Source organism: Citrus sinensis, chromosome 5 (genome assembly GCF_022201045.2).
Source record: "Citrus sinensis cultivar Valencia sweet orange chromosome 5, DVS_A1.0, whole genome shotgun sequence".
Taxonomy (NCBI): Eukaryota; Viridiplantae; Streptophyta; class Magnoliopsida; order Sapindales; family Rutaceae; genus Citrus; species Citrus sinensis.
In genome coordinates, this window is record NC_068560.1 from 33153360 (window position 1) to 33264748 (window position 111389).

General features: G+C 34.5%; 14 protein-coding genes across 18 annotated transcripts; 6 read left to right on the top strand and 8 right to left on the bottom strand.

The window, feature by feature from the left end:
• Positions 1-1276: 1276 nt before the first annotated feature.
• LOC102610972 (aspartic proteinase Asp1-like) lies at positions 1277-3806 on the top strand. Its single transcript, XM_006472740.4, has 8 exons — positions 1277-1588; positions 1953-2070; positions 2165-2391; positions 2477-2713; positions 2800-2938; positions 3037-3228; positions 3313-3385; positions 3508-3806. Exons 1-8 carry the CDS (start codon positions 1392-1394, stop codon positions 3612-3614), a joined length of 1290 nt encoding a protein of 429 aa, XP_006472803.2. The 5' UTR covers positions 1277-1391; the 3' UTR covers positions 3615-3806.
• A 450-nt stretch (positions 3807-4256) lies between these two features.
• On the top strand, positions 4257-7983 carry LOC102612252 (aspartic proteinase Asp1-like). Of its 2 annotated transcripts, XM_006472744.4 has the most exons (9): positions 4257-4659; positions 5391-5508; positions 5598-5821; positions 6075-6305; positions 6421-6559; positions 6664-6858; positions 6962-7034; positions 7121-7208; positions 7313-7983. In XM_006472744.4, the coding sequence occupies exons 1-9, from the start codon at positions 4478-4480 to the stop codon at positions 7440-7442; spliced, it is 1380 nt and encodes a 459-aa protein (XP_006472807.2). In that variant the 5' UTR covers positions 4257-4477; the 3' UTR covers positions 7443-7983. The 2 variants fall into 2 exon arrangements, with proteins under 2 accessions (XP_006472807.2, XP_006472808.2); XM_006472745.4 differs by having other exon boundaries at positions 7121-7983.
• LOC102611753 (kinesin-like protein KIN-7C, mitochondrial) lies at positions 7847-21102 on the bottom strand. Of its 3 annotated transcripts, none has more exons than XM_006472743.4 (27): positions 20580-21102; positions 20389-20486; positions 19699-19788; positions 19484-19536; positions 19332-19397; positions 19176-19229; positions 18049-18108; positions 17159-17237; positions 16799-16866; positions 15924-15986; positions 15662-15766; positions 15276-15380; positions 14672-14779; positions 14427-14573; positions 13993-14175; positions 13640-13810; positions 12914-13150; positions 12516-12656; positions 12295-12420; positions 11640-11690; positions 11496-11543; positions 11133-11417; positions 10295-11029; positions 9542-9631; positions 9097-9176; positions 8253-8421; positions 7847-8140 (listed from the first exon to the last, which is right to left on the bottom strand). In XM_006472743.4, the coding sequence occupies exons 1-25, from the start codon at positions 20846-20848 to the stop codon at positions 9156-9158; spliced, it is 3453 nt and encodes a 1150-aa protein (XP_006472806.2). In that variant the 5' UTR covers positions 20849-21102; the 3' UTR covers positions 7847-8140; positions 8253-8421; positions 9097-9155. The 3 variants fall into 3 exon arrangements, with proteins under 3 accessions (XP_006472806.2, XP_015384189.2, XP_006472805.2); XM_015528703.3 differs by having other exon boundaries at positions 8253-8452; XM_006472742.4 differs by lacking the exon at positions 8253-8421 and having other exon boundaries at positions 20580-21101.
• Positions 21103-25006: 3904 nt separating this feature from the next.
• LOC102612743 (replication factor C subunit 3) lies at positions 25007-34062 on the top strand. The gene is made up of 9 exons (XM_006472746.4): positions 25007-25360; positions 25609-25825; positions 26402-26481; positions 26573-26732; positions 32400-32481; positions 32992-33121; positions 33219-33282; positions 33368-33436; positions 33718-34062. The coding sequence occupies exons 1-9, from the start codon at positions 25168-25170 to the stop codon at positions 33815-33817; spliced, it is 1095 nt and encodes a 364-aa protein (XP_006472809.2). The 5' UTR covers positions 25007-25167; the 3' UTR covers positions 33818-34062.
• Positions 34063-34326: 264 nt separating this feature from the next.
• Positions 34327-44797, bottom strand: LOC102613053 (protein CELLULOSE SYNTHASE INTERACTIVE 3). 2 transcript variants are annotated; one of them, XM_006472748.4, is made up of 9 exons: positions 44639-44792; positions 44464-44556; positions 44097-44362; positions 43590-43689; positions 40152-43221; positions 36500-39044; positions 35552-36006; positions 35232-35348; positions 34327-34951 (listed from the first exon to the last, which is right to left on the bottom strand). In XM_006472748.4, exons 4-9 carry the CDS (start codon positions 43655-43657, stop codon positions 34790-34792), a joined length of 6417 nt encoding a protein of 2138 aa, XP_006472811.2. In that variant the 5' UTR covers positions 43658-43689; positions 44097-44362; positions 44464-44556; positions 44639-44792; the 3' UTR covers positions 34327-34789. The 2 variants fall into 2 exon arrangements, with proteins under 2 accessions (XP_006472811.2, XP_006472810.2); XM_006472747.4 differs by lacking the exon at positions 44464-44556 and having other exon boundaries at positions 44639-44797.
• A 13353-nt stretch (positions 44798-58150) lies between these two features.
• On the bottom strand, positions 58151-60520 carry LOC102613538 (NAC domain-containing protein 2). Its single transcript, XM_006472749.4, has 3 exons — positions 60246-60520; positions 59845-60119; positions 58151-59172 (listed from the first exon to the last, which is right to left on the bottom strand). Exons 1-3 carry the CDS (start codon positions 60403-60405, stop codon positions 58699-58701), a joined length of 909 nt encoding a protein of 302 aa, XP_006472812.2. The 5' UTR covers positions 60406-60520; the 3' UTR covers positions 58151-58698.
• An 8339-nt stretch (positions 60521-68859) lies between these two features.
• On the bottom strand, positions 68860-69763 carry LOC102613833 (E3 ubiquitin ligase BIG BROTHER-related-like). The gene has a single exon (XM_006472750.4). The coding sequence runs from the start codon at positions 69635-69637 to the stop codon at positions 68972-68974; it is 666 nt and encodes a 221-aa protein (XP_006472813.2). The 5' UTR covers positions 69638-69763; the 3' UTR covers positions 68860-68971.
• Positions 69764-70063: 300 nt separating this feature from the next.
• On the bottom strand, positions 70064-71739 carry LOC112497743 (uncharacterized). The gene is made up of 2 exons (XM_052440736.1): positions 71153-71739; positions 70064-71041 (listed from the first exon to the last, which is right to left on the bottom strand). The coding sequence occupies exons 1-2, from the start codon at positions 71248-71250 to the stop codon at positions 70927-70929; spliced, it is 213 nt and encodes a 70-aa protein (XP_052296696.1). The 5' UTR covers positions 71251-71739; the 3' UTR covers positions 70064-70926.
• Positions 71740-72195: 456 nt separating this feature from the next.
• LOC102614137 (proteasome subunit beta type-3-A) lies at positions 72196-75750 on the bottom strand. Its single transcript, XM_006472751.4, has 7 exons — positions 75583-75750; positions 75286-75467; positions 75094-75201; positions 74384-74473; positions 73153-73237; positions 72907-73001; positions 72196-72487 (listed from the first exon to the last, which is right to left on the bottom strand). The coding sequence occupies exons 1-7, from the start codon at positions 75586-75588 to the stop codon at positions 72439-72441; spliced, it is 615 nt and encodes a 204-aa protein (XP_006472814.1). The 5' UTR covers positions 75589-75750; the 3' UTR covers positions 72196-72438.
• Positions 75751-80281: 4531 nt separating this feature from the next.
• On the top strand, positions 80282-85709 carry LOC102625048 (beta-galactosidase 16). The gene is made up of 19 exons (XM_006472962.3): positions 80282-80856; positions 81375-81470; positions 81567-81679; positions 81832-81898; positions 81998-82090; positions 82193-82336; positions 82435-82529; positions 82602-82710; positions 82787-82871; positions 82963-83081; positions 83168-83329; positions 83400-83581; positions 83656-83747; positions 83814-83923; positions 84049-84153; positions 84382-84489; positions 84593-84738; positions 84851-85205; positions 85417-85709. Exons 1-19 carry the CDS (start codon positions 80683-80685, stop codon positions 85525-85527), a joined length of 2466 nt encoding a protein of 821 aa, XP_006473025.2. The 5' UTR covers positions 80282-80682; the 3' UTR covers positions 85528-85709.
• Positions 85710-87659: 1950 nt separating this feature from the next.
• Positions 87660-93889, top strand: LOC102614419 (beta-galactosidase 16-like). Its single transcript, XM_052440504.1, is given in 19 exon segments — positions 87660-87914; positions 88597-88692; positions 88783-88895; positions 89160-89232; positions 89234-89341; positions 89448-89591; positions 89758-89852; positions 89968-90073; positions 90168-90252; positions 90347-90465; positions 90558-90722; positions 90858-91027; positions 91154-91245; positions 91426-91535; positions 91634-91726; positions 91965-92069; positions 92202-92347; positions 92745-93096; positions 93425-93889. Coding segments are annotated over 19 exon segments (2481 nt in total). The 5' UTR covers positions 87660-87716; the 3' UTR covers positions 93536-93889.
• A 265-nt stretch (positions 93890-94154) lies between these two features.
• On the bottom strand, positions 94155-96199 carry LOC102614909 (N-glycosylase/DNA lyase OGG1). Its single transcript, XM_006472754.3, has 3 exons — positions 95425-96199; positions 94924-95134; positions 94155-94729 (listed from the first exon to the last, which is right to left on the bottom strand). Exons 1-3 carry the CDS (start codon positions 96057-96059, stop codon positions 94511-94513), a joined length of 1065 nt encoding a protein of 354 aa, XP_006472817.2. The 5' UTR covers positions 96060-96199; the 3' UTR covers positions 94155-94510.
• Positions 96200-97361: 1162 nt separating this feature from the next.
• Positions 97362-103582, top strand: LOC102615206 (SWI/SNF complex subunit SWI3C). Its single transcript, XM_006472755.4, has 9 exons — positions 97362-97586; positions 97705-98238; positions 98916-99448; positions 99882-100245; positions 100338-100411; positions 100920-101026; positions 101402-101433; positions 101541-101725; positions 102865-103582. The coding sequence occupies exons 1-9, from the start codon at positions 97559-97561 to the stop codon at positions 103327-103329; spliced, it is 2322 nt and encodes a 773-aa protein (XP_006472818.2). The 5' UTR covers positions 97362-97558; the 3' UTR covers positions 103330-103582.
• A 2850-nt stretch (positions 103583-106432) lies between these two features.
• Positions 106433-111065, bottom strand: LOC102625328 (metal transporter Nramp5-like). The gene is made up of 13 exons (XM_006472963.3): positions 110770-111065; positions 110582-110660; positions 110452-110492; positions 110243-110321; positions 110040-110144; positions 109830-109939; positions 108333-108514; positions 108169-108238; positions 107870-108043; positions 107681-107785; positions 107422-107553; positions 107224-107319; positions 106433-106975 (listed from the first exon to the last, which is right to left on the bottom strand). The coding sequence occupies exons 1-13, from the start codon at positions 110938-110940 to the stop codon at positions 106640-106642; spliced, it is 1680 nt and encodes a 559-aa protein (XP_006473026.2). The 5' UTR covers positions 110941-111065; the 3' UTR covers positions 106433-106639.
• Positions 111066-111389: the final 324 nt, after the last annotated feature.

A 111389-nucleotide genomic window follows, 5' to 3' on the forward strand; every position in this document is an offset into this window, starting at 1 on the left:
AGTTGCATTAATTAAGCAATTAATAGGGAAAAAAAAAACACTCGCTTAGTTTTTTTTTTCTTTTTATTTAGTGTAATGCTACAATTCTTTTTCACCCATGTGACTGGGATATTCAATAAAGTTCCCATGACGATAAAATCTTCTTGGCCTCTTAGTTAAAACAACACTAAAACTCTAACCAAATAATTATTTCTAACAAATAAATTCCTTGACTTAGGATTCGCACGGTGCAGCTGCTCCACCCCTTTATTTTATGAGAATTCTCTTAAAATAAAAAAAAGGATAGAGCAATTGCATGTTGCCCCAAACGATCCCTTGATTATTGGGCTCCTCGTTACCTTGTCCGTCAGTTGGATGCTTCCAGTCTCTCCGGCGTTGTGAGAGTACATTAGAAAAAATAACCTGCGTCCACTTCCAAAAGTCATCAACAGCAGTAAGAGTTGATGGGTTGCAGCCGCCCCCGAGCCGCGAAATTTCCTAACAAATTCTCTAATTTTGTTTTTGCGCGTTTAATTATCCATGTCTCTATCATAGTAGAAATTCAAGCACACTCAAATTTGTAAAAAATTATTTAATGGAAGTCATAACACATGAGTCATTAAATATTTACATTGCCAAGAACAAGAATAGTTTATTCATTTATATCAAATGGGTCCTAACTATAGACTACTGGATTACAAGTACGCAACGACTATTAGATTATTAATTTGGCTAAAACGACACGAAGAATACTAGATCGGCATGCACGGTCCCAAATGGGGCTGAAGCTAGGCTTAATTTTTAGACACAAAAGCATAATTTAAAAAAAAAATCAATAATACAATTAATGATAGTTATATTTCCATTAAATTAAGATATGTTGTTTAGTAAATATTTTTAAAATATCAGAAAAAAGATTATTCAAAGCAAGTACATCATGAAATGAATAATAACAGATCAATCATCATGTTATATTAATTTTAATTAACATTAACATAAACATGCGATGATTGTAAAATTGCATTAGACTGGCCTAATTTACATTTCTACTAACTTCTGCAATGATTGAAAATTTCTCTAGTATTACGAAATACTCTTATAAACACTGTTAATAAACTATAAGGGAGAAAATATAACTCAATCTTTAGAATAAAGTCTTATTCATTACGTTCAAGGACCTATTTAATACAAATGAGAAACTATGCCTTTAGTTGTAAATATCAAAAGTAGTCGTGCCGTAGTCAATACGATAATGGATAATATATGGTAATCTTTATTTAAGACAGCATGCTATGAACTCAATCCAGTCAACTCCAGTCGTCGTTGTCCAAGTTCTTAATCCCATATAGGTTCTGATCTTAAAATTAATCGACTTTGATAGAATTAACCGAAAAGTAAAAAGGATCAAACTGATGAACGTTGAAATGAAGATAACATCATCAACAACGATGGTGTTTCTCTTTCTTGTCATGTCTGCAAATTTTCCAGGCACTTTCTCTTATACCAAACAAATCCCAGCAAAGTTAAACTCATTCCAACTACCACAGCCCAAAAGTGGTGCTGCCTCCTCTGTTTTCCTCCGTGCATTGGGAAGTATTTATCCTCTTGGGTATACTAAAACAAAACGTCTTGTTCTTGAATCTTTAATATGCAACTTTTTTTTTTAATTTTTGTAATTTCTTTTCTATGTGCGGTTATTCATCTACATTTTTTCAATTAAATTCTTGTTTTTCTTTCTACTTTATGTTTTCCTGATTTAATTTGTTCATTGGATGCTACATATTCTTGGCACTGTAAAATTCTATATGCGGTCATATATAATTACTTCTTTGAAAAGTTACAGAAACTAGATGTTGTTTTCCAAAGATCATTTCTTCCTTTTATTCTTGAATCGATGAATGAATTATTTGCTAGCCATTAACCAAAATCATGTACGTTTCTTGGATTGAATTTTTTTTTTTTTCCAATTTCAGTTATTTTGCTGTGAACCTTACCGTAGGGAAGCCACCAAAGCTTTTTGACTTCGACTTTGACACGGGCAGCGATCTCACTTGGGTTCAATGCGATGCTCCTTGTACTGGTTGCACCAAGGTAACATTTTCCCATTACAGAGCGAAATATTTTCTCTCTTTTAATGAACAAATGGCGGCATGCTAAAGCTTGTTCATTAATTTTGAGTTGGCAGCCTCCCGAGAAGCAATACAAGCCCCACAAGAACATTGTGCCTTGTTCTAACCCTCGATGCGCCGCCCTTCACTGGCCGAATCCCCCCCGTTGCAAACACCCAAATGATCAGTGTGACTATGAAATCGAGTATGGCGATGGTGGATCATCTATTGGTGCGCTGGTGACTGATTTGTTTCCCTTGCGGTTCAGCAATGGCTCTGTTTTTAATGTCCCATTGACTTTTGGGTATTACAGACTGAAATGACTTGTGCTTGAAGCAAAACTCATGAACTGTTGCATTTTCCTTTTTGCTGATGCTTTCGTTTTGCAGTTGTGGATATAATCAGCACAATCCCGGGCCACTTTCTCCTCCGGACACAGCTGGAGTTCTGGGGCTTGGCAGAGGCAGAATAAGCATAGTGTCACAGCTGCGAGAATACGGGCTAATAAGAAATGTGATAGGCCACTGCATAGGCCAAAACGGACGCGGGGTTTTGTTCCTGGGAGATGGTAAAGTCCCTTCTTCAGGGGTTGCCTGGACACCGATGCTGCAAAATTCCGCGGATCTGTAAGCATTTTGAAGATCTCTTCCTCCTTTCACGGCTTGATTTTTTTACAGAATATGATTAATGGTGTTGAAATGAATTGTTTCAGTAAACACTACATACTGGGACCAGCTGAGCTTTTATATTCTGGCAAGTCTTGTGGTCTAAAAGACCTTACACTCATTTTCGACAGCGGTGCCTCCTATGCTTATTTCACAAGCAGAGTTTACCAAGAAATAGTTTCTCTGGTAAGGGCAGCATTCGTTAACGGATATTATACAGCGTTTTCCTTTTAAGGGGAATCCTATTGCTGTTGATGTGAACTAATCAGCTGTTCGTGTTTCAGATAATGAGAGATTTAATCGGGACACCGCTGAAACTTGCACCAGATGATAAAACACTTCCAATTTGCTGGAGAGGCCCTTTCAAAGCCCTTGGTCAAGTCACAGAATACTTCAAACCCTTGGCGCTGAGCTTTACCAATCGAAGGAATAGTGTTCGGCTGGTTGTACCGCCTGAGGCTTATCTTGTTATTAGCGTGAGTACCTCTATTATTATCATTGCTTATCTAACAGGCAAAAGCACTTGAAAAGAGCTTATCTGAGAAGCACTTGGCTTTCAGGGTCGTAAAAACGTGTGCTTGGGGATTTTGAATGGCTCTGAAGCAGAAGTTGGAGAAAACAACATAATTGGAGGTAATTTAAGTAATTTACACAAACACAACTTAAGTTTGATCAACGGAGTAGCAATTTAATCTTTTTCCTCTTTGACAATATAATTATGGCCTTTTTTTTTTTTTGTTTTCTTGGTGCTATAGAAATTTTTATGCAAGACAAAATGGTGATTTATGATAATGAGAAGCAGCGGATTGGCTGGAAACCTGAAGATTGCAATACGCTTTTGTCCCTGAATCATTTTATTTGAGCCAAACAAAAGCATAAAGTTAAGGCAAAAATGGCTTCAGCAATTAAATTACAGCTGATGCATTATTTTTGCTTAGCCGAAGATACACAGCGAGTTCATTTTTCTGTTTTTTAGCTAAAAGGCAGAAAATGTGTAATGGGCATATAGTAATTATGAATAAAGATTATATACATGTTTATTTTCCCGTAATAATTTTCGTAACCAAAAGGTACCTCGAGGTATATTGTTATTATATTGAATTTAAACTTAAAATTTGCCTTAAATGTGAATTTTTGGGACCGTACTCCACTTTCCAAGCCCATGCAATGCCAACATTTTTTTTTTTTTTTAATCTATTATTGAATAATTTGACCAAGAAAGGCTCAAGCTCGAAAGCAACATTTAACAAAAACATAGTATTGAAGTTGCCAGTTCGATGACACCAAAACTGACAACAAAAATAATCATATTTCTAAGTGGACTCTCATTGTTGTTTTTTAATATTTGTCTATTTGTAATTTTCATCCCTTCCATTCTCTCATAATTTCAAGACTCGCATAATTTCTTTTTAGCTATTTACATTTTTCACGCCACATCGTGTAACAATTCCTTCCCAAATAAATAAATAAATAAATGAAACAAAATATGCGGCTCTACTTGCACGCTCCGGCGGTGACACAGAGATCAAAAAAGCTCATAACGACCAAAGCACACTTTGAGACTTCAGCTCCGTTCTCAAGATTCAAGGATTTGCCTTTTTCTTTGATTAAAAAAACCCACAAATAAAATTAATTGGAAAAAAAAACCTTCAACCCCTTTTAGTTCTTTGAACTGAAAAGCGAAACCAAAAAGATTGATTGATTGATTCGGAAAAAGCGAAAAAGATGGAGGAAAAAGGAAAAAGAGTGATGGGCTTGTTGGTTCTGTTGATGTTTGCGACTTTTCAAGGCTGCTTCTCAGAAGCAAGTCAACCTACGTCCAAGAAAAAGTCAACCCAATCAACGGCTGCTCATCGTTTTGGCTCCACTGCTGTTTTTCCTATCACTGGGAATGTCTATCCCCTTGGGTATGTGTATTTTCATTGCAATTGCAGCTTTAGATTGATTTCGTATTGCTTGTTTTTGCTATCTTTGTATAATCTTTGATTGTTTCTTTTATTTGAGCTTGCTTGTGGCCAACATATTGCATGTGTGTAATTTGGTCGCACTAATATATTTTCCTTGATGTTTTTTGAAAATTTTTTATGCTGTGAATTCTGGGATTAAAGCATCTTTCGAGTAAGCCTATTTGTTAATTGATTTGGCTTCTTGACTGTACTGGAGTACTTAAAAATAAAGTTTTGACGAAGCTTTGGAACCTTTTTGGACCCATTTTCCAAAGCTCTCTTGTTTGTAGTTCCTTAGTAGAAGGTCAGAGTGGAACTCTTAAGTTGTGCATTTTTCTCATTAAAGCTTGAATCTTTGCATTAGGTAATTACCCATTTGCATTTCATCGTGTGGGTGATAAGTTTCCCTTAGGTTGGTCCCACTTTTGCACCTTTTTTGGTCTCTCGGGTTTGATGGGTTTCATACACATCAATCCAAAATCAGTTTCTTCATCAAATAATAGTGCTGGTTGTCAAACTCAAACACTAGGGAGTCTTGGTAGACTAATTTTGGGGATAACGTAATGTAGCAGCTTCCTTTGTTTAATTATATGTTCGCTAATTTATTTTTTCTACATACTTTATTTTGACGTTACTTTTTGCTCGTTCACAATATTTCCTTTTTTGTAAAAACATGTTATTTCAATCTGCAGATACTACTCTGTCACCCTTAAAATAGGTAATCCACCCAAGCTTTATGAACTTGATATTGACACTGGCAGTGACCTCACTTGGGTTCAATGTAATGCACCTTGTACGGGCTGCACCTTGGTAAATTTCTCAACAGCTAAAGAGTGGTAACTGTTGTGGATGCTATCATTTTCCTCATTTGTGTAATGTTTTTGTTGATGCTTATGCAGCCTCCTGAGTCTCTATATCATCCCAAGAACAATGTTGTGGCATGCAATGATCCCTTTTGCAGTGCTTTTCACTTGCCAGAAAACATCCGATGTGAGGCAAATGACCAATGTGACTATGAGGTGCTATATGCTGATCATGGTTCATCGCTTGGTGTGCTGGTTACTGACCACTTTCCCCTGAGACTCACAAATGGGTCTCTCCTTGGTCCTCGTTTAATCTTTGGGTGGGTAATTTTGTTTAACTTCCTATTTATAAACATTCCTTCTAGGACATGATATGCTACTTATTGGTTTGTATTATTCGTTGTAAAATTTTCATTATTTGTTGATAACCTCGTGCTGAATTGCGGATTACATTTAGTTATGAAGCCAAAGCTTGAGATATGAAGTACTTAAAGTTTTTCATGTTGATTTGCGCTATGTGCATTCAAAATAAGTAGTGTTTCTTCCCCTTTGATTCTCTTTTATTGTATGCAGGTGTGGATACAACCAAAGAAATCCTGGTCCAAAGCCTCCTCCCACAGCCGGAGTCTTGGGCCTTGGCCTTGGTAAAGCAAGCATCTTGTCGCAGCTGCAAAGCCTGGGTCTAACACGGAACGTGTTAGGACATTGTTTAAGTGTGAGAGGAGGAGGCTATTTATTCCTGGGACATGATCTTGTCCCATCTTCAGGAATTGCTTGGACACCAATGTCACGGGACTTGTTGGAGTACGTGCTTCCAAACTTCCCATGTTCCTAGTTTTAGCCTTTTTTCTTACATGAGTGGACTGCCCAACCACCAGTAATTCTAATGTGCATTCCATTGTTTCTGGTGCTATTTCAGGAAACACTACTCCTCAGGACCGGCGGAACTTTTATTTGGTGGAAAGTCTACTGGCATAAAGGGCCTTCAAATAATTTTTGACAGTGGCAGCTCATACACCTACTTCAATTCACAAGCCTACAAAACCACCCTTGATCTGGTGAGAAGGAAGCTATCGGCAACAATTCTCTGTATTTGTAAGCTGGGAATGGGTACGTTTAACAAAATTTTAGTTACAATACTGATCGATTATCCATGTCTCAGATGAGAAAAGATTTGAAGGGAAAGCCGCTTGAAGATACAGCGGAGGAAAAGGCCTTGCCAGTCTGCTGGAAAGGCACGAAACCTTTCAAAAGCATTCAAGATGTCAAGGATTACTTCAAACCTTTGCTATTGAGCTTTACTAAAACCAAAAATGTCCATCTGCATATACCACCTGAAGCATATCTCATTATCACTGTGAGCACATCTAGAAACTCTGGTTTTATTATGAACATGGCTTATAAGTAAGAAAAAACAAAAGCACTTAAAACGGATTAGCTAAAACCCTTCTCTGTTTCAGGAACATGGAAATGTTTGCTTGGGAATTTTGAATGGCACTGAAGTTGGACTGGAAAATTTCAATCTAGTTGGGGGTAAGGGAGTCTCAACAATATCATGAAAATTGCTTCCTTTTTCCTTCTCAACAATCTAATATTCTCTATTTTTCATTGCTGTTCAGACATCTCTTTGCAAGATAAACTAGTGATATATGACAATGAGAAGCAGCAGATAGGATGGGTTTCTTCAAACTGCAACAGGCTTCCCAAGTCCTGAGCTATTCCCTGTTACTCTATTCATTTAATGTATAGGCAGTCAGGAGTTTCTCACCTGCATTTTTCTTTTTTCCTTTTTTCCTACTCTTTATTAACAGAGTGGATCGTGATTATAACGAAGATTTTTGGCAGCCCTATGCAGCTGACTTCAGCGTCCTAGAAGAGAATTATCCAGCAACTGCTCAGAATATCATTAGGCTCGTTCATGAAAGGAACTTTAATGTGTAAAGAGTAAAAGCCATTAATAGTTTACCGTATAATACATAGCGGGCACACATATTCCCTAGTTCAGAGTTTATAGAAGAATATCTTCTTTGATCTGTTTTAGAAGAGAATTATCCAGCAACTGCTGAGAATATCATTAGGCTGGTTCATGAAAGGAACTCTGAGCTCTGATGCATAGAGTAAAAGCCATTAATAGTTTATGATATAATACATAGCAGGCACACATTCCCTAGTTCATAGTTTATAGAAGAGGAATTCTTATCTTACATGCATGCACGATACATACCCCTTATATAAACAGTGCTACACATATGCACTGTTTATGTAATGGGAATGTATCTTACATGCATATAAGATAGAGGATTCTTATAGAAGAATATCCTTTTTTTATCTGTTTTGTAACCTACTAGGTATAAATGTCAACATATTTTTATTGTTTGGGAGGAATTACGTCTTGCTTTTTGGTACAATATCCCAATTGTAAACAAGCTGATAAAAAAGTTATGGTACAGAAGAAATTCTTGTATATAAATATCCTTCATTACATTTGCATGTTTTCTCCTGCAAGTTATAGTTAGTGTTCAATCATATTGAAGTACATCTTCAAAATCATTGCTTTATACCAAGTAGCGAAGGGAAGGCTGTCTTGAGACATGAATTGATTTGGTTAATATCTCCACGGCTGTACAATAACATTAAGCCTGCAAAACCATAGGAAGATGAGAAAATACAGTCAGGAGATGCGCCGTTGAGGATCCCAAAGCAAGTAATATCAAGGAAGCATATAGCAATCTGAAGAAAACCAGTATTTACTTGTGTTAAAAGAGTTCTCATAAGCTTTTCCGCGTCTTTCTGAGGTACTTTTGATCTTATTTTAGCTTTATACACCACATTGGCATATTTAATGCTGAATCTATGGGTATGATTCTGGCCATAGAGCACATTAGTCTCCGTTATGAATTGGGTATGATTCCTAGTCCGTCTGTCATTGCAAGTTCGGGTACTTATTCTTTCTGGTAATAAGCAAGTAAATATAGCAACTGACATGAATAGTATATTACAGCAACCGTACCTAGTAAGACTACAATGATAACTTTTTTTTTTTTTTTTTATAAGACAATGATAACAACTTAAAATCATTGGTTAAAGAGAATGCTCAAGACGAGGTACAGAGATCTTCAGAATACAATCCCTGACTATATGTTTCTCAACCATGCATGGCATGCAAGCACACCCATAACAATATTCTTCAAATATTACCGTTCATAATGATAATAAGATTTAATAATATCATACTTAAGTCGTATTTGTAATTGAGGTTGGACAATTCTAGTTTAAAAGATATCACATTAAAATGTTTATTAAACACTAACTACAGTAACTTGAAAACTGAATTAATTTTATTTTACACTTGTATGATGAAAAAAACTATTACATCTTCACTAATTTTATCAAAATTATTATTTAAAAATTATACTTACTATATATTGTTAAATTTTATTTTATAATTACAGCTTTTTTTCTACAGCAGCTGTAACTTTTAAGCTACCTTAAAACCAAACAGCGCCTTAATCCCCATTTGCTTTCCCTACTACTTTCAGGAAAAGTTTACAATAATATATAACACACAAATGGAAAACTGAGAATTGAAACTAACCTTGATGGTCAGAAACTCCATTAGTGGAATTATGTGTACTGCGAGTTAAACTTAGCATCCTATAAGACATGACTAGCACACTGCATATGTAAAACCACCGATATGTTAGCCAAAGAAAATTCAGCACCATGATGTTTGAAAAATTATGCAAATGATAGCAAAATTAGATTGCAAAATTACTACTGTATTCTCAATCAATTTCATATAACTCCATATAACCCTAAACAACCAAAATATAAAGTTATGCTTCAATTTTCTAATATGTTTAAGCAAATTTAAAAGCTCCAACCAAGTTATGCTTCAATTTTCTAATATGTTTGAGCAAATTTAAAAGCTCCAACCAAGTTATTCACTAAAAGAAGATGGGCCGTTAAAAAATTATGGCATTGCTAGCATCATCATTGGACAGCAGCTCAGAAAACAAAGCAAAATTGAGGAATGTAACCTTTGCATGGCAAATTTTTGTTATAGCCTCAACATGAAAATTCTGCAGTTCTTCTAGGGCTGCAACATCCAGACCACTGATATCTTCCCCCTGAAATGATAATTAGATCAAATAATGTCTGTAATATTATCCAATAACTGACAAATTGTTGAACCTACTTTTTACATTACTAAATTCCTAACCTACAAACTATGAGTAAATGCACCAGGTAGTGCTTCACAGAATGGACTGTGATGTATGTAGGTGCCGCTACACTTTGTTGAAAACACTATAATAAGATGCACTCTGATGTATGTAGATGCTGCTACTGTTCGTCAAAAACACTGAAATTAAAAAAAAAAAAAAAGCATGTTTTTGCCACTAAATTTACCATCATTTGCCTCTTAATCATCTTCACATCAATTATCGCAAACAATAGTTCTTTTTAAAAAAATCACCAATGAGCTCCACAATCAGACAAACATCAAAGCTCAAAAAGATAAATAAAAAGCACCATCTTCCAAAGCTGGTCGTCCCTAAATTCAACCATATGAAACGGTTGACCTGGAAACTGTTCTAAACTTCTTTTACCATTACTAAATCTTTTAAATCCAGAGTCCAGAATTCTTTCTGAATCAAAAGGTGATTCTAGAATGGCTAAGTTGATTAAAACAGATTCCTCACAGCACCAAATTCCACCATAAATAAAACTAGCCGTTGCATCTGCATATACAAATCTCGGTGCAAGAAAATTTTGCTGAAGGAAATGCATACCTTCAGTCTGGAAATAAGGCTTTCCAGTTCTTTGCATTTTCTTCTCTCAGTCTGATGGCTAGCACTCAACTCTTCAAATGAGCTTACACCATCCACATTTTCACAGACATCATCCTCTTCAGATAGTTTAAGCGAACGCGGATTAGATGGCATAAATCCATTTTTAATCCCTGTTCGTGGAATTTTTAATGCATGGACCCCTCTAGAAGACATGTCCTCACCATTAATGCCAGAGTTTCTCATCTTTGCAATCAGCACCCACATATTTGCAAGCTCATTTTCCAAATCTTCTTCATGCCGTTTTGCTTCATCAATTCTTTTTCTTAGCTCACCTTCTACTTGTTCTCTCTCAGATAATGCAGCTTCCAGATCAGCTTCCCTCTGATATCTAGCACTAAGTTCTTTTTGCAACTCCTCGACCAGAAGTCCATCCTCTGTTTTCCATCGAACACCATTGGAGTTACTTTGCTTGAATTCATAAGGGGCAGACATCTGACAGAAGTTAGATCTGGAAAGGGCTTCTTTTGCAGCAGCAAGCTCACTATTCAGTTTTGCATTTTCATAAGAAAGTCTGGTTACTTCTTCAGCCAAGTTTCGGAGCTCAACCGCTGCAGATGAAGCCAACTCTTTTGCATAAGAAGCTTCCTCTGCCAGTTTTTGACTGTGAATTTCAAGACCATCCCTTTCTTCAACCAGCTTCACTCTCTCTTGTTTCAGATTCTCTATTTCAGCAGCCTATGAAGAAATATGCAGATTGCATCGATAGAATCATATATCCTAAATTTTTGAAGTTAGCATATTGAGTACCTATAGCAGAAGATGTGCGAGTAAAATTAACCTGCATAAGAACTTGGGAATTCAAGTTAGACTCCTCGTGGGAAAATATTCTATTTAAGCTCATGACACTGGTTGGTGTATGTTCATCAACAAAAGTCTCTTCACATGACCCAAGACCATTCCTCCATGCATTCTTTTGTTGTGATATCTCTTCAGAACAAGGTTTGAGTGGAATGCCGTCATTCTCTGCCATTTGTTCTGGACTACCAGACATTTTATTGGATAATGAATCAATCTGTTGCCTTAACAGAAGAATAGTTTCTTGCATTTCTGTATTCTCTGATATCTATCACAGTGAGAAAATATTATAAAAAATCTTAGAACTGTAACCATGGAAAAGAGACCACAGCACTTTAGAACTTACCTTCATCTGTAGTTGTTCCTGAAGTATCCTATTATCGGCTGACTTAATCTTGAATATGCATCAATACAAAAAAATCAACTCAATAAGATGTTCTTGACATTTGAGAATGAACAATCAATAAACTCAGGATATAGGATAACAAACCTCCAGTTCGAAGGTTTTTTCATTAAGCTGAGTAGTAAGCTTGGACAAAGCCTACAAGAGAGAAACAGACAAATTAGAATGTGAATTTTCATCACCAAGGATGAGCAATAGGGGAATACCACCCTCCAAGCAAATTAAAAGAGTAAGTTTAACAGGATTTCTGTGCATCCCATTTTATTGTTCGTCATCAAAAGTCAAAGCAGACAATTAGTTACTTTTCCACTTAAGAGCCCTTAATATGATGAGTGGTTGCTGATGAAAACTGCATTCACTTATGTTCATGTTTGACAAAAAACAATAGGAACAATTTTGAGGTGGAAAAGACTCCAGACACAGACACACAGTGAGGTGCCAATAGTTGTTGAAGTTCCCTAGAGAGAGATCGAAACAGGAAAAAAAATCACCTATTCAAAAACCTGATAGGGAATTCTTTGTTTTTCCACTAGTAGCCATGAAATAGGCCCATTCAATTTGAAAACTCAGAGTGGAAGCATGCCTATATGTACTTTTGAATTAGATAATGGAATTGGAATTTATGAATGCAACTATCTATGTCAGGCTGAAACTACTATTTTGTAATTCCTATTTAAATTTTCTTTGGTGCAAGTTTCTCCATTCTCGTTTAGGCATCTGTCACTTGACATATGATAATTACCTGCGACATCTCAGTAGTACTCAATGTATGTGGAGTCCTCTCGACTGATCCAATCATTCGTTGCTCCAGGACACGTATCTGAAGCTTCTTTTCACTGATTTCATCCTTCAACTTCTGCATGTGCTCCTAAATCAACCATTATAACCATTAAATTTTCACCCATTAACATCAACAAATTTATTCAATGACTTTTGAGTGAAGAAGTGGACAAAGCAGCGCACCCTAAGGTGTGAATCTTCAGAGTTACTAGCTGCTTGTTCTGACAGTCTTTTCAGCGAGCTTGTGCACAATGCCACTTCCCCAGCTAACATTTTCATCTGCTCATGAAGAAGATCCATTTGATCTGTGATAGTAGTACCACTCTTGTCAAAAAAAAAAAAAAAGTAAGCTCCAAGTTAATAAAAATTCTAAGCATGCTTTTGCAAATCTATTGTAGTGTTAATACGATCTTTTTTTTTTTTTAACTGACACATCAACAGTAAGGAAGAAGAGATAAGCTTTTGCAAATTAACATTTGAAAGAAAAAAATTGAGTAGCATGGAAGTAAACGCTGGCTTTCTTTTGCATATCTATTAATATGGGAAAGCACAATTGCAGGTGTGGTTAGAATTTCTCTCACTGGAGGTAAACGGCGACCCGCAACAGTTGCACTAAATAAATCACCCGCTTTGGTTCTTTCTGGAAATGAATCACCAGCAGAATCATCTCCCCTTTTACTGATTGATTTTCTCCGTCCATCCTTTATATCATTGAACGTGACTCTATGATGTAATGACTTTGATGAAGATGCAGGTGACACACTGGAGGAACTTCCACTGTCAGCACTTGGTGAGAATCCAACCAGATTCTCAGGCTTCTGCAAAGGAAGATTCAATATTTGAGTCCAGTTAAACAAATAGGAACTGCAAATGAATTACTGCTGCCAGAGAAATAAAATTTTTAGTTATGCTCTTGCAAAAACAGAAAGTAAGAGTAGTCTGACAATGAATGTCTGAATCTCTTTTAGCTCAGAGATTTAAGCCGATTACAGCAAGTAAGATAGAGGCAACATCAGCAGTTTGAGTTATTTGATTGCCGGAATATCTGGTAATTTTTCCCCTCAGCAAAGTAGCATAACTAATCAAATTATGCTATTGCAAAAACTCAGGAAACTCAGGTCATTAGAATACTGGAAAAGTCAGGTGGTTCTATTGTGAAAATCTACTTGAAAAAAATATTATAAAGAATAGTGATCAGTGGGCGCAACTCTCATCAAATAAAATACAAGGTCCCTTCTTTTTGACAGCCCCCACAAAAAAATTAAACCCATTTTCAAATCAACAGGACAATCAGTATAAGATCTTACTCTCATTTTAAACCATCCAAGCATTCCACGCCTCCTACTCTTTTTGTAATCTTTAACCAATTCATCTAGATTAGTGATGTCATCCCTTGCTTCTGCTGAAAGCTCTGACACATAGCTTCCAGCATCATCATCGATGATGTACTCCCGTTTTCTATCGGGCAAATATGCAAGCTGCACTATCAACGGAATCAGGTATCAGTTCAGGAAATATATAGCCACAAACTAACTTTCACAGATGATTAGGAAACTCATGTCAGATAGAAGTTTCTACAAATTCGAAATTCTTAAGGAACGCAAACCATCATGAAACTGCTTTTCATGCAAACTGAGCTTTAAAATAACAAAGTTCCGACCTCATCTTCCCCGAAAGAATGCCTCCTTCTATGGCCAGGCCTTTCAGGAATGCTTGATGGCATGGAATTTTTAGTCGAAACCAATATTAATTTGGTCAATCGCTGAATCCTCCCCAGTAGAGCTGCCTTCTCCTGCTCCTCTTCCTCTAATCTTGACTGCAATTTAACCTGACCCGCCTCCAGCTTTGACCACACAAAGTAAAACAAATTAGAAAGGAAGTGATTGAATATACAATGACAAAATCCAAAATGAAATAGCTGTTTTATGGTTCAGAGCTTGGGATGGTCTGTTTGCTTAATGGGGACAAAAACAAACATAGACATAGACAACAGGAGAAACAGTAACACATGAGCATTGTATACTAAGGTTCCGATATTAAGTATTTCCAACTTATTACGAGAAGTGTCATATGTCCTCAAATCAAAACACAAACCTGAAGCTTCAAATTAACCAGATCATCTTGGGATGATGCAGCCATATGAGGATTGTCCATCATTCCACGCTTCAATTGTTGCAGTTCTTGCTTTAAAAAGGTAATTTCTTTTTGGTACTTTTTTATGAGAGACTTCTCGTCCATAATCTAATTGAGGAAAAATTATACAAATATGAAGATTTGATGAAGCGGCAACTAAAAGAGCAAAATCAGATAATAAAATTTGAAAATGACAGTGAATTAACCTTATTCTGAGAAGCCTTAATTTCCACATGCTTGCTCCGATGGGCAAACTTTAATGTGTTGTGTGTCTCTTCACTATTACTAGAGGCCGGTGTAACAGTGCAAATAAGCTACAATAAAGTTCAGAGAGAAGAAGAAACAAATATATGGTTCGGTATGAGATCCTGCCACGCTTAAAAAATATATAATTCATCGTTTTCAAATTAAAAAATAAAAAAGTAAATACACCAAAAACCAAATCTCTGTGCTTTTTTTTTCCTAATAAGAAACAAAAAAGGACTCATATCAACAAAAATGAAAAAACTACTCAGCAAGCTGTCCTCAAAACATTAAGGACATCCAGAAGAAGCAAAAGATGTGATCGTTAGATTTTGTATTCTGATTTCTGAACAATTATCAAAATCTAGAAATACAAAATCAGCATGTAGATAACCATAAAGCATTTCCAGATGAATTAAATAGTAACTACTGCACATAATAGTGAATTCAAGTAGCTATAAACAAGTATATAAGTATTTCGCACAACAATGAAATGATGAATTATATAGTAACAATAATTGCTATCATACGAATACAAAATAATCTTATTCATTGAATAGAGCTCACAGAAATTCGTCCATGGCCACTAAGGGATGACTGCAACAGACGAGTGAGTTTTGAATCTCGATAGGGGATATGAGTTGCTTTTTCATCTGTTAGTTTAGAAATCACCTGCAACAGGCACAAGTTAATATGTTAAGCCTCTGGATTATGCAGATAAAAAATGGCAATTATAATTAATAAAAGCTCAATAAACAATCTTTGGCACAAAATATAATCCACTGCTGAGCATTTTACTATCTTCAAGCATGCCATGATAAAATTTTAGAAGCTTGTTGTCAAGATCAATTTTATTTACTCACATATGACTGTTTAGATCATAAAGCAACAGGTGTGTTTTAATGGTCCATTTAATAAGAGAAGACAAGGCAGAAAAAAGGTTAATATCTTACAGTGCCAAGAGTAAGTAAGCTTTTATTTATGTATGAACCCTCTTTTCTCCGCAACCCAGTTGTTTCAGTTTTAGAACTTTCAGATCCAGCAAGATCAATTAAATTCTGCACCAAAAGAAGTTGAATTGTTTTACTCTAAACATCATGTGCCTTGCCAACAAGAAAAGTGCATCATCACCCTGTTGGCTGGTCAGATCCACAAGAACCACATAAGACAACGAGAACTTGAATAAAATAGGTTAGTCTATGGGTAGCGTATTACCAATTGGGACAAAGTCACATCTTCTTCCCCTTGATTTTCTCCAGTGGGACTGCTCTCAATAGTCTGATAGATAACAATATAATTAGTATAACAAAACAGAAGTTATGAAAGAAACAAAGCCTCCCAATTGAAGACATAGCCATCATAACACAGAAGCAAACCGTAACCAACGAAAACACTTTTATGATGAGAAAAGTAAAATTTTTACGGCTATGAAAAGAAACTATATAATAGAAAGATGAAGCAGTGGTCTCCCTCAGAATTTGTCACTCCTGAAAAATCCAAAGCATTTACAACTAGCCTGATAAGCTTGAATAAAATACAGTTAGGAAGAATGGTAAGTTCACCAATGCAATCAACCTAAGTACTAATACACGATAATTACATATTAATAGTTAAAGATATTATGAGATTATTGACCACCAAACCTAAGAGAGTTCACCACAAAAAAGGAATGGAAATGAAAAGGCAGCTCCATCCAAATGGATTCAGCCCAAAACTATGATATCTGTTGCAGGAGATCTTGTACTTACCAACGAACCCTATCAATTTGATTAGTATCACAGAAATGAAATCAACTATAGACATTTATACCATCGGATCTACCCTTTTCCAACAAATTTAAATTGTGATTGCATGTAAACTAGTTTTGAATCATATAATCCATTTCTATCTGCTAGAAAACGCTATTGCATCAGATGTACTTCGAAGTAATTGCTACGAACTATAAGAAACTTTTTCCTTTCCAAAAAGGAGCAGGTAGCTGAATTGGTTTGATTGTTTACCATCAGGGATATTATCATGGTTTGAGCTTGCTTGAACCATAGTCCAAAAAAGTGAGAGAAGTATAACATTCAAATGGAAAATCTAAGTACCAGGGTGAATATAGTGTGGCTTCGACTGCTAAGGAGATTGAAATTATTAGAACCCACATGCCTATGCTCTGCAACAAAATCAGACATGATTTGTTAAGAATTCTTAAACTGCACGAGCAAAAAACATCCGATGAATATATCGAGGTGCAAACACAAGCACCAGAAATATATATAGAGAGAAAGAGATAAATTAATATCTGAACTTTAAGAGGTAAAAGACAAATTTCTACATAGAATATGGGAGCAAAAACAAAAAAAAATGTGAAGGATTACACTCAAGGCAAAAAATGCCAAAGGAAGCATACAAATGAAAACTGCAAATTATCAATACCCACCAATTTATGAAAGACCAATACATACCTTCTCCAGTTGCTATGAGGGATAGAGCATGAGCAGGAGACAAGACAACCTCCTCTTTAATTCCCTCAACATAAGTTCCCTGTCAATAAAAGATACTACACACTGAAATAATGGTGTTTCTAAATTCTCGGCCGGTTAAGACTACTTTGTCAAACATGAAATGACTGGAGGTATGGTCTTTAATAGCTGTAGTGTTAGTGTTTCTATGGAAAAGTCAAACATGGTGTCGAAGTCTATGCTAAATATTTTCAGGACAGGACACTACAGCTAAGCAAGTCATAAAAAGCAATTACAGTGCATTAAGATATGGGCAGTATTAATTCCAATCTCAGAACAAGGTAAAACTATCCAACTCTAGAATACTAATTTCATTAAAAGTTCAAGTAACTGTCACCTAGTATCCCATTGAACTCCCCCATTGAACCAAGCCCACCAAAGAAAATGACCCATGGCTTTCTCTTTCCCCTCAATCACAGAAAAAAAAAAATACACACTACTCCAAAATCCATGTCCTAACCTATATCTAGAGTAAGTAGTCCTCCGGGAAGCCAAAGACCTTCCTCAAGACAACCTGTTACACATCAACTAACGACTTTGTACTATAGTTTTAAATCCTCCGGCCGACTGTCAAATGTCATTGGCACAAAGGGTAACCGATTCTTACATCCAAAACTAGAATGTATTGGTAAGATTCAATCATTTTACATGTCTCTTTAGAGAAAGAAAACTGTGGATGAAACAATCACATGTATTCAATCTTCTTACCAGTTCCATCGGTTCTCTCACTTATCTTATACTATAATAGAATAGAAGGCTAAACTGCGACGCCATGGAAGCAATGGAAAAGTAGAGAGGTAGGAAGAGAAAATCTGACTGTATAACTTTATTACCTGAGCATCCTCTCGTATTCTAAGGTTCTGGCCCGTTGGATCAAGCAAGTCATTGATGACCTGAAAGAAAGATAATAGTAATACTTTTCGATCAGTATATTGTTCATTAAAGACACGATGACATTTGCTTCGCTTATCTAGAGTAATCAGAAAGTTATTTACGTGAGAACTCTGCAGTCTGTAGAATTTGATTCAATCATTCACATGGTAAAACAGTGGCACCAAAAACATATGATTTGGATACTGTGCTGATCTCAACTTGACTCAGCCTTTCAAGATCCAATGACATGTGTCTGTTATGGATGATGTATGGTGAAGAACTATTTCCATTCCAATTCCTCAATAATTAATACCCAGAAGTCTATTGCAGGCCCAGGTAAGCTCATTTAAGCAGAGGAACTTGGCCCCATAAACACCGGAGAAATCAGTCAATGATATTTACTTAATGATCAAAGAATTTAATACCAAATTATTTTCCTTCAATCAATAATGACAAACAATTGTAATAATCAGTGAAAGAACATGCAATATACAGAAACAAAACAACTCCGTGCACCAAGGGCCCTAAATGCGTATTCAGAAGTACTCTTAGGTGTATTTTGCACGGCCATAGTTGCTAACAGAAGAACTTCTAACTAAACATGACTTGCCAAGAAAGCTAAAAGGTAGATGTTTGGTGAACCATATTAAATAAAACTGTAAACTCAGGAAGCAATATGTGCTTCAAGTTTGTTTATGAGATTTATAATTAATTTCTGGTTAAATTCAAGGAAGCCACTACCAAAGCAAAGCAAAATGATAAAACGATGCTAAATTGTTCCAAAGATGTAAATGCAAACATTCTCAAGGGCTTCATTGCAGCAGAGTTTCCTAAACAGCATCAAGCTTCCAAAATACTCAGCCACCTTTACACTGAAAGCCTAGGGAGACAGAAGAAATCCAGCAACACAAATCAAAGAGAACTTTTGCCTTATAATTGTTTGTTTCTTCTTCAGCCTTCAGAAAACTCATAATGTGAAGGAACTTTTTGCTATCAAAACTCCCCTTGAAAGCAAAACGTTTTTAACTAAAGGTACACCAAGGTTAAAAAATAATAATTAGCCAAAAAAAAGTACGATGGGACAGACCTCATTGTAAATTTCCAAGTATGAAACACGAAGAAGGAACTCCCGCCCAGGTGTCTGAAATATTGCAAACCAGATAAACACAAAATGAGGAGGGGGAAAAAAGAAAAAACCGCAATCGATCCGATCCAAGTGTTAACTGGAAAAAAAATCCACTACCTCTTGAATAATTCCAAAAACATCCTTCACTGCTAATGGAATAATTCCAGGTGACTTTTGCTCCCCCTAAAACGTGAAAAAGGAATTGATATATCAAGAATGGGCCAAACAAGGTGCAGATTGTTAAAGGATCCTTCCATTCAGTAACTCACATGCATTGTATGAGTCTTCCCACTGCTAGTAACACCATACGCAAACACTGTGCCTGCACAAATATAGGCCAATTATTAATTGAGTTCACAAATAATTTAAAATGAAAAAAAATAATTACTTGATGGCATTCAAAGAAAATGACCGCCATTGTTGTATGCCAATAGCAATATTTATTCCCTAGCAAAAGCAGCATATTTCCAGACTTGTTGTTTACCATTTATCCCTTGCATGGCTCCATTTACAACATGCTGAGCAGCAACATCATACACATGGCGTGTTGTTGTTGCCGGACCAAACACCTTATCTGCACCACATACACAAAGAACAACCAAAAAGTAGGGGAAAAAAGAAATTTCTATGAGCACCATGAGATACAGTAAACATAAGATCTTTCAAGAAACGAAAGAAGTAAAAGGTAATTCATTTACTAAATTTTGCAAAGCTTATTTTCCAAGATTTATCATATCTTCCAACACATCAAATGGTCAAAAAGACTTGTGTATCCAAAAACCAGCCTATGCTTATATAGTACCGGAACTACTTCAGAATTCAAATGCCACATGAATGCTTCACAACTAAACAAGCCAGTACTCAAAGATTATATTCAATAAAACTTCAAGACCAAGAATCAGAAAATTTCACAAAAAGAAAAGCAGTTGGCTCACGGCCTCACACTAACATTTTCTAATATTATAACTAATAATAATAATAAAATACATTAACTATAATATTCCATTTCCATTACACAAAACTCAGTCATATAATTAAAACTGATTAGGTACATTACATTTATTTTTTTATGAAACTAAAAGGTGACACATAATCATTTGCTGTAGTCACCAACAAAAAATAATTAAACTAGGTACAATTAATGATTAATTAAAAAGTAACTGACAATACTAACCAAAACCATAAGCAATAGAAGGATTGTACTCGTTCCTCACAGTGTAATCACCATCTGCATACCACGCTATCTCGTCTCCTTTATTTACCTCCCGTGGACTGCAACATTTTTTAAATTCTTTAAGTTTTGTTCCCTCTACCAAAAAAAAAAAAAAGTCAAACACAAGTCTACACGACGACGTTTAAAGCTACCTGAGGGGGCGGAACCTGACGGTGACCATCACATTTTCTTTGGACTTGCTGGTTTCTGGCCGGTCAAGAGGCAGAGTGGTCGGGCTGGGGCTGTGGCTCACTGACGCTGCTGGAGAAGCAGACAGCCTCGAGGGCGGCCGAGACGACGTCGTTGAAGACGGAGTCGCGGGCCTACCGGTCGGCTTTGCTGGAGGCGGCGGTTGGGCAGGTGACTTGCGCGAACGGAAGGGGGAAATGGAGGACCTGCGGGGCCCGCTTGAGGCGGACATTTTGGAGGACGGCGAAAGGAAAGGAAGTGAATTTTTTTCTTTTTTGGTTTTTAGAGAGAGAATGAGGGAGGGAAGGGATTTGTTTTAGAGAGAGAAAAGAGTGGGTGTCAGGTGGGAGTCACGTGCCGGCAAGGGGCTGGGGCTGAGGCTGTCCCTGCCGCCTTTTGGACTTTCGTATGTATAAGCTTCGCTCCCTCCAAAACGAGGCTTTAATTTTTTATTTCCTAATTGGCGCTTTGAATTGGTCTGTCCGTGAGTCTGTGACAGTGACTGTAATGTGCGCTCCGTCTGTCTGTTTTATTTCATTCGAGTGTAATGTCAAATTGGACCTTGGTGTTTCCGTTGAATTTCAAAATGGATCAATAACATTTGTCTCCCTACACTTTAGTAGAATAACAAATAAGACTTATAGTTTGTATTTTCTTTTATCCGGATCCGTTCCAGAATTCCAGGGTGCCGGTGCCATCGAATTTCACAAAAAAAGACCACTGATGAAATCAACTATTAGAATTTACAAGTATAACTGTCAATTTATGTTAACTTTATCAATAGATATTTTTGGTGAAATTTGATGCTCGAACTTGGCAAGAATTATTTTAAACTTATCTTTTTTTTGTGATTTTGCTATGTTCTTACCTCAATTTCGAATTTTGATGGCATGATGAGCACACTTCACTAGAATATAATTTAAACCCCGACACAAGAATATAATTGGTACCAAAAGTTTGGTAGGATTTGATGCCAAGCGATAAGATTAATAAGATGAAGTGGCGGCTTTTGAAATCAAACCAGGTTTTTATATTATTTTACAAATATTTTAAAATTTATCAATTTGGTGGGAAAATATTAATTCATAGGTTTCGTAAAGGAAACATGCACTCTAAGATATGCATTACCGATAAGAACTTTATAACCCAAAAAAAAAGTATCAAACTAGCTGGCAGAATAATATTGATTCAACATTTTAAAGGTTTCAATTTTATTTTTATGTAATTTTTATTTGTTGTATTAGATAAATTGATGCCAAGATATGCCTTTTTTTATGTTTTTTCCGAAATCACGCCTGGTTATTGATATAATCAATAACGAGGCTTGACCGGATTTTTACCATAAGTACCACATACAAGGTAAAATTGATGCCAATCAATATGGGGAAGTCTCTTAAAATGATATTATATTTGAATTGTCAGTAGCACAATAGTAGCAATGGGCCATCTGGCCATGGCTATACAATTCGCAAGCTCCCCTTTGCTTTTATGAATAATGATATCACACAGGGTGACGCTTTCGATTTGATAATTTGAATTTGAATAAGTCATTTACTCATTCGTACGAAAGGTCGTAGGTGTCACGCATCGAGACATTGCAATAGCATGTTGCATTGATTACATATTTGCATGTCTTTTAAATATTCTTGCTAATTTATGCTAAACATGGTAACGACAATTGGGCAAAAGTACCGAGCTATATAGTATATATATTTACATATTAGGAAGAGACTATGCAAATGTCTCAGGACAGGCATGAAATTTCTTACATTTTACAAAATATCAATGAACTACCAGTTTTTGTATTTTATTACAAAATTGCCTGCAAAAATATTATTAAAAATATAAAAATAAAACCATTTTCCTTGATGTATTTCAAATACCATCTCTTCTCCGCTTGATCTTACTCAAAAATTCTTTTCCCATTTGAAGTCCAATGACGGCAACCACTTGAGCTCGATCTCTTTCCTTATAGGTCTAATTACTGAAAATTTAAAGTTCTACGAAGAATTTTTGTTCATAACAAAACACAGTGACGTCTATTAATGAAAAAGTCCCAATAGGTCAATAGCGTACTCTTGTCAACATCCTTGGGTGGGAAATTAATGTAACTTAGAATGATGTTGTTGGGCTAGAGGTATAAACTTGGGCTGTAGAGGCATCCGAGCAATGGTGGTCTGGGTGTCAACTAGAACGTTTGGACATAAAATTTATATCTCAAATAATATATTGTTACTAATTAAAGACTACCACATGTTAAATAATAGTTGATTTTTTTTTTGTATCACTAACAATGTGATCATTAAATAATAATGGAGTTTTAATAAAATACCCTTCAACAGTTTATAAATTATTTAAATACGCCTCCATTTATTGTTTTACATGGATAGCTAAAATATCCTTAGTAAGGATATCAAATGAACTACTCTTTCATTATTTTCTTACACTGAAATCATCCTTCAAAACCTCTCAACTAAATACAAATTACTTATTCACATATTCAACATTCATACTTTTTTAATTGAAAGATGGTACATTACTCGTTAAATAACCCAAGAAGATATATTAATATTGTTGGGTCTTTAAATTTTACTTTTTTCTTATAAAAAGTGAGTATATAGATATTTTTCTCCCTTTTATAATGTTCTATTCTTTTCACTATTTTCCCTACATGTTGTCAAAATATATACAATCTATGTTGTTTAATTACATTTTTTTAGGAAGATGTACATACTAAATATACATTAAGGTGAAAATGTTACGAATTACACGTAATACTGTATATTGATTTCGAAGTCGTATAATACATGGAATGTGGTGGCGTGACTTACACGAGTAGTAGTGTAGGTTGTGTAAATCATGTAGGTCATGAAATTAATATGGTCTTGTACGTCATGTAGGTCATATAATTATTTATATATTAAATTTGAATATTTGATGTTATTGTTTGACATATTTGACATATATTCAATGGACAATGAATTGAACAAAATGACGAGTATGAGTTCAAATGTTTTAAAGCTAGAAGAATAATAGTATCACAATCAACAACATATTCAAAATTGGTGGACAAGGTATCTCGAGTCATTGACGTTGACTTTTTCAAAATGTAAAATCACAATGAAATTTAAGTTTAAGATGTTTGATCAAATGCCACTTGTTGCAATTAAAAGCAATGACGATATAGAGTTAAAAAACTTTGTTTTTCATTTTGAAGTCATGTATTACACAACTAAATGTCCTATATTACATGATCAAGTGATAATTACATAAATAATCAACTCAGTAAATTTCACTCCCCAAAAAAAGGAAAGAAAGAAAAAACATAATTAAATACTTTGTTATTCATAATGTTATGAGTCACGAGAGACCCAAAGCAAAATAAGTGATCTTAGTCATATCTAAAACAAAATAAGTCGTGTTACAATAATCATGTAATACATGTCTATTTTGAGTTAAGGATATTTTGGTAAATTCATGTTTATTTTTAGAGTATCCATGAAAATGTCCTAAAATTATGTTTTTCGTGTATTTAAATAATCTTGAAAGTTTTATAGGGCATGTGAAGCAATTATCTCTCACATACTATCAATAGATGATTGACATATCAAATGGCAATAAATTTCATATCTAGACATTTGAAGTTAAGCATTAATCATTTTTTTTTTCAAATGGAAATCAAACACACGTTCAAGTCAAGTTTAGGTGTAGATTATCTACCACTATGTATTCTAATTTTTTTTCAATTACACAAGTTTTGAAATACAAGATATAGATTTCGTTATTTAGAATAAAATATATAAATACGGAATTTTGACCATATGAAAAAAAAAATAACACGACACTTTTCAAATCGCAATATTTGTAATGTCAAGTGAAGCAATCTTCATCTATTAGAACAAAGAATTTGACATATTAAAAAGTTGATTATTATTTTTATATAATAATATATTACAATCAGATCTCTACTGATATTTTACAATCAGACATTAATTGGGACTCTGTTTTATAATTTTTTTTTTATAATTTTAATATGGCACTACTTGAACAATAACCCTCACTTTAACATGGGAGGGAAATCTATTATACTCATAAAGTTGAGAGTCAAATAAATCCCTATTAAAGGAAAGTCGAGTCTGAAACTCATGCTCCCAAAATTATTCGACGCATGAGTTATAAATGGGCTACAAACTCATTGTAAACATTTGATTATTTGATAGATTAATAAACCTCAATAGTTATTAATGAGTGAATTATTCAAGTATCAAAATCATTGAAAAAGAGAAAAAAAATTAAAAACAAGGGCAATTTTCAAGCTCTTTAATCCGGCCCGGTTTTGGAAACCCGAAAATTGCCGCCCGATCCGCCCGTAGAACCTGATTGGGCATTGGCGCCGTCACACAACCCAAAAAAAAAAACACGGCCCAAGCTTCCACACTCCCTGCAGTGGCAGTGAGCGTACCCTCAACTGTGAATCGAGCAGCGAAAGGCGGGTGTGAGAGTGAGAGAGACAGAGAGAGAGAGCAAGAGAGAGCGAGGCCAGCAAACAAAATGGCGGAAGCGGAAACGGTGTCGCTTATGGACTTCGACGAAGACGAGAACCAGAACTTGAAACCAAAAGACAACGGGAAAAACGTCATCGTTTCAGGCACGCCACCCGACATTAAAGCCTCTCCTTGGGTCGAAAAGTACCGACCTCAGTCCCTCGCTGACGTGGCCGCTCATCGCGACATTGTTGATACCAGTAATTTTTTTTTAAACTCTATTATCTATTTTCTAGGGTTTACATTCCCTGACTGTTTCTTCTAATTTCCTGTTTGTTTCTGGAGATATTGCAAGAAAATAAAATCCAGATACGGAAAATATTGCACGGTTTGAGTTTTAACACATTGTTGGATGCAATGGTTTTCGTATCCAATGGCTGGTAGCAATCGAATGAAGAATCACATTTTTCTGATACACTTTTTGTTTGTTTTTAATGCGGTTAAATAGTTGATAGGTTGACTAGCGAGAACAGACTGCCCCATCTTCTGCTGTATGGTCCTCCCGGCACAGGCAAAACATCTACCATTCTTGCTGTTGCACGGAAGCTTTATGGAGCACAATATCACAATATGATTCTGGAGCTGAATGCGTCTGATGATAGAGGAATTGACGTTGTGCGGCAACAGATCCAAGATTTTGCTAGCACTCAAAGCTTCTCATTTGGGTAAACTAATTGCTATCCGCACGTGATTTGCGGCATTTGTATTATTATGATATGTGTGTGTGTGTGATTCTAGTTGTTGAAATACATCGTTATACAATTGGTGAGAATAGTCAATTTTCTGATGCATGTCTTGAATTTAGAATATACCAATTTTCTATAACAGCTAACTTAGGCAGAATGGGCATTACAATTTCCACTATGTGGGACAAGTTTTGTGAGATTTTCTCCTTAGTAACTAAACTGGGAAACTTTGAATGGTTCCTAAACATTCTATGACTTTGGTTGAGGATTCATTGGTTCTAATCAACTATCCCGAATTGGGTTACTCACTACTACAATTTATTTTACTATTTTACTCCTTATCAACATCTTGACTTTTCAACACTGCCAAAGATGAGAATAGATTGTTATTTCCTTTCTATAAATGCCTTGGATATGGGGATAGCTTATTGATGCTAAACATGCATTTTTGTCACTCAATGAATATGTCTCTGCTCACATAATATCTCTCAAAGTGATACCCTGATCTTGGCTTTACAGCAATTGCTGATTACTAAAAGAGTTTTGTCTTTACAGTGTAAAGGCATCAGTCAAGCTGGTCTTGCTTGATGAGGCTGATGCCATGACAAAGGATGCTCAGTTTGCCTTGCGTAGAGGTAAGAACTCCTTCTCGTCCACTATATTACGTTTTCTGTCTCCTAGTTAAGTTTCTGACATCCTGCTTTCTGGTGTGTGTGTTCTGTATAGTGATTGAGAAATACACGAAGAACACTAGGTTTGCGCTTATCTGTAATCAGGTCAACAAGATTATTCCAGCACTGCAGTCTAGATGTACCAGATTCCGATTTGCTCCTCTTGAACCTGTTCATGTGACTGAGCGTCTCAAACATGTAATAGAGGCTGAAGGGTAAGTATTTCTTCTCTCTCTATTTTTCCATTTGATTTAGGTATCTTTTCATTTATTTTTCCCATTTGATTTATGTATCGTTTCATTTTGTTGTTATTTATTAGAAAACTGGATAGTGTGGATTATCTGTTACATTATTCTTGATTCTGCATGAATTCATCCAGAGTTCATTGTTCTTTAAAGTTTGAATTGTAATTTTCTGACCATTCTTAAGTCTCTTTTGTACAAATACTTTTGTAAATCATATTGTTGCATATTGTATATTCGTCATCGAGGCAGTGTGACAATAATTAGATAACAAAAGTGTACTTCTTTTTCCAAATTATTTCCCTTAGAGCATATAAGGTAAGTATTACTATTGCTTTGATTGTACATATTAATTATGGGTTTGTAAAATGCTTGAAGGTTTGTTTTCTTTTAACACTTGACCTTCCCTATCTAGTTCACGAATTCAAAGAATTACTGATGGAGTGGTGGACCGAGGATTTTTAGGACTCACTTATCTAGCATTCTTGTATGTGTTTATAATACTATTGAAGTGAAAGGATATTGTGGAAAAGTCACATGTTTTCTATCCTATTTTTAAGGAAAAAAGATAGGGATAGAAAAGAAAAAAGATAGGGATAGAATTTCAGTTTTTTGATAGAGTTTGTTTCCTACTTTCTTGGTCTGCAGTTAGTTGTTTACTTTCCTACTCTTGCACGTTATGTAGTTTAGAATCTATATATGTATTATGTAATCCTATTGTAAAAAATAAGAAAATGAGATACATATTTCTTCAATAATTTTCTCATGGTATCAGAGCCGCTCTTTGATTCTTGGGTTTAGTTTTCAATTCTATTTGAATACCAATGTCAAAGAATAGCGAGCAAGAAACTTCTGAGTTATCTTCAGAGCAGTTGCAACGGCATCTACAACCATCAAGTTATGTTTCTAATGATAGTCCATCACTTCAGATCACAACCCATAAATTGAATGGTCAAAATTTTCTTCAGTGGTCCCAATCTGTGAAGATGTTTATCAGAGGTAAAGGGAAGATTGGTTACCTTACTGGTTCAATTAAAGAACCAGCTGAAGACGACCCAAAGTTTCAAACTTGGGATGCTGACAACTCAATGATCATGTCATGGTTAGTGAATTCAATGGAACAAGAAATAGGTCAAACTTACTTGTTTCTGCCAACAGCAAAAGATTTGTGGGATGCTGTCACTGAGACCTATTCTGATTTGGGAAATTCTGCCCAGATTTATGATCTAAAAACCAGAATTCGAGAAACCAAACAAGGTAGTCAAGGAGTGACTAAATACTACAATATTTTGAAGGGCTTATGGCAAGAGTTAGATCAGTACTATGATGGCGAGTGGGAATGTGCTGTTGATAGTGCTAAATACAAGAAGATGTTAGAAAAAGAGCGTGTATTTGAATTCTTAGCAGGTTTGAGTTCAGACCTTGATGAAGTCCGTGGGCGAGTACTTGGCAAGGAACCTCTTCCTTCTACCAGGGAAGTGTTTTCTTATGTAAGAAGAGAGGAAAGTAGAAAGAATGTGATGATGGGAGGTTCTTCAGCAGAGAACTCAGCCTTGATCTCTGTTACACCAGAAGCTCCACTGGTTGGTGGAACCAAAAACCTGAAGAAGAGTGATGAGAAGGATAGAGTTTGGTGTGATTATTGCCATAAGCCAAGACATACCAGAGATGCATGTTGGAAGCTTCATGGAAAACCTCCAAATCTGAAAAACAATAAATTCTCTGGTAAACATAGTCGTGGTTTCCAAGTTGTTGGGGAGAATCAGCCGACAACCAATACTGGAGAAACCGAATCTCAACTCTTCACTAAAGAGCAGTTAGAGCAACTGTACAGGTTTCTAAATCAGTCACAATCTCTCCCAAATCCTTCATCCTTTAGTTCTTTAGCCCAAAAAGGTAATAATTTCACTGCTCTAGGAGTTGTTTATGAGAAACAAGATCCATGGATCATCGATTCAGGAGCAACCGATCATATGACCAGCCATTCTAAATTATTTTCTTCATATATTTCATGTTCTGGTAGTCAAAAAATTAAAATTGCTGATGGTTCACTATCTTCCGTAGCAGGAAAAGGATCTATTCCTATCTCCACAAATTTGGTGTTAACATCTGTTCTTCATGTTCCTAATTTGTCTTGTAATCTTTTATCTGTTAGCAAAATTACCAAGGATCTTCATTGCATTGCTAAATTCTCTCCTTCCTATTGTGAATTTCAGGACCTGTGTTCGGGGAAGAAGATTGGCAGTGCTAGAGAGGTAGATGGTTTGTACTACTTCGAGGAGGATGTTAGTTTGTGTGGAGAAGCTCAGGCAGCAAATAATGAAGTAACTTTCTCTATTGAAGATGAAATAATGTTGTGGCATCTCCGATTAGGTCATCCTAGTTTTTCTTATTTACAACATTTGTTTCCTTTACTGTTCAAGAATAAAAATCCTTCTTTGTTTCAGTGTGAAATTTGTGTATTGTCCAAACATCATCGTGCATCTTTTCCTTCACAGCCGTATAAAAAATCTGCACCTTTTTCTCTTATACACAGTGATATTTGGGGACCCTCACGTGTTACAAACATTTCGGGGGCTAAATGGTTCATAACTTTTATTGATGACCACACTCGTGTTTGTTGGGTGTACTTGCTTAAAGAAAAATCAGAAACTGCAACAGTTTTTAAAACCTTTCATACCATGATTCAAACACAATTTCAAGCAAAAATCCAAGTCTTTAGAACTGATAATGGGAGAGAATATTTTGCTACTGCCCTTGGTCATTATTTCATGGAAAATGGCATTGTGCACCAATCCTCTTGTGTAGATACTCCTCAGCAAAATGGTGTTGCTGAACGGAAAAATCGACACCTATTAGAAGTTGCACGCTCTCTTATGTTCACAAATAGAGTGCCAAAACAGTTTTGGGGTGAAGCCATTCTCACAGCATCATACTTGATAAATCGTATGCCTACCCGAATCTTTAATTTTCAGTCTCCATTAAATGTTTTCACAAAAGTCTATCCCTATGCTAAGGTTTTCACATCTTTACCACCAAAGATTTTTGGGTGCATTGCTTTTGTTCACGTTCATAAACAGAACAGGAGCAAACTTGATCCTAGGGCTTTAAAATGTGTATTTCTTGGCTATTCTCCTACTCAAAAAGGCTACAAATGTTATGATCCATTGTCTAACAAATTCTTCGTCACAATGGATGTTACATTTTTTGAAAATAGGTCTTTCTTTCCCAAAACTTCTCTTCAGGGGGAAGATCATACTCAGGAAGATCATTTTTGGGAATTATCTCTTCCAATGCCTATTATGTCTTGTGTACCTCCTGTTCCTTCTACAATGCCATCAATTGTGAATAATGAAAAATCATTAGAGAGAGTTCCAGAACCAGAGCTTCAAGTCTACACACGACGGAATTCGAAAAGGTCAAATCATCATTCCTCTCCTCACTGCCAAGACTCGGATCCAAACACAGGCAACTTGGAACTTGCAGGTAACGTTCATTCTAATCCTATTTCAGAATCTGTTTTAGAAACTACAAATGATCTAGATGTTCCAATTGCACAACGGAAAGGAACTAGGTCTTGTACTCTTCATCCAATTTCTAAGTATGTGTCATATCATAGATTATCTCCATTTTTTAGAGCTTTTACAGCTAACCTGTCTGTTATAGCAATTCCAAAATCTGTACAAGATGCTCTTTCTATTCCAGAATGGAGAGATGCTGTGTATGCAGAGATGAGAGCTCTAGAAAAAAACAAAACTTGGGAACTAGTTAAGTTACCAGAAGAAAAAAAACCAGTGGGTTGCAAGTGGATTTTTACAGTTAAATACAGAGCAGATGGGTCACTTGAGCGGTACAAAGCTAGGCTCGTCGCGAAAGGTTTTACACAAACATACGGCATTGACTACCAAGAAACATTTGCTCCCGTGGCAAAGATGAATTCCATTCGGGTTTTGTTGTCTCTTGCAGCAAGCTTAGGATGGCAACTACAACAGTTAGATGTTAAGAATGCGTTCCTTAATGGAGAGCTTGAAGAGGAGGTATATATGGATCTACCACCAGGTTTTGAGAATGAATATGGTATTGAAAAAGTGTGCAAGTTGAAGAGATCACTTTACGGCTTAAAACAATCTCCTCGAGCTTGGTTTGACAGATTTACGAAATCTGTTCGTAGCTTTGGATATTTACAGAGTCAAGCAGATCATACAATGTTTTTTAAACACTTCACTGATGGTAGTGTTGTGATCGTCATTGTATATGTAGACGATATCATCTTGACTGGAAGCAATGTAATAGAAATGGAAAATCTCAAGAAGGTTCTTGCTAGAGAATTTGAGATGAAGGATCTTGGACCCTTAAGATACTTTTTGGGCATGGAAATTGCAAGATCCAGTAAAGGCATTTTTGTTTCTCAAAGGAAATATACTTTAGACTTGCTCAAGGAAACTGGCATGTTGGGATGCAAACCTGGAGACACTCCTATTGATCCTTATCACAAATTGGGATATGCAATTGAAGGAAAATCAGTGGATAGAGAAAGTTACCAAAGGTTGGTTGGTAAGTTGATATACTTGTCTCATACTAGGCCAGACATAGCCTTTGCAGTAAGTGTTATTAGTCAATTTATGCACTCTCCATGTAAAGAGCACTTGGAAGCTGTTTACAAGGTTCTCAAGTACCTGAAAAAAACTCCAGGAAAAGGTCTGCTATTCAAGAAAAATAACAATCTGCAAGTTGAAGTATATACTGATGCAGATTGGGCTGGATCTGTTATTGATAGAAGGTCAACTTCAGGGTATTGCACATTTGTGGGAGGAAACTTGGTAACTTGGAGGAGTAAGAAGCAATCAGTGGTTGCAAGAAGCAGTGCTGAAGCTGAATTTAGAGCAGTAGCACATGGTATTTGTGAACTTTTGTGGTTAAAGAAGCTACTTGAAGAATTGAAGATTATTATTGATGTTCCTATGAAGTTGTATTGTGACAACAAGGCAGCAATAAACATTGCTCATAACCCTGTTCATCATGACAGAACTAAACATGTTGAAGTGGATCGTCATTTTATCAAGGAGAAAATAGAAAGTGGTTTGATATGCATGACCTTTGTTCCAACAACAAAGCAGCTAGCCGATATTCTTACTAAAGGACTTCATAAATCAAGCTTTGAGTCACTAACTAGCAAGCTGGGAATGATTGATATCTTCGAACCAGCTTGAGGGGGAGTGTGGAAAAGTCACATGTTTTCTATCCTATTTTTAAGGAAAAAAGATAGGGATAGAAAAGAAAAAAGATAGGGATAGAATTTCAGTTTTTTGATAGAGTTTGTTTCCTACTTTCTTGGTCTGCAGTTAGTTGTTTACTTTCCTACTCTTGCACGTTATGTAGTTTAGAATCTATATATGTATTATGTAATCCTATTGTAAAAAATAAGAAAATGAGATACATATTTCTTCAATAATTTTCTCAGATATTAATTCTTTTTTTTTAAAAAAATTAAATATTCGGTTTCTCTGCAATACTATGATGGTATAAAGAAGTTATATGCTTCAGTAAGTGTCCGTATGGTTGCAGGTTTTTTTGATTGGACAATGTAACATAAACTTGTGCTATGATTTGATCTAATGAAATTTTTTTTTTTTTGACCAGCCTTGATGTAACCGAGGGTGGCTTGGCAGCGCTTGTACGGCTTTGCAATGGTGATATGAGAAAGGCCTTGAACATTTTGCAGGTTTAAGATCCTTAAGTTTAGTTATGTCGTTAGGGATATTTATATTGAGTAGTGTTATTGCAATTCTAACAGCAGTAACCATATCAAATTAAGAGTAAAATGTTATATGTGGGCCTTTTTTTTTTTTTTGGCATATATGATGTTATTGTGGTAAAATCCCCGTCACTGTAAAGCAAGAGCTTACACACTTTGAATCATGATTACTGACGATTACTTCCCTCGTTCTTTCTTTAGTGGGGTTAGTGAGGCCCATAGAAAGTCTAATTTTATGCTGATGCAGTCTTGACATGGTTGTTACTTCTCTTATGCTGCTGTTGTATACTCTTACTGAATGCTATGGGCCATTTTAGTCTCTCTGGCTTATCTGTCATCTTACAGGCAGCTTATAGTTTACAATATAGACACGTTTAACTATCCACACATGCATTAAGATCCTGCTGCCTATCTGTTTATTCATCTTTTTGTTGATGGAGACAAAATCAATTTAGGATTTTATTTTTATAAATGCAGTCAACACATATGGCGTCTCAGCAAATTACAGAAGAAGCTGTATACTTGTGCACTGGAAACCCTTTGCCCAAGGACATTGAGCAAATATCTTACTGGCTTCTGAACGAATCATTTGCGGATAGTTTCAAGCGTATTCAAAATCTTTCGTTTATTATCCGATTGGTGTTATTTGTTTTGCTGCTGTAGTAACATGTCTTCCTTATTTTCCCACTTATACCTTTCTGTAGGAATATCTGAAATGAAAATGAGGAAAGGATTGGCGTTGGTAGATATTGTGAGGGAAGTGACAATGTAAAGTACATTTTATTGTATAAGATGTAAACTTCTAGGCGTAATTTTAATTCTGTGATCTCATCTCAGTAGCCTTTTTCTGCAGGTTTGTTTTTAAGATTAAGATGCCATCGGATGTTCGAGTCCGGCTAATGAATGATTTGGCTGACATAGAGTGAGTATCCATCTCCTACTAGTTTGCCATGCTTTACTGTTTGTTGTAACGAGATAGATATGAAAATTATTTGTCTCACTCCAGAATATAATGTAATTAGATTCAAGTATCAGTGATACAGTAAATTGCCACAAGATTATGTAATGACGTATCCTGTCAGGATGGAAAATAATTTTTCTCTCAGTCTGTGGGCTTTCGAACCTTTTTGTAGTTGTTAATTAAATGGCTGTATATAATAAAGGTTTGAGTCTCATTGATTGTATTGTGTTCACAATTTGCAGGTATAGGTTGAGTTTTGGATGCAATGATAAGTTACAGCTTGGATCAATCATTTCTACTTTCACGCAAGCTCGATCTGCTATTGTTGCTGCTGCAAAATAGATGTCTTTATCTAGTCTGGACATATATCCGTCACCATTTCACTCTTGATTTCCAACAATTCACCAATGAATGGTTTCCCAGGATGTACTTGTGTCTATTTTTTTATTTCAGTTCGAGACCATTAAAACACTACAGAAGCCGGGAATCGTTGAAGAATGTAAAGTTGTATGTCTGGCCATATATTTGTAGAGGGTTTTAAGATCAGATTGTGTATTTATTATATACTTGTCCAGCTTCCTTTTCCAGATAGAGATTCCTCCTCCGCACTTGTTTGGCCACGATGCTGAAATTTGCACATAAGAAGTCTGATCTTTATTCGCAACGCTGAATCAGTCTCAAAATTCTAGTGTTTTGGGGAAAAGGTTATTAGATGCAACAAATCGTCCTTATTTCTTCGCAATTCACAGCGCTCCACCATGCGCATCATCTTTTTAAAAATGCTTGCATGGCAACAAAATAGCCTACAAGTAATATGCTTGTACAAACATGACAAATTTTGGCAATAACAATTGCAAAACAAGCAACAGCATCTTTAATTTTGTGAAACTTTTGTGTAAATATATTGTAAAATACAGGCACACGAAGCAATACAAAGGCAGCACTTAGTGCCAAAACCCCAATTTCATAATTTTCTCAAAACGCCATCTTTTTACTAGTGTTTTTGCTAAATACCTACAGACTCATTCTGACCTGTACAAAATCTTCTACACATCTTTCATAATCCCTACCGTGGGAACTCCTTTGGACTCTTTAACTCCATGACAAACTTTTTTTTTCGCTTTTTTTATTTTTTAACTTTACATCTTAAGCAACATAATCTTCAGCAGACATTACAAAACTGGACCTTTGTAAGATATAAATACTTACAAGCAAGTTTGCTTCCCATCAAAGGGTTAACTGTTCATACTTCTTCAGTCAGCTTTGTCAATACTTCACTCCCATGCATGGACAAAAATTATCTTACAATTTTTCTTATATGCTTTCATCTGATATCCGGTTGGACCAGATAATCTCAATTTCAAGCGTTCTGGAGGAGCTGTCTTTGTTGTTGTCATGATTTAGGTTGAACAAACCACTGTATACACCTTCCGTAACAACTTTGTCAATTTGGATTGTAACTTTCCCAAGCGTTGACTGAAAGAGAACCACTATCACAATTAGCACTAGAAAGTGCGAACATTATGCAGGGCATGTACTCTACCAATAAATAAGCAATGACACGAGGGGGTAAAAAAAAGAAAAGCAACACTTTTCCTGTAATTGACATTTTAACTATTTCCGATATAATGGGTATATTTGCTCTTGGAACAGTGAATCAGTGATTAACACCAGACTATTGATTGCAACAATTGAATGAACAGCCTTGTTGAATGCAACAAAAGTGCTTAAAGCTTAGATTTGGATATCTAATTACCTTTCCAAAAGTATTTTTGCTTTTGCATATGATGTGGAGTTTTTGTCCTTTTGGAGGTACATCAAAGGCCCATGTAAATCCTTCTTTCCACTCTGGAGAAATACTGTGGCTCACAACCTAATAATAATACAACATGGTTTATTAATAAGAAACACAGTAGCAAATCAGTACTTCAAAAATTTATATACAATCAGCAATTTACACGGCAATTGGTCTTGAAACCTTGTTGGATTAAGCCACCTCCTTCAATGTAGAATCAAGGCATTTTATGAAGATTTGCAAGAATATGAATTTCAGATTATGAAGATTGTGAATATTACCTTGGTTTGCCGTGGAGGACCATTGCCTATTGTCAATCGGCAAAATGCATTAGTGGTTCCCATTGTCTGCTTTAGGTTGTTGCCACGCTTAATGGTAACGGTCAAACACCCAGGTAAGCAGTGCAGCAAGCTGTCCGCTCTCTCATGGAAACTTGGTGGGCAAGTTTTCATGAGCATTTGCAGAATAGGAATTGCTTCAGCGGCAATCATGGCTTGAGACTTTGCAACATCTATTGGCATAGTCGACCAAGAATTTCTTAACAAGCATAGTGTATCTAACACAGACCCCTGAGCAGCCTCACTGCCAGACTTGAGTGCTCCAACCAAATGCGGGATACATAGAGTGGCTGCTTCAGAAGTATGAAGTTTAGGAAAGTTCATAAATATCACATGTAAGGTCCTCAAAACCTCTTCATTAATTGTTGCAGTGGACCACAACTCTCTCTCTAGTGCAGCTGCTCAAAAAAGCATTTGCAGTTTCATTATTTAGATGGCAAAAAGGAGCTTCAAAACAAGTGATAATCACCACTACCAGAAGATATACAGAATAGAAAAATATTAGTACAACAACAAACAAAAAGTAAGTTTAAGATTGCCAAGGTGTCTACTGTTCTGCAGCAAGCCGTCTCAACATGATTTTGTGGTAGGAAATATAATTTACCTTACAGTTAATGGGAAAATGGTTCACTTTTTGAGGTATCTGTTTGGACATTGCAAGACTTATGACTGATTGACAATGGCTAATTTCTTACAAGTTAACTCCAACAATAATAAAAACCGAAAAACAAGGCAGAGTTGACGTTTTTTAGGTGTTAAGTGAAAATTTAAAAATATGTGATAAAGAGGATTCAACTAGAAACCCTAACTTTAAGCAATATGGGGGTAAAGAGGGGGTCTAATATTAATAGAATTCATCCTCTTTTTACTAAGAAGTAAAATGTAACTTACCTGTCAAAGATCTGATAAGCTCATTTGAAACATACTCTTGGAGTGTGTGATTGGAAAATAAAAATTTGGTTAGCAATGCTGCCTGTCCAGCTACTTCTGCATTGGTAGACAATAATAGCTCTTGAACAACTAATATGCCACCAGCTTCTGCAACAGCTCTCCTATTAGTTCTACTGCACATAACAAAGTTCTGCAATGCACAAATTGCAACCATTTTCATTTCATCTGTTGATTGATCCTCTAGCAAGCTTATCAGTGCACGACATGCAGAAACTGAAGCACTGGCTCTAGCTAGTCCTTCATGCTGAGAGAGGTCCCCGAGGGCAAGGGCTGCAAGAAGCTTGCCAGACTCTGATCTGGTTTGGGGGTCTAACAGATACTGTGATAAAGGTGCAATTGCATACTTGGATACCTTCATCTGCCGTATCCTCCCATTGTTAAACAAAGCTTCAAGCAACCTTCCTGAAGTTTCTTCACACTGATGGGATCTTAGTAAATCCAACAAAGCATCTATGACACCAGCTTGAGTCATCTGTTCAGCGCTTGAAGCATCAGTCCTTTCATGAATGAGTAAAGCGTTAAGAGCCACAGTGATGGTGCTCTCCAGTGTTGAGTGCAACATTTTGACCAGAACCACAACTGGAACTTTAAAATAATATTCAGTGTTGAAACGCAGAACATTGGAGAGCACCAAGGCAGCTGATTCCCACAATGAATGAGGCGGTTGAGGATCATCTTGAATAATAACTTTTGCAATCTCAAAAATACCTCCAGCATCAGCAACTGCTTTCGGCCAGCTTGTGGAGATCTTTTCCAATGCTTTTACTGCTGTTTGCTGTAGGTTCAATATTCCAATTCCAGCAAGCTGCACAAGTGGGACAACTGCATTTTTTGTGGTGATGTCCTGCTGGAAATGCTCCTGTGCAAGTAGATGAGTCAACAATTCTGTGCCAAGCTGTTGGATAGCATGAGATGGAGATTCCAAAAATGATAGTAAAGGCTCAATGACTTGGCTTGGAGTAAGCTTTAAAGTTACAAGGCTCTGTGGTTTTTCTAAAATATTCACGAGCGCTTGCAAAGCGCTGTGCTGTCCCCACAGACTGAAGTCTGGTTGAAGTAAAACCATGAAAAGTGGTTCTACTATCTTTGCAGCATCAGAGCTCCTAGCAATTGCACTGCTATTCGTCAAAATGCGGAATAGTTCAGCAATGGTAGAGCACAATGCACTGGGTGCAACAGGAAGAAGGTCAAGACAATTGTCAATAATACCAGCTTTAACCATCTGCAATTTGCGCGGGGTCCGGTCTTTCCCCAACTTTATAAGAGCACACACAGTAGCTTCAACAAGTCGATGGTTTGTCCCAGACACCAAGCGAACAAGGAGATCTACCACATCATAACCTTCTACAAGCTCAACCTGTTGCTCGTCATCCAATAATCTCTCAAAAGCACAAACCGCAGATTCCACAACAATACTTAAATCAGACTGCATGAGTGATATAAGGGGTTGTATGCATTCAGAAGCAATTGGATTTGCGATGATCTTAGCATTACCAAACATAATGAAACAAAGTTCTGCAGCATTTCTCTTCAATTCCAAGGAGGAATTGGATGATAATATTTTGTATAGACTTTCAAGTAGATTTCCATCTATATCAGTCAATAAACATGCTTTTGAAGTATTTCCTGATGTCAACTTAACCAAAGCAACAAGAGCAACCTCTAGCTCACACTCTGATGCAGCAGTAAGCATATCAACCAATGGTGGAACGGCCTGCCCGGCTAAGTCAGAATCTTTAATGTTCTCGGCATCAAAAAGTTGATGGAGGGCCCTTGCGGCACTAAGTCTAGCACCTCTTGATCCCAGATGTAGAACAGCTATGAGTTGGTTCAAGGAACTAAGTGATGCTTCATATCGAATAAGATCAGGATTGCTAAACAATATTCTAAATAATTCTGTTATGGTGGCTTCTGTTGAGTCTTGAGGGCTCAAGGACAGGTATTTCGTTAAAGCATCCAGACCTCCGGCTTCAGCCATGATTAATTTATTTGTATCACTACCATCGACAATCTGGGTTAAGAGTCGAACAGCAACAGGAGGGGCACCTGGCCTATCTGGTATTGGTCTCAAGATATCCACTAACAGAGGAATAGATTTGCGTGCAGTAGAGCCAACTCTTACATCCTCGATTTCAAAAAGTTTTTCCAAAACAACTTCATCAGGATATCTCACCAAGAAAAATTCTTCTGATAAAGCTACAAGATTTGGCGTATCAGATTCTATGTGACCGATTAGTGTTATCAACCCAGCAACAGCACCTGAATTTGCAATAGCAAGAATTATTCCCTTACTTCCACTACAAACAAGACTAGCCATTGCCTGTGCAGCGAAAAATCTATCAATCACTTCATCAGATCTCAGCAGAAGAGCAAGTGCAGGTATGATGCGCATAGTTGCAGGAGACAGAACAATATTTGCATCTTGAAACAAAATGGCCAGGAACAAGGCACTAATCCAAATACCCTCAGTATCTTCAAATTCAGCCTGCAAAGTCACAAGTTCTGGCTTAGCTATCGGTCATAATTGGATGAGTTTTACACCCCAAACATTCACAATACCATCTATGAGACACAAGCTACATGAAAGATAAAGGGATGAAACCCAGATAATTACACCAGGGGTTCCTAAGCAGTCAGAAATGGGAAAGAAGGAAATAACACCCTTGAAAAAAGACAGCTTTCATGTAGTTTTACGTAGGCTATTCGCTATTGGTCCTCCCAGTCGTAAACAGTTTCTGAATCTTATATTGGTGTGTGATGCAATCAGATTTGGACTAGGAAATCCAAATAGAAACTAGATGTAAGCATAATAAGACAACTTAAAACACGGGCATTTCTATAGCTCTTTTCAGCAATCCTCAAAATTTCATATTTTGACCTAATTCGTTAGAGCATAACTGAATTAGTAACAGTCTTGGTTCCAAAAGTCCACAATATCAGAATTAAATTGCAAGCAAGTCCCATATCCAATTGGTCACTAATTCTGTTCTCTCTCATCTTCACGCATTCTATGATTCATCTGCAGTCATCAACTTGCTGCATATAGCGTGGCAGATATAAATTCTCCACATGAAAAAAGTAATATTTTCAATATTGTTTTCCCTGAGGCATTTTACACTATGCCCCGAGAAGGTTGAATAAAAGGCACTCAAAATGCAACTTGTACTCCTGTAGGAAGCTGAAGTTTAAAGAGCCAAACGACAATATTAGCTGAATAAACATTCCCCAAAGTTCTGCCTTTGCCATTTTTATCTGTCTTATCTATTGTCTGAAGCCCCTAAATCACCACAACCCAAACAGTTAAATTTATATAATTATATTAGCTAAATAAATAATTTATTGCTAACATCATAGGACTAGTGTCTCTAATATCCCAGCTGCAAGGAGGGGTTCCAACTAGACAAGGTATACAACTGTTGTAAAGAGGAAATGACAACTACAAGAGCAATTACCAATGAAATTTCTTGATTTAGACTCTAGATATGCATGCAGCAGACAGAGGGGGGGGGGGGGGGGGGGGTGTATATGTGCCTCTGAGAGAGAGAGAGAGAGAGAGAGTTCTCAACAATTTGGAAGGCTAAATAGGTCATACCTGTGGATTGGAAGTATAACTAGCAAGTTTGTCAGAGAGAGCCTCAAGCGCACCAGCTTCCATTACAGTGACATTATTGTTTCTAAGAAAGGAAGAAATTATTAAAAGCAACCACAAGGCTACTGTACCCCCCAAGATAGTCGCTGGATCAGGAACATCGAAGTCATCAGCTTCCTGAAATGCAGTTCTTTCCATATAACCTCTTGGAGTTCTGACTTCAATATCTAAAGAGGAACAGCTAGAATTCTGCTTCATCATATCCACTAAAGCATATATAAGAGGTTTTAAATATCCTGACAGATCAAGAGCATCCATTGATTGTTTTTTGTGCTCTTTTGCAGCACATATGAGTAATGCTGCCCCTCCAACTCTCACTTCAAGACTGGATGAATGCATGATTCTATCAGCTAAAGCACCAATGGAACTTGATCTTGCTATCAAAAAATCACCAAGAACAGCTGGTTGATCCCCACAAAGCCTTGACAAAATTTCTATTGCCTTATCTTGCAATGGAGGAGGTCCCTCAGCTAGACAGCACACAAGAGGCTCTATGCTCGACGGAACCTCAGCAAGGGCAGCCCATGGCGGATAAGTGAAGTTCAAGCCTTGCTTTGTCCTTGCAAGAAGTGCAACTACTTCTAAAGCGTCAGCAACATCAGTCCCATTCATATCCATTGCATTTAAGGAATCAACAAGCGTAAGAACAACAAAGCGGCATTGTGCATTTCCTTTGAGTACGTCACCAACTGGAAAATGCTTAAGTAACTGATGAAGGGCTCGTGATGCATTCTTCTTCCCTTCTGAAGTCCCTTCAGCCAAAACTCTTGTCAAAGCTGAAACAACATCTTCTAGCAGCACTTCTGCAGCAATGTCGGGGTCAGAGAGAAGATTGGCCAGTGCAGCAACTGCAGTTTCAGCAGCATCAATAGAAGAAGTTTTAGCCAACTTAATCAAAGGCTTGACATCCCCTTCTGCAATATATGACATTTTGTTTGTAGTTTTAGTTTTTGTTGGACGAGAAAGAGCACCCAGCGCTCGAGCTGACTGTGTGGCAACCATTTGAGTATTGCTGGTCAAAAGCCTCATACATGGATTCACAATCTCATCAGTTGCAAGACTACCGCAGATATCTTGTCTCATACTGAATAGATCAGCTAGTACAGAAGCTGCATACTCTTGGTTTTCTTCATTGGATGAATTGAGAACCTGGACAAGGGATCTCAGCCCTTTATTGGCAGCAGATCCCTTCTGCACAAGATCTTCTTGTAATGCCATTGTAAGCACATGACCCAGAACTTTAATAACATGGGCCTTTGAGCTTGGTGAGTCTCCTAGAAGCAAAGCGAGTAACTGATTAATTGTGGCAGAATCAGCTGCTCGGATAAGCTTTGTAAGTGCCATAGCTGAGGCGTCCTGACCTTTCGGTCCACCACTTTTTAGAAGCCATAAGAATGCCGGAACAGCTCCGGCACTTTCAACACATGCACGAATGTCTTCGCTGTGACAGCACAAAATCCACAGAACATGAGCTGCAACCTCCCTTGCCTTCTGAGATCCAGCTTCTAACAGCTGTACCAATGGAGGAATTCCACCGGCAGCAGTAATAGCCCATTTGCTGTCATCAACCTGTTCAGTCAAGATTGCTATCAACTGAACAGCATATTCTTGATGCTGCTCACTAGATAAACCCAGCAATGATATCAGCAACTGAATTCCTTCTCTCTTGCCAATGGCCTCCCAAATGCCAACCTCCCGACGGCATAATTTGGTTAAAGAAAGTATCAGATACTCCCGCACATCAGCAGTAGCCATTGTTATGAGTCCTATAAGCACCTTCTTTGCTTCTGCATGGCAGACCCATTGTGAAAGGAAGATGTTGCCATACAAGCTCGCCATAGCCTCAAGGACACGCTCTTGAACCAGCTTATTATCATGAGGCTTTAATAGCATCACTAAAATATCCTCTATCTGTCTTGCATCAAAAGGTTCGTCATCAACACCAGATTTTTGCTCGAAGACCATCAGAGCATAGGCAAGTGCTCCTATTATATCAGCAACTGGGGCAGCTAGGCGAGGAGACTGTGATAGTTCACCAAGATATACTACTAAAGCAGGCATTCCACCATAAATGTTTGCTAAAGCACGAGTGGCATGTCCCTGCAGAGCCTGGCCACGCTGACCTTGCATACACTCTTTAGAAGGAGCAACAATAGCTCCAATGAGAACTGGAACACCATCAGCAGCCACAATGGCCTTCTTGGCTTTAATTGACTTTGAAGAAAGTGCCTCCAAAGCATCAGCAGCACTAGCACGAACAGAAATATCATTATTCTGACCCACGAGCTGGACCAAAGCTTTGACAGCTCCTGAATCTATTACTGTGGGGATGCTATCACCAAAAGCCAACATCAAACGAGCTAACAGAGAAGCTGCATTGGACTGGGCAGCAGCATTATCAGAAGACAGTAGACCAACAATGATATCCACTCCCCCAGCCTCAAGTGTCGCTCTCCAATAGCCATCCTTGTCTCCACAAAGATTTCTCAAAGCCCCTGTAACGAAACCCTGTACCACATTGTCCTGCTTGTTTTTTGGATTGAGCTGATCCCATAAGGTGGGAACTACACCTTCTGTTACAAATATCTTCATACCAACATGATCATCTGAAAGACCACCAGAGGAAACTTCATATAGAGCCTCTGCTGCGGCCTTTCTTGTCTCAGTGGATTCGGACTTCAAAAGCGAGAGTAACGGTGGAATGCATCCACCTAGAAGCACCTTCAATCGTAAGTCTTCATCTTTGCATAAAACACTCAGAGTTGCAGCAACATTTACTTTTGCCAAAGGGGTTCCACTCCTAAGAATGGATATGAACAACGGCATTGCTTGGGCATGAGACCCAATAAGTAGTCTAGCCTCCTTCTTTGCTTTGGCAATTGTTAGTATGCGCATTGTAATAAGCTCTCTCTCCTGTGGTGAAGACATGTTGGCATGTAGTTGTTCGAGAAACTTGGCAACTGTCGACATCGTACTTTCTGGATCGTCCATTGCTGATGTTCCATTAGATTCCCTGTGTATAACAGCAAATTCAAAGCATTTAAGGCAACAAGAAAGAATGATTATCTAACATCAATAAGATTTATTATAGTAAAAGGAGGGGAAAAAGAAAATAGAGAGAGAGAGAGAGAGAATAGTTCTCCACTTACCAGAGTAACATTATAATGAAGATGCTGTTTTTTTTTAAAAAAAAAAAATTTACTGACAGTTAAAAGTTCAATTCAGATGACAGTCTTCACTCATTTTGAAAACTAAAATTTCTATTATTCATATGACAGTTTTATTTCCTAGAAGTATGAAAAGAACAGCCCAGTTGCCACATTTAGAAAAATAAATAAAATGAAAAAGTATATAAAAGTAAAAGAAAAAAAATGTAGTAACCTAGGTTGAGAAGTAGATGAGAATCCGTGCGCTTGAGGTTCAGGGGAGGGAGACTTTGACATTTGCATGAATACACCAGTTTAGCTAGCTCCTCGGCAGTCTGCAAATAAAACAAATCAATTTTATCACATCAAAAGCAAACAAATAGTCGTAAACCCCATTAACAACTTTTACATTCTCCATTATCAATATGCTCATCAACCCCGCACTGGAAGCTAAATTTCGGAAAACCAGAATAGAATAAGAAACCACTTCTGCAAAGTACTTGCAAATGCATATCAATTATATGGAAAAATTCCCAATTTCTAAAACCCACACACAGAAAACTACAATTCAATTTGATTCCACAAACCAAAAATCAAGCAATATCCAAGATTGCAAAACCAAAACATTCACAAAAGGAAAAAAAAACGGTAGAATTGGTGACAAATTCTCCATAAAAGGAACAACCCAGCAAATATTACCGTAAAAGTGATAACTTTAACGAAGATCAAATCAAAAACTTACCGAAATGCAAATGCCAAGAAGTCCCCCTTCTTGTCAACTAAAAATCTGGTTTCTTGGTCTGAAGAACATCGGTAATTCACCACCAGCAACCCTCACTTCATTACTCATCCAATCAATCTTCACCACGTCAACCAACTGAAATTATGCTCAAAAAGCACCAGATTACAGTCACCGGATTACACACTCACTCAAAACGCACCAGCTTCTCTCCCAATCAAAATTCCAAACCCAACAACGCGTACCAAACACTCGCTCGCTCGCTTTCTCTGACACAAAACAACAAACAAATAGAAATCAAACAAAAATAAATAAATAAAAGAGAGTTGGCGAAATACACAAAAGCTTCATGTAGATCTTCAATTCATACACTCTGTAAGAATAAAAGGAATTTGATTTATGAATAATGTGATTGAAACTACGGAGATCAGATCACAAAGAGACACATGTCCTTCTCTTTAAGCTGTCATTTGAAAAAGAAAAAATAAACAAAAAATTTAATCTCATAACGTGAAATTAGATTAAATTAAGTTAAATTGAAGTACCAGAAATTCAGTGAGGCCGAACTGAAGAAACTCAAATGAGCGTAAATGAAGAAGCCAAAATCAACACAGACACAGAGAGAAGAGAGAGACTCTGGGTCTTTTCGGTTCCTTTTCTTTCTGTTACGTGTTTTCTGTTTTTCACTTTTTAGTACATTTTTAATTTTCATTTTATTTTCCATTTATTTTGCTCCCTCACTCTCAGTCTCACTCTGTCGTTTACAGGTAAAGACGGAATAATAGAAGACTCCCTGAATTTTACAAATATTGGACTACGAATTTAATTTTTCCGTTGATAATAAACAAATATGCCCCTTATTAAAAAAGACATATTCATTATCCTACAAATAACTAATAACCCGCAAAATTTTTTAAATTAAATTACAATTTACCAATAATAACAATAAATTTTTTGTCTAAATAATTTTTTTATATCTCAAATCAAATACCTATAATCTCAATAAATCGAATTTATGTTCAAATGATCAGAATGATTTTTTCCAAAATGTATATAGATTGCTTTTCTTTATTTTTAAGTCACATGCTTTTTACATTTTGACAGTTAAATAACTTACAATTGAATGTTATGGAAGGAATTTGGTTATTTTAAAAGAAGTTACTGAGTTGGATACCTATTTGATATAAATAGAAAACTTTGTCTTTATTTGTGAAAACATAAAACGCTGCGGACCTCTATGCTATCGCCTCTTTTTGTAAATGATTTTCTTACGTGGAAATCTACTATTGGCTGCTGTCAATTCGGCGTGAGAGTGGAAGAAATTGACGCCAGAGTCGGCTGCTTATTATTCGTAAAAAAAATCCGCCCTTTACTGCTTCGGGATTTTGTTCATTTTTAAAAAATAAATAACATCAGGTTTTTATTTATTTGTGGATAATGAGATTTTTTTATTTTTTTTATTTTGTCCATCTTAACTGTCAGAGCACTGAGGCACGGATGAGAAATAGTGACAGATTAACTGTCATGTGACTTATAAAAGGATTTTTTATTTCACTTCTTTATAACATATTAGAAGACAAAAACTGCCATATGAGTTGTTGAAAATTAAAGTAAAATTGTAAAATCGAGCAAAGGTAAAAGCTATACATTAACTTTATTTCCTAATTTATTTTATAATGAAACATTATTCCTATTTTTTCCCCTAAATTGAGCCCATCCAAAGGATAACATTTTTTCAATTTTTTTAATTTTTTCATAATTTGATCATAATCAGCAATTCCACCGAGCTAGATTTTAAGGGTGTTTATGAAGTAACTGAAATTGTTTTTAATCTGATGTGCTTCCAAGTGAAATTGACAAAGATTCATCAAAAAAAGAAAAAAAAATATCTGTAATTATATGCTTTTAGATCTAATTATCAACTAATAAAAGTTAACTTTTGGCTGGATGTCATTATTTTATAATTTACAGCCTAATACATAATTGTTGGCAAAAAATAATATTGTTTTATAGTGTTTCAGTGTGGTTTGTTGAGGATCATATACAAATTTTGCATTTAAAATTAATAATAAAAAGACGTTCTCATTACTAGAAAAACTTAAAATTATTTTACACTTGTGTATTCAATAAATAAAAAATATATAATTCTTGATTCAGATGGTCGTGTTTTGTTGAAAATAATAGCCTGTGTCTGTGTGAGATTCGGGAACAACTACCTTTTAATATGTATATTATAATTGACACCATCTTTCTTTCTAATATTGGGAAAAAAAATATTGATCATACATTTTTTTTCATTTATGTACAATATAAATAGTACAAATTTTAAAAAATTTTAATGAAATGCTTATATTCAAACTTCGGTTACAACTGTGAATTGTGATGGTTGTAGCACACATCCGTTTGTAAAGTATAGAAACCGAAATAGTATTTTAAAAAACAAAAATAAACAAACAAATTAAGGGTCATTTTGTTAATATTGTAGTTTTTAAAATAATTATTTTTAGCTGCGCTGTATAAATAATTAGTTGTGAAGAGAATCAATTAAATATTTAGTAAAATTTGTTATAAAAAGTGTTGTGAGTTTTAAAATCAATCGTATATGTTTGATAATCTTATTATTAAAATACTATAAGAGTGCAAATAACTGAAATGGACATGATATTTAATAAAACTTATTAACATGTTTTTATAAACATATATAAAAAATTTTATTGTGTATACATAATAATTGATAACGAAATAAATATTTTATTCTATTAACTTTATTTTTTATTTTGTTATCTCAATATTATTGATAATTATAATAATTTGTGTAAATTTCTTGATATTATTTCCATAATTTTATATTTTTATAATATATGTGAAGATACATACATACATACATACATACATACATACATATATACATATGTGTGTGTGTGGAAATGTAACAAGTATGAAGCTAATTATTAAAGTCAGATTTTAAAAATTTAATCCTTCATTACTATTTAAAATTGACTATAGAATGAAGTGATTTTGTTAAAAGTGATTTTTTTTTTAAAAAATAATAAATATCTTTAATATTTTTAAATCTGTCAAAAACAATTCCAAATGAATCTTATCCCAAATTACGTGCATAGACCATATAAATTAAAGATTGTTATCATTTAACTCGTAGGTTTCATCTTTGGTACTAAATTGTTTTAAAACACTTATCAAAAAAAGAAAAAAATTGTTTTAAAACACAAAAATGGCAATGCGGTTTTTTTAAAAAAATAATATTTTAGAAATTTGTGAAATAAAGAGGAGTTTTGCTACTCTCGTGTCTATCTATATAATTAATTTAAGACCATCTGATCTGAATTTCTAAATGCATGGTTGTCAAACTCCTGAATTTATGAAATGGGTCTGGTGACGACGGTGTTTAATTATTTGCAAGATTGTATATATTTGATCATTGGCATTAAAAAATATGTGTGTCTGGATCTAGACCACGGCCGCATATTGCACATTTGGTCAATTTATTATCAATAAACATGTATTATGATTAGCAATTAATTATCTTATTACCAGAGGGCGGGCGATTTAAAATCTAAGCCAATTTGCAACTTATAAATTTAAATTGTTTCACTTTTCTTCTTGCATAGAATATTTTCGGTATGAGCTGATGTGGGTCTTAGAGATTATAGTAATTTAGGTAGACGACAGAGATGGATTTAATTTAAATTGATAGAAGTGAAGATTTTTTGTTAACATTGTAAAAATCTTTGTACTGAAATGAAGAATTTTGTAACATACTAAATAAATTGATTTTGGAAGTTTATTATATACACATTAATTTATGATTATGATGGGAAAGAAAGAGAGAATGAAATCGGGTGGTTCCTCCTCCCTTCTGCTTCTGACACTTTCTGTTTGTTTGCCTAGAAGAAAACGTTTCTTGGATCTCTCTTAATATCTCTATTGCATAGCACGTGCATGGCTGCATGCAAACAAGCATCTTCGGTGAAAACAAATCGCATGTAAAATCTGCCAACTTGATTCTATTTGATGGGTCGGGCTGTAATGCAGTGCTGCATGTCATGCAGCTGCCTTTATTATTTTTTTAATAATGCGGATGTAACCGGCCACCGATTCGCTCCTTTTAATCGCTTAAAGCGGCAAATGTTAAAAGAAACTATCATAGAACTCCCTCATTTTAGGAAATATTAAGATAATCAATTCAAAACTAGTAAATTATCAAAGACCCCCTCAACTTTACACCAAAAAAATACTTCCTTTTTCTTTTGATTCATGGAAAATATAGTTAATATATTTAACTTATATCCTAAAAGAAACATAATTAAATAAAATTAATTGGACTAATATATTTAAATAAAAATAATTATATTATTTTTCTTAATATTACATTATAAATTTAATGATATTTTGCCTTAAAAAATGTAACTTATGTACTAATGAGAATACTATTTAAATATAATAAATGGAAATAATTATATATTAATTAAAAAATTTAATTTATTAATTGCACTATTTTTAATATTATGTAATAAATATAATGATATTTTGCTTACAAAACTATCAAAATAATTTTATCAACTTTTAATTACATTAGAATCCGAGTATCTAAACATATAACGAAATCGATTTATTTCCAGATATTTAGAAGAAATCAATTCCAGGATCTCACGATTCACATTCAAGGACTTAAATCCCTACCTACTAAAATGAGGACAATATTTATCCAACTATCAAATAATTATCATTCCAAACATCGTAATTACCCCTCAAATGTTGTTGTTGTTATTATTAGTGGCCAATATTAGTATGTTTTATGTATACCCTCTAAAACAAATATTCATATATTACAAAAATATAAAGCATCTAATATTTGATATTTTTAAATAAAACTCATAATCAATCTCTTGTGCAAATTAATTCATACTATCTTAAGTGAGATTAATTATTTTATTTAATCCTTTTTGCTATAATAATTTTTTTGTTAAACATTAATCAAATTCATAATGGTACATAACATGGATAATTACAATTTGAATGCAACTAATATTGAATAATGTTGTATTATGTTATACTTATAGTTATATAATTTAAGCATGACAGTTATATTTCTAAATTAAATTAAATTATTTGAGTAACATTGCACTCACTATATGGGTACATGATTTGTCTACTAAATGATGTGCAAGTATTATAAAATATGTTCAATCTTAAATTTATATCTATATTTTTTTGAAATTAAGTTAATTTATATCACAACCAAAAAAAATTAAATTATTTAAAAATATGAAAAATATAAATTCATTTTCATAGTAAGCAGTATGTTTTACTAAATTTACTTTTAAAACATTTTATGCCATTGGGGAGAAATATAGTCTTTTAAATTCATTTTTATTTATACGTCTTAAGCTTGTTATAATCTTTGCCACATGAAATATGTTTTCACTGTAATTCTCGCTAAATTTAATTTATATACTTTTATTCTAGTGGTAAAAGAAATTGAATTTGAATATAATTTTTTCAATTTAGTTTTTTTTAACTGATTAAGCATCATGTTACTGTATTACACAGATATTTACAACTGTTATAACAGCAGATTATTACACTGATATTTACAATTAGATATACAAACTGAGACTTATATTATTACATTTTAAATTCTATGAAGTAAGTGCCCAGACAAATAACCCTCACGGAGGAGGAGTGTCTCCACTCCACTTGTATTTCGTAAGGGAGAAAAATTTTACAAATAATCTCCATATAATTATGTTTAATTAAGGGAGTTTGAGTCTATGAGGACTCGAATTATTGCCCTCATAGTCATGTTTTACTTTAATGGTGTGTTTACTTCATGGAATGAGGAATGAGAATGAAGGAATAAAAATGAAACATATATTTACTTGGCAAAATGTAATTTGGGAATGAGAATAAAATGTGTGGGTCCCACACAATTTGGGAATAAGGAATGGGAATCTCATTCCCGGGGGTTGGGAATGTGAATGAAATATATGTTTACTTTTGTATTCCTCTAATTTTTTCATATTTTCTAAATTACCCTCATTCAAATCACAATTAATTTTATTATTTTAATTTATCAAAAATTTATTATTATTTTAAATGTCATTAATGATAATTATTATTATTATCAAATTTTATTAACTTTATTATTTTAGTTATTATTAATTATTTTTATTTTTATTATTAATATTATCATTATTAACAATAAAAATAATGATAAAAATAATAATTAATAAAAATAATTAATTTATCATTATTTTTATTATTATTAATAAAAATAATAATAAAAATAATTAATAATAACTAAAATAATAAAGTTAATAAAATTTAATAGTAATAATAATCTAATTTTCATTATCTAGATATAAAAATGATATTAATTAAAAATAATAATAAATGTTAATAATAATATTAATAAAAATAATATTAACAATAATTAATAATAATTAAAATAATAAAGTTAATAAAATTTAATAATAATAATAATAAATGTTAATAATGATAATATTAATAAAAATAATAATAACAATAATTAATAATAACTAAAATAATAAAGTCAATAAAATTTAATAATAATAAATGTTAATAATAATAGTAATAATAAAAACAACAATAATGATAATATTGTTAATAATGATAAATTAATTATTTTTATTAATTATTAATACTATAAGTATTTTGGTAAATTGATTTTCATTCACATTCCTCATTCCCATTTATTTTGTCAAGTAAATACATCAATGACATTTCAGCACATTCTCATTCCCATTTATTTTTGCCGAGTAAACATTAAAATCGCATTCTCATTCCAACTCATTCTCATTCCCAGCCCATTCCTATTCTACCACATTCTCATTCTATGACGTAAACGCACCATAAGGTCAATGGTTCACCACTGGGCTAAAGCCTAAGTGGCTAATTTAGCTTAATAACAACTAAATTTACTCCCATGGATTCAAACATCAACTATTTTGTTTTTAATTCAAATGATTTACAACTGCATTAATTAGTACCCACAACGTGATTATTAATATACTTACAAAGTAATATATCTCATCTATATTAAATTATCAATATATTTGTAGAAAATTAATTTTATATTAGCACAAAAGTTTAAAATATATCTTTTTTATGTAAAATTTATACATAGAAAAATTTTGGCAAGTAAAACTACCGCCTCAATGAAAATATTATTTACAAATTACAAAAATGAATTTTTAGATTTTGAATGGTCACAACAAATTTATCCGTGGAAGTTTTGTCATACATCATCACTCTTTTGTAACTTGCAAAAATCAATTGCATAATCAAAATGTTAATGATATCCATCGAGTGCAAAAATAGCGTAGGACATATGTACATTCTTATTATATTTAATTATAAATCCCACAGGATATGATATTAATAATAATAACTGTAGTAATATCCAACAAGCACACAGAAAAAAAAATAGAGATGCTCAACTAAAATAGATTAACTAAACTTTAATCTTGTAAATTAAAGTATTTTTGTAACTTAACTTATATCATCATAGCTTTAGAAGCATAGCAATTGCAATCCTTCTTACTTGTTATTTATTTATTTACCGTTGACGTTATGAAAAACTAAAGCAATTAATTTGAAAAGTAAAGAGAAAGATGAAAATAAATGCATAGATTTATTTTTAATATAATTAAACGCTATTAATTAAAATGATTACAATGAGAATAGATATGTATAAAAGTTAAAAGCTCAAGTATACATACAATCAAACTCAAAAGATTGCATGAAGTAATGAAGATGAAAAAAAAAAGGACTTAGATTATGGACTCAAAATGTTGAAAATGATGAAGGGTTGCAATAAAAAAATTCTTAGTATTATGTGGTAAATTGATATTTGTTAAAATAGTAAGGGGTCAACCATAATTTGCCTTATTGATATTATTGTTATTTTCAACAAGTAATTTATTATTAGTAAAAAAAAAGAACCTGAAACATGTACTGGTAGTGTTGGAATATAATAAAAATAATAGGAACATAAAACCATTATTAGAGTTTAACAAGAGTTGAGGAGCATAACTTAAAAGTTTGAAGAACTTAACAAAAATATGATAAAGTTTAATAATAAGTCGAGAACTAGAAAATAAACTTGAAATATCTAAGTAAAATGTTAGAAATCAATAAAAAGAGTTGGAATACAGAACCAAAAAGTTGTGGGAACAAGAGTAGAAGAAGTTAACCTAAAAGTTGAAATAACTTATCATGAATTTGATAAATTCAAACACGAAATAGGGATCTGAAAAGTAAATTTGACATATTTACCCAAAATTTGAAATTCAATGAAAAGAGTAGAAATATTGAACAAAAAAGTTGTGAAAAGATAAGTTGGAATAACTTAGCGATAACTAGATAAAGTCTAACAGGATATAGAGATATAAAAAATAAACTTGAAATGTTAACCTAAAAATTTGAAATTTAATAAGAAGAGTGGAAATATAGAACAAATAACTGGTGGAAAAATGAATTGAAACAACTTACCAAGAATTTGATAAATTTTAATGGAAAGTGGGGATCTAAAAATTAAACTTGAAATTTCCAAACAAAAAGTGGGAATTCAATAAAAAGAGTAGGAATATAAAACCAAAAAGTGGTGGAAAAAAGAGTTGAAGAGGTTAACCTAAAATTTGGAAAGAGTTACCAAGAATATGATAAATCCAACAATAATTAGGGATCAAAAAATAAACTTGAAACATTCACGAAAAATACTTAAATTAAATGAAAAGAGTAGAAATATAGAACAAAAAAAATGGTGAAAACAAGAGTTGAGGAGCATAACTTAAAAGTTCGAAGAACTTAAGAAAAATATGATAAAGTTTAACAATAAGTTGAGATCTATAAAATGAACTTGAAATATTTAACCAAAATATTAGAAATTAATTAAAAGAATTGGAATACAAATACAAAAAGTAGTGGGAACAAGAGTGGAAGAAGTTACCCAAAAGTTGAAATAACTTAACAAAGATTTGATAAATTCTAACGCAAAGTAGGGATCTAAAAAGTAAATTTGACATATTTACCCAAAATTTGAAATTCAATAAAAAGAGCAGAAATATTGAACCACAAAGTGCTGGAAAAATAAGTTGGAACAACTTAACGATAACTAGATAAAGTCTAACAGGATATAGAGATATAAAAAATAAACTTGAAAAATCAACCTAAAAATTTGGAATTCAATAAGAAGAGTGGAAATATAGAACGAATAACCGGTGGAAAAATAAATTGAAACAACTTACTAAGAATTTGATAAATTTTAATTGAAAGTGGGAATTTAGAAATTTAACTTGAAATTTCCAAATAAAATGTTGGAATTCAATAAAAAGAGTAGGAATATAAAACCAAAAAGTGGTGGAAAAAAGAGTTGAAGAGGTTAACCTAAAATTCGGAAAGAGTTACCAAGAATATGATAAATCCAACAATAATTAGGGATCAAAAAATAAACTTGAAACATTCACGAAAAATACTTAAATTCAATGAAAAGAGTAGAAATATAAAACAAAAAAAATGGTGGAAACAAGAGTTGGGGAGCATAACCTAAAAGTTCGAAGAACTTAACAAGAATATGATAAAGTTTAACAATAAGTTGAGATCTATAAAATGAACTTGAAATATTTAACCAAAATATTAGAAATCAATTAAAAGAATTGGAATAAAGAACCAAAAAGTAGTGGAAACAAGAGTAGAAGAAGTTAACCCAAAAGTTGAAATAACTTAACAAGAATTTGATAAATTTTAACAGAAAATAGAGATCTAAAAATTGAACTTGAAATTTCTAAACAAAATGTTGGAATTTAATAAAACGAGTAGGAATATAGAACAAAAAAGTGGTGGAAAAATAAATCGAAATAATTTACCAAAAACTAGATAAAGTTTAACAAATTGTAGAGATATGAAAATAAACTTGAAATATCTATCAAAAAATATGGAAGTTGATGAAAAGAGTGGAAATATAGAACCAAAAGCTAGTGGGAAAATGAGTTGAAACAACTTACAAAAATTTAGATAAATCATTACTAGAAATAGGAATTTGAAAAGTAAACTTGAAATATGCATTATAAATATTGGAATGTGACAAAATAAGTAGGAATGTAACCATTTTGTGATATGTTTATATTTTTTGTACTATTTTTAAATTTTAAATTATTACAATCTTTTTCCTTATTTAATTAAAATTTTACTCTTTTTTTTCCAAATTTTTTCATAATTTTTTCACATTAAAAACAAATAAAAATATAATTTTCATTATATTATCCGGTTAAAAACCGGTTGTACCGGTTGCATGCATGTGCTGTATGAGATACAGCGCTGCATGGTAGGTTGACTCCTATTTGATCTCCTTTTACTTAGCATTATTCAGCTGCCAGACAATTTATAGTACAGTCTATTGGAATCTGTACAGTTAAATTCCGATTGAGTCTCATCCAAGAGATGAAAAAAAAAAAATAAGGGGAAAAAAAAGGGTTAAAAAGTCTCTTATGAAAATATCTCAGTGGGTAAATAAATTATCAAGCCAAAAAAAAAAAAAAAAAAAACTTGTGGTTGAGAAAATGATGATCACTAATTCACTTCGGTTTTTGTTCTAGACTTTAATAATTTCTTAGGGTTTAGGGTTGATAAGTGATAATGATAGATTTCCAATAGATTTTAAACACACTGGCTAATGGCTATAGAGAAAAGATAAAGATAAAGATAAAGACGAAGAAGAAATGAAAGTATGTGCGCACAATGCACACATAAATGTAAAATAATGTATATATGTTTTGAACAGCCAAAAACCAAACGCACCTTTAACAACTCGGCAGTATTATTTGTCCAAATTGAAAAAGCCACAAAAGGCAAGTAGAAACTGTAGATAACTTTTTAAGTGAAAGTGATAAGTTAATGATGTTACTCAAGTAGAAAGAAGATGATCAAGAACAAGACACGCATCCTTTTCAGGCATCACAATCGAAATTAAACATCAAGTGGGATTCTCGATTATCTTTTGCTCCGTTTTGTGATTAGTAAAGATAACAGTTCTATAACCCTTTTTTTTTTCTTTATGATTAAAATAATACACGATAATCTCATGGAATCATTCTGACTTTAGGTTCAAGCATGTGTATAGTTTGAACCACTTCTAAAGTGTTCTCAAAGAAACAGAACTTTGTTACGAACTTTTTTGAGGGTTGGGTACTTGGGTTATGCTTTAATTTGTATTTTTGTAAATTAATGATAATCAAAACAGCTCAAAATTTGGAACGTCTCTAAGAGACATTAATAATAGCTATGTAAAAATAATAATAATAATAATTAGTAGCAATTTATGAGTAGCAACCAAATAATTAGTAAGTACTTACTATTAAAAGTTTTAGCTGTAAAAGCGGAATGTACATTAAAGCAATTGAGAACTCATCATTAACTTCACAGTTCACACACTAGACGCTATAGGTTTAATTAATAATAAATCCATGATGGTTAGGGTTAAGTGCTTTTGGCTTAATGAAGGTAGAGATCAAGATGAATGACTTTGAACTGTAACACAAGCTAAGTATAATAATAATAATAATAATAATGAAGTTCAATACCAGTGAATGTAGACCAACAAAACGTGCATGTAGAATGACTAAAATTTAGAATCTATTATTAGAATATTGTCGTAGCTCAGCAAATTAATATGATTAATTAATCCTATCAAAATTTTCAACAATTCCTTCAAAATTTTTATTATCATGAGTACTTGAAGTTCAGCAAAAAATAATAATAAATGATAATAAGTATCAATAATTTGTCAAATGCTGACTGCTTTTCTTTCTTTCGGGCACTATTATTATTTATTCATCGACCGGTAGTGTATAGTCAATGCCTAGCTAGCTACAGATAATATAAATGAGGAAGATATTTGGATGATAGGCCGGCTACTTTTGAGGGCAATTGTCGATTGAATTTTGTCAGTTGGCTGTAGATGGTCGACGGGTACGTGTGCAGTCATTAGTCAGAGCAATTATGTCTACGAGCCACACGAATTGTGTCGGTCGTTGAGTTGACGACCTCTCTGTAATGCTGCCCCGCCACAGGAATTGCTGTCTTGTTAGTTGCCACTTGGCAGCATCAGCCATTTATCATCTAGGTTTCAAATGGGCTCAAACCCTTTGAAACCAGTGCCTTTTGGGTCTGAAGCCCAAAAATAGTCATCTTGTAGCCCAACAATTGCAACGGTCCAACCCTCCAACCGTAGAATTTTGGGCTATAAACAACTCATTAATCTTATCAAACCCATACTCTACGGAAATTACATTGAAAGATAAATACACTCTTACTGGCGCACCACAACCATAAGTGGCACACTGTAATATGCTATCAAGCTTATTAGCCAACAACCTATTGGGACAAATTTTATTGTTAAAAGCAATCCAAAAAATGGATCTCAAAAGATTGTCAACGTTATAGAAGAAAAAGAGTATATTTAAAAAACACACACACACATTTTTACCATTCACATTGTGCCATGACCTTACCATTCGATTCTTTGATTGTGTTTGTAGAAGGCCATTAAAATGTAAACTGAACCAAATTTGATTTTCTCGTTTAAGGATTTGAAATTCTTCCATAATACTCTAAAAATATAGTATTCATTAATTGCAATAAGAAGTAAGGTGATAAATTACAATACATTATGATATAAGAATTTCATAATGCAATAAACGGGCCACACAATTCTTCTGCCACGCGAGTTACTCAATTGATAATGGAGCAAGCTCTTAAGTCCTAAGATTGACAGCACGAGCGCCGTCCATGTAAGATTAATATTCCTGCAAAAGTACTTCAAGATGAGACAGTTACTGAACATTGAAAGACATACAAAAGGAAAAAGGCGTTCATTTTTTTTATATTAATTGAAATATAATTGAAAATGGAGTTTCTTGGACGGACGGGTGCCAATAGTTCAATTCAAAATTATAAGACCCATTTTCCCATTTCAAATAATGAATGTTTAATCTTTCACCACATTTTCTTCTATCAACCCTTCGTAATGTTGGAAATTATGAGTCTATATTGCTTCCTTGAAAGTTGAGTTTACATTATTTTCTTGACAGTCCAAAACATGAATAATAGCTGCCGGCATTATTTATGTCATTATTTACAAATACAGTGACTACTATTGTGATAGATAAAAATAAAAAAAAATAAAGGAAAAAATATTTTTTTAAAAAAAGCCTCCCTACACATGAGTTAATTAGGCACGAGCAATTAATAGATTCCAAGAATAACCCGCTCTCTTAAACTTAGTTTCTTGTACGTGAGCCTTCTCTTATCAGACTTGTTATCACATTATAATTTTTTTATATAAATAAATCAAATTGTGCTCTCTCATTTAAGTAATATTGAATATTGATATTTTAAAATACCACCTCAAATCTCGAACACATAAGAATTCTCATCATTATTAGGAAAAGAATTAGCGCATCAGCGAGTTCGATTCGAACGGGTTTAAGTGTTGCGCCACTGACGGTGCTTTGAAATTGAAGTTGTCCCATTCGGTAACCCTATGAGCGCTGTGCTGCAAGTGCTACAACTTATAGGGTACCATAAATTAATAATTTTATTTTTTTGCGGAGTTTATACTGAATTCGGTGGTGACAAAGATGTATAGATAGTGGGGTGATGATGACAGCGATGCTCGAAAGAGAGAGGAGATGAGAGAGAGCAAAAATATTAATTGATCTTTTGCTAGGGTCGTTTTGATTTAGTTAAATAAATCAAGAAGGTCAATCATCGTCACTCATTGCACGAGTTTAAAAATAAATTCAATGATAATATGAAACACTGTATTATGCAAATATTTTTATACAAACTCAATTGTATACAAACCAAGTAACTATTTGACACAAAGCAAATTATGATGATAGTAATGTCCCGCTCACAAAAAGAATTGTAATAGTAGCCCGGTTATTTAAATATAAATGTTAGGGGAGGTTTTTTTTTTTGCAATTTAATTACTTAAAATTTATATAAAAATCCACTCAATCCAATACTCAAATTCTATAATTTTTCAACATTGTTAACTGTTGAAATGATGATCCAAAGGACGCTGACAACAGTAGTAATCATACATCAGTTTCTAAAACGGTCACCACCGGCTACGTGGTTTCACTGACAAGCGAGAATGTGAACCAAATAAGACACACTGCTGATTAACAGTAACTTAAAGAACCCCACGTAATAATTTGATAAAACAAATAAGACACACTACTGATTTGATATAACATTTTTGGAACACTAAATTTAATAACTTCCTAAAAAAAAAAGAAAAATTAAAACATTTTAACATCATCACATGCCGCGTGCTGTACACATGCTAATGATTAATGATTATATGCTTGCAAATCCAGCGTTAACCGTCCGATCAATCAGATCAATCGTCCGAAAGAACGTAGGGCTTACTATATCGTCAACTGGGCCCCGCACCGCACAGGCACACTCATTGACTTTCGTCTCGTGTTACCTCTTTCAAGGCCAGCCCAGCCCAGCCCATCCCATCCCGTCTATGGTCCATCCACTCGACCCAAATTTAAAAGGGTTTCGTAAAGTACATGAACATATCCTGCAACGGCGACAGCTGATTGTTTCCCTGCAACTGAGAATTGAAGCTTATGTCCATGGCGGAATCCAAGTAATTATATGGAAAACCAAGGGTGTTTTCCCAGGGTTGCATTTTAGGCTCGCTCTGCACCTCGCACGTGAACTCCGGTGACACCACGTGCTCCGAGCAACTCGAGTCCGTGTTCAGCTTCGGCACCGAATCCGACGTGTCAAAATACATGTAATCATTCACTGTTCCCGTTCCCGTTACGGTCGACGCCGGATTCGGAAGCAGTGCTCCTCCTGACGTTGACGTGTCCATGCCACTTGGCATAACCACCGGTTTCTTCTCCTCCGTCTCCGTCTCCGTCTCCGTAAAATTCGGCCTCCGATTAGTGACCTGCTGTTGTTTCTCAATAGATCCCTTCTTGTTGTATATGCGACACAGCACCCAATCGTCCAGCTGGCAAAAATCAATAAGAACCATTAGATCACCCATTCACATGATTCATGATTTTTTGAATTCAAAATCAGGACCATTCATTGTAGTCCGTCTTTCTTCATGTGAGAGTGACGTCACATGAAGCGATAACAAGGAATATTCGTTAAACGACAAAGACATTTTGTTAATCAATTAGATAAAGATTAAATAATTTCACAAATCATAAATTTACCGACATAGACACATCTAATAATATACAACACACGGATGTTAAAACTCAAATTGAATCTCGAATTCCATCTAATTATTGTTTCCTTAGGATTTAGGAATGTAATAATTGTGAGTTGGCCAGTCACTTTTCTGTCATCGTCACTGCCTGAAAGGTTATAATAAATGTGTATGATATGTGCTGTTCAATTAGACTCACAGCATCATCGCCATACGATTTTCTGTGTGGGGCCCATTCGATTAGTGAGAACCAGTTGATCTTTTGATTTTCCCTATCTGATTTAACAGTTTGACCTTCATGATTAGATAAAACATTAGCGTCACGATATTCCGGCCGCCAATTATGAAAATTGACAGGCAGGGTCAAAACTGTCATTTCTGACCGCACGTCCGGAGCAGTGCACCATGCAATGAAATGTCTATTTTATCCCTGACATAAAGGAGGATGAAGATGGTGTAAAATACCCTTAAGCTGTTCTTCTTACGAGCCGAGCGATCCACGTCAGCTAACCGATACTCGTGCATAATCCAGTTGGTTTTCTCTCCTTTAGGCGCTTTTCCGGCGTAAAAAACAAGAGCCTTCTTAATTCCAACGGGCTTCGGCTGGCCAATCGGCTTATCGGCTCCTGTTGCCTTCCAGTACCCGCTCCCCGCCGCCCGGTTCGGCCTTGAACCGTTTGGATACTTCCGATCCCTAGGCGTAAAAAAGTACCACTCCTTTTCCCCGTACAGGGCCAAATCTGAAATTTCCCGAATAAATATCATATTAAAAAATATAATTTAATTAAAGTTTGTACAAAAAAAAAAAAATTCAATCGTTGGGCGAAAAAAAATATTTTTGAATATACAAAATTTTCTGTAATTACCTGGGAGGTCCCAGGGATCAAATTTGTAAAGATCGATTTCGGCGATAATCGGAACGGCGATTGGCTGCGAAAGGCATTTACGGCACAAATAGTGCATAACGAGCTCCTCATCGGTCGGGTGGAACCTGAAACCTGGTGGTAACTGTAACTCAGCCGTCATTTTGACTTTTTTGCCCTTCTATTTCTTCTTCTTGTTGCTGATTGTACCCTCTCCGTTTAGTTCTTATCTCCAAACCTTCCTACCCTCTGAGAACTATGACGGCGCTTGAAACTTAGAACGCAAGTGTGAGCGGTGAATTTATAGGGAAAAATAGTGGACACGTGGCAAGAACGGCTGGTGGGGATTTCTAGAATACACGTGGGAGATAATGCTGATTTGGGCTGTATTGGGGAAGGTTGATGATAGCAGCCGGACACGTGTCGAACATGGAAGTGAAGTTGGTGCGTGTAGATAGCCACATGGGGTGATTTTGTCACTGCTTACGACATAAGTTTTGGACTGGTTTGTTTCGACACTGTCGGTTCCTAGAAAAAACTGCTCTCGGGATTCGCGTGGGGTCGGCGGGGTTTGTTTCAGCCTTTTCAGAAATTTGTTTTTTTTTTTTATTTCTTCCGTCAGTATTCTGGCCTGTAGTTTAACGGTTGATGAGGTGGACACGTCAGCCTACTCGTGCAGTGGTGAGTCTCAGTTCTGTGTATTGTGGCAGCTGGAGGGAAATGGGTGTGAGGGAAATCCTGTGTTTCTCGGTATTTTGTACCTACGGCTGAGGAAGGGAAAGTAATTTCCATTTCCCCAATAAGAATTTAATTTTTTAATAATTATATATTTGTTAGGTAAATACACTGATACTTACGTAGTACAATTTTTTTTAATATCACATTTAATTACCATTAATACCCAACATATAATACTAATATTCAATATCCTCAAACAAATAATTTATTTGCCTCTTACTTCTTTAAATTTTTTATATAAAATAAATTATTAAATATTATAAAAATAATAAGAATAAGTAATATATATTAATTGCAATAAAAAATTGTCAATCTTCTTTCATGTATATTTTTAGAGATTGAGGGATAGGTAAATTTCAAATTAATTCTTTGGGTTCTTGCCTTTGCTACCATTCTAACAATGAGCGGATGAGCCAACTAAAACAGTGTGGTCTCAAACTATGACTTTTATGATTTAGCTGACGTATGCTTGGCTTCATCATTATCATTGGAGAGAAAGATTACAATACACTGTTTTTTAGCACTGCTCTCTCACACCACGCTTTACTAAAATCTTTTTTCTTTTAAATAATTTTCACCCCTGCTACAATATTTCTTGTGATATGAGTTATTGTAAAATAAATAAATTTTGAATTGCCCATCTCATGAATTGATTATTTTTAAATCATCTTTTTATTTTTTAAAAAATCTTGAATTATCCTTAGTTCTGTTCAAAGGATAAGAAAAAAAAAATGAGGGTGTAATCGATGGATTTTTTTTTTCTGTTCTCTTAATAAAAATGAAATAAATTGAGATTTTAAAAAATAAGGGAGTAATTTAAAAAAATTAATTTATAAGGTAATATGAAATTAACACATATAAATAGATCAATGCCTTTTTAGTCCTTTTTTTAACTTAAGTTCATATATTTTAAATAATATCTTAAAACACTTTTATAGTTGAATATATTACTTTTTGTCCTTATTTTTCTTTACTTTTACTATAATACCATAGTAATAATATTATTGACATTAATTAATTTATCTATAAAAATTAAATTAGCAAATTAACTAATAAATATCAATATGAAGGAACTAGTATTTTTTGTACTCGTGCAGTAATCTTGATAATAATTGCAAATTAATATAAGCCAATTTAAAACAATGTTTAATATCCTTGCAACATTTTATAAAATTATCAAATTATTCTTAAAAGAAAAATAATAACACAAAAATTTGTAAAAATTTTTATATTACTTTAAAAATTAGTTTGAAAAATTAACATTTTTTAAAAGAAGGCATGAATATTGTTGTAAAGGGATTATTATAAAAAAATAAATAAAAAATAAGAATAGAGTGTAAAATATTTAATAACATAAATGTATTTTTTAAAACTCATGCACTACACAAATATTTAAGTCAAAATATAAATATTAAATAAGCATACTAAATTGTGTTCTTGGATTCATTAAAATCACCTAACTATTCTATGCGTGACCTTCAAAACTTTTTTTTTTTTTTAAAAAAAAAAGAAAACAAAAACAAATAAAGAAACGTGCAGGAGAGTGACCGTCATTCAAAACTTTTTGGTTCGAACATTGAACGCTTTGTGTAAAATTTCAACAGCCTACGTGGAATAAGATAAGCATGAAGAAGAGACGCGGCAAGTGCCAAAACCGCCAAGTATTCGTTTCCCACTACTTCCACTTCCGACTTTCTCTAATTCCACGTCAATTAACGGCATGGATTTGTTAACATCCTCAAGTGGAACCATCGCAGCTTTTACTTTCGGTGGCCGTGCATGACACACGTCTGTTGCATGTCCCTATTAGTCAAAACAAACATTTAGCTCAACCAATCAGAGCCCGCCACGCATGGTTAGAATAGGCGCTACGTCACTGTGACCGTAGTGGAATTTCCCTCATTATGTTTGTGTCTACAAACGTGGGTAAAATTTAAGGGCAGGGGTGACCTAGACCTACAATCAATTGCGGGCGGGGGAGTGGACCCCGTTCCGGAGTCGTTACTATAATATTAAATGTATTATAAGTGTGTGACGTGGCGAGTCCTGATTTGTTGGACGAGTAAAGCTACGTGGGGATATCCCACTCATATATGATATGCGTGTGCCTTTCTATTATTATGATGCGGTTCTACTTCTTTCTTCCTCTTAGGTTGACAAATTTCAAATTTTTTTTTTTTCATTTGTATAGAAAAGTTGAAGCATGACATATAACAATTCTAAACAGCCTTTAACTAAGTGCTGTGTGATATTGGCATTTTTTTTAAATCCACTGTATTAAATATTTAGAGGTATGATTTATAAATTTGTGATGACAGGTACATGTACTAATCATTTATTAGTTCGTTGTTGATTAAATATAAGATCAATCCAAAATGAAATTATTTTGGTCGTGTGAGGTGGGATATGGGGCGTGTGAGGAAAGTTTCAAAAGAATGCAGAGTAAATAATTTAATTAACAATCGTTACTTCATTTGTTAAAACATAAGTGCTAAGGTTTTTCAATTGATTTTTAGTATTAATGTCCTAACTAATAATTTAATTAAGATATTGACTTAAATGACGTGACCGTTGCTACCAATACTAGTGGCTATTTGGTCAAACTAATATTCATTTATTACGGGCGGTTCAGAATAGTCCACGTATGACGATTGTGCCAAACAAAGTGTTTCATCTTTGCCAAATACATCCCAATTCTCTAATCAAAACATTTCATGTTTTAGCTAAACTTGCTTACGGTTTACTGGTTTTTAAGGTTTGGTTGAATGTTTTTTTTATGGAAATATGCTATTCTTTACACTCTTTCTTTACTCTGTTGAATGAATTATTCCTTTTTTAATAAATAAATTATTTAATATTTTTGGCAAAATCTTTAGTATCTTTAATTTGCATTATTCCAACAATTACATTAATTTCCAACTGCCTTTATTCCAAATCGTATTAATTATATTTGCTCTGATTAAATGCATTGTGACTGTCATTTAGGTCGACTAGGAAAAGAAAATGTGGCTAAAAGGCTGTAATCGAAAGGAAAAGTCAATGATTGAGAGGTGGCTTCTATGATGGCGGTGATATGATAGGTTCCACATTAGGTGAAAGTCTGGCAATGACTAATGACAATTCATTCGTGAAGAAAAGAAAACATGTGCCATTTTTGCAAATAAATCGGGTCCATGCATGGAAATCTTGAACATCTGCATTCCGTGTGAAAGCAATAAATTCTTTGTCACCCTTGATTTTTTTTTTAAAATGAAATAAGATTGCAAATAACATGAACATTATTTGGGTAAGACTTAGCGACGATTCTTTTTTTTTCTTCTTTCATTTTTCCTTTTTTTTTGGGTTAGTTTCCGTTATACTTTTCAAAATTTATATATATATATTTTTTGTGTCCGGCTATGTTGCCAGTGTTATACGGTACCATTTGTGACTTTTTACTATAAAATTCCATTGAGCCCTTATGTACTCTTTTTTATTTAGAATTTATACATAAGTATTAAAAAGATAAATTTACCCTTAAATTTGATTAAAATAATAAAAGAATAAGCTTTCATTTATCCCCTGATGGCATACTTCAATTTAACATTAAAAGCATAAAACTATCAATTTACTCCCTAAAATTGTTAAATTTAACCATTAATAACATTGACTCAATAAAATATGATAGTAGCATTGTTAATTATAGAATAGATTACCTTAGTACCTTACTATTACGCCTATTATTGAAGAGATTTATTTTTTACATCCCTATTGTTTCTAAAATAAAGCTGATTCAAATTTTATGTGCATCACCAATAAAAATCACTCTTTAATCTCTTTTTTTAAAAAATAAAAAATAAATCAAAATCTCAATATAATAGAATAAATGTAAAATTCTCCCTTTTTATTTTTATTTCTCTCTCTCTCCCTCCCCCCGCTCCTTTCTCTATTCATCTTCTTTTTTAATTCACTTTTTTTCCCTTATCCTCTTTCACACATTTAACAACTCCACTATCACTTTTACATCCAATTTCGTCAACACCATTTTGAATCTACTGTTTATAAATGAAACTTAATTTCTACAAATCAAAGTCTTGGTCTTCATCAAAATACTCCAATTGAAACCCTAATAAGTAAAACCCACTCAAATTTACAACACATATCATCAAACCATGCCCATTGTCCAACACAACCCATGGCCGCATGCGGTCATGCTAAACAAACCCATGGCAGTACGTGGCCATTCCAGGCAAGCCCATGGCTGCACGCAGCCATACCAAGTATACGATGATCTAAGCAAATGAGTATTGATGATTTCAATGACTAGTTTGGTTTTAGGGTTTATTAGTGAATTCGGGAGGAATTTTGTTGATGATGATCAACAGAAGATGAACTATTGTGATTCCTCAAGAGAGGGAATGGTTTTTTTTAAGTACTAATTTAAGGGTATTTTTTGTCTTTTTATTAATATTAGTGTGTTATTATGATTAAAGTTGTTGTGGTTGTAAACAAAAGCTCCTTTAATACTTACAAAAAATAATAAATAAAAAAGAGTGTAGGGTGATAAATTGAATGTTGATAGTGTAGGCAAGTAGAAAGTATCATAATACTTTTAAGATCATGTAACTTACATCAACCCAACACTTACTACCACTAACATAAAAACATAAACAATAAAAATCAAATGTGTATTTGTGGTAGCAAGTATTGGGTTGATGTAAGTTACATGGTTACATAACTTAACAACTAACTACTTTTAAATGGTTTACAAATAAGGGAGAGGGCATTGGAGCTCAATGAAATTTTACAGTAACAAAGTCACAAAATAAAAAAATTGTGGTATCGTTCAATGGTGGCAACATAGCCGGCTAGTTTTTTGGATATTTAATATGATGAAAAATTGTTTATTCATTAAATACAATAGAGTACAAACGTTTATATAAGCTGATAAAAAAATCGACTTTGAATTAAACTAACATTTTTAGATGTGATCTATTGGCCAAAATTATTTTTAGGATCAATTACATGATACGATGTTGAATTAGATTAATTTGTGATTAAAAAAATCATCAAAGATTATCCGCAATTAGGATTACTTTGAATAAAATCCGATGGCGTAAGGTTCACTGAACATGGACTATTAAAATTCTTAAGCATTAAATTAAAATCAAACGTAGACCACATAAAACATTCAAGATGGACAAGACTTTTAACCACTGTCTTGCTTCTAATGTCTGCAACATGTTTCTTCAACTTTACAGTTAGTGGGTTATCTCTAATAATTAACATTTTACTTCAAAGAGTTTAGCATAACATGATTTAATTAAAAAAAATGTGAAAAAGAAATAAAATATATATTCGCTAATACTTGCTTAACAAGGCTAGTGGGTTAGCATGACTTTGTTTCACAGTTTAATTAACATGACATTTTACTTTGTCCATGTTAAATGAACATTATAAAGAAATTTTCTCTTTCAACTATACCCACTTCACAATAGCTTTTAAGCCGCCATTTATTTTTGGGGGGTTATTACATTTTAATATTTGAAAAGTATTTTCCTTCTATTTTCTTCTTGTATGTGAAACAAAGAAAATGGCATTCAACACAGTGTGAGACCCAAAGGCGAATCATTGAGCTAAACAATAATTAAATGTTTAAATTAAAGGTTAAGATCCAAAGTCAAGAAAATAACGAGTTTTCAACGGGCTTTCAACTGATGGGATTGGGCTTAACACCATTATGCCACTATATAAAAGTGCTCTTCGCAAAAATACTTTCTTTCCAAGGTTTTATCTTAAAGAATCACCAAGCATTTACCAATTATTTTATCAAAAGCGCACGTTTGATTACGGGACAAGCTGTAGGATTTGTCAAAAGCACTTTCCAGTAGTCCAATACTATCAACTTCATATTCATTTGTATAAAGCTAGAACAAATATAGTGTGAAACATTCTAAATAATATTTATTTATTTATTTTCATCCCAAGTGTTTAGGTGACATTCATGAACTGAAAAATAGAATGATCTGATTTCTTTTGATCCCAAATATCCAAGCCATGTCCCAATAGAGCTGCGGAGGCATAACAAAATCTTGAATATAATATTTTAATGTGTTGTGTTATAATATACTTTTTTGCACTGCTATGACTTTTCGATCACCCTAAATCACTGCCCTAATTACGGCCGTTCACTTGGGAGTTGAAACCAAACAACAAAATCCTGAAAGCTGCATACAAGTTCAATGGATCTTGAGATTGATCTTTTGAAAGCCACTCCGCGGACTGTCCTACTTGTCGTCTGAAATCCTACGCATGAACCGTCAGTCCGAAAAATGTGATTTCTTTTGGCCGGTTTAAAAATTTATTCATTTTTGTCGTTGCACGACAAATTCTTAGCCCCGCGTGCTCTTAACTGATTGTCAGTGCACGTTCCTCATTACAACTTGCATGTCGTTTTTCACTTTTTTACATTTTAAATTATTTAATCTTTGTCGGTTTGTGGGAGAGTACTCGAAGGTCCTCAACATTTACAAAGATGTGGTTATTAACTTCTGGTGCTAATTGATATAATATTAATATCTGATGCTGAAGTTCAATTGATTTTTGTCTGTGGTGAAGACAAAAATCGGACCTATTGCAGAAACTTGCGGCTGTTGCCCTAAAGGCGGCGCTGATTTTTAATTTTAATTAATTAATTTTAAGTTCACATTCTAGAGGAGGCACAAAACAAGAGCAAGTGGATGCTCTGTGGGCTGTTTTTTTGTATAGGGAAGTGTGGTTCCTTCTTGTGGAAGCTAACTTTAAAGATCAAATAATTTTCTTTGTTTAATGTGTTAAAGGTCTTAAGATGCATCATAAGAAAAGGTCGCTTGACTTGATTTTTCATGTCGTTTCTTAATTTCACTGGAAAAGTATGAATGGTCCAGCAGAGCCGCAGGCTCCAATTTGGTGGGCGACTAGACTCTTGTTTATGAATTGTCACGTAGCAAATTGTTTATTAAAGTTTTTAAGTATTTTTGTTAAGCTCAGGCAAAAGTTGGTCGAGAGTAATCAAGTTTGTAGTTCGATGGTTTCATTGAGGGCAAGGAGACGGCCTTCACCTTTAGGACATACATTCATCTAATCTAAAAGATTTGATTTCATTTAATTTAATTAAATTCGCACGAAACCCCAATTAATGATATAGTAGATGACTCTAGTTGCATTATCACATTTTGGCTGGCTACCGGGTAGGGTTTGACTAACTATCACACAATTTATTGAAAGTGAGTCCAAGACATCGAGATTTATATGAAAAATAACATTTGAACACTAAGAAGTCATCACGAGAATAAAAATAAAAATATTATTTATAACAATTCGTCGTTCAGTAGCGCTACCAGCATGAATAATAATACATGTTTTATACTAGTCAAATTTCATTGCTCAATAAATTATGCAGTAGACTTTTAAATAACGCATCCTAAATACATAAGCGTACGTATTCCCCTGAAAACTAAACTCTGTGAGTTCTTTTCAAGGATGCTACCACACTGCAAAGTGCATACAGTAGTATAGAAAAACTTTTTACGAACCATCTGGTATTTGAAGACTACATTGGAACTCGATTAGTCCAGATTCGAGTCGAATATGAACACTAGGGCAGCACCACATTGGGGTTCGACTAATTCAGATTCAAGTCGGGTAGGACCACTAGGGTGGGAAAGCTCTCCCAACAAGCATTTAACGCAGCTGCATTCCCAAACCTCAAACTGAAGACTTTGGTTAAACTAGAACAACCCCTTACCAGCTGATTGCTTGCTGGTAAAAAAAAAAAAAATTCATTTTATAGAATCAACCCTTTTCTCAAATCCTTCACTTTTAGGAGGATTTAAATTATCAATTAAAGAATCAACAATCCTAAAGCTTCAATACTATTACTGTTTATTTCCAGTATCAGCATATACAATTAGATTTTGAAATATCTAAACAATAAATCCACAAAGCCAAATAATTAATAAAATTAAAAATAACTAAAGCTTGCTAGTAATAGCAGTATTATGATTCTTGGGTGGTGAAGCTTCAGTGCTGCAAATAGGGCAAATCTTCTTAATCTGAAGCCAATTGCTTATGCATTCAGAGTGATAAAGATGCTCACATGGAAGCAGCGCTACGATTGATTCTCCTTCTTCATACTCAACTTGACAAATCACACAGCGATCAATTCCCGATTTGGTCCCATCAGCAGGCGGGGATTTGCATGCATGCAAGCACGTCGATATTTGGTTCAACGACAATCCTCGTTTCTCTTGACCGATGAATTCCCCGAGCGCAATCAATTCCTCGTACGTTAATTCATCAACATCAAGTTCAAGTTCATCATCGTCGTCCATGATCTCATCGTCGTCGTCAGAGTAATTGCTATCTTGTCCCTCAAGGAACTGTAACCCTGCAGCCTCCAACGTATCAAAGCCATCGCATTCGAAATAATCGTAACTATTGGCACCGTTAACTTCACTCCCATCGTCGTCTTCGTTGCTGCTCTCACTTTCGATTGTTGCAAGCCTTTCTTGTTCTTGCAACGCCATTGCCATTGCAAAATCTGAGCTGACTTGATAGAGCTGAGTGAGAGGCGACGCCGGCGTCGGCCCCCTTGATGATCTTGATGCTTGACGTTTTCTTTGATCCTCGTTCTCCATTGAAATTAAGATGAAAGATGATGAGTAGAGTATTGATCGATGCGTCTCTTTTAAGCACCGTACAATTCTTGCCTGTTACTTGATCATATATGAGAAGAAATATGAAGGGATTAGGTTGAAGGTTTCTTTAAAGGAAAGTAACTTTTAGGGCAAGCAACAAAAACCCCAGATTCCTGCTGCAAAGTTTTTAAAACTCTTAAGGGCTTGTATAAACTTTTACGCATACAATGGAAGAACGTTCTTTGTAAGTTAAAGTATACCTTATCCAGGAATTTGAACTACAAAGATTTCTGCCTAGTGCCTAATCTTTGCCTCATCTGTAGGCAATACCCTCTCTTTATATAAGCAACTATGTATATGATAGTAAAAATGTTAAAAATTTCTCCCGATTAATTAAGTGCAATCAAAGGAAAAGAAATTACATATAGTTCTCTAATTGCGTAAAAATGAAACAATAATCAGGAAAATATTTATGACTTTTTTGGCTGGTGTTGCTCTCTAGAGTTTCTTTCTGGCGAGAGTCTAAAATTAAGCATGCTTAATTCCTACCAAACACGTTGTCGACAGAAGGCAACGTCAATGCCAAGCAATTGTGATAACCAGATTCAAACACTTAAAATTCCAAAAGCAATGAAGAAATATTGTTTCTGTCAAGTTAATAATTCACCATCTTCGACTCCGATAAGCGGCCCCTCTCTTGTTGCTCCTATCTTTCTTCACAAATTTTGAACTGTGAGCCACTTTGATCCCATGAATTGTGCCATTGTGAGTATGTTGCTTGATGGTATTTCTTCTATGACTATGTCCGTGTCTGTGCATTGAATCTCTGCTGATCCCTAGTCGAACATTGTGGCTTCTCGGCCGTAAAGACTTCCTTAAGTGAGTTCCTCTGTAATCAATCTCTCTGCTGCGAGAAGACAAGGACCTGTTTCTTGGTGAATCGTCAAATGAATAGCTTTCGACATCGTAATCATAATATGCATCTGCTTCACTTGTATCGAACTTGTGTTCAATGTTCCTTCTGTGTACTTGGTTTCTTCTTTTAAGTTTTATAAGCTTAACCCAGAAGAATGTGCAACAATACTCCCAAATGGAGAACCAGGAAACCAAGCATGCCCATAAGATTTTGCAGAGGCTGTGACCAATGCACCAACAAATTCCCAGCTTGTATAACAGATAGAAGAACAAGAGAACTGTCGCGTCATCAAAAGCAAACACAAACCGTATATGGCGATGCGAATTGTCAATTAAAAATGCTAAGTAGAAGCAACGAAAGATAGAACTGCACACTAATGTAACTCACCAATGTAAGATAGACCTAACACCATGGCCATCTTCAGCAGATTGGCAACACAAAAGTTTTCGATGTAGCAAATAAAATCCCATGTTGAGACGCAAACTGTGCTGAACAAAAATTCAAAGTAAAATGAAAATGGAGACAGATATAAACCCCAAAAAAATGAAAAAATAAAAATAACAAAGCAACCAAGTTCAATTAGCGAAATGTAAATTTACCTGCAGGACTTTCCGGAGAGAAAATCAAGTGGGGATCCAAAAAGGTCACTGATGACTTTAATGAATCCCGAAAAAAAAGAACTAATTATGTTACCCATTTGAATTCGCTTGACAGATACAGATTCAAGCAATTAATGCCGGAAAAGTTAAGGAGACTATATGCCGAATGCTGGAGATTCTGATCACTATTTTACGCTCCTGCAGTGGAAAAGAAGCACAAAATGAAATGCTCTGCCACTGATCAAGTTGTTGGATGATGTAAACAACATTTGATTGTCACATTCAAATTAACAACAGAGATTCAATTGTCACACACACACAGATTTGCCATCACAAACAATCCATTATTCATTGAATCATTGAGATGTTACTTGATTTATATCTAATATGAAACTGAAGTGAACCGAACCAAAGGGTATTCAGTTATCCAACAAAAACTAGTTTGGTTGATTAAAGTCCGTATAAACAATGTATGACTTTTAATTTACCAGATTAAAAGCGTGCTCGGACATTCCTCTTTACTCTGAGATAGGGAGAGAGAATTCGTAGCACTGATTCTACGTACCAGTCTCTCAATTAGATTTGGAGAAGAAACTCAATTAGATTTGGTGTCACTTCATTCGTTAACCGTCAATGATAACGTACAAGTCTCTCGCTTAACTGCCTCTCAAAGCTTTTGCACTGCTAGATCAACGGCTATGATTTTATGTTTTTGGAATGCAGTAGTCAAGACTACTACGTTCATATTCATATAGAAAACAGACACTTTGATATGGCAAGCACAGCTCGCTGGGAAAAATTGAAGCGATTTCTGTACATTAGTGTGGTTTAAGTTATATTTGGTAAAATGTTTTGCCGATGAGGATAATTTTGGTATTATACATTACAATATTAGATAAAAAAAAAAAATCTGATTTTCAAATGCTATTGCAAAAAGTTTTATTAGAGAATCCAATTTTCAAATACAGTAATCTTCTCTAAAATGCTTTACCCAATTTAGTTTCAGTTGTTTGACAACCCCAAACAAGCACTAGATATGTATATAGCAAGCACAAAAGATCAAAACCTCAATTGATAGAAACGCTTTCATCCATCCAGATAACCGCAAGCCCACGAACTTGGTCAATTCAGTTTGAAACTATTTCAGAGTACAACAATTTGAGAGCTATTAAACAACATTCTTCATAAACAAATGAAAGTCAAGTTCAAGTCTACGGTCTTCTAATTGAAAAATACTGGAGAGCGAACACAAGAGAAGGGGTGGCTTTCAGCACTGCAGTTATAGATCAATCCATCCTTCCCTTCAAGATTCTTTCCTTTATTTCAGTTGGTGTTCTGCAATATCAGTACACAACAATTAGTATATTCCAAAAGAAGACAAATTCAAACTTAGCCAGTGGCAGCAAACATTTCTCAGAGATCTCTAATATTTGAATGACACTATGTAGAATGCTTTGATCTCCTTTTGTGGATAGGTCTACAGCACTACGTAGTACATAAGAGTTTAATTTTCACGGCCAACTTCAGATGGGCAACATTCTAATATTTGAATGAGGCCCAACAATTCTCACAGATCTAAGTCGTATAGTCACCTCTACTAACTATACATGACCCATCAATGGAAACTAAGTTACACCATTTTGGGTCATTGCCTAGTATTTCCATCATTATCACTATCAACAAAGATAATTTTGCTTCCAGCAATGGAAATGTGTGGTATGAAGGATAACATAAAGCAATTTAATGAGCCTTACACAATGTAGACATGTCCTCCCCAACCACTCAAACAGTCACGGTCAACAGATGATAACAAAGCTTGAGATACAGTTTCAAACAACTCATCGGGTTCCTGGACAAAAATTAAATCAAAGAGTTATCAAGGCCTTATAGAATGAGAACACAATGTCCAATAATCAAGAAGGTGATTCAGGAATGCATAAAATCCCATGAAACAGCATCCTGATGTCCAATAACAGAGAAAAAAATCTTATGTTACAAACCATATCAGGCTTGAACATTGCCTCACAGGCACCATAAAGAGACTCTCCAGCAGTTCCAGCAACAACAAAATCTTTTGCAAGCTCCCTGCATCAGAACACATTATATAGAGAGATGATCTCAGTACCACATCAAAAAGTTTACACTGATTTTTTAAAAAATTAAGTCATTGTTGAAACTGAACTGCATTTTGGTTTAGGTTGCTCCAATTGCTTATAAAAACCACAGTTTTGAAAGTTAAAAAGAAACAGGAGTAAATACATCAGTAAGAGAATTTCAATTCAATGATTGTGTCCTGAAAGTGATCGCGGACTAAAAACAAATGTAACTGATACTTGCATAAGGGGATAACTAAAAGATGACAACTAATGACATATGAAACTACTAAATTCATAAGTAAAACATATTATGATAATTTTTATTTGCTAATCTCGGGTGATTTGAAGATTTTTATCTTCCCCTCTTTGCCCACAACAGAAAAAGATTTGAGTTTATGCTGTCAAATCTATATAATGACAAGCAAATAACAGAGAAAACTTCTTTAAACAAAAGATAAAGAAAAGGGATCAATCAAGGGTAATAGGAACACTACTACGAACTGGCAATTCATTTGAGTCCAAAAATTCATAAACAAGTCAAAATCAAAGCTCTAGAGATGATATGTTGAACTCAACCAAAAGAATGAACACTAGTGCAACAAAGGTCCAAGAACCAGGATTGCAGAAAATAAAGTTCTTTGAAGCATAAAGTTCAGAATTTGATTCAATAGTGGCTATTTATGTAAGTACTATGGAGTAAATTCTAAAAACCATCAATGTCATGATGCAAGTCTTAGTCTTTCTACTGCTTCCATGCCACAGCGAGCAGAGTGGTCCACTTGCTATTTCAGTTAATAGGTTTGGCATTTAATTATTTCCTAGCAGGTTTCATCTTTTTCTAACATCTGTTTAGCAGAGTAGGGCAACAAGGGTATAAGTATGCACACAATTTCAGAGTCTCTAAGCAACAAATCCAACCAACAAGGATACAGTGTACAAATCCTAACTCATTTTAGCTAAGCTCAAAATTCCCATAAAACCTTGGGAGAGGCATTTTCATCGTCAACATACCATTATTCATCTTTCTTTTCCCTTAGGAAGATCTTTAAAAAAGGAAAACAAATTCCCAAAGCAGTCAAGAAAACAGTATTTCTTTGATGGAAAGTAAACAAGAAGAGATGTATAACCAACATACTTGGCTCCAATTGAGTCCATTGTGCAGATAAAGGGCTTGTCTTCATCACTCAATCCAGCAATAACAGGTTGACAGAAGTAAGGGCCAAACCTGAAAACATGAACAATCATTTTAAATAACTTCAAGATCAACTTCAGAGACCATTTACTCACACCAAACAATAATACAGGGTACATTTCATTATGTCTTTTTATAGAAAATATATGTGCAATTTGCAGCTGGAATTTCGGTAACTGATTAATCAGCAACACATAATCCGTGATATCATAAGTTTGGAGAGTGATACAAGAGTTCTAACAAAATAACTTACATTAATGCAAAGTTTCAGTATCTTTAATCTGTAAATAGTCTTTGGTCAGCATGTTTACAAGCTTAGTTATAGAAATTTCCAGAACTAATGGGAAATAAATATTACGCTACAGTACTGTGGCCGAATCATGTTTTTACACATTCAAGCAATAATAGCAGGGACGTCAATAGATAAGAACTGTCAATTAGAAACCCATTAGTGTTTATATTTTCAAATAAGATGTGCAGGACAATGTAAAACGACAATACCCAAGATAACGATTTCTTTAAACAAGAAGTCGGTACTGCTGAACAAATCATTAATAAAATCACATCTAAAAACATGTAAACCCCAAATGAACCCAGGTAATAAATTACTCATATTTAGTAACAAGTAACCAGGCGTCTTGTATAAAAGAAACCTTTTCTCATAAAGCAAAGCAGAGACTAAGCTAGCAAAAGTTTCAGGCTTCATGTCCCTTTCCTCTCGCAGCTGATACAATTTGTGACGAAACACCAGCCTTTGATACCTTCACATATAAAAACAGTAATAATATTTTGTTTAGTTAGAAAAGTTTAAAAAACAACAGTACATACTAGTTAGTTAAACATACAAGGTCTGGGAATCAGTGGCGAGTCCAGAGAGGCCGATAAAAAGGCGATCGTGAATTTTGGAAATTCGCTGAAAATCAGTGGCTATTGTCTGAAGCTGAACGCCGAGGCGCCGATCGCTGGCAATGGCAAAGCAGTTCTTTCCGACCATCGCAACGAGTGCGCTCCCATTGTACTCAGTGATCTGCAGCAGCAAATCAAAAGTAAAAACCCAAAAAAAAAAAAAACACAAATAAAATAAAATTAGGGTTTGGTCCCTTTGAGAACGGGAGAGAAATTGAATGATCGAAGACACCTACAGACATAATTATAGTTGTAGAGTGACTTGATGCGAGTTCAGTTCAGTTGGGAACAAAACGATTTAACAAAATTTTGAGACTGCCAACTTCTTTTATGACAAATGTTGATGGCTTGGAGTAGGGGTTAGCTCTTCCGTTTTGTTTTGTTTTTAAAATTAAAAAAAAAAAAAAAAAATTGGCCGCAACAAGTGTTCATTTAGGCTTTTCGGGTTTTAGGTTTGGATTTGGGCTTGGGCTGGATCAATCTGTTATGGTTTCAATAAGAGTTCAAACTATGAGCACCCTGTAAAAACCTCTTAAAACCGATTTTCTTCATTTATTCTATTAAAAATATTTAAAAGCAGGGATTAAAGAGTTTTTTTATTTTTATTTTTTTAATGTTTGTTTTAAAGTGTGGATTTAATTAGAAATTGGCTCTTTATATAATTTTAATAAAACTTAAAATTGAAAAACAAATACCTAAGAATGTATCTGGTAGCTTACATTACATTGGATTACATTGGATTAAAATGATATTCTTAACGTAATCTATGTCTAGATGCAATTTCCGATTGCATTGCACTTCATTAAAAAGGTGGTTAATACAATCAAATGTTTATAAAATAAAACCATAAGTGTAGGACTTAGATTGTATTGTATTAAAATATTTTTCATATTTTAAATATAAGCATTTGAATTTTTTATTAAATAAATTATAAGAAATTTATATTTATATTTATACTTATATTTATATTTATGTTTAAATAAAATTTAATTTAAATAATAATATAAAATAATAATGAACCTAAATATTCAATAAATAAATGATAATACATTATTTTACTTTCATCTCATAAAAGCATTTTAGTTATTTTTCTTTAAGTACATAAAAAATATTTAAATTTTATTTAATCAGTTATTATTTACTAAAATAGTAATTTGAAAATAAATTTAAATTAAACAATTATATTTGAAATTAATAAATAAAAATTAATAAATTATTTAATAATAAATTATTTATAATATAATATAATTATATAATCTTATATTGTAATTATATTTTTACATAATAATATTAAATTATAATATATGATAATATGATTATACTATATTATAAATTTATAATTTTTATATTACAATATAATATTATTAATAATATTACATAATTTTGCAATCTAATAATAGTAGATTATTAAATCATTTTATATTATACAAATTAATATATAAAAATAAATATTTTATACTTAATTTTAAAAATTAATAATAAAACCTAAATATTAACAAACTTAAATAATTCAAGTTTAACAATAATATAAGCTAATATTATTTTATATAATACAATCCATATTATATTAAATATAATATTACATTACAACTTACTGCAATACACCCTAATACAATATACCATAATATAATGCAACTAATATAGTATAATACAATGTAGTATGCTATATAGGCTTGGTAATGGGTCGGGTCAGGTTAGTACTGGGCCATGTCAAGCCCTAGCCTAACTCTATGACTAAAGCGAAGGGCCCTATCCCTTAAAAAGCCCGACTGTTATTAGGTTAGGATTGATCTAAGCTTGGCCCTTTTTTTATAGTTTTTTTAGAATATGACTCCTATTCTTCATTAATGATATTGTATTATTATTGTTCCATTTTTATGTTGATTTTGATTGTAAGATATTTAATAAAATATTTTTTACTCAACTTTAACAATAATACGACGTGTAACAATCCAACCAAATTAACAGATTAATCAAACTAACAATAACTAAATAAATTAAATATAAAAAACTAAACTAATACAAAATATGGACAAATATATTAACGTGAAGGGATGGCTGCAACACTCGAGAGCCCCCACTTAATTTGGGGCGAGTGTGAGCCCTTGAAACACTTTAAAATCCATTTTGGGGGATGAGCACAAGATCCAATTTTTTTTTGGGTTTGGGGATTTGGTCGAACCCCCAAACTTGACCCGAAAATAAATATAAAAAAATTAAATAAAGGAGAAATTTTTTACCTTGATAGACCATTTTCTTCATATATGTATTTATTATTTCATGTGTGGTGATTGCATATTACTTATTCTATATCTTAAAAATATATAATCCTTTCTTTAATTAATTGCCGATACCAGGCTATGTAAATCGAGATAAGTATTATATATATTTGTGGAACTTAAAGGACTCGACATTTGCTTCAATGATCACTAGGTCGGAAAGCTCTGGTTTAACTTGCAAGAGCCCAACAGCACAACTGTTATTGTTATTGGTTTATGCATGTGAAAAAAAAAAAAAAGAGATATCGTGAATGTTTTGACTTTCAAAAAACTAGTGGAGAAATTGTGTAATTTTTTAAAACAATTAAGTTTTAGGTACTCTCAAGTAGGGATGGCAAAAATTTCTACGGGGACGGGTACCCTCGGGGATTTTTTCCATTCGGAGAGGGTATGAGGATAATTTCATACCCAATTTCTTATTCGGGGAAGAGATGATAGAATTTTTTTATCCAATTTCTTATTCGGGGAGGGGACGGGGATGAGGTGGAATCCCCATCCCCTACCCATTTCCCCATTTTAATTTTACTCTTTTAAAATTACTAGTAAATAAATTATAAAATTTGAATTATAAAATTATAAAAATTGGTAAAAATAACAAATATCAAAATATTTATATTATTAAACATTTAGGCCTAATTAACTAATTAAAGTCCTAAATTTTTATTTAGGACATTAAAAAGACCGGATAGATTCTATTAGCCCAAAAATTTTGTTTTAATTTTAATATTCATTAAATATTTTAAACTTAAATATATTTTTTATTTATTTTTAGATGTTATAATTGCCCACAGCGAATCACAATTTTAATATCTAATCTAATTTATAAAAAAGTTTGTATGTAAAGGGAATAGTCCACATTTATAAAGTGCCCACGCCACCATTGAAAAAATTAATTTTGAATCTAAATTCGATTTTATTTGTAACAATTTTGTATTAGACTATTAATTTATTTATGATAGTTTGTAAAAGAAGTTTGTATCCCTTGCATGTTGCGTTACTTACTAATTAATGTATGTGACTTTTGTAATGGATATTAATGTAAGATATTTTTTAAACTTTACTTTTATTTGAATTTTTTATTTTAATATAATTAACTCAAATAAAAAAAAATTATTAGTTATTCGGGGATCGGGGACCCTCGGGGATCCCCTATTATTATTCGGGGAGGGGATGGTGATTCTCTTAAGTAATTCTGAAGGGGATGAGGACATACGCAAAACATCGGGAATTGGTACGGGGAGATTGGTCCCCTCCCCTCCCCTCCCCATTGCCGTCCATACTCTCAGGTGTACCCGTGTAACCGATATTTTAGTATGAAGTCTTTTCAAGTTTTAACAGTTTTCAGCCACACATTGCACTGTTAGAACCAAAAGTTGCAAACAAAATTTAATTGAGATAATGAGTCTGCTATGTTATGGTGTGGCATTGAATTCTTGTATGTATACTTCTCAACATCATCAGAATACTCGTACGAAGAATCCTATAACATTCGTCAATGATGATGGTTCCTGAGAAGCTACTATAAGTTTGTGTTGAAGGCTTAGTATAAGTTTGATCTTACTGATAAATTTGGAATAAGCATGTTTGATATTTAATTCTTTTGGTTATTTGGAGGTTGTTAAAATTTGAACATTTGTAATTTTATTTCAAATATGTATATTCAATTTTTTTGAAAGGAGCCAAATATTCATTATTATTATTATTATTTAAAATAAATAGGGTTCCAATCCCTGCCTAATATGGGCATTTTGGAGGACATTCTCGAGTAACCCCAATTAAATTTTTTTGGGTATGGGGCGGGGTCGGGGATTGCTTCCAGTTCGGATTCAAGTTCGTGTATCATGATCCCTGCTCGAAACCCGCCCTATTGCCATCATTACTAAGGCGTAGTTGTGATCAAGTATGTGCATTTTAGTAATTTTCAAAAGTTATATTTTTTATTTTTAAAATTTAATTTAAGAGTTAAGAGCCGGTTAGAACTTTTTAGTAAGACCTTAATCTTGACTTGAATACAATCAGGCTATCAAGCTCGACCCTTAACCCTTAAAATTCGAGTCAGGTCAATCAGATTATGGGTCAGGTCGGGTATGTTTGCCATGCCTAGTATCAAACCCACCCTAAAAAGAATTCAAGAGGATTGTAAAGAGGGTGTGAAACTGTCACTACTCGAATTCCATAAACAATTGACTCAGAAATATTTGGACTAGGATAAGTCCAAACTCTGTGACCAGCTCTGAACAACACTGTAAAGACTAACATGTTTAGACTTGATGTTTCAATTGGAATTGTCCTCTCGACAATGTATGGCTCGAGAATTCTTGGAAGCTTGAGGAGATGCTAGTAAACATTTGTGAACATACTCTCACTTGTAGCACATTGGTAAGTAAATAAAGAGTGGTGTAAAATAAAAGAAAAACATGGGATTTTAATACATTATAATAATAAAAAATAAGATTTTAATTTTTTGTCTTTTAGTGTGTGTGTGTATTATCTAGGTAATTTTAAAAATTCCAACGTTAGCATTTGGGGATGATTTTATAAATAAAATCGTTTTAGGGTGAAAATGGAATTAAAGAAACATATTGATAATGACAAATGGATACAGCCATAATTAGAGATACGTATGCAGTCCAGTAGCGAAATAAATTTGGACTCTTCCTTGAAGTTGACGATCTTCTTTCTCTACTATTTTCTGTAAATCGGATTTTTCGTTTCCTTTTATTTATTTATTAACATGCATATTCAAGTCCACCTCCAAACACCTCTCTGACTATTCTCCTTCTCCAAAGAAATTAAGCCAATGCCATACCAAAATCAAAAGCAGTAATCAATACCGATCCCGATAATCTCAGATTCTTTTCCTTTTTCACGTATTTATAATCTATTACGTGCACTGCCTTTGATAAAATGCTATAATTAGTTATCAATATCATCACAACCCAGTTTCGTTTTCACACTTCGAAAATAAATCACTGTAGCTGCATATATACAAATATATATAGAAGAATAGAACCGAGTTGAGGTTTTCATTTTTCTCTTTAGTAAGAGAATATACATATGGGTCAGTACCAGTTGTTGTGCTTGTTTGGTTTGTTATTGACAACAATCGGCGGCTCTGATGGCGGCGGCGGCGGCAACAACGTAACATATGACGGCAGATCTTTAATCATCAACGGCCATCGTAAAATTCTCTTCTCCGGCTCTATTCATTATCCTCGCAGCACTCCTCAGGTATTTATTTTCCAACAAATATTTTCACGTTCAAATTAAAGTCAAGAAAATTAATCAGTTGGTGCACCGCTTTGTTCGACTTTGATGACTAGCTACCAATTATAATATTAATTGCCCCCATTTTTTTAATTTCTTTTCTTGTTTCTTACTCCACACGTAAACCAAGATTTGCCTAACAACCTTTTGGTCATAAGTCATGTTTGTTTTGCTATGCTACATGCATTTTGGCTTTTCTCAATAAAGTTATATGTACGTATAAAGCAGTTTTACCAGAGAAAGAATAAAAAAAAGAACTCAATGTATATTGAAAAACGTTTAAAATCATCATTTGATGACTTTGTGGCTGTAACTTAAACGCACTAGAACGTTTTTGACTTTCGTCTGTCAATATTTATTGAGACAAAAATGCAAGACAGACTCAACTTTTACCAATTTCGTTTCCGTTGGCATTTAGCGAACATGTACATTATCATTCTGCACAAAAATGAAAACGACTATGTTTTCATACTCTTTTTCAGATGTGGCCACGGTTAATAGCCAAAGCTAAAGAAGGAGGATTAGACGTGGTACAAACCTTAGTTTTCTGGAACCTCCATGAGCCACAACCAGGACAGGTTAAATATCAATCAACCCATAACTCCTTATTTTTCTCCGTAATGTAAATGCAATTAATTAAAAGTAATTTGCTAGTCCATGTTATTGGATTGCAGTTTGATTTTAGCGGAAGACGCGATTTGGTAAGGTTCATCAAGGAAGTTCAAGCTCAGGGCTTGTATGTTTGCCTCAGAATTGGACCCTTCATCGAGGGTGAATGGGGTTACGGGTATATGTCTGAACTTTTCGTAGCCCGTCGTGAATAGTGTTGAAACTGTAGACTAATCCAACAGTGCTACATATGGGCTACTTTGACTACTGAATCATTATTCATATGTAGTATCACAAATTTGAACTTAATGGAGTATAATAATGGTGCAGGGGTCTTCCGTTTTGGTTGCACGATGTTCCAGGAATTGTCTTTAGATCCGATAACGAACCATTTAAGGTAATGTCAACGTTCGTTTCTCCCGTCTTCTTTAGTTGCAATGAATGAACCTGCTACCTGAATACTTTTTCTGGCTCATTTGTTATTATTTGATGGCAGTTTCATATGAAAAGATACGCAACAATGATAGTAAACATGATGAAAGCAGCGCGCTTATATGCTTCACAAGGAGGGCCAATTATACTATCTCAGGTTCAATTTCATAAACATTTACGTATGAGCTTGTGAATTGTTCTATGAATTCATGCACATATCGATCTTTCAAATTGTAATTAAGAGTTGTTAAACATGTAGATTGAGAATGAATATGGAATGGTAGAACATTCATTTCTTGAGAAAGGACCCCCATATGTTCGTTGGGCAGCAAAATTGGCTGTGGATCTTCAAACGGGTGTGCCATGGGTGATGTGTAAGCAAGACGATGCTCCTGATCCTGTGGTTAGTCAATCTCTTCCTTTAGACTGCATATCGGCCGACAGATAAATTTTTAGACAATTCTTGTATTTGATTCTACAATTCAATTGATGCTTTGGCAGATCAATGCATGTAACGGCAGGCAGTGTGGAGAAACATTTGCAGGACCTAATTCACCAGATAAGCCAGCTATTTGGACTGAGAACTGGACAAGTTTGTATGTATTAATTGCTGGACAATTTTATTGGTCCCTACTGTACCTAATTGACGCCTCTGTTACTTTGTGAAGCTATCAAGTATATGGTGATGAAGCAAGAATAAGATCAGCTGAAGATATAGCATATCATGTTGCACTTTTCATCGCGAAAATGAAAGGAAGCTATGTGAATTACTACATGGTATGATAATTAATCTCCTCTTCATCCATTTTTAATTATCACCGTATTTGTATGTCCTGACAATTCTTTTATATAGTATCATGGAGGAACAAATTTTGGAAGAACAGCATCTGCATATGTTCTCACAGGTTATTATGATCAAGCTCCTCTCGATGAGTATGGTATGTGTCACTCCTTTTTTTTGATTAATAACATAATTGCGGAACTAATTTCCAAAATAAAAATCTTAATTATTCAGTTGGATTTATTCAGGTCTCCTTAGGCAACCAAAATGGGGTCATCTTAAGGAGCTACATTCTGCAGTAAAACTATGCTTAAAGCCTATGCTCTCTGGAGTACTTGTCTCCATGAACTTCAGTACACTACAAGAAGTAATGAAGCACCCGAAAAGGAACTCATAAATATGTTATTTTCTTAATTTCCTGGTGACGAATTCATTATTTTGATTTGCTCATAGGCGTTTATCTTCCAAGGAAGCTCAGAATGTGCTGCTTTTCTTGTGAACAAAGACAAGAGAAACAATGCAACAGTTTATTTTTCAAATTTGATGTATGAATTGCCTCCATTGTCAATCAGCATCCTACCGGATTGCAAAACTGTAGCCTTCAACACTGCAAAGGTATCATATATTCATATTATTGGAAAGTTAATGAAACTTATGTCTGAGTTGACCTGCTAAGTTTCGACAGGTGAGCACACAATATGGTACAAGATCGATGGAACAAAGACAAAAGTTAGATTCAGTTGAACAATGGGAGGAATATAAAGAAGCAATCCCCACTTATGATGAAACTTCATTAAGAGCAAACTTCTTGTTAGAGCAAATGAATACAACAAAGGATGCTTCCGATTACCTTTGGTACAATTTCAGGTAAACCAAAAGTAAAATATTTATGTAATTTACAAAAAAAAATAACTCTACTCGTTGCATTCGTTAAATTGCAGATTTAAGCATGATCCCTCTGACTCTGAATCAGTACTAAAGGTTTCTTCCCTTGGACATGTTTTGCATGCATTCATCAATGGAGAATTTGTCGGTAAGTTCTTTTTTTCAATCTTAAATTTATAGATGGAAAATTTGAATTGGTTTTGGTGTTCCTTAGGATCCGCACATGGAAAACACTCTGATAAAAGCTTTACTCTGGAGAAAATGGTTCATTTAATTAATGGGACAAATAATGTTTCGTTACTCAGCGTAATGGTTGGACTGCCGGTACGTACTTCTCAGTACTAACTTGTTCAGTTTGTTTAGCAAACGATTGACGAATTTCATTGGTTTATTAGTATGAATTATGTGATCATTGTGATTTTAAGTTAATTTACTTTCGACTAAATAAGGATTCAGGAGCTTATCTTGAGAGAAGGGTTGCCGGATTACGAAATGTGAGCATTCAAGGTGCAAAGGAGCTCAAAGATTTCAGCAGTTTTTCTTGGGGATATCAGGTTATTGTTTTGACATTTTGATAATCAAATGTGATCAAAATTTTATAAATTGCACAATAAGTTGCTTCTGTCTTTTTTCTCAAGAGCATTTCCAGCAGAAGAGTAGCACTTACTGAGAATCCATCTCCAAGTGTTTTTTTTTTTTTTTTCATAAATTCCTTTCTTCATTCTATTTACCATTGACGATATTCTTATATTTTACTGAACAATGAATTCATTTCCCAAAAGGTTGGATTATTAGGTGAGAAATTACAAATTTTCACAGATTACGGATCAAGAATAGTTCCATGGAGTAGGTATGGAAGCTCTACTCATCAACCTTTAACTTGGTACAAGGTATAGAAATTCAATTACACTGATTAATTTCGCTGATTTAGGTTTAGATCAAATGCTAATACGGTTAATAAACACTAACCTGCTGGTTTATGCAAATTTGCAGACCGTATTTGATGCACCCACAGGAAGTGATCCCGTTGCAATAAATCTTATTCCTATGGGAAAAGGTGAAGCTTGGGTTAACGGTCAGAGCATTGGCCGATACTGGGTATCATTTCTTACCCCACAAGGCACTCCTTCTCAATCATGGTAACTAATCTATGAGAAATATGTACATAAGCAATATTGTCATGTGGCTTTGTCTGATTCATTAACGGCGTTAACATACCTTACATTTTGTGATTTTCAATTATCGTTTTAGGTATCATATACCCCGATCATTCCTTAAACCTACTGGGAACCTCCTAGTTCTGCTAGAAGAAGAAAATGGATACCCTCCAGGGATATCAATAGACACTGTATCAGTCACAAAAATATGTGGTCATGTCTCCGATTCGCATCTGCCGCCGGTGATTTCATGGAGGAGTCAAAACCAGCGGACCCTGAAGACCCATAAGAAGATCCCTGGAAGAAGGCCTAAAGTTCAGATTCGTTGCCCTTCAGGAAGGAAGATTTCCACGATTTTATTTGCAAGCTATGGAAACCCTAATGGTAATTGTGATAATTATGCCATCGGAAGTTGCCACTCATCTAATTCTAGAGCCGTTGTAGAGAAGGTGAGATTCCTTCCTTTCCATTTTTATTTTTTAATTTTTTTTATGCTTATTGCCTGCAAGTTCTAAAATATGACTTGAGGCTAGACCAAGCTGTTTAAAATATAGCGAAATACTGCAATTTACTGTCAAATTTGTAATTTAAAATATGCATATGGTTGTGTTACTTTTAAATTTTTATACTGATATTTTCAGATTTAATATAATTTTTCAGGCTTGTTTAGGGAAGAGATCATGTACGGTCCCAGTTTGGACCGAGAAATTTTATGGCGATCCATGTCCAGGAATCCCTAAAGCTTTGTTGGTCGATGCACAATGCACATGAGAAGTAATTCCGTATATACCCCAGTTGCTTTCAGAATTCAACAAGTTAATTTAAATTTAATCAAATATATACAAAATCTTACTATTTTGTATGGATTTTGATATATATATATAGGATCTTCGATTTCTATTAATGAATAATTTATTCAAGTCCCTTCATTGCGACAAGTTAAGCAAATCAGCGTCACCCATGAGTTGATATTTTAAAGCAGAAGCAAATGTTCGATTTCTCTGCTTAACATTCTTGCTGCTAAAACAAGCAGGTTTTATGGCGTGTTTCAAGATCTTGTCAGACAAAGCAATACAAAATTAGGGGAAAAAAATTACAGGATAATAAGAAGTCACACTCTCAAACAAAGATATTCAATACTTTGTGTCTCATATATATGATAAAATTGAAATCAAATTCAAACTTAGGGTCGAAATCTTTAAGTTAATTTACAGCTCGCTCATATTTATTAATAATGTAATCGAGCTGCTTATGATAAATAGCTCATTTTTCTGTTAAAAATGGAAAGTCAAAACCTCCCTAATTTGGTGCCTCAGTTAATAGGAATGGTGATTTTCAACTTTATAAGTTTTTCATAATACCTTCCCACTCCATGATGTCAAAGAATTAGAAAAGAAAAAAAATGATAGGTTTATGATCCGAATGAATCTTTTACTAAAAGTTTTAGCATTAGAAGATAATACGATATAGGGAAAAAAAAAAAAGAAGAAAAAGCCATTGATCTCCCTTTCAGAAAATAAAGAATTGCACGATTTTTTTAATTTTTATTTTGTAACAGAAGCAAGCACATCAACAAATTAAGGTGGTTTGTCTTCAACATGTTTTTGGTGGGTTAGCAACAAAGCAATAACGCGTCATGCTAGCTTTGCATTAAAGCAACCTATATATTCTATTTATTGGTAGGTTTTTGAGCAACATATAAATTTATATGTAGCTTTGGTATGTTTGCATAATTTTGTTTTATATAACTCAGTACTCTTTGTCTGTTGACATTTTTTTTTTTTTTCATGTAACCACTATTAATATGATAGATTTTCCCTCCTTCACTTTCAGTGAATTAATTAGTATGATAGATAATTATTAACATAAATAAATAAATATACGTGAGAATTTGTTATTGATCATTGTGTAAAAGACGTGGTACTGGCTAGTACAAAGGAGGTACTAGTCTAGCTAACTATGACTTTCTCAATCAATCTAATGTGCTGATTAATGCATCAATTTATACTAACGTATACAAAATGGATTAGGATTTTCTCACGATCTGATCTCTTTTTGAGCAAAAATACATGTGAGTGATTGGTAGTTAATAAATAAAGAAAATGAAGAAGTTAAATCATACTCATACACTATCACTTAAAGACACGTGTCACAAGATCATTAAAAGTTCATGAGAATTCAGATTCGGAGAGAATCTTTATCCATACAAATTTCTATGCGAAACTTGAATTGGTAACATACTTTTGAAATCATTTAAAGAAAGATAATTAATATGCATGCAATAAAGGTAAAAAATCTTCATTTTATGGATAATAGCATTTAACACATATAAAGTGGTTTAAACTTACTCTCCCTGACTCTTTCTACATAAAGCCATGCATTATGTGTTTGACATCTATCATCAGCATCTGCTCATCTCAATTAGTCAATAGAGGCGAGAAGTAAAAAAAAAAAAAAAAAAAAAAATACAGTCTATATCCTTGGTGTAGATGTTTGTAATTTGAAAATATACATATTTTCACTCTAATGTAGATGTTCTTATCCATTAATGGTAACTTGCTTAAAGCTGAAAACTGTATTTTACAAAATGCGGGTATAACCGAGTGGGAAAAATTTTATATAGATTCCCTAGAATATTACCAAACTGCCCATGTTTCTGAAAGCTTTTGACTGCCGTTACAGAAACTTAACTTAGAGAATCCAAAAGAGATACAAATGGAGAGTGAATCAGCGGTGTAGTATATATTTAAATACTAGTTGTTTATTTGCGTCTCTGCATTAGGATATATATATATATATATATATATATATACATATAGATATTAATTATACTTCCATTTGTGGAAATTTTCCAGAGAGCGTGAGAGGGTGCAAGTAGTTAACTATATATAAAGATTCTCGTTGAAAAGGAAAACTATAGTAGTTGAAGTCTACGTGTTGAAGAACTATTAAGCTCGGAGATGTTGCGGTTGTTAAGTTGCTACTGGTGCTTCATATTATTTCTGGCAGTAATTGGCAGCGGCCGTGGACACCGGCATGAACATCATGATGATCGTGATCATCGGAATGTTACTTACGATGGAAGATCTTTAATCATCAATGGTCACCGCAAAATTCTCTTCTCCGGCTCCATTCATTATCCTCGTAGCACCCCCCAGGTATTAATTCTATCGCTGCATGCCGTTTCGTTATGAATGCAAAATAAGCTTTGATACATGGAAATGAGAGTGATGGCCATCTAAGTTGAAAAAGCTGAAAATGAACATAATACTAGCCAGATGATACATAATCATCCAAATCCCGTTGTTTTGGGTAGGTGAAATATCATATTGTTGTTGAGAGAATGATGATTTTGATGCTGTTCAAATATCTCATTTCTGGTATATGAATTTATTTTTCTATTTACAGCAGCCAAATTCATTCTAAATGAGCTGATGCTGCTCATCTTCTGCGCATTGAAACGCAATACAAATATGTTATGTAGTTTAATTGTTTCTTCAAATATTTATCTAGACTCTCTAGCAAGCAGTTGGTATTCTTAGAATTTTGAGTCCTGTTTATGATATATTTTAAAAAGTAATGTTTCATTTACATGATAAAGAACTCAACATCCATTGTAGAAGCACCCATTACCCCCCCCCCCCCCCCCAAAAAAAAAAAGACACAAAATAATATCATACTCACATGTGACATCTCAACAAACTCAAGCTGCCATGAAGATGAAGTAGTTCACAAGTTGTACACAAATCAGCAAAATTTGTTTACGCTGTTGAACATTTAAAACACACCACCCTAACAAACCTAATCCGTTTGTTATAATTTTGTTTTTTGTTTTTTCAGATGTGGCCGTCTTTGATAGCCAAAGCAAAAGAAGGAGGCTTAGACGTAATCCAGACGTACGTTTTTTGGAACCTCCATGAACCCCAAAAAGGACAGGTGATTTTTTTTTTAATTAATTAATTCAATATTATTTGTCTGTTGCAATTGACGATAAAATCGTGCTTAATTTTTTTTTTTGAATTGCAGTATGACTTCAGTGGAAGAAACGACATCATTCGGTTCATTAAAGAAATACAATCCCAAGGCCTTTACGTTTGCCTCAGGATTGGTCCTTTCATTGAGAGCGAATGGACTTATGGGTAATTTCACCCTTTTTTAAATATCTTTTTTGTGTTCAAAATTTTATTTACTCAAAACTTACTTCACCGTATTCACTGGCGAAGCGACCGGGGGGGGGGGGGGACCATAATGAAAACAAACGAAACATATTGAGGCCAAGACTTGAAAAATAAATCTAAAACTGGGGTCATAATGGAATAAATCTAACTTGTGGGAGGCCAAAGCATTAAAAAAAAATCATATTTTCATAGCTAACAAAATTTGTAACGGTGGACATAGTGCAGGGGTCTGCCAATTTGGTTGCATGATGTTGCAGGCATTGTCTTTCGATCTGATAATAAACCCTACAAGGTAATAATTATATAATTAACAGTAATACCTGCAAAGATTTGTGACAAAGATAGTAAACATGATGAAATCAGAAAAGCTCTATGCTTCACAAGGAGGTCCAATTATACTATCACAGGTACTAATTACTGATTAAGTTCCCAGTTAGGAAAAAAAAAATTGTGAAATATTATCTGCCAGTAATTATCATCAAAGTTGTAATTAAAAATCAAAATTGCATGCAGATAGAGAACGAGTACCAAACAATAGAACCAGCTTTCCATGAGAAAGGGCCTCCATATGTTCTTTGGGCTGCAAAAATGGCTGTGGATCTTCACACTGGTGTGCCCTGGGTTATGTGCAAGCAAGATGATGCTCCTGGTCCTGTGGTTCGTTTATTATTTGGTCTCCTTGACAATTTCTTCAAAATTGATTTTCTGTGATTTTGGAAGTGCTTTTTCAGATATCAGAAGCACTTTTTTCCAAGACAACATCTGCTTTTCTTTCACATCTTTTTTCTTATGATAAATTATGTATTGGAGGAGCTCACAACAGATAAATGCATGCAATGGGATGAGATGTGGAGAAACATTCAAAGGACCGAATTCACCTAATAAACCATCAATTTGGACAGAGGATTGGACAAGTTTGTATGTTTCTCATATTGCAATTAATTTATTTACTGTTTAATATTTAAGACTCTAGATTCTCTATTTCCATTGTAATTAACCCAACTAATTTCCCTTTTGATTTTTCTCTTTGAAGCTATCAAGTATGGGGAGGAAAGCCATACATAAGATCAGCACAAGATATCGCATTTCATGTTGCATTGTTCATTGCTAAAAATGGAAGCTACGTAAATTATTATATGGTATGATATCCTTCAACTCAATTCATTCTCATCAACCGATCATCATAGCATATTGTTTTTCTTTTTCCCCCTAATAATTTGATTTCATGCACAGTATCATGGAGGAACTAACTTCGGTAGAACGGCAGCGGCATTTATGATAACAGGTTACTATGATCAAGCTCCTCTTGATGAGTATGGTATGCATATTTTTCTCAAAATCAATCTTAGAATCACATGATTGTATTAGATGGGTTTTAACCTGCAATTAAAAGTTTTATTTGATAAGTTCAGGATTAGTTAGGGAACCAAAATGGGGCCACCTTAAAGAATTACATGCTGCAATAAAGTTATGCTCAAGGCCTTTGCTTACTGGAACACAAAATGTTATCCCTCTGGGTCAACTACAAGAAGTAAGAATCCTTCAATATGAACTCTCCAAGAATTTTCTTTCATAAATTTTGTATCTTTTAGTAAAATTAAGTTTTTGGTTTGTTCTTTTCAGGCCTACGTGTTTGAAGAAACTTCAGGAGTATGTGCTGCATTTCTAGTAAATAATGATGAGAGAAAAGCTGTAACAGTTCTCTTTCGGAACATCTCATATGAACTGCCTCGAAAATCAATTAGCATTTTACCAGATTGCAAGACTGTAGCTTTCAACACAGAAAGGGTTAGGCTCCAAGCCACATTAATTTCAACAGTAATAGAAGAACAAGATTGATACTCCTTTTAACTTGTACATTTTCAACTATAATGAAAACGGATATCCGACGATGTACTATTTGTTCACTTGCTTCTTGACCAGGTAAGCACGCAATACAATAAAAGATCAAAGACCTCAAACCTGAAGTTTGATTCAGATGAAAAATGGGAAGAATACAGAGAAGCTATCCCCAATTTCGACAATACTTTATTGAGAGCAGAAGGATTGTTAGATCAAATTAGTGCAGCAAAGGATGCATCTGATTATCTTTGGTATACTTTTAGGTATTCACAATTGAAGACTTGAAGTAGTTTATGCTAACTAAAAAACTGGCTGGAACTTACTTAGCAATATGATCAACTGACATAACATGCTTGCAATGTTTTGTGTAAAATCAGGTTTCATTATAACTCCTCTAATGCTCAAGCTCCACTAGATGTGCAATCCCATGGTCATATTTTGCACGCATTTGTCAATGGAGAATACACAGGTAAACTCCTATCTCTCAGAGAACTTTCAATATAACTTCTCGGCAAGGCTTTCCGGAAGAAAACCAGTTCACGATATCAAATATTTGTTTTGGTTTGGCCATTAAGAGTAGTACTTTTTATCCCTTGCATCGTCAAAATTTGAAATGCTTTAATGTTGACTTCACTTTTCTGGTCTCTAGGATCTGCTCATGGAAGTCATGACAATGTAAGTTTTACCCTGAGGAATACAGTTCATTTGAGACAAGGGACAAGTGATGGTGCCTTACTTAGTGTAACAGTTGGATTGCCCTACACCAATTCTCTTTTCTTCTCCTATAGTTTCATCCATCTAAATGAAGCTAACAAATTCACCAAGAATTTTCTGAGTGATTTTATTCTAATTTTAAGGATTCAGGAGCGTTTCTTGAGCGAAAGGTTGCCGGTGTGCATAGAGTGAGAGTTCAAGACAAATCTTTCACTAACTGTAGCTGGGGATATCAGGTCAGTACCCCTTAGCCACCAAATGTTAATTTCGTAAGCTAAGTGTTCTGCATTCACAATTTGTAATGTGTTCAGTTTGTTTGTTGTTTCACCCACATTTTTTGTTCTTTATATATGTGGTACAATTCACGATTCTTGTTCCAATCTACCAAATAGCCGGCATTCATAAAACTCACAACCCTTTTCTTCTATCAAATAAGAATTCTTGGTACTTATATTACTTTATATTTCGATGAAGGTTGGGTTAATAGGAGAGAAGTTACAAATATATTCCAATTTGGGATTGAATAAAGTACTATGGAGTAGCATTAGAAGCCCTACTCGTCAACTCACATGGTATAAGGTATCAAAACTAATTACTCTAATGCATGATTGAGTGAAAATCTCGTGGTTTCTGTGAAATAAACAGGAATTCAAATCTGAGTAGACATAAATGGAGTTCGAACGAACTTTTTGTTTTGATGCTGACTTGCAGACTACATTCAGAGCCCCAGCAGGAAATGATCCTATTGCATTGAATCTTCAATCTATGGGAAAGGGTGAGGCTTGGGTTAATGGCCAAAGCATAGGTCGCTATTGGGTCTCCTTCAAAACCTCTAAAGGGAATCCTTCACAGACACAGTATGCAGTAAACACAGTGACTTCGATCCACTTCTGTGCAGTAACTTAATTTCTAATGTGTTACAAATTCTTCACGCAGTAATTTTTTGTAATGTGTTGACTTATATATCATCGACTTTGCTTCAGTTTTGGTCGAAAATCTGGTAAACTGTTTAGTTTCATAATCCCTGAGCTATTGCGATTTTAAAAATTATTAGAAACATCCTCGGAAATTTATTGAAACCCCCTGTGCAAGAGGGCTTTTAGTGAATTTTAAACCACTAAGCTCTGCTTAATTAACCTTGACAATTGTTCACAAAAGATTATTAAAGCAACTAATACGTGCCTCTCATATTTCTCACATCACAGGAATCAAATCTGAACCATATATTACTTGTTGGCATGCCCCTGCTTTCAGGTACCACGTCCCTCGAGCTTTCTTGAAGCCCACTGGCAACCTATTAGTTCTGCTAGAAGAAGAAAACGGTAACCCTCTTGGCATTACTGTGGACACTATTGCAATTACAAAAGTATGTGGCCATGTCACCAATTCACATCTACCTCCGTTGAGTTCCTGGTTAAGACACCGACAAAGAGGAGATACAGATATAAAGAAGTTTGGCAAAAAGCCTACGGTTCAGCTCAGTTGTCCTTTGGGAAAGAAAATTTCCAAGATCGTATTCGCAAGCTTTGGAAACCCTGATGGTGATTGTGAAAGATACGCCGGCGGGAGCTGTCATTCATCTCATTCTCAAGGAGTTGTAGAAAGGGTAAGGATCTTTCTATGTCTCTCACTAATAAGTTGAAATCAGAACCATTACATCTCATTCTCCTTAACTGGATAAATGATAGCATGATGATTTTGTCTGTGTGACTAGTTCCAGTAAAATCTTTCCTAGAAGAAAATGAAACCACAATTCGCGGAGGTATTCTACAATGAATTGCTGAATACACATCTTTAGCCACAGGATTTAATAAATAGAGACTTAATGCAGGACTTAAAAGCTATGTTTCATGCATTTCAAATTAATACTTTACGCACGTATTGTATATTCACTTTAATATTGAATTGCATATTTTTATTGTGATAATATGCAGGCCTGTATAGGGAAGAGCAGGTGTTCTATTCCCCTTTTAAGTCGATATTTTGGGGGTGACCCGTGTCCAGGCATCCATAAAGCTCTGTTAGTTGATGCACAATGCAGATGATATTGAGCTATTATCTTACACCACTTCTAGTGCAGCATGAACGAACATTATCTCAACTTTTGATCTAAACTAGTATGCATTGTATTCATTTTTTGGTGCATCATCAATGAATAGTTATGATAATGGAAATCCCAGAACTTGTTCGATTGCTATTAGTGCGCAATTGTTGTCAGTTATTAGCAGAGAAATGCTGCTAGGCAGGAGAACCACCTCATAATGAATAATAAAGCACAATAAGGATTCAGTACTGAACTGAGTTTTTGCCGAATCAAGAATTGTTAGGTAAGAGAAATAAAAAAATAAAAATTCAAAATAAATCTTGATTATTAATTTAGTACCCAGAAAAAAAAAAGCTCAATCCACAAAGAACACTCATGATCAAATTGAGAATGTCAAATTTTGCAAAATAACAAAATTAAAAAAAATAAGGAATATAATAAAAGAATGAAAGAAAGTCAATAAATAGTCCAGACACCATTGTATCGATAACAACGGTAAAAAGTAAACCACTGATTGTGCACGCCCAGCTCTAAGAACAACATAATGTAATGCTTCTATTACAACAATGAGAAAGGGAAAAAAATAAAAAAGAAAACAAAATAAAAGAAAACACTTATAGTTGAAAAAAGAACATGCAATTAATTTGTTAAGGTAAAAAGAAGAAAGAAAAAGAGTATTCTTGATAATTTCAGCTCTATATCAATGAATCAAGCTTATTTAGGTGGCAAGACAGAAGGAAATGAGAAAGGAGATATTTTATCACAACAATTTGAAATTAAAGAAGGATACCCAAAAGGGCTGAGCATATATGCTGAAAAGCAACATAAGGAGCCATTTGGTTTGGGCATCACCCTGCAACCATTGCTTCAAACTCCGTGATCTTGAGAGACAGCATGGATAGAGGGCTAAAACTGATATATCCTGTCTTGGAAAAGGTTCAGTAACTCTAATTATGCTTTAGCTACCATTGCATGCTTATCTTTCCTTTGTCTTAGCAGATTTATTCTCTTCCATAGCACAAAAATCTGATGGTAGGATAGCTTTCTGTGAAGGTAATTCAGCAATGAAAAGCAGAGTTTGTGCCCAGCCAGCATATTTTCCATATTTACTCACAAAAGCCTCTGCAACACGGCTACAGAGCTTAGGTGTCAAACGGGCACCTGCAAGCTCGGGGAGGAGGTACCTTGTAGCAATCTTGCACAACCCCAAAATGAAGAATATTTCCACATCAGAATGACATGATTAGCCCCCCCCAAAAAAAAAAAGATGCAGACAGATAGTTCACTCAATGCTAATGCAAGCACAATATGTTACCATCTCATGGGAACCCAATCCAACAATACTAATTTAACAAAAATTAGGCAAACAAATCACTAAGATGTTAATACCTTCCAGACATGCGTATCAACAGGAATGGCATGATGCTGATCAAGAGAGAATAGAGCTATGCATGCTGCTACTTTAGGACCGACTCCAGGTAAAGTACAGAGAGCATCAATCGCCTCCTGGAGATCCAATTTACGAAGAGAAAGAAGCCATTCTGCTCCTCCGCCATGTTTTGATTGCAAAACATCTACAGTGCCAGTTATGTATTTAGCCCTGCTCACCCGCAGCATAGACAAAAATCATTTATCAAGTTTCTGCTTACTAGGTTAGATGTCACCTAAAAACAGGTGTGATATGGAATGTCAAAATTCCAAGAAAAATTAAGTTTTTCCAAACATTATTTACGCAGCAACCAAAAAAAAAAAAAAAGATCAGCACATTCATCACTCTGTCATCTTGCTATAGAAACATAAATATTCATCAGTTATACAGATTCTATACGCTAGCTTAACTGCTTAAAGGAGCGTCTAACACTGAATAGAAGTGAGGACTGAGGAGCAGACCTGTAACCAAAACCAGCATTTCTAAGCTCGACCTCTGAGACTAATGATAATCTTTCCAAAGACGGGAACTCATGAAACTCAAAACCCTCGACTTTACCCAAATGACTCCCCAAACTCGCCAAAAAGTCAACCATTTTAGTGATCCTCGCAATATTATTGTTCGAAGAACAGAGAAACTGAAGCAAGCACTCAACCGGGTCCTGCCTCAAAACCCGGGCACCCGCCAAATATTTGGCCAGCTCAGCAAAACGGCAATCAGAAGCCGAAAATCCCTCCCAGAGCTCACCCAGGGAAATACCCATGTTAAGAAAATCCAGGAGAGCCGATTTGGCGGCGGGTTCTGAGGGGGAAGTGTGGATGTGGTAGCAAACGTCGCCGTTTTGGAGGTGCTTGAGGGAGATGAGATGGGGCCCAACGGGGCCGGTGTATTGGAGAGGACCCGTTTGTTTCCAGCGGAAGGTTTGGCCGGTCGGGAAGGTGAGGGGTAGTGAGAGCTCTGATTGGGTGAGGTTGAGTGGGGTCCATTTTGAGGGTTTATTGGTGGTGAGAGTCTGCGGGTTTGGTGGAGTTGGCGGCGGCTGCGGCGTGAGTCTTGGCCTTTTCAGTGGGGAGGGGGAGTTCTTCAGTGACTGCATGATCAATTATTGGGTCCCTGATTCTTCTCTTTTTCAGTCTTCCCCCCTCCCGCATGGACATGGAGAGTGGGGGACGGGAGAGATGGCCGATTTTGTGTTTTTTGTTTTTGTTTTTGGTTTACTGATATTTATTGTTTAGTAATTTTAAATGTTGAAAAACTAATCTCATGCATAATAAATACTTGAAAGAAAATCATTAGTAGGAGAGACCTTTTTTTTTTTTTCAAAGGCAGTAGAAAAATTCTTCGGTATTTTTCAGTTGTACTGAATTTTGATACATGAGATTTTGATAGACTTTAGTTATATTGCTAACATTATAATTTTTTTTTAATCAGTTTGAAAGATAAGCATATAGTAATTTGCATATTATGTTACAATTCTTTGTCAAAAATCTATCACATAATTATCGAGTAAACTCACTTTATCTTGTAAATAGAATTTTAAAAATTAAGGTTGTGATTTAGAAACTATAATTGCTAAAGAGTAGACTACAGTAAAGCTAAATTATTAAGATGTTAATTTTTTTTAATAGAGTTAAACGATAAACTTTGAAAATAAAAATGTTAAGAAAAGCATTACCATTCGTTTTTGCAATTAAAAACTATATATTTCACCAATCTTTTAAAATGTTTGAACTAAATTAAGAATAAGGTATATTGATTTTCTTTTTGGCAATGGATTGTTATTAATCCAGTGAATTAAGAATAAAATAGCAGTTTGATTTTCATGAGGGGTAAGAACATCCGTACCTCTCTGTTTTATCATGATTCCTCAAGAAAGCGTATAGTTTGTCCATTCGTGTCAACAGGTCCCTAATCCGGTAAATTCTATCAAATTGAGTGAAATAATAAGCAGAATTTTCATTAAGACATATTTATGAGATACTTATATTAATATCTCACCTGTGTGGCTGTGCATAACGAATTCTCCAAGAAGAAGAGCAAGGGGTAAAAGCACGAAATAGGGCAAATTTGAAAGAAAAAAAAAAAAAAAAAGGAAATGGGTCAGTTCAATACGCATTTGGAGTCGTGGACTCATTTGATACAAACGGAAAAGGTACCCACATTATTTGAAAAAATGTAAGAAATCAGGGGAAGTCATTTCCCCGACTGGCATATGTCGGTTATGTCCTATGGACCCTCATTCACGCCAAAACTGACATTTATCTTACACGCGCCAAGGAAACACAGAGACTGAGACGCACGCACCAACCGCGATCCATCTTGCGCGTGCAATATCGTATTTCCTCGCCCAAGATATATATATAATTAAATAAAAAAAGAGAAATTCAAAAAAAAAAAAAATCGCAAATTTCTAATTTCTCTGACTAAAAAGCGAAACGCCTACAACACGAACAAGGCCAAAGCAGCAGAGAGAGGGATAGCGATTAGCGAGCGAGTGCGAGCCCTATTCTCTCTCTTGAATTGCCCTCCATTTGATCCAATTTTCCCACCAATCAGAGACCCCACATTTCACTCTTTGCTTTTCCATTTCTTTCAATGCCAGCCTCCCCTTCCTTCCATTCAGGTAATTTCCCCCAATAATTCAAAATCCTCCTCCACTCCCTCTTCACAGTCTCTCACTCTCTCCAATTATTAATTCTTCTTTGTGATTGAGTTTTAATTTAGTTATTTCATTCTTTCAGATACTCGAAAATGGAAGAGGCGGAAGCGGGAGCCACGAAAGCAACTCAACAAGCTCGACGAAGACGACGTCGTAGAGGACGAAGACGAGGAACAAGACAACAACGAAACGGATAACCACAATAACAATTCTAACGCGGACCACCGCGACAACGGAGACGATTTCCAGCACGCAACGGCTCCGGATCCGGCCTCAAACGAGACCGAGGTCTTGATCGACGGTGGGACCCGCATATGCGAGTTTCCTACCGCGGTTCAGCGCGTGGTGAACCGGCCGCACGTCTCGGTGATGGATATTGTGGCCATTGAGGCGGCATATTTGGCCGGGGACGCCAGTGGGAGGAGTTCGGCGGTGGCGTTGGAGAATATTTCGTATGGGCAGCTGCAGGCGTTGTCCGCTGTGCCGGCCGATAGTGCGGTGTTGGATCCTGAGAGGAGCGATACATCGTGTGTGATTACTCCGCCACAAATTATGGAAGGAAAAGGTGTTGTTAAGCGGTTTGGAAGTAGAGTTCATGTACTTCCTATGCATTCAGGTTCTAATTCTATCCCAATTGTCTCTTTTTGAATTCAATTTTGTAGGGAGTGACTGATACTTGCTGCTTTATATGTTCAGTGACAGTGTAAGAATCAATACCTTTCAGCTTTACATTTGAAGGATACGAAAACTTGGCTAGCTTAAGGAATTTGGTTACTTTTGTTTTCATAATGAATTTGGTTGTGGGTGTTTCTCATTACTGTATGCTGGAATGGTCCAAGTCTCGTTGGCTACAGGGAGTGTTGACTGGTTATGGAAATCCAATCTTGCCGTTGTATGATACTTCTGCAGTGTTGTCACTATAACCAAGAGGATGCTAAATTTTTATGTTCCAGAAAATTTCTGGAACTACTTTTAGGATTATATGAGTATGGAAAGCCATTGTCCAGCTGTGACTACAAATGACCTCCAATCTCCTAATTTTGAGGTCAACATAACCAATATCTGAACAGGGTTAAGCATTTAAAGTTTGGATGGTTTTTGGATTACTTGGTATAAATTCATATGTAATGTTATGATTAAGTTTTGTCACCATTTGAATACCCCCAAAAAGATCTTGGTTGGCATTTTCTTGTGTAGATTTTTTTCAACACATATATGTATTAATATAAAATCATAATGATTTTTTCTTTTATTTTTAATTTTATTTGGTTTGTGTTATTCTTGCATGAGCAGATTGGTTTTCCCCAGACACAGTGCATCGACTTGAAAGACAAGTGGTACCACATTTCTTCTCTGGGAAATCTCCAGATCATACACCAGAGAAGTACATGGAATGTAGAAACCATATTGTGGCCAAATATATGGATAATCCAGAGAAAAGGCTTATCGTTTCTGATTGTCAGGGTTTGGTGGATGGTGTTAGCCCTGAAGATCTAACTCGAATTTTTCGATTCCTGAACCACTGGGGGATTATCAATTATTGTGCTGCTGTACAAAGTCCTGAGCCTTGGAATCGTGGGTCCTACTTGAGAGAGGATTCAAATGGTGAGGTTAGTGTTCCATCGGATGCCTTAAAGTCCATTGACAGTTTGATTAAATTTGACAAGCCTAAATGTAGCCTCAAGGTGGCTGATGTGTATTCATCATCTTGTGGTGGTGCTGATTTCTTTGACTTGGACAACACCATCCGAGAGCGTTTATCTGAAAACCATTGCAATTATTGTTCTCAGCCGATTCCTGCTGTGTACTATCAGTCACAAAAGGAGGTAGATGGCAGATTCTCTCCTCTTACTTTTGTTTATTTGTTTATTTGTTTATTCTTATCATCAGTTTATCTACCAGCATGAACATTGTATCTGCATAGAATTCTGAAACTGAAGAAATTTTTTCTGACTTGCAGTAGGTTTTTGATTCAAAATTGTGTAATCTTAAATGAAATTGTTCAAATTAAGTTTTTATCTGTAACGCCATAAAATTTATTATATGTTTACTTAAATGGTTTGAAAGTCACTCTCTTGGTTGCATTTTATTGAGGGGCCAAAGCCACTGCCTAACTTAAAGCTCGCAGGCTGCTTACAGTAACTTAGACCCAAATTGACTTTTATGAACTGTCTTTGTAAACCTTGGTTTTACAAAAATGTTGCTAGTCTTAATTACTATTCTGGTTTTACTCTAGCTGATAAGTATCTCATTTAACAGGTTGATGTACTTCTATGTCCTGAATGCTTCCATGAAGGAAGATTTGTTACTGGTCATTCAAGCCTAGATTATATTAGGGTTGATCCAGCAAGAGAATATGGTGATATTGATGGAGAGACTTGGAGTGATCAAGAAACATTTTTGCTGCTTGAGGGTATAGAAATGTATAATGATAATTGGAATGAAATTGCAGAGCATGTTGGTACCAAGTCAAAAGCACAATGTATCCTCCATTTCGTCCGTCTACCCATGGAGGATGGCATACTGGAAAATGTCGAAGTTCCCAACACTTCCAGGACATCTAATTCATCAAGTAGAGATGATCGTGGAGGATTGCATTCAACTGTAAATGGCGATCTGCCAGGTTTTCTTAAATGCTTGTATTTACACTTTTTCCAATCATTATGATGATGGTATAGATGTAACACATGTCTACATTCTGCTGCACTATCTCAGGAGCAGGCCTTCAAGAAGCTGATATGGAAAACCGCCTCCCATTTTCAAATTCTGGGAATCCAGTTATGGCCTTGGTGGGTGACTGTAGTGATTTCAATTATTGATGTTTGAGCTATATGATGCTTTATTGGTTTACTATCGAATTTGAGATCCTCTGTTGCATTTTATCTTGGTCTATGGGGTCTGCAGTGGTTTATGATTAGGATTCTGAAATTCTTTCTATTGACTTTACAATTCTCGAGTTGAATTTCCAAATATTATAGTTTTCTATTTCTGAATAAATTATTAGTTAAGAGCAAATGCCAAAGATTCATGTATGAGAAACTCACTGTTCTTTGTAATTGAGGTTTTAACTCACTGTTCTCACCTGATAGCTATTTTCACTTTAAACCTCGTGAATCAACTGTATGCCACCAGTTAACTGACTTAGGCAGTATATGTCCATTGGCTCAGATATTAAGTACATGTTCACCATTTTTCTGAATTATAATTGATTTGTATGCAAGTTCATTGAACAGTTGAAATCATAAGAGGATTTTTCTTGTGTGGTTTTTCTGAAATTAATCAGTGTTATATTTCTAGGTTGCCTTTTTAGCTTCTGCTGTCGGACCAAGAGTCGCTGCAGCTTGTGCCCATGCATCCTTGGCAGCATTGTCTAAACAAATGGAAGGTGCTGGACATGGTAATAGGTTAGTCTATTTCCTTCTCATTTTTGTCGTTAATGACAAAAATGGATATCTCCATTTGTGCTACATCCAGTGTGTCAGAATGATTTCTTAGGGATCTTTTCATTTCGGACTCATATGAGACAAAGCATATACAAATTTTCTCTAGTTGTCTTAATGACCGAGCTTGTCATTAAAAGGGATCATTTGTATTGTTCGCTCTTAGGTGCACAACATGACTTCTTCCAATTGTTAAGAAGTACTTGAATTGTTAAGAAGCACATGAAGAACAGAGGAAATTTTCAATTATTTTAGCTGGCAGGGAAGAATCTAGGCTTCTTGCATGTATTTATCTTTTAATTCTATGCACATTATTAACCACTCATTTCACCTCTGCAGGATGAACTCAGAGAATGTACATAATAGAGAAGGTATGTTGTAAGCCTGTAATCTTTAATTTTTCCATATTCCCTAAATTTTTTTCCTCTTTCCTGCATTTTGATTAATTTACTTTAATGCTTCTGTGATTAAACTTCAGAAGAGAACTCCGGAGTTCATGGTCCTTGGGGTCAAAATGGAGCTGAGGCTGCTCTATTATCTGCCGAAAAAGTTAAAGCTGCTGCTAAAGCTGGTCTTGCTGCTGCAGCAACAAAAGCAAAACTGTTTGCTGATCATGAAGAACGAGAAATTCAGAGGCTATCTGCTAATATCATAAATCATCAGGTAATATTTTTTTTTCCCTAGTTCAAGTCTTCAATTCTATTCAAATGAAAGTCAATTTTATTCTCCTAATTTTTATACTATTCTACCTTAGGGATTGTATGGGCTCTTTTACATGTATACATACATGTGTGCTGTGTGCATTACTTGTCTGTTAGTTATAGGTGATCATGTGTTAAACCTGATTTCTGTTGATCACTTGTGTTGATTTCTGATAGTGTAAATAGAACATATTCAGTCATGTCTCCTAAATTTGGAAAAAAATTTATTTATCTTTTTGAAATTCTGAACACATGGTTTTGAATAACATGTTTTAGCTGATTTTGTTCCATTAGACTGGCTTGGAGTCATAGACACAGCTAGGCAGCAAAATTTGTATGGAGCTTCTGCTGAAGTTTAGTTGCACCGAATATTTGAATTGTGCCCAAAAAAGTCATTTATCAAACCCAGTAACAGTCCTGTACAGAAAATTAGCTCACTGGGTTCCTTGTTTATTGCTTCAATATATTTCTGCAACAACATTGGATTTGCTGTCTCATAATTCTATTCAAGTAACTAGATTAACTGAACCAGTAAAGCAGGGTAAAATTTGTTCTACATTCTGTATATCTGGAAAACCCATGATGGCTTCGATGGAACACCCAAAAGATTAAGATCAAGTTTCTGACTTTCTGTCAAGTCAAGTTGTCTCTGTTGGCTTTTAGATGCAGCCATTTGACTTGTAATTGTTAAGGAAACTGGAGTTTTTAATAGAGTACTAAGACTAGATGCTGTTGCACTCCAGACCCTTGTTTTGATTGTCCCATAGGTCGACTGATATAGTTGCTCCGGATTTATTCGGACATATTTGAGTGATGACATGCCAGTTGGGTGGAATATGTGACAAATGTTCATTCATCTCGAACTAAGATTCTTTTTAATTGCTTCCTTTATTTGGAATATGATAAACTGCCGGTAATTGTTTCTCTTGATTCAATGGCATCTGTCCTGCGTGAATTCTTGCATAAGTGTTGAATTTTTCACTTGATGCATCAACTCTTGAGAAAAATTTCTGTTTCTAATGAAGTTTTAAGATCATCATTGAGAAAAAATTGAACTCTCTCTTACCATTTCACTGCTGCAACATTTATTTATCGACACAGTTGAAAAGATTGGAGCTGAAGCTGAAGCAGTTTGCAGAAGTGGAAACCTTGCTAATGAGAGAATGTGAACAAGTAGAGAAGGCAAGGCAGAGGTTTGCCACCGAGCGGACCCGCATAGTATCAACTCGGTTGGGACCTGGTGGAGTCCCTTCACAAATGAATCTACCTGTTGTTGCGCCTTCCATGGTTAACAATAACATTGGCAACAATCGGCCACAAGTGATGTCAGCCTCATCTTCGCAACCAAGCATTCCAGGTTACAGCGCCAACCAACCAGCCCATCCCCACATGCAGTTTAGGCCCCAACAGATGTTTCCGTTGGGGCAGAGGATGCCTCTAACATCTTTACAAGCATCATCTTCAGCACCTTCGAATGTCATGTTTAACGCTCGAGGGGGTCCCCAACCTACTTTGAATCATCCGATGATCAGGTCTGCGTCGGGAACTAGTTCGGGTCTTGGTTAAAGCAGGTACTCAGACTCCTTTAATACAATTCAATAGGATCATTGCTTACTTTCTGGAATGAGCCAGGGAAGTGTTTTACTTTAGATCGGTATAGAAGTTTCTCTGGGTAGTTTGTAGGTCTTGTAACAGCACACGACTGAGGTGGTGTTTGGATCTGATAATGAATTCTTGCACCGGAAAATGAAATGTTAATTTTGTAAAATGGATTATTTTAGCGTAGAATGTCCAATAAATATGTCATTCTAACTTCTTATTACACTTCCTTTGCATGAGATGCATAAGATTAGTTATTGGGCCAAACAATGTCTTGAAACTAGGTAGTCCCCCCCCCCCCCCCCACAACAAAAAAAAAAGAAAAGAAAAGAAAAGAGAGAGACCTTCTAAACCCTAATTGAAATACCTGTAGTTTGTCCCATGATTTCAGTTGGTTGGCATGGCTGCGTGCGACCAAGGTTTAGTTTCGATGGCTTCGTGACCGCCATGGGTTTGGATGCTTTTGAGTTCTTGAAATTTTCTTAATAATGCTATGCAACTGTAGTTGATAGTTGTTCAGAGTATTTAAATTTAGAATTCTGACTTCAAAATTGATTGGGTTATTGTAAAGAGAGAGTTAATTTTTTCATACTGAAATTAATATATACAAGTTATTTCCTATTATTTTCATGACAGCCAATAACCCTACTAACATAAAAAGTTTAAAGGAAAAGAAGTATAGATGATCATTTGCTTGATATTTTATTTTGAGAATATAAAATATATATTTATTATAATGAAAGATGTTTAAAAACATAAAAAGTATATGAATTATATCTTATTATTAATTTTTTCATTCATACTGAAACTTATATATATTTTTTAATTTAAATACTTAAATTTTTTTCTTTAATTTCATTTATATAATTTATTTAATTATAAAAAATATGAATAAAATTATATTTAAAAATAAAGATAATACTATGAGACTATAGTGTTGGGGTATTATTAGCTATTATGAAAATAAGATGAGATAAGTGATATATGTTGATTTGAGAAACGGAAAACTATAGTGCAATTGTGTTGTACTTGTTTGCAAAAGGAAATGAGGTACACTAAATGAAGGTGAATGAATGAATGGTAAGAAAGTGATTTATTAGATGAAAATGAATGAATAGTATGTAGTGAACCTTGATAATTTTAATTTTTTAAAAGTTAATTTAATTTATGTTAAAAGTACAGTTTTGTCCTCCAAAATACAAGTAAGCAGTGATGGTTTATGTAAGAATAAATATATTAAAAAAAAGAAGAAGAAAGATTTGACTTCTTTCAGTTAATTAACTGTTTGGAATTATACAAATACTATTTTACCCTTTTAATTATTAAAATAAATGGAAAGATAATAGGTTTTGGGGGTATCTTTGAGGTTTTAAAAATTAAAGAGATAATTTAAAAATAATCAATTCGCGAGATCTAAAACTTACCCTTTAATCAATAATAAATGTCATAACAGTGTCTCATGCTAGCGGTTAGTTAGATGACAATTTGGAGAAAGACATTGATCGGAATGAACACTTTTTCAACAATTAGCTGTTGTACGATTGTGTTAAGGTAAACCTTAGACATTGATCCGATGTTTTGAAAGGTAATACTCAACAAAGATATTCATATCTCTCTGTCTTAACTTACTATGTGAAGTGACAAATTGAAGGGCCTGCAAATGTAACGCCATCTAAAATGGCAATCGTTGTAAGATCTGCTCTATTATTCCTCACAATTAAATTGCCAATACCACTTTTGCTGTCACGAAATTTTGAGAATATGATATCCCTAAACGCAAAGTGATAAACATCACCGATTAAGTCTTCGAAATTTTGTACTCTCTATCAAAGTCGAATACACACAATACACCCATTGTTTATGGTACATAACATAAAGCAATAAATACCAAGATAAGATTTGCAACAAGGAACTGGTTGAGGCGGCTGAACATGAAAGGTTTCAACATTACTACAAAACGTTGATGCCTCACAAACATTGCTACAAACAGATATCACTAATTTTGATCTTCAAATTAATTGCGTCACCTTTGCTGCTAACTAAAACATTTTGGCATTATAAAAAAAAAAAGATTAAGTATTGATTTCATAATCCGATTGAGTATGACCCCACCTTCTCCATTTTTCAACTAGAAAACAGTATCATTATTACTCAACAGGTTTTTGGTTTTCTGCAAACACATAAGAGAAGAAGGTTGATTCCTAATTAGTGACAGAAATATATTAAGGGAAGTTGAAAAACATGAAGGGGAGATTTGTGTAGTGGATACTATGAATTGCTTGGCATAGTATATTTTATTATTTATGCAAATAAACAAACACATCAAGAGTGACGACAATAAAATTACGAGAAATTTTTAGTTGGGCAATGGAAGTGGCGTGGATAGATTAGTTTAAGGTTAAGTTGCAGGTTCAAAAATGATGATTGAGCTAAATTATTCGCCTTAAATCTCTCTCTCTTTCCCCTTCTAATCTTAATATTAGCCACGGGTGAGTTGCAATAGCTAGAAACTGCTGGCGGGTGAGATAACATTTAATATTAGTTCATTTACTTAGAAGGTATAAGACTTTTTCACCCATTTGTCATTTGCTTTTGCACCAAAAAAAAAAAATAATAAGAGGGATAATTTTAACTCCATTTGTATGTAAGTGGTAAAACTTTATTAGATTTGGACGAACATAAAGATGAATAAACGAAACATACATGCTCTGGTCAGCTTAAAGTTGTATCTTATATTTAGATGTAGAATGTATGCGGATCCTTATATTGTAAGATCCTTATATTGTAATCTTACCTATTAACGTACTCTTTACTTTGGCACACACTTCAATACGAGAATTTTAATTATTTTCACTATTATAATTAATTGTAACATAAGCTCAACTGAATAAATAAACTTACAAGTGAGAGCACCAATCTTTCTCTAATATGACTTTTTTTTTAATGCACACACGCTATTAAATCATATAGTTTGATAAAGTCAGTGTAGAGATATTATTAAACCACACGATTTTATAATGTATAGAATACTAACTTTATTATAATACACAGTTTAAAAACATGTCCGCACTAAAAAAAATAAAAAGTGGGCGCAATGCACAATAACATTACCCTCCTTTGCCTTGTGGTAATTAAGTTAATCCTGCTCATATTTATATATTACCAACCCCGAACTGGCCTAAATTCAAAACACTGAAGACCCTTCTTTGAAACTTAATTTTAACTCTGAAAAGTTTTTCGATACAAGATACAAGATTTAAATTAAAATTTTAATTATTTATTCTGGTAATGGAATATCAGCCAGATCCTCTCTGTAATGTACCCTGTCCAATTCTGTCGCATTGGGGTTACCAAGCCCGGTTTCCATGCGGGTTTGGGCAGCGGGATCGTCTTTTGTAGGATCAATAAATGTTACAACAGTGTCTTTTCTGAAAGTAAGATAGATGACCGCAATCATATAGACGGCCATCAAGGGAAACACTATGATTCCAATGAACACATTTCCGACTTTAGGAAGGCTGTTGTGAATTAGCCAATCGACGAAGCCTGTGCTGAGGTAATAGATGTTGATGCCGATGATTCCCAGCCCCAAAATCCATGATATCACAATGATCTGCAGTCAAATATGACATTAAATATCAATTATACAATGTTGTTTCATTATAATCTGACACGGTTTATATATATAGACGTAGCCCTGAATTTTCATGTGTAAAAATTAAACTGATGTCGGGTGAAATAATTTCTATCAAGGCCCAGCATGGCACGAGCCTTGCATCGAACCTGTGGCCATGATAGAGTTTGATAGGCGTCTGGTGGTTGACTCTAAGTAAACAATTCGAAAACAATAACCAATCTTACATAAATTGAGTTCTTATGGGGTCCCATCTTTGTGGCACTGCTACTGAATTTAAGAAGTGGGATCAGGGCAAATGGCAGCTCAAATGACAGTATCATCTGCAAACAAAATCCATACTACATCATGTGTTATATATACTACAATAATTTAACTAAGTAAGCTAATGTAGTAAATAATAAGATAATAATAATATTTCTAACCGATGCAATGATGATTAGTCTGCCTGCTCCTTGTGATCCACCAATAATGGAGACAACAAGACTTGGTGTAATGGCAATGCACCTTGTCATTAGGTTTCTCAGCCATTTTCTCATCTTCAGCTCCAAGAAACCCTAAAATTCACAAAACGCACGAGTAATTTAATCAAAGAACTCTCTCTCTCTCTCTCTCTCTCTCTCTCTCTCTCTCTATACACACACACACACAAAAAAAATGTTTGTTGTTATTTATCTAAAATACCTGCATGATATATTGGCCTGCATAAGTGCCTGTGATGGTGGAGCTCTGCCCTGAGGCCAGTAGAGCGATGGCGTAAACGATTTTGCTTGATTTACCCAACACATTCTGCAGAAGAAAATCATATGTTTTTCGTGAGGATTAACGCTTTCATCAACTGTTAGTTATATTCAAACTGATGTAACTTTGGACCTGCAGGAGGAAAGAAGCCGAGTTAAGTGTGATATCGCTGCATTGATGCTTGTTATCGTACGACAAATTTGCGGCTGAGCAAACAGTGCCTGAAACTGAGATAACTGCTACATTGATCAAAAATGCTACCAACAAGGCCAACCCGCTCTCTATAAGAAAAAATCGACATGCATCCTGTAAAAATTAAGAACAAAAAATAGCTAATTAATTAAGCACACCAAACAGATCATACATATCCTGCAGGCTGCTGAAACTTTATGTATACTTATTCTGTGTTGTTAATGTTACAACTAGCTTACATTTATGCCTCGGACAGAATTGGGCACTTTTCGAGAAAGCACAAGAGCTGAATGGAGAAAAAGATTATGCCTGCATGTTAAAAAACAGTTTTTAACTTATTGATAAAAGTGTTACGTTATATATATAGATATATAATGAGGTATATATTTGTGATGGATCATACGGCATGACGAGGGCACCCAAAAGGGCAATGGCATCGCCGGTAGCTCCTTGGCCGCTGAGCTTGGGGACAAACATCCCCTTGAGCACATCAGCTGCAGGGGGCTTTACATAACTCATTTCTCCAAAGAAACAAGCAGCCATTATGAATACAAGCACTGTTATCAGCATTTCCAGCTTCCTCACCTGCCCAATTCCTTCCATAATTAAAACAGATGTTCAACGTGTGCATGTATGGTGACGCACGAGATACGCACCTCTATATAATAAAATCATATAATATAGTAATATAATATAATATAGTGAGCTTCCGATAAGGAATTTATCATAATGTATTACATGATAAAATACACTATACTGAAACCTTGGTATTTTTTTATCTTCTAATTCATCATTGACTTTAATATGACCATAGATTCCTAATTAGAAAATTCTTCATCATCATCATCATCATTATCAAAGTTATAAACTTATTTAATTACATAATTGGGAGTCATGAGGCTAGTTTAATTTAATTTTTTTTACTTAAATTTTAACACAAATTATCATCCATTAATGATGAATCTCACGCTGTCAACACATTTACAATTGATTTGCATGATATCAATGGATGAGAATCTATGTCAAAGTTTAAAGTTAAAAATTTAAGTTAATATAATCCCCCTTTTATGCCACTTAATTAATGTTATGAGTATTCAATCTTTAAACGAATATCTATAAACCTTTTCATTTAATTTCAAACAAAATTGTGATTAACGAGCATGGTGGATACAACAAACATTTGAACTGAACTATTGATTTTAGTAAACAACAGAGAATTTCTCAAGTCGTCAAAAAAATATTTTTTATTAAACGCCTTGCCAAGAACAAAAAAAAATTCAATTGCACGAAAAAGATAAAATTTCCTCTAAATATTTTGAAACGTGTACAGATTTTAAGGCGCTGCATGTGGCGTAACGATTTTAAGAGGATGTGTCATGTGTGTAAAGAAAATTCCCAGAAAATAAAATAAAATAAGAGTCAAAGGAGAAGTGACGCATTTTGTGTAAATTGCTAATCGAAAATGTTGACATTTATTATTCTATTTTTACGAAAAGTTAACAAATTGAGTAAGTTTTGCATACAGACAATTCAATCTTCCAATTATTGTAGATATTAAAATAATGTCAATTGGAAAAATAATAACAAATAATAATACACAATATTTATTTTTATGAAATTAAATACATAATATTAAAAAAAAAAAACAAAAGAACCTGTCGAAAGGTGAGTAAGACCAAACTAAACATGCAAATGGAGACAAAAGCAATTGACGAATAACTCAACATCTGTGCTGAGAGTTCGAAAAACGTATATATAGATGATGACGAGTACTGGCTTTACACGGATCAGCTACATATATAATTATCTAAATAAAATATCCTTTTCACATAATTAAACTTTGATTATAGTTCTGTCATGAACTGAAACATATATTAAATTTGATACAAGATAACGTTACCCCATATTTCTGCAGGCCAAGAAGCAAGAGAGTGCTGCCACCCGTCAGAAGAACTCCAACCCATACTGGGATATTGAACAGTATATTCAGTGCAAAGGCTGTCCCAATTACTGAACCAATAAAACATCAAACATGAAAATTTTTGTTAAATTGTTGAAGGGGCATGCATGTACCGAAGCAAGATGTTCAAAAAGATGATTGAGAAAATGCCTTCTGGTATATCAGCAGCTATGACAGCAATTTCTGCAAGCAACCACAAGCAATACTTGACAATTATTGGGTACTCGGCTTTGCATAATTCAGATAGATGTTTCCCTGAGAGATTAAAGCAATCAGAAAAATATATGTATGTTAGTTAAAATAATAATAATTTTTATTTTCCATTCTCAGATAGTATGTTAGTTTGGACTCACCCGTGCTAACACCAAGATTTGCTGCAAGGGACTGAATGATGAGAGCAAAGATCAGTCCGATGAGAACCACCCACAGCAGCTGAAAAGATTAAGCAACAAAATTACATTACAAAGTCACAGCTTAGAGTTAAGTTTTAATTTCTTTCTTGCATTCTTTTTTTTTTTTAATCTAAATTTTATTTTTGGTTGTAATTAAATACTAATTATACCTCATATCGGTGATTAGCACCAGCTTGCAAGTCAGTTTCCACTGTTACATTACACAAATAGCAATTCAAAGTCACCACACAAAGTACAGAAACAAAAACGCGAACAAACGAAAGAAAGAATTTGGCTTACGGTTGCCAGGATCAAGATAAGCCAATGAAACAAGAAAACCAGGGCCAACAAATGAGAGAAACCTCCTCCATCCAGGTTTCTGTTCACAAAAAAAAAAAGAAAAAATAGAAAAGAAGAATAAAATATTGAACTAAATTACAGAAACAAAACAAATATTTTCCAGCGGGGTAGAGAAATTAAAATTAAACCTTATAATTTGGGTCGTCTGGATGATGACCAAAGTCTTTGCTGGTATTGATATTGGGTGATGGGGTTCTTCCTTGCACATTCATAGCTGCTATGCGGTTGCTGCCGCTGCCCCACGACTGTGGAAGAGCGACGGCGTCAGTTGTCATCACCTGCTGCTGCTTGCTTCCCATGTCGTTGATAGTTTCAGATTGACACTTAGCTTGTGAGTTATAAGAGACTCAAGTGACTCTAGCTATTTATAGTGCTTTGGCCCGAAGCTGCCATTTGTTTGGCTCCATGACAGCTTACCAGTCCATCTCTTTCTCGTTTCGGAATCAGTGTCATTGCCACAGGTCGCAGTCTTTTGTCTTTTAAAAAAATAAAATAAATCAATAGTTTAATTAAAAAAAAAAAGTAATGCTACATATCTTAAATTTTTTATCCTAAAAAGTTATCTCAAATGATGTGTCATTAATTGAGTGGTTGATGAGATAATACAATTAATTTACTTGGATTTTGTAAAAGATTATCAACCACTCAATTAATGACACATCATTTAGGATAATTTTTTGGGATAAAAAAATTGGGATGTGTAGCCCTACTCTTAAAAAAATATTGTAATATAAAATTACCAAAAACA

What these genes read in the sequence shown, in the direction of transcription:
- LOC102610972 (XM_006472740.4), top strand. Translation starts at nt 1,392, where the DNA reads ATGAACGTTGAAATGAAGATAACATCATCAACAACGATGGTGTTTCTC. An exon ending in CTTGTACTGGTTGCACCAAG is followed by an intron (nt 2,071 to 2,164) that starts GTAACATTTTCC and finishes TTGAGTTGGCAG; the next exon opens with CCTCCCGAGAAGCAATACAA. An exon ending in ACCAAGAAATAGTTTCTCTG is followed by an intron (nt 2,939 to 3,036) that starts GTAAGGGCAGCA and finishes TTCGTGTTTCAG; the next exon opens with ATAATGAGAGATTTAATCGG.
- LOC102612252 (XM_006472744.4), top strand. Translation starts at nt 4,478, where the DNA reads ATGGAGGAAAAAGGAAAAAGAGTGATGGGCTTGTTGGTTCTGTTGATG. An exon ending in GGGAATGTCTATCCCCTTGG is followed by an intron (nt 4,660 to 5,390) that starts GTATGTGTATTT and finishes TTCAATCTGCAG; the next exon opens with ATACTACTCTGTCACCCTTA. An exon ending in ATGTCACGGGACTTGTTGGA is followed by an intron (nt 6,306 to 6,420) that starts GTACGTGCTTCC and finishes GTGCTATTTCAG; the next exon opens with GAAACACTACTCCTCAGGAC.
- LOC102611753 (XM_006472743.4), bottom strand. Translation starts at nt 20,848, where the DNA reads ATGTCCGCCTCAAGCGGGCCCCGCAGGTCCTCCATTTCCCCCTTCCGT. An exon ending in GCCACACTATATTCACCCTG is followed by an intron (nt 15,987 to 16,798) that starts GTACTTAGATTT and finishes GTTATCTATCAG; the next exon opens with ACTATTGAGAGCAGTCCCAC. An exon ending in GCTTACTTACTCTTGGCACT is followed by an intron (nt 15,381 to 15,661) that starts GTAAGATATTAA and finishes TGCCTGTTGCAG; the next exon opens with GTGATTTCTAAACTAACAGA.
- LOC102612743 (XM_006472746.4), top strand. Translation starts at nt 25,168, where the DNA reads ATGGCGGAAGCGGAAACGGTGTCGCTTATGGACTTCGACGAAGACGAG. An exon ending in ATTGTGAGGGAAGTGACAAT is followed by an intron (nt 33,283 to 33,367) that starts GTAAAGTACATT and finishes CTTTTTCTGCAG; the next exon opens with GTTTGTTTTTAAGATTAAGA. An exon ending in AATGATTTGGCTGACATAGA is followed by an intron (nt 33,437 to 33,717) that starts GTGAGTATCCAT and finishes CACAATTTGCAG; the next exon opens with GTATAGGTTGAGTTTTGGAT.
- LOC102613053 (XM_006472747.4), bottom strand. Translation starts at nt 43,657, where the DNA reads ATGCAAATGTCAAAGTCTCCCTCCCCTGAACCTCAAGCGCACGGATTC. An exon ending in TCATCTACTTCTCAACCTAG is followed by an intron (nt 43,222 to 43,589) that starts GTTACTACATTT and finishes TGTTATACACAG; the next exon opens with GGAATCTAATGGAACATCAG. An exon ending in GTTATACTTCCAATCCACAG is followed by an intron (nt 39,045 to 40,151) that starts GTATGACCTATT and finishes GTGACTTTGCAG; the next exon opens with GCTGAATTTGAAGATACTGA.
- LOC102613538 (XM_006472749.4), bottom strand. Translation starts at nt 60,405, where the DNA reads ATGACGGCTGAGTTACAGTTACCACCAGGTTTCAGGTTCCACCCGACC. An exon ending in TGATCCCTGGGACCTCCCAG is followed by an intron (nt 60,120 to 60,245) that starts GTAATTACAGAA and finishes GGGAAATTTCAG; the next exon opens with ATTTGGCCCTGTACGGGGAA. An exon ending in GTAAGAAGAACAGCTTAAGG is followed by an intron (nt 59,173 to 59,844) that starts GTATTTTACACC and finishes GATTTTTGCCAG; the next exon opens with CTGGACGATTGGGTGCTGTG.
- LOC102613833 (XM_006472750.4), bottom strand. Translation starts at nt 69,637, where the DNA reads ATGGAGAACGAGGATCAAAGAAAACGTCAAGCATCAAGATCATCAAGG.
- LOC112497743 (XM_052440736.1), bottom strand. Translation starts at nt 71,250, where the DNA reads ATGGGTAACATAATTAGTTCTTTTTTTTCGGGATTCATTAAAGTCATC. An exon ending in CTCTCCGGAAAGTCCTGCAG is followed by an intron (nt 71,042 to 71,152) that starts GTAAATTTACAT and finishes ATTTTTGTTCAG; the next exon opens with CACAGTTTGCGTCTCAACAT.
- LOC102614137 (XM_006472751.4), bottom strand. An exon ending in ATGGACTCAATTGGAGCCAA is followed by an intron (nt 73,238 to 74,383) that starts GTATGTTGGTTA and finishes GTTCTGATGCAG; the next exon opens with GGAGCTTGCAAAAGATTTTG. An exon ending in CAATGTTCAAGCCTGATATG is followed by an intron (nt 73,002 to 73,152) that starts GTTTGTAACATA and finishes ATTTTTGTCCAG; the next exon opens with GAACCCGATGAGTTGTTTGA.
- LOC102625048 (XM_006472962.3), top strand. Translation starts at nt 80,683, where the DNA reads ATGGGTCAGTACCAGTTGTTGTGCTTGTTTGGTTTGTTATTGACAACA. An exon ending in AGCTCCTCTCGATGAGTATG is followed by an intron (nt 82,872 to 82,962) that starts GTATGTGTCACT and finishes GGATTTATTCAG; the next exon opens with GTCTCCTTAGGCAACCAAAA. An exon ending in AACCTTTAACTTGGTACAAG is followed by an intron (nt 84,490 to 84,592) that starts GTATAGAAATTC and finishes GCAAATTTGCAG; the next exon opens with ACCGTATTTGATGCACCCAC.
- LOC102614909 (XM_006472754.3), bottom strand. Translation starts at nt 96,059, where the DNA reads ATGCAGTCACTGAAGAACTCCCCCTCCCCACTGAAAAGGCCAAGACTC. An exon ending in AATGCTGGTTTTGGTTACAG is followed by an intron (nt 95,135 to 95,424) that starts GTCTGCTCCTCA and finishes GCGGGTGAGCAG; the next exon opens with GGCTAAATACATAACTGGCA. An exon ending in TTGATACGCATGTCTGGAAG is followed by an intron (nt 94,730 to 94,923) that starts GTATTAACATCT and finishes GGGTTGTGCAAG; the next exon opens with ATTGCTACAAGGTACCTCCT.
- LOC102615206 (XM_006472755.4), top strand. Translation starts at nt 97,559, where the DNA reads ATGCCAGCCTCCCCTTCCTTCCATTCAG. An exon ending in GGAATCCAGTTATGGCCTTG is followed by an intron (nt 100,412 to 100,919) that starts GTGGGTGACTGT and finishes TTATATTTCTAG; the next exon opens with GTTGCCTTTTTAGCTTCTGC. An exon ending in CTAATATCATAAATCATCAG is followed by an intron (nt 101,726 to 102,864) that starts GTAATATTTTTT and finishes TTATCGACACAG; the next exon opens with TTGAAAAGATTGGAGCTGAA.
- LOC102625328 (XM_006472963.3), bottom strand. Translation starts at nt 110,940, where the DNA reads ATGGGAAGCAAGCAGCAGCAGGTGATGACAACTGACGCCGTCGCTCTT. An exon ending in CGGCTTCTTTCCTCCTGCAG is followed by an intron (nt 107,786 to 107,869) that starts GTCCAAAGTTAC and finishes TTTCTTCTGCAG; the next exon opens with AATGTGTTGGGTAAATCAAG. An exon ending in GACTAATCATCATTGCATCG is followed by an intron (nt 107,320 to 107,421) that starts GTTAGAAATATT and finishes TTTTGTTTGCAG; the next exon opens with ATGATACTGTCATTTGAGCT.